This window comes from Vulpes lagopus, chromosome 5 (assembly GCF_018345385.1).
Source record: "Vulpes lagopus strain Blue_001 chromosome 5, ASM1834538v1, whole genome shotgun sequence".
NCBI classification, from domain to species: Eukaryota; Metazoa; Chordata; class Mammalia; order Carnivora; family Canidae; genus Vulpes; species Vulpes lagopus.
Genome location: NC_054828.1, coordinates 9,509,329 through 9,649,250, shown reverse-complemented (window position 1 = coordinate 9,649,250; position 139,922 = coordinate 9,509,329). Strand labels below are relative to the sequence as shown.

General features: G+C 54.5%; 3 protein-coding genes and 3 non-coding genes across 8 annotated transcripts; 1 reads left to right on the top strand and 5 right to left on the bottom strand.

The window, feature by feature from the left end:
- Positions 1-260: 260 nt before the first annotated feature.
- PDGFB (platelet derived growth factor subunit B) lies at positions 261-21,634 on the bottom strand. 2 transcript variants are annotated; one of them, XM_041756833.1, is made up of 7 exons: positions 20,559-21,634; positions 12,122-12,218; positions 9,938-10,027; positions 8,524-8,729; positions 7,054-7,198; positions 2,239-2,392; positions 261-1,867 (listed from the first exon to the last, which is right to left on the bottom strand). In XM_041756833.1, the coding sequence occupies exons 1-6, from the start codon at positions 20,619-20,621 to the stop codon at positions 2,265-2,267; spliced, it is 729 nt and encodes a 242-aa protein (XP_041612767.1). In that variant the 5' UTR covers positions 20,622-21,634; the 3' UTR covers positions 261-1,867; positions 2,239-2,264. The 2 variants fall into 2 exon arrangements, with proteins under 2 accessions (XP_041612767.1, XP_041612768.1); XM_041756834.1 differs by having other exon boundaries at positions 2,239-2,389.
- A 53,836-nt stretch (positions 21,635-75,470) lies between these two features.
- RPL3 (ribosomal protein L3) lies at positions 75,471-82,188 on the bottom strand. Its single transcript, XM_041757423.1, has 10 exons — positions 82,042-82,188; positions 80,935-81,127; positions 80,204-80,372; positions 79,526-79,661; positions 78,233-78,419; positions 77,488-77,648; positions 76,898-76,999; positions 76,372-76,467; positions 75,800-75,919; positions 75,471-75,571 (listed from the first exon to the last, which is right to left on the bottom strand). The coding sequence occupies exons 1-10, from the start codon at positions 82,108-82,110 to the stop codon at positions 75,527-75,529; spliced, it is 1,278 nt and encodes a 425-aa protein (XP_041613357.1). The 5' UTR covers positions 82,111-82,188; the 3' UTR covers positions 75,471-75,526.
- On the bottom strand, positions 76,555-76,648 carry LOC121492298. Its single transcript, XR_005988193.1, has one exon. It is a non-coding gene; the product is annotated as a small nucleolar RNA U83B (small nucleolar RNA).
- On the bottom strand, positions 79,662-79,716 carry LOC121492301. The gene has a single exon (XR_005988196.1). It is a non-coding gene; the product is annotated as a small nucleolar RNA U82P (small nucleolar RNA).
- LOC121492279 lies at positions 81,537-81,600 on the bottom strand. The gene has a single exon (XR_005988175.1). It is a non-coding gene; the product is annotated as a small nucleolar RNA SNORD43 (small nucleolar RNA).
- A 27,079-nt stretch (positions 82,189-109,267) lies between the features above and the next one.
- On the top strand, positions 109,268-136,512 carry SYNGR1 (synaptogyrin 1). 2 transcript variants are annotated; one of them, XM_041754837.1, is made up of 4 exons: positions 109,268-109,433; positions 126,836-127,073; positions 128,359-128,504; positions 132,779-136,512. In XM_041754837.1, exons 1-4 carry the CDS (start codon positions 109,335-109,337, stop codon positions 132,998-133,000), a joined length of 705 nt encoding a protein of 234 aa, XP_041610771.1. In that variant the 5' UTR covers positions 109,268-109,334; the 3' UTR covers positions 133,001-136,512. The 2 variants fall into 2 exon arrangements, with proteins under 2 accessions (XP_041610771.1, XP_041610772.1); XM_041754838.1 differs by lacking the exon at positions 132,779-136,512 and adding an exon at positions 130,195-130,496.
- Positions 136,513-139,922: the final 3,410 nt, after the last annotated feature.

Here is a 139,922-nt window from a genome sequence, read left to right as displayed (position 1 = left end):
CAGTGACAGGCACAGGGCTGAGACCTGTGGTCTGGTGTGAGGAGCTGCTGCAGGACCAAGATTTATAGGACAGGCTGTATGGCTCTTACCCACCCCCCGACAGGGGCCCACATGTGTATGCACACACGTGTGAGCATGTACATGAGCATGTGCCTGAACTTCCCAGAGCTAGGGGAACACATAATAGGCTGTGGGTAAATCCTGCCAATACAGGAAGCGTAACTGTCACGCACGAGGCCAACAGACAGAACTCCGGTGGATTCACTTGGTTTTGTTTTGTGGTTATCTTTTTTTTTTTTACAACTTTAAATACGGAATATAAATAAATTTACATTTAAAAAATAAAAGGAAAGCCCCCAAAAATATAATCACCGACTTTACAAACTGAAGGAAGCAGATTTTGGACGTGGGGTAGGGAGGAAAGTGCAGTAGAAGGTGGGGGGGGGGGGGGAGGTGGGAGCTCAGACCCCACCCCAGGGAGCCCTGGGGATCATTTCTCTTTTCTCCTCCACTCCCAGACCTTGAGCTGTTTTCCTGGAAGAAGCCACCAGAAGTGGAAATCAAAAGAATCTAATATGGGGCGGGGGGGGGGGGGGGAGTGTGTAGGGGAAAGCAGGAACTACCCCCTCCCTTGGAGACTTTCTCCTGGGTTTTTCACACCTGCCTGGAAGGGGAACTGCTTGAGCTGGGGACCCAGGAACACGGAGGCCAGATGGACAATAGTGTTGCCTCCCCACCCAACATGGGCTCGCTCCCATCCGACCACTCCAAGCCACTGGCTAGGTCAGGGCGCAGCTGGTCCACATGGAGCCTTGCTGTCAGTTAGGAAAAGGATCCCTTTCTCCAGACAGGTTTTCTCCATCTGCCAGAAAACTGTCCTAATAAATACACAAATTGGCCACGTTCTATGGTGTGAACGATGATCCCTGTAGGCAGGGCCCTTGTGCAGTGTGCAGCCTGCACAAACCTACATGGCAGTCTTGGCTGGGTTGGGATAGGATGGGCAGCCCCCGTGCTGCCCTGACCCCGGGTCTTCTGCCTAACAGAGCATGAGTGGGGTTATTCATGGCCTCAGAATGGAGTCCAAGAGTCCCTCGGTGGAGCAGACTGAGGGCCAGGACAAGAGGAAGATACAGGGTGGAGGTAGAGAGAAAAAACAGGAAGTGAAGGTCGGGGTTGGGGGGAGTGAAAGGAGGCAGTGAATGCCCAGGTCACCATCCATGGCGGCTCCAGAGCAAACTTCATCTCTAACCCACCTGCGGGGGCACCTGGCTGCCTGGTGCTGGGGCCACGCCCACCCAGAGGAGTCCACGTCTTCAGAGATTTCATAAATGAAAGGAAGCCACTGTGAGCGGACGGGACCGGGGAGAAGTTTCTGGGCCTGGGCGCTGTGGGAGGGCTTCTCTCCAGTCTGCACTCCCCTCCCCGTGGTCTCAGCCACCTGGCCCATCTGCAGGTGTCCCTTCGGAGCTGGCCTGGGGTCCCGGGTCCAGGCAGGCCCTCCATGCCTCGAGGGCCTCGTGGCCACCTGCAAGGCTTCGGGCCAGCCCACGGTACTCAGGTGGGACCTGGGCCAGGAGCTGGGGAGCAGCGAGCCTGTGGGTCTTTCTTGAGCATCTATCCCAGATCCTCGGGGTCAGCGGAGGAAGCCAGCAGTGGAGTTCGGGTCCTCCGTTTCCTTCTCGAGCTTCTGGGCAAGGTGCTGGCGGCCAGTGAGGGGACCCGCTGGTGAGCGGATGGACGCGCGGAAGAGGGGAAGCACCATTGGCCGTCCGAATCAGGCATCGAGACAGACGGACGAGGGGAACAATATTATCACTCCAAGGACCCCATGGGGGCGATACAGCAAATACCATATTAAATAACCCTGTTGGGCAAGCAGAGGGGACACAGGGGGTCAGACACAGCCCAGGGGCTCCATCCCATGCTCACACGCCTCCCTTGCCAGGGTCAGGGAGCCGATTTCCATCATCGCTCAGGGCTGGGGAAGTTGAGGGTTTGATTTCCCATTCTCTTAGGGCATGCTGGGACACAACTGGACTGGGGTCCCCAAAGCCCCTCACACCTGCCCACTCCATGGGAAAATTCAGTTGAAACTGGGTGGGAGGGGATCCAGGCTTAGAGCTCGGATTCTGTGTGTGGGGGATCACCTGTCCCCAGCCCCTTCACGGCCCAGGCCACAGGCCAGGGAGAAGAAACACCAGGGACCTGGGCCTCAGGTTCCCCCCCAGGCCTCACCTGCCCTCAATCTCCTCCAGATGCCCCTAGGCTCCGAGGGTCTCCTTCAGTGCCTTCTTGTCATGTGTGTGCTTGAACTTCCGGTGCTTCCCCTTGGGGGGCCGGCGGACTCGCACTGTCCGAATGGTCACCCGAGTTTGGGGTGTCTTGGCTGCTTGAGAAAAAGAAAGGTCTTGTCAGCAGGTGGGCAGCCTCCAGAAAGGGTCTATCACTCTCCACCAACACCTGCCAGAGACCTCTCCAGATCTCCTGGGCTGAAAGAAGGGGTGGGAGTCTGAGCCAGCCCTCCTGGGGTGCAAATCCCAGCTCCACTGCTTACCAGCTGCATGTGCCTTAGGGACCATTATTGAACCACTCTGTGCCTCAGTTTCCCCATTTGTGAAATGCAGGGGATAAGACTGCCTACCCTGTAGGACTGGTAAGATGAACAAATGGCAGTCTACCAGCGTACACACAGGGGAGTTGATTCACTCTGGCTCTAAGTTCCTTGGCCTTACACCACCGACCCTCCTGATTTCCATGCCCCTTGAGCCTGGTGTGGACTCGGATCTGTTAACCAATAAAAGGAGGCAGAGTGGTGCTGTGCCAGTTCCCGACAAAACCCTTAAGAAGGGTTGGCAGCTCTTAGAGCGCCTGGGTGGCTCATTCAGTTGAGCGGCCGACTCTTGATTTCAGCTTAGGTCATGATCTTGGGGTCCTGGGATCAAGCCCTGCATTAGGCTCTGCATTCATCAGGGAGTCTGCTTGAGATTCTCTCTCCCTCTCCCTCTGCCCCTCCCCTTGCTGATGTTCTCTCTCTCTCTCTCTCTCTCAAGTAAATAAATAAATCTTCAAAGGGCACCTGGATGGCTCAGTGGTTGAGCATCAGCCTTTGGCTCAGGGCATGATCCCGGGGTCCACATCGGGCTCCCCACAGGGAGCCTGCTTCTCCCTCTGCCTGTGTCTCTGCCTCTCTGTGTCTCTCATGAATAAATAAAATCTTTTTTAAAATCGATTGATCAATCAATCTTTAAAAAAGAAGGTGGCGGCTTGGCAGCTCCTCCCACTTTGCTTTGGGGAGCCCCGTGCAGGAGAAGTCTAACTACTCCTCCAGGGAAGCCACGTGGGGAGGAGACGATGTGGATGGCAGGAGAGAGACCAGGACCCAGCGGCCCCCACAGCCCACGGACAGTGACCCCAGGAGACACGGGCAGAACCACCAGGCGGATCCCAGTCCCCCCATGGATCAGGAAAGAGGATAAAATCGCGTTGTCTTATGCCAAAGATCAGACTGAGAAGTGATCAGCAGACGGGAGCTTCTCTTACTCACTTTCATATTTCCTCCCTGGCCCTCCTGTCGAGGTTTCCTCCCACCAGCCTCTCAGCCCCCAGCCGTCCTGCGATGGAGGAGCACTGGGCAGGGGCCGGACCCACGGAACCACACGCTCTCACCGTGGGGCGAGGCCCCCTGTCCCCGTGCCTGTCGTCGCCTGACCCTTGCCACTCCAAGGAGCAGTTCAGTGGGACGGGCCAGAGCTCAGGCTGTGGGCCAGACCCCCTGGGGTTCAAAGTTGGGCTCTCCCAGGTGTTAGTGGGGTGCTTTGGGGCAAGTCATATAAACTCTCTGTGCCTCCATTTCTGTATCATTAAAACTGAGCCAGCAACAGCCCTGGGCCTCAGGTTAGATGATAACACATGGAAATAGCCAGAAACCCTTGGCTAGCGCTTCCGGTGCACCTGGAATTGTTCTAAGTTCCTTTATTCTCATAGCAGGTACAAGTATCTACATTTAACATATAAGGAAACTGAGACAGAGAGACTGGACCTTGAACCTAGGAGTTGGCCTCTGGAGTCCATACTTCCAACCACTGGCCTGTACACCAGAGTGCTCGTGAGCCTCAGTCAAGGTTACCACTTAGGTCTCTTCCTCCTGAGCCCCCAGGTGGACATCCTGGCCATGAAAGCTCTCTCTGCCAAGCTCAAGGCCCAGCTCGCCCTGGGAGCCTGCCCCGGCCCCCCCAGCTCTTTGGGGCCAACGCTGACTTCCCACCTTACAGACATAAGCTCCCATGGGGCAGTTAGCTCATCTCTGCAAACGGGCAGTGTAAGGACGCAGGCAAGTCTCAGATCTCCCTCAAGGGAGGACACCTAGAAGGGCCACTAAAGGGCCCGCAGTTTGGGCTCCAGAGAAGGGGTCATCAGCAGGACCCCAGGCTGCACAAAGCCTGGGAAAGCTCAAGGTCCTCATGCAGCTCATGAGTGACAGAGCAGAGTCTCGAGCCCAGGAGGTCTGACACTGGCATCACAGAGGCCACACGAGCAAGCCTTATTAGCTGGGCTGTGGATAGCTGCCCACGGGACTGTCATGCAGGGCCAAATGGCTGAGCTGATGTGGCAAGCCTTTATGTAATCTACATGTTAATCAGTTGACCATGCCTTCCAAAATCTGCTTGGAAAATCACATGAAGCAAAGGCACATAAAAGAACCCTGTCTTAAACATAAAGAAGAATATCTGTCCTGACTAGAAATCTCTCTGTGTTAATTATTATTACTATTCCATGCTATTTGATTATTCCATGCTGTTTCATGTTAACTTTTTTTATACAATTTTTTAAAGATTTTATTTTATTTATTCATGAGAGACACACAGAGAGAGGCAGAGACACAGGCAGAGGGAGAAACAGGCTCCCTGTGGGGAGCCCGATGTGGGACTCGATCCCGGGACTCCGGGATCATGACCTGAGTCAAAGGCAGACGCTCAACCACTGAGCCTCCCAGGCACCCATCATGTTAACTTATTAATAATTTACAACAGGTCAGTTTGGAGCTCTTGAATTGTCGACCTTCCCAGGGCATCCATGCTTCAGCTCGGCTCTCAGAACAGGATGAAGAGGCTGAGACAAGCCTGCTTCTAGGATGTTCTGTCCTCTACCACCAGAAAGTTACTGAAAATCAATACACGATTTTTTTTAATGCTCCTCTAATCATACTAACTTAATAAGTCTTGATCCTTGGGGCACCTGGCTGGCTCATTTGGCAGAACATGAGACTCTCGATCTCAGGGTTGTGAGTTCGAGCCCCATGTTGGGTGTAGAGATCACTTAAAAATAAAATCTTAAAAAAAATTTTTTTTTAAATTCTTGATCCTTACTATAAACATTTGAGGGAGAAAAGGCAGCAGGATGGCCTAAAGAACACAGAACTAGACAGTACAAGACCTGGCTTCTGGGCTAGACTTTGCCACTGTGCCACCTTCATTAAGTCCCTTAAGCTCTCTCTGCTGTAGCAGCTCTTCAATGACACTGAACCACTGACTTGTGAGGTCATCTCTCTGGACCATTCTAGCTCTAACAATGTGAAATTCTTTAAAAAAAAAAAAAAAGAAAAGAAGAAAAAGAAAGAAAGAAAGAAAGAAAGAAAGAAAGAAAGAAAGAAGAAAGAAAGAAAGAAAGAAGAAAGAAAGAGGAAAAAAGAAAAGAAAAAAGAGAAGAGAAAAGAAAAGAAAAGAAAAGAAAAGAAAAGAAAAGAAAAGAAAAGAAAAGAAAAGAAAAGAAAAGAAAAGAAAAGAAAAGAAAAGAAAAGAAAAGAAAAGAAAAGAAAAGAAAAGAAAAGAAAAGGCAGCCCGGGTGGCTCAGTGGATCCTGGAGGCCCGGATCAAGTCCCACATCGGGTTCCCGCATGGAGCCTGCTTCTCCCTTTACCTGTGTCTCTGCCTCTCTCTCTCTCTGTGTCTCTCATGAATAGATAAATAAAATCTTTTTAAAAAAAAGAAAAGAAAATGACAAGGCAGGTAAGAGCCAGTGACTGCCGTCTGGGTGAGAGAAGGGCCAGGAGCAGGACTTCAGGATACCGAGACTCTATGTGTGTGGGACTGGCTGGGACTGGCTGTGTGACCTTGGGCAAGACCTCAGCCTCTCTGAGCCTCATGCACCTCCTCTGTAAAAAAGTGGACCTGGCAATTGCATCAGATCATTTTTGGGGTCCCTTTTGACTCAGGTCAAACCACGCCCCAGAAATTGTGACTTCGTGAACTCTAAAAGAGAAGAACGGAACTCTGGTTCCAATCAGCCAACTGATGCTTGAACTCTGTCTGTCTATCACTGCTGCAGGGTTGCCCAGGCTCTACCTACACATCTTCAAGGACAGGAAGCTCACTACCGCACAAGGCATATAATTCCCTCTTGGCCCCCTGGCTGATGAACAGCTTTTGGTATATGGAGTTAAAATCTCCCTCCAGTGGCTTTTCCCCCCTGGTCCTAACCCCCCTGAAGACCACAGGGAATTAGTTTGATTTCTCATTCCCAGGACGAGTTGTCAAATATCTGAAGATAATATCCATGGAGTCTCCTCTTGTCTCACCATTTCATGTACTTGTTCGACAAAGTAGGGGGCTATGGTAGCAGATTGGGGATGGGAGTTGCACTGGACAAGGTAGTCAGGGCAGACCTCTAGGAGGAGGTGACTTCTGAGCTGAGACCCAAATGAAGACAAGTAGCCTTCTGAAGAGTTGAGAGAAGTGAATTTCAGATAGAAAGCAGCTTATGCAAAGGCCCTGAGGCAGACACATATTTGGACACTTGAGGAGGTCGGGCTGGTTGGGGTGGCATAAATGAGGGGGAATGGCTGGCAGCAAGGCTGGAAGACCAATCAGGGGCTAAAGCCTTTATGTAAAGCCTCGCAGGCAGGGGAGGAATCTGGATTATTCTCAGTGAGACAGAAAGCTTCAGATGAACTTAACCAAGGGCAAGCCTGATCCAATTTCCCCCACAGCTGCCACAAGGGAAGGGAGCTGCCCAGCTAAGCAATTCAGAGACAGACCCTGGACCAGCGGTTACCTCGCAGGTCTTGGGAACTCCCCGGGGTTCGGGTCACGGGTCGAGCAGCCACCACTGTCTCACACTTGCACGCCAGGTGGTCCTCCAGGGTCACCGTGGCCTTCTTAAAGGTTGGCTTCTTCCGTACAATCTCGATTTTTCTCACCTGGAGGACAGAACCATCCAAGTGCCTCTGTAAGACCACACAAGCAGAGGCTGAGGGAGCCCGCCCGCCTGCTCTTCCCACCCCAGTGTCCCCTGCAGGGCTCTTTCCTCGAAAGCCGGGAGTGGACAGCGACATTGGCCTAAACAATGGCAGGACCTTGCCCTCTGCCCTTCTCGTAGCTTTTCCATCAAAACAAGCCCTCCCGACCTGGCCTCCAGTTTGGCCGCAGCCCCCTCGGAGCTCCCAGAGAGGGAGAAAGGCATTTCCGGGTTGTGCGTAGGGCCTGTGGTGTCCTCATTCCCGGAGCGCCAGCCAAGGTCAGGGACTATGGCAGAGGCGGGAGATGGTTGTCTAGAAGGAAGTGGGGGAGGCTTTATCCAGGAGGGAGGCGGGAAGGGGGAGGTCAGCTGTCAGGTGTCCATCCACAGAGCTGGAAGCGCAGGGGACAGGAGATACCATGATAGTGGGTGGTGCAGGAGAGAGTGACACTTGTGATCTTGGGCACCGGGCCCAGGCCTGGGATGGAGGTGGTGGGCACGGGGCAAAGCCACAGCTGACCTCAGGGAGGGGAGTGTGGCGAAACAGGTGGAGCTGTTGGCAAGAGTGGGGCTCACCAGCCGGGGCTGAGCCCTAGGTGAGCTCGCTGCCCAGCAGCTCTGCCCCGCCTGAGTCAGTCTGGAGGCGAGGCTGACCCAAGGGGCTTTTCCACATGAATCAGAAGGCAGCTGAGGCTTTTCTGGCCCAGCCTGGCCCAGCATGAGACCCAGAGCTCCCCAGGGCCGCCTCTATTCTAGAATGTGCCTTGAGTCAGAGTGCATACCCGATGCTTTCAGAAAGCAGGCAGGATTCAGCTTTCTGACCCTCGCTGGGGGCTTCCCCAGCATTTGCTGTGCCTGTTGCCTGGAGGGTCTCTGCACCCTCCTCGTTAAGGACACAGAAAGGCTTCTGAACAGGTTTGGAGGAAATACAAGCAGCCCAGAACATTCTGAGTGTCTGATAAATGCTTGCAGACAGCTCTCTTCAAGGAATATTTGGGGATTTTATCCCTGAGAAAGGAGACAGCACCCTTCACATAATGTCCTACACCCCACCCTGCCAGGCATTGGGGGAGGGGGGTTGCCTGCGGCTTCTGGGTACAGCAGCCTGGGTGTTCTGGAGGGCTCACAGGTGGCCTCGGCACACCTGCCCCAAGAGCCGCCTGCCACGGCCCTACCTGGACAGAGCCCCCCCAAGGCATGCCCCTACGGAGGCTGGAGCCCCTCACCCCCAGACCCCTTCACCCCAGCCCCGAGCCGGGGCCAGCAGGCCAGCGGCGCCCTGCGCACCTGAACAGGCCGCAGCTGCACCTGCGTGGGCCGGCACTGCACGTTGCGGTTGTTGCAGCAGCCGGAGCAGCGCTGCACCTCCACACACGGCGGCCACACCAGGAAGTTGGCGTTGGTGCGGTCTATGAGGCGCCGTGAGATCTCAAACACCTCGGTGCGCGTCTTGCACTCAGCGATCATGGCCGGCTCGGCGACCGTCGGGGACTCTGAAGGGAGAGGGGGACCATGGTCGGGAGGGTCCGCCCAGCGGGACACCTCGGGGACTGCTCTCCCCCAGAAATGCCCAGCGGGGTCCCACTTCCTTCAACCCCCACCACTCCCCTCACCCCGGGTGGGGGGCGATGACGCACCCTGGCTGTTATCAGCTGTGGGACTGGGACGGCTTGCTGAGGTGCCCTCAGCCTCAGTTTCCTCATGAGATCTACACCCCAGAACTGCTGCAAGGATAGAGTGAGGTCATTCAGGGAGTGCTGGCCTGGCATGAATGTCCGTGTTCTTCGGCCAGCCCTCAAGTTCTGTGATCTCACACATCTGTGCCCTTGCCTGGCTCCTGGCTCCCGCTCGCTTATTATTTTGTAACCACTCTCATGTTGCCCTTTTACACTGTAATCTATTCTTACATCCTTGCTTCTTTCAAAGTCTGTCTCCCCATCTGTGGCACGGGGATGACAGCGCCCATACTGCACTTGGAGGTGGAAGGAGTGATGTGAGCAGCAAACAGTAAGTGTCCGGTCCAGGCTGGGGCTCTGTGGTCCTTCCCGTACAGAAACACTGAGGCTTGACTTGCTGCCCAAATTCGGAGTGAGGACCTGAACTCAGACCACCAACTCCTATCTGAATGTTCCCCTAGCCACTGTCGACAGTGTTTGGGGGACTACAGGTGGGCAGAGAGGTAGAGGAGGGGCTTAGGGCAGTCATAGAAGCCCTCCCCTGGGAGGGCTTCTATGGGACCTAGGCAGGTGCCAAGCCTTGCCTGCTGTCCCAGGCTGCAGCCCTAAGCCACAGAAGAGACACACAGCCCACGAGGATGGCACTGGGTTCAAGTGAGAAGTGCTGCCGGGATCCCAGCCCTATCCCTTGCTCGCTGTGTGACTCTGGCCATGGCTTTACCCTCTCTGGGCCCCAGTTTCCAACTCTATAAAATGGGGTCAGTAATATCTATCTCTAGGGTTGAAGGAATGAACAAATGAGTTTAAAAACACTGTATTTAGGAAACTGTTGGGGGATGGGGCATGATGACTCAACTCCTCAATATAGTGTATTGAAGGACAGTTCTGCTGTTCTACATGGTTCAACTCAGTCCTCGGGGTGTGATGAATGGGGCAGCCCAGAGCCTTGGGCTGGCTGCACACCCCAATTCTTCTTGTCCGGCTCCCACTGTGGAGGGGTCAACCATTCTCATCTGCAGCCTCACCTAGGCTCCTTCTCCCTCGGGATAAACTCTCCAGCTCGTCTCCAGAATGGGATCGGGTCAAATTCAGGTCCAACTCGGCCCCGTCTTCGTCTGCAGGAGAAGGCACAGTCAGATGCATTCTGATAACCACTGGCTGATTTGACTGTGGAGTGGGGGCTCCAAGGGGGATATGGGGCAGGCAGGAAGGTGGCCTCTCACCCCTCACTGGTACTCTACTCCAAAGAACAGCCTCCCTTTCCAGCTCCCAGTAAACCTGAGGGTCCTAGCTCCATCCCCAGGGTGGCCATGGGGCTCAGGGGGTGGTGGGGCACTGACTGCATCCCTGGCAAGGGGGCTTCAGCCACTCTCGGGGCTCTTCAGCCACATTTTTGGACAGAACCCATGTCAAAGGAGTTAAAAATAACCCTTCCCTTTTGCTACTGTAAGCGAACCCTCCTCAGCCTCCAGGGCAGGGCAAGGACCCAGAGCTCGGAAGGCCAGTTTCCAGTGCCCCTCCGCCCAGCGTTCCCATAGGAAGTGCTGAATGGAGAAATTCCCAGAATCCCCGGGGGGACCAGCATGCCCTGGACACAGCCCTTCTGGAGCCCCGGACAATGGCCCAGCTGAGGCAGAGGGAGGAGGGAAGGAGAGCAGTGGGGGTGGGGAGCCAGTCTGCTGGGATGGGGGTGCCAGTACCTCAAGGCCTTGCAGGCCCAGGTCTTGCTCTAGCTCCCAGTGTCTCATTGGGTTTGCCTCTCCCCTCTAATCTCTGACCCGGTGTCTGCCCTAAACTGTCCGTTTCTCCCTCAGGTCATAGACTACAGCTCCCTTCCGCAGCCTGGGAGGTCCTCATCTTGGTGGCATTGGTGCCCCTTGGAGCCATCCATCCCTCTCTCTGGTGGTGGCCACCACTGCCATGGGAGGTGTCTCCCCTTCCCCCTGGCCCTGCCAACCACAAAGCTCCCCCTCCTCTGTGTGGGCTCCCAGGGGTCCTATTTGGAGGAGCTGGTCCTACAACTGGTGCATTTCCATCCAGCCTACTGCTCCCGCGTCAGCCTGTCTGTCCCTCTCGCTCCCTTCCTTTCTCCCTGCCATCTCTGGAATGTCCCTGGTGGAGAGGAGATGGGGGAAAAGATGTGCTTTGTGGAAAGGTTAAGTTGATTAGGAAAAAATAGCCACATGGTTGCCTCGAAACAGGCCTGCTATTGAGAACCTCTGTCCCCAATCTCGACCCCCAGCCGGGGTGTGTAGGGGCTGTCCGAGGGTGGGGGCCTAGGGCCTTGGAAAGAAACTGCAGAAAGGCTAAATTTGGAAGTTGCCCCATTGTGTTGGCCAGGGCTGGCCAGTCGGGCATGGGGTGGGGGGTGTGGGAGACGTCGGGTGGGGGGCCCAGCGAACAATAGGTGGGCCCAGCTAGGGCCCCCTCCTGCCTGCCTCGCCAGCCCCCGGCACAGGCGGGTTTGAAAGGGCCCGGGAATGCTTTTGAGAGGGAGCCAGGGGCCCAACGGGGAGAGGAAACAAAGACAGGAAACGCTGTCCCCCGTAGATAGGAGTCTGGGCAAGGATTACAAAGTGACAAAGAGACAAAACCCTAGAGGGAAGGGGAGCTGGGGGTGCAGGGGAGGTGCTGACCAGGGCTCTAGGGAACAGGCCAGAGGTTAGAATAGAATGGAATTTGCTCTGAAGACAGCGTTTATAAATACATTCCCGACCCAGCCCGCCAGCCCTGCCACGTGTGTGCCACCAAGCACGTGCCTATTCGCTGAGTGCACTCTTGGGCTAGGGCAGGGCTGCCCGCTGGTTTGGGCCAGGTGTCCCCAGGAGACCTTACAGACTGGGCCCTCGGCCAGAGAGGCAGGGAGATGGCTCCTTCGGCACCACCCCCCTGGCTGAGTCCACACCTGGATCCACATGTGGCATATGCCCTGGGCACCTTTTCCCTGCCCTCCTCCTCCTGGCACCCCACCCTGTGCACCAAGCCAGAGCCACATGTGGGTGCTTCTCCTGCCACGCCCCACATCCCAGGTACCAACCCGTCCACCTTCTGGGCCCTGCCCCGCATAGGTGTGGCCGAGCCCTCCTGGGACAGTCACAGACCTCTTAGTTTTCTGAAAGTCGAGGAAGGGAGGATGCCCCTCGCCCTGCCCCTCCCAGCTCCCCAGGACTCAGTGGAGGCCTAGAGCAATGATGGAGGGTTCCATTTACCTACGGAGGCTCCGTGCAGCAGGCGCTGGAGGTCATCAAAGGAGCGGATGGAGTGGTCGCTCAGCATCTCGTAGAGCTCCTCGGGAATGGGGTCCCCCTGCCAGGCAGACACCATGGGGCCAGGTGAGCTGGGGTTGAGGGCTTTCCAGCCATGGCCCTCTTCATCACCACACACATACCCTCCCATGGAAAACCCCCCACAGGGGGGCCTCTCAGCTGTGGGCAAATGCATAGTCATGATGGGGGCACAGGCAAGGACCAGATTCCAGGCCAGACAACCAAAAGCACAAAGTTCTGGGAGCCAGAACCTGCTGGAGCCTCTAAGACCCAGCTCAGATGCCCATCCCCCACCCCCAATCAAGAGCCCTGCTCTGAGAAGGATTGGGTTATGTACCTCTGTCTCCTACATCACACCACAGGTTCCAGGAGACTCCAACCACCTTTCTGCTTTTCCTCCCCACCCGACAGCCAATGATAGCCAGCATTTGTCACTGGAGACTTATTGTCCCCATTTTACAGATTAGAAAACAGAGTCCTCCAGCCAATGATCAGCAGAACCTACATTCAATGCCAAGGCTTTCTGATGTTAGAGCCTGTGCTCCCAGCTCCCTGGATACATGAGGTGTTTCCTAAATGCTGGAGGTGCTGCACAGTCTCAGGGGCTCCAGGTACTAATGAATCTATTTAGTCTCTTGCTCAAAAGAGAAGGGAATCCTCAGATACAGACATGAAACCTGAAAGCTTACCCATGCCCCATACCCAACCAAATCCTATTTTTAGAGCCCCTCTGGCCTGTTACCAAAAACACTTGAAACTTAATAAGTGCTTTAACAGGCCCCACTCGGAGCCCGGCTTCCTCCAGGGAAACCACAGGCCTCACAATGACATGAGAGCAGCCCAATAGGAAGGTCACGGCCATGTCCCTCATGGTCTAAGGAGACCTGAGGGGCTGATGCCAGAAGTCTTGAGAAGGAGCGCCCAATCTGGACACCCAGTGCCTCAGGGCAAAGGAAATGCATGGGATGCTGCTTCATGTCCAAACTCACACCAATGCAAACACACACACATGTGCACATACAGACACAGGATGGCACGGTCCTGTGGAAGGAGCCCTGGGTGGGGAGCCCTGGCAGACTTGACTTATTTAACTCTGTGCCTCAGTTTCTCCATATTTGGGAGCAGGAGCTCCTGCTCTAGTCAGTTCACAGAACACTCCAAGGACCGGAGTTCTGACTGGCTTTGCAGAGGCTGAGGTCCTGGCCTGACTAGGGGTGGGAGTGGGGGATGGGGTGGGGATATCTGCCTTGTGGCCAGCCCCGGGGGACTCACCCCAAAAGCTCTGTTAGGAGCTTGGTGATGGACCAGTTTCTCGCTCCCCAAACAGTTATCAGGGTGTCTAGGAACACCTCCTCCAGGGGTTTCACCGTGTCCATCCGGCTCCAGCCACCCAGGCCGGCCTTGAAGCCAGGGTAGAGTGCAGGTAAGATTGCTTTTGAAACCCATTCCTGGGATCCCTGGGTGGCTCAGTGGTGTAGTGCCTGCCTTCGGCCCATGGCACAATCCTGGAGTCCCGGGATCTTGTCCCACATTGGGCTCCCGGTATGGAGCCTGCTTCTCCCTCTGTCTGTCTCTGCCTCTCTCTCTCTCTCTCTCTCTCTCTCTCTCTATGTCTATCATGAATAAATAAATAAATAAAATCTTAAAAAAAAAAAAGATAAAACCAATTCCTTGGGACCCCTGGGTAGCTCAGCGGTTGAGCAACCGCCTTCAGCTCAGGGCATGATCCTGGAGTCCCAGGATCGAGTCCCACACCGGGCTCCCTGCATGGAACCTGCTTCTCCCTCACCTGTCTGCCTCTCTCTCTCTGTATCTCTCATGAATAGATAATAAAATAAAATAAAATAAAATAAAATAAAATAAAATAAAATAAAATAAAATAAATAAATAATAAATAAATAAATAAATAAATAAATAAATAAATAAATAAATAAATAAATCGAATTCCTTGAAACCCCTGAGCTGAGTTCTTTCATTTGAATGTGGAGCTTATAATCCTGTGTGGGTCTAGGGCTGCCGGGAGGCTCCAGGCCGGGAAGGCTGTGGCCCTAGCAGTAAGCCTGGCTGGCAGCCGAGGGCTTTCCTTCAGGGTCCAGGGCTACAAAGCTGGGGAGCCAGGGCTGCATGAGAAGGCCATCAGCTCAGCTACCTCTCACTCCCCTACCTCTACCGCGCTCCGCCTCCTCCTACTCTAAGAGAGAGAGAGACCTGCCTTTGGTATCTCCAAATGTGGACACAGGGCTCTACCCACAGACCGGAAGGCAGGCGGCTGGTCCCCAGTTAAGACCAAGGCAGGCTACTTCCTCTGAGGGTTTTGCCAAGCCCAGAACTGGCAGTCCAGGGAACTAAATTCTACCCTTGTACTGCTACTAACCACCCTGTGACCCCCGGCTGGTCACTGCCCCTCTCTGGTCCTGGCTCTCATCTGTGAATCAAGGGGTCAAAGACATGTGATTCAATTCTAATTCTGCCTGTGGTGGCAGAAGAAGCAGTAGAGGAAAGCCAAGGGTGAGGGCTCCCAGGCTGTCTGTATAGTAATGATTCAATTAACCCCCTACCAAAAAAAAAAAAAAAAATTAACCCCCCAGGAGAGGGTCCAAAGGCCCAGTACCAAATGGCATATAGCGCTCATGCCAAGACCTCTTTGCCCATTGGAGAGGTGGCTGCAGCTGCCAGCCGGGGCAGAGTGGACAGACCCCAAGCAGGACTAGTGGATGCCCCAGACCCAGCCTACCACCCAAGAGAGGCGATTTTTATGGAAACAGATCCAGATCCTCCCAGGCTGAATGGTGAAGAGCCCAGGACAGACTGGAGAGGTGGGGAAGAGCCCAAGTACACAGTAGGTGCTCAAGAAGCACTCATAAAATGCAGGAAGGACTATCCCCTTCTCACTGGGGTTCTCTCCTGTATGATTCTACCTCCTCCACCAGGAAGAGCCTGGATTACCCCACCACCACCACCACCTATGCAAATTGCCTCCTAAAGAGTCCACTTCATTCCAAGCAGAGAGGCCATCCCCTGCCCATGTTTCTAGTAACTTGGCCACTGGATGTCCAGAACTAAGAGCCCCCTGGATTTGATAATAATACCACAGCTAACTTTTAGTAAGTGCTGACTATGAGCCATGCACTGAGCTCAATGCTGTACTAACTACCAATCCTAAGCAGCTGGCTCTATTTACCCATATCTTCCAGATGAGGAAGCTAAAGACTTAGAGAAGTAACGGGGCTACAGGTCTCCTCGACAATAGCAGAGCCACACCCCACCCCCTTCCAGCCCACTGTGGAGCTTTCTGGAAACAGGTGTCTCAGAGCATTGGTTCTCAACCAGGGGCTGAGGAGGTCCTCAGGGGACACTGGCCATGGCTGAGGCAGTCACAACTAGAGGAGCGCTACTGGCATCTAGTAGGCTGTGGCCAGTGATCCTGCTAAACATCGTACCATGCACAGGACAACTCTCCACACTAAAGAATCATCTGGCCCAAGATGTCAATGGTGCAGAGGCTGAGAAGCTCGAACACAGAAAAGCAGGGAGGGGCTTCAGCTGCCAAGGAAACCTGGCCTCTCGGATTAAGGCTGTAACAACCTTAGCTTCTTTATCTTTTCAATGGGGCTGGGAACACCTGACTGGTGTTACTGGGAGGCATAATTGCACCTCGCAGAGCAGCCAGCAAATAACGGGTACTTAATGAGCTGTCACTGTGGCCAATTCAGTCCTTCGGGTGGCTCCTTTGAGGGCAGCAGCGAGCAGCACACATGCCCACGGCCAGCAGTGCAGGGCATTTCTGAGGAAGACAATTGGTGGGCGGAGAGCTGCCTGCCCTGGGAGAGTATGCGGCTTTGCATTATCCCCTGTGCTGGGCCCCAGGAAATGGCACCCTAGCCCCCACTGGCACTGCCCGGGGCCATGTGGGCTGGTGGGTCCCTTCCGGGGCTGGGGGTGGGTGAGGGATGGGGAAATTCAGCCTGCGGTCAGCTCCAAGATGCAGTGCCCTAGGGGAGACTCACATAGGCACCTGCTCCTCGGGGTCAGAGGCCCCTCCTGGTGTGGGAGGGTGAGCAGCCCAGAGCCCGGGTTTCGTGGGCACATCTAGAACCCTCCTTAGGTGCGCAGGGAAAAAAAAGCCATGGCATCCTCATGCAGCTGCCCCAGATCTCAGGCCTGGGGTTCCTGACAGGGCAAGGGCGTGGTGAGAAGGCAGCTGGGGCACAGCCAGCCGTGGGAGCCAAGGCAAACAGCCGCCTCCCCACCCCGCCCCACCCCCAGCGCCAGCTGCAGAAGGTAGGAAGGGCACGAGCTAGCGTGAGGCCAGGTGAATTACCTGCTCCCAGCCAGGCTGGCAGATCAAAGGGGCTTGGACCCCACCCTCCCCCAGGGCCCCAGCTGCACACACACATATGCTCCCCAGCCGGCCTGCCGTTCCGCTGAGGGAGATGACACAGGCTCAGCCCAAGCAACCAGGGGCGTTGTCTGTGGCTGGCGGAGGGAGAAGCCGACAAGGCCTTGGAGCGCCTGCCTGCCTGACAGTCTCAGGCCTGATTTAGATTCGATGCCAAAGCCAAGCCCTTTGAAGAAGACTTCTCTGGGCAGACCACAGAAGCCATTTAGAATCAGACTTTCCCACCTAGCATTTCCCTTCACGGTTGCTCCTGGGCCCTCCCGCCCCGCCTGAATGTTAGCCCAGCCCCACACTGGGTTGGCCACCTCTCTCTGGAGCAGAAAAACTGTTAAGGCTGGAAGAGGGGCCAGGGCAGCCCATCACAGTCACTGTCCCCCACTACCGCCACCCCGATCCTACCCCCCCACACCCCCGGCCGGCCCAACTCCCAGCACTGGGGTGGGGTGCAGCAGGAATCTGCATTTTCCAGAGAGGCTGGGGAATTCTGCTGTTAGAGAACTCTGAGCTAATCTGATCGTCACATGGCGGGGGGGGGGGGGGGGGGGGGCAGAAACAGAGACCCAGCTCAATATACACAGAATCTTTGCAGTCTGATTTTCCTTCTGTTTCTTCCTCTGTCCTGTCCAATCTTGGCAGCCCAAGTCCCAAGATGTGGGAAAGAAAGACAGGCTTGTCTCTCAAGATGGGGGGGAAGGGCTCAAATGAGAATGCCTGCCCAACGGCAGAGGAGCCTGGCTGCATTGCCCTGAGGGTGAGGACTACTCGAGGACACGTTTATAAAGCACTTAGCAAGCGCTAGACGGATGTCTGGTCCTTCCTTGCCACCACCCACACCACCCAACCCCCATATCCACTGTCCTTTCCCAAATATTTATAGATTATCCACCTTGGACCAGACAATGCTCCAAGAGGGAGACAGTGATGACCAAGACAAACTCTCTAGTGGAGTTTAGACTAGTGAGGGAAACCGGACAATAAATAAACCAGAAAATGGAAGAGCTGTCCTAGACGAGACATGGGGGCAGGGGGAGGTGGGAGAAGAGACTGAGAGGGACGCAGGAAGCCCAGGGCAAACACCTCTCTACCACTCTTGCTGAATCAATCTCCCCCCAACTCTTCTAGGTTTTGTACCAGAGCCTGTAAATTCTGTTGGGTCCTAAACTTGCAGACGCTTCTAGGGCTGGGGGAACCCAGCAAGTCGGCCCCCCACCACCTAAGGCCATTAACAAACCAGAAAGAAGCTGGATGGTAAAGGGCTGCCAGGCCCCTTCACTCCTTCCCTGCAGAAGGGTGCTGAGGCAGGAGGCATCACATGACAGTGGGAGTCACCCTCCCCGGAAGCCAGCTCAGCTGATGGAGATGGGACCTCCTAGGCCTCCACTGCCAGGCTCCCCATCAGAGCTCTCACCCCTCCCTCCCAGCTGCTGAGGCCTCTACCTGAGGCTGGTGCCAGAGACAAGGCCAGCTCCAAGGCCATGACCAGCAGCAAGCTCTCCTGGAGTCTTCCTTCCTCGACTGACCCCCATGTGGATGAGTTTCCCCTTTATGTCTCCTCCCCCACCCTCCCCAGAGCCGCATGAGACAGACGTAGGCTTAGCATGAAAAGTGCTTCTTTCAGAAAGTGCAAAGCACCACACAATTGTGGGTTCCCGAGGGCCCTGTGTTCCAGGACCCTGTGATTACAGTAAGGAGAGAGGCACCGGCTTCTGCGCCATAGCGTGCCCCCAAACACACATACCCATGTTGTTGTGGGGAAGGAGGAGGAGGTGCTGGAGGAAGGTGGAAATGGGGAGGACAAGCCCCGGAGAGCCTCACCCAGCTGTCACCCAGCCTCTCCAGAACACGCTGGGAGCAGCAAGGAGGAGGCTGAACAGCCAGGTGGGAGCCCCCTCAGCGGCGTGGGTCCTCCAGTCTTGGAGGCTCAAAGAAGGGCCGATTGGAGGGAGAAAGGCTCTGGACACGCAGCGCCCCCCAGGCGCATCAACACTATTTTCCGCCTCCTGGGGGTGGGGGCGGGGAAGCAATTTCAGAGGGTTGGTTACAGTTGGAGGGGAGGCACGCTGACCCGAGCAAGCAAAAAACAGTGGGTGCTGCGACGCGGGGATCTGATGGGAGGGTCCCTGTTTGCCCTCCCTCCTAGGGCCCAGCAAGGAACCGCGGCCACCACGCGGGTGACGAGGCTCCAGGACCCACGGTGCGCCCACCTGTTGCGCGGGGGTGGGCCCCCGGGGCTCGGTGTAGAGGGTCCGTGCGTGCCTGTGTGCGTGCGTGGGTGTGCGCGCACGTGTGTTCAGGCCGCGTGTTCCGGGACCAGGCGTACGTGTGTGTGCGGTGCGCGCGCGTGTGCCCCGCGTGTGCACGGGCGTGGCGGCGGCGGGCGCGCGACCCGGCCGCGGTAGTGCGTGCCCGTCGCTCTGCGCGCCCGCCCGCCCGCCGGAGCGCAGCATCGCCTCCGGCCAAGAGTGTGCATGCGTGGGGTGAGTGAGCGAGTCCGGGGGCCGGGCGGGGTGGGCTGCGGAGAGCAGCGGCGGGGGCGCCGCCGTTCCCAGGACGCCCTGGCACCGGGCCCGGCCCCCAGGCCCCGCGGCGAGGCGAGGCGCGGCGAGGCGAGGCGGCAGCTGGGGCCGGCCGGCGCCCCCCTCCCCAACAGCTGGCCGCGGCCGGGGGCTGCAGACCGGAGAGGAGGGGGCGTCGGGAGGGGCCTGCAGGCTGCCGGGCCGAGCCCTGCGGCCTCCCTCCCGGGTGCGGACCGCGGGGGGTTGGCCGCGGAAGGGCGGGGCCCCAGGGCGGGCGGCCGGCGGCCCTCGAGGAGCCCCGAGAACAAAAGGAGACGGCGACGGCTCCTCCGTGGTCAAAACAACCTGCGCTGGCGGCGGCCCAAGGTCTGGCCGCGGCCGCGGAGCCCTTCACCTTAACCCCTTCGCCGCCGCCGCCTTCCTGCGCCTCGTTAGACGCCAGGAGGGGCCGGCCCTCCTCGGGCGCCGGCGAGGTGCGGGCTCCGGCCGCGGCCGAGCGGAGGCGGGACGGGACCCAGGCTCGCCGCGCTCCCCGCTGCCCTCCCTCCCCTCCACCTCGCGCTTCCTCCCTGCCCCGCCCCCTTTCCCACCTGGATTCCGGGTGGACTTGCCAACTCACTGCTACGTGTGGCTGGGAGGGGTGGGGGGACCGATCCGACCTGAGAGCTCCCGCAGACGTTTCTACACCCCACCTGCCTTGCAGCTACGCTTTTACAGGCGCGCTCCGCACCCTGCAAGCGGGGGAGAGAGGCGCTCCCTCTCGCAGGGCGCGGGCGCAGGTATGGCGGGGCCTGGGGCACACACCGCCCCGAGGGCTGGATTCCTTAAAAGCCGCACTCCTCCCCCATTCCCGAGTGCCCCAAACCTCTCCCCACCTCGATCGCTCGCCCGCCCGCGCTCTCGGCACCCACCGCCCTCAAGACGCAAGCTGCTGCCCGACTGCGCTCTAGGGCCGGGCTTGCCCTGCGCTGGCCCGAGGGCGCCCGTCCCGACCCGGAGCCCCAGCCGGGGTGGGGAGGCAACCCCCCGCGGAAGGGTGGCGTGGCTGCCACCGGTGCGCGAGCGCGCACTCCCGCGCAAGCCGGGTCCTGGACAGAACCTAAGCTGGAACCAAAGTGGGCTCGGAGAATGCGCAGCCTTTTGCGCCCTCGACACCACCCCCACCCTCTCTCCCTCGGGGCTCCTGAGGGGTCGGGGACGGTGCCACACACCCCCTCCCCCGACGCCGAAAGGGCCAGAGATCCAGGATCGGCCCTGGGAAAGAAAGCGACCCCCGCCCCCTCCCCGCACAGCCCGGCACCTCCCGGACCTCGCGTCCCAGCCCTCGGAGGTCACCTAGCGCCCGGCGCTAGGCCCGTGGGCTGCAAGGGTCCAAAGTTCACTGCAGGGAGGGGAGGGGGTGGCTGGGGGGGTAGGGGGAGGTAATGAATGAAGCCGACCAGCCCTGGCCGCCGTCGCAACTCACCTCGGCGCTGACCAGACGCAGGTAGCAGCAGAGAGACAGGAAGAGCGCCCAGCAGCGATTCATACCGACTCCGGGCCCGGCCCCGCGGGGCCCCGGACGCGTGGACCGAGCGCGCCGCCCCCGCGGCCAGGGTGGGGGGCGGGGGCTGGGGAGGGAGGTGGGCTCGGCTCGGGTCTGCGGCGCTCAGGCGCTCAGGCCGCTGCAGCCGCCGCCGCGGCTCACCCGCATGGCCCCCGGGCGCCGCCGCCCCCGGCCCCGGCTCCGTCGTTGAGGGGCTGGGGAGGGCCTGGGCGCGGGACCAGGGTCCGAGGCCGCTACCTGGGCGGATCCCGAGCCCGAGCGAGCATCCACGGCCAGGGGTCTGCGTCGCGAACCAGCCGAGGCGTCTAGCCGTGTGGGGGCGCCCAGGGGACTCCAACCTCCAAGAGGAAAAAGAACACGGCAGTCGATGGTTCGTCTTCACTCGCCGACTAGAGGCGTTTTCCTCTGCCCGCCGGCTTAGCTTTTTTGCAACATTTTCTGGAAAGGCCCCCGAAGTCGGAAAGTGCAGAGCTGGGCACCTCAAGGCCAAAGTCTCCCCAAAAAAACTTTTTCCAAAGTTGGCTTTGCAGCGGCGGCCCGAGTCCCCGGGCGGGGAGAGGTGCAAACTCCCGCCCGGGCCGGGTGGGGGGGGCCGGAGCGTGTGCGCCTTGGCGCGGGGCCCGGGCGGCGGGCACGGCTGCTCCGCGCTCGCGGCGTGCCCGCTGCGCGCAGTGCCGGGCGCGGCAGACAGGTGGACGCGGCGCGAGTCCGTCGGTCCGTCAGTCCGCGCGCTCGGCGCTCCGGACGTCCTCTGCGGGCTGTGAGCTGCGGCTGCTCCGGCTTCTCTTTGCAACGAGGCTGGAGGGTGGGCCTTTTTTTTTTTTTCTTTCCCTTTTTTGCGCGTGTGTGTCTGTGTGTGTGCGCAAAATATCTCTATCTCGGGAATGAAAGATGGGCGCTGGCGGCCGAGGGGAGCCCTCAGGGAGGCAGCGGGGGAGGCTGCGGGTGTGCGGGGAGACAGGCGGGCTGCTCCCGGCGGCAGGAGGAGAAGTTGCCACCCTTTCAGCTGTTCCGGCCTTTATAAAGGAGAAGGGAGAGCGCTAGAGGTGGGTGGAGACTGCCTTTCCTCTTCTGGCCGGGAGTCAGCACCGGGAAGGGGGGGGGAGCTCCGGGAGGGCCTGAGGCGGGGGCGGGGCGCGCAGGGGTCTCTAAGAGCTCGGCAGCACCCCCAGTCCAGGATCTGGCCCTGGGGAGGGGAGAACTAGGGGCGACCTAGCGCTCCGCCCCTTAGCACAGTGACCGTGGCCTGATTTCTAGCCCACGTGGTTGGGGAGTTGTCTCCAGGGCCACCGCCAGGAGTCCAAGCCCGCAGCCCCAGGACAGCGCTTGCACCCCGACAGGGGCATGGTCTAGCTGTGAAGGACTCAGGCTGGGCAGCTTGGATCCCATCCTGCCCTGGTGCTGGGGAGCTGGGTCACCTTGGCCAAGTCACTTCCTTTCTGTGTTCTTCCATCCAGCCTCAAAGCAGGATAGGGTTCTTGGGAGGACCTAAAAGGGCGGGAAAGGGCAGACAGCACCCAGCCACAAGGTGACCACACAGACCCCTGCCGCCAGTACCATTCAGCAGAAAAGCCGGGTTTATGTCTCCGCCTCCTAGCTGGTTGCCTGGCACACAACAGGCACTGCCAGCATTGGCTGAATTTGAATTTGTTGAACTGCAAAGTCACACAAACCCCCTCAACCCTGCAGCATCCTTGCAGGGCCGCCATCACAATCCTACAGTCATCCTGATGTTTACTACCTACCTCAGCCCCCGGGTTTGAGGCCCGGCCCCCCCACACACACCCACGCCAGCATTCACACAGTTAACACCTTCCACCCCCAGCTCCGACAGCGGCTGCGGCCCCTGCCTTCCGCAGCCAGTCACACGGTCACAGTCACAGAGTCACACGCACGCCCGCCCAGCACAGCACCCACCACGGGACCCGCAGGCTCACTGCATCACCTGGCTTCTGGCTGTAGGACACCTTTATCTGGTCCCCTTGCACTGTCTGTGTCGTCTGCCCTTGGTACCCAGACATCCCTCTGGGGTGCCAGCTTGCTCCTCACGCCTCAGTCACTGAGACAGGGACAGCAGCTGTCTCTTCATAAGCCATCTTCTTGGACCTGAGCAAAGGTGGCGCAGAGGAGGGGGGACTTCCCAGGTGGGCCTCTTCACAAGGAGCCTCGAGTACCCACCTGTACCCATTACTGCCCAGGCAGCATGGCACAGTGACCACAAGGCAGGCTGCGGGCAGGTCACCTTGGTTCGGATCCTGGTGTGGCCTCTTGCTAGTCAGGTGTCTCTGGGAAGCCTAACCTCTCCAGACCTTGGTTTCCTCCCCTATAAACTAGAAATAAGTCTATAACTGGAAGAAGGGAAGGATTTCAAAGAGGCCTGGGAATGTCTTAATGGTGATGGGAATGTTGGTCAGTGTGGCTGGTGATGAGTTCCTGGGTATGTACATATATCAAAACTGACCCATGTATTTTATTGTACCTCAATACGGTTGTAGAATTGGTAACTACCTCAGAGAGTGGTCTAGAGGCTCAGATGAGATAATCCATCTGGAAGGACTGCACAGGATGCCTGGCACATGGAGCACGTCATCCCTTCAACACAGGGTTTGAGTGTTCCCCAGCAGCTACGTGTTATTCCGGGCCCGAGTGGACAGCACAAGGCTAATACAGGCTCCTGCCCTGGAGGAGCCCCGATCCAGAAGGACAGATGCGTAAACAGATAAATTAGGAGACAGGGTGACAAGGGAGATTGGGGGTGGGAGGGTGGGAAGGTAATCCCAGAACACAAGATTTGAAATCTAAAGACTTAGAGATAAAACCGCAGGACACCAGGTGATGTTGACCTTGACCTTCTGTGTCCTTATCTATAAAAGAGATGAGATGACGACTATTGAGGCAACCCTGTATGTGTAATCAGCAGTGTTCTTCTTACTCCGCAGGTAGCCTCTCGGTGCTCCTGTGAAGTATGTTACTGCTATCTTACAAATGGGGACATTGAAGCACAGAGAGGTTAAGCAACTTGTTCAAGGTCACACAGCCGGTAAGTGGTAGAGACTGGACTGGAACCCAAGCCTTCCAGCTGTGGAGCCTGCACGCTTAAATTAACACCATGCTATGCTGCCTCTTGGCAGGTGCTGACTGATTGACAATGATAATTATGACACATTTTACACTTGTGAGCATCAAACACAACATATGTAAAAGTGCTTTGCCAACTGAAAGTGCTGTACGGACATGAGTTCTGACTTACGCACAAAGTGTTGTGGGAGCACAAAGGAGGGAACACACAGCTCAGCCTCCGGGGAGGGAGGCAAAGGGGAGGGAGGCTACTAGGAGCAGCATCATTGAGCACCCACCCATCCTTACTGCAGGCCCGAGGTGGAAATGTAATATAGGAGACCCAGAGCTGGGGTTCTGGGACCTACCAGGCTCTTAAGTGGGATAGACACAAATCATTACAGTCCAGACGTCTTTGTGCACTGCTTGGAAATGGCAAGACGGGGACAGAAGAGGCAGCTGGAACCACAGGGCTCCCAGCCTGAATGCCATGCTAAAGAGACACTCCCCCCCCATACCCTCTCCTTGCAGACACTATGCCAATGTGGGGGGTCTTTCTATACCAGCAGTTCTCTAAAGAACACCTCCTTCTTTTCTTCCTAAGACTTAGCACCTCTTCCAGGAAGCCTCCTGGGCTTGGTACTTGCTCTGGGTTTCCACAGCAAGTGGAAACTTGTGTTTCCCTCGTGTTGTCATTGCCCGTTTATCAGTCTAGCACTAGACTGAGATCCAGGTGAACAAGGGCCTGATTCTAGCTCCCAGCAGTTACTCAATAAATGTCTGCTAGAGGAATGAATAAATGAGTAAGTATCTTGCCTATTTCTTCCTCTGAGTCCCGTGGCCTTTCGATGCAAAGATGCCAGGCCCTGCCTCAGGGGTGAAACGGGTTGGGGAGGGGGCTTGTAACGGGAGCCTCTGAACCCAGATGCACAGAGGCACCTCACAGACTTGGAAAGACCCCGGCCCATCTTTGACCCTGGGACCCTGAGGAACCAGGCTTTCCAGTAGGTCTGGGAGCTGGTCCTATGGGCTGGGGGCCACACCCCATGACTCTCACTCCCCACCCCCTTGATAAAGTCTGAGCACAGCAGAAAGCCAAGTGGCCACAACCCTCAGCTAATTGCTGAGGGGCCTGCCCAAGGCCAGGGCTTTTTGGACTGTGTGTCTAGAGCAGTCTAAGCTGTCCTCCATCAAAAAGATCTCATACCCTGGGAGTGGGGGCTCAGGGCCAAGGAAGGAGTTGGCTTCCATCCCGGGGACAGACTTGGGCCCTCCAGTGCAGAGTGGGTATCCCCGCTCTCCTGAGAGAGCCCTAGCAGCACCCGTGCCAGGCAAGCCTGCTTTCCCCAGCTTGATGGCCAGAGGAAGTCAGGCTCCAAATTGGGGACAGTCCAAGGCCAAGCGACAAATGGCCTGGGGCCCCAGCCCCAGGCTGTAGGATGGCAAAGTACATATCTGCCCCCATACCGGGTAGCTTCGGTCAGCTGGCCCAGAGCCCCTCACTGCCCTGCCCCCACCGCCCTGGCCTCGAGGCCTGGGCCTGCCTCACCCTCACCCAGGAAGGGAGGTATTACAGCGTTGGTGCTCCTTTGGTGGTTGAGGAACTGGAGGTTTGCGGGGTGATGGGGTGGGGTGGGGGGTGGGTCAGGGGACAAGGCTTCCCAGCAAAGACTGCCTGGGGTTCAAGGCCTGCTCTACCATTTACTAGCTCGTGACCTTGAGCATCACCTTTCTGAGCCTCGGTTTTCTCATCTATAAAATGTGGATAACAAGAGTGATCGCCCCAGGGAGTTAACACATCCTCAGCCTCGAAAGCTTGGCTTGGTTGCAGGGCTGAGCAATATAATCGCTCCAGCTGCAGGAGTTTGCGCACGCGCACACACCCACCTGTGCGCAAAGGAGACAGGCCTCGGGGAGGAGCATCCCCAGGCTGGGAAGGCTACAGGCACATCACCTGGAAGGGGGCTGTGGTCGCCACACAGAGCCCCCACCGCTCCTGTTGGAGACGCCCACACACTGGTGAGGCTGTGCCGCTGTGGCTGTGAATACCGGGGAGTCAGGAGAGACCCCAGGAAGGCAGACAGACAGACAGACCCCCAGGCCTGCAGCAGGCAGCCTGGGGGAGCCTACTGCGCGGCCTCTGCAGCCTTGGGCCTCGTGTCCTGCGTACAAAGGCAAGGGAAGCTCAGTGTTTGTTTTCCTGGGGCTGAGCAATGCATTTTTAGCTTTTCTAGTCTCCAGACAAGGAAGAGGATGTTTGGACGGGACAGCTCAGATCTACCTGTCCTGGAAGCTGGCTGGAAATGGAGCAGAGCCCCCGCCCCCACCCCCAAACGGGCTGGGAGGTGATCCCTCCCCAGAGCTGGTGCTGGTCAGCTTTCCCTAGAGAGGTTTCATCCTTACTGCACCCTTGGCTGCTCCCAGGCTGGGCCCCTGGTAACCGGGACACCTCCCCTACAGAGCCTTCGTCGGGGGCCAAGCACTCTGCCTGAGGAAAGGGTAGCAATCTCACCATTCCACCACCAAAGGAGCAAGGCCACTTCCTGCGGGGCTCTGGGGCTCTTCCCTTGTTCATACCTGGGGGCGGGGCATTGAGACTCTGAGAAGGATATTTGCCCAGCATCACCCAGCGAGGAAGCGGGTGTGTCAAGATTTGAATCCAGAGCCTTGATGCCAAAGCCCCCACTTTTGCCATCTCCCCGTTACATGATGACTCCCTGTGTGGCCTGGATCGGAGCTGCCCAGTGTTTCATGTCACTTTCCATGCAGAAAATTAAAGTGAGCTGCATGGAGGAGGCTGGGCAGGGCTGGAGGCAGTGGGCCCCCAAGACCTGCCCACCTCCTCAGGGCGGTAGGGGGGCGGGTCATCTGCAGCCCTGTAGGTGGGAGCTTGTGTACTAGATCTGGGTTAGCGGGCCCTTTCCAAATCAGGGAGTCCTTGCCGCTGTGCTCTGAAGATTCACCTGGGATAGGGCAGGAGGGAGAAAGGGGTGGGCAGGCAGCCCCTCCTGCTGGGGGTACAGCAGCACCAGGACCTCACCAGCTCTCCGGAGGAGGATATTCGTGACTGCAGAAAACATGATTTGTCTGTCAGAAGAGTGGGAAGCTAACCACAGTGATAAAGCCACAGATTTGTCCTCAATGTTCCTGAGAGCACATGAGCCCAGGCCTTCAGGTATATTCACCCAGTTAGGCCTCACAACCGGCCTATGAGAGAGGAGCTATGTCACCTCCATTTTACAGATGGGAAAAGCGAGGCCTGGAGCGGCTTTGGCACTGTCAAGGATGAGTGAGGGCAGAGCTGGAGTTTGAAACTGGGCAGCCTGGTGCCGGCATCACTCTCTGGATGAAACATAGCTGCCCAGTCCTCCTGGGCCCCGCCCTCCCTCAGCCACTGGTTTTGGCCTCACTAGACCCCTGCCTGGTGAGGGCCCTCTGGTGAGCACTGGGCTGGACCCCTGGTGAAGGAGGCTCCTCCTCTGCCATGAGTGGCACCCCACCCTGGCCGGCTGACCCTGGACAGGGGAGGCTGCTAGAAAGGAGACTCAGATGGCAGGTTATGGACGGTCATTACCCCTCCCTTTGCTCAGCTTGCCACCAGGGTCCCCATCTCCTCCCCCAGCCGTTAGGAAGTCCTCCTTTGGGAGAAAGCCTGACACAGCATCGGTGTTCAAGACCCTGACCCTGCAATACAAGCCAATGGGGTTCGGAGGGGACCTCTGAGCCCAAGATCACACAGTAAGTCAGGGACAGAAATGAGCGACAGTTTTGCCAACTGCAGGGACCCCCAGCCCTCTCCTGCTGGGGGCGGGGACTCTGGGAGTGTGGGGGCGGGGGCGAGGGAGGCAGGTGGGTATGAGGAAAGGTTCTGGGCGAGGCTGTGGGTTCACAAGGAGTAGTGGATGACTGATTTCTACCCCAGACCACACTTCTACTTGTGGTGATCCCCCTCACACTGTGCCTTTCACTCTCCTCTCCAACCACATCTCTCCCACTTCCTCACCCTTCCCGCCTGCGCTCTGGGGAGCTTTCCCTGGAGTGAGTTCCCAGAAGTAGCAAGTTGTCCCTTCTCAGGCTGCCTAGAGGCCACTTGAGGATGCTTCCATGTCCTGGATGTATCCTAGGTCCCGCTGCCGCCGCTCCACCCCCCCCCACCCCCACCCCGCCCCAGGCCCATGAGCTTCTCGAAGGCAGGGACTGTAAGCCTGTGCAGGTTTGGGTTGAGACCCTGCTGTGCCGGTTACTGGCTGTGTGTCCTTGAGCAGGACACTGACCTCTCTGAGCCGCCCGTTTCTTCAGCTGTGAACCGGGATCAGTATGTTTGCCTCATGTGGCTACTGTGAGGACCAGATGTGAGAAGGGGTGTTGGGGCGCCCGCCCGGGGCCCGGCACAGTGCAGATGCTCAGCACACGGCACATCCACTACCTTTTCATCGTCGTCTGATGCACACCATGGCTCCTCGGAGCGAGGGCCACCGATTGGCCGCTGCCGCACCCGGGGGCCTGGAGGAAGCACGCAGGGCCAGGCCCACCTCGGACCTGCCAGGTCAGACTCGGCATTTTAAGAAGACTCCCAGTGACTCACTTGCACAGCAGTTTGAGAAGCACCGGTCGAAAATCGTCGAGCAGCGCGATTGCGCATGGACGGAACATTTACACCAAGTCCCTTGAGCCACCCAGCAGGCCAGGGAGAGCAAAGTATATTATCCCCATTTTACAGACGAGAAAACTGAGGCCTGGGGAGGTGCAGTGACTTCCCTGATTCGCACGATCAGGGGGTCGCCAAGCCAGATTGAACCAGTGCCCTGGGCTGCAGAGCTACAGCTCCTGGAGGGGACATCCCGGGCCTGTCCAGTGTTGAGCCTGGAGGAGGAGAGTCCAGGACCCCAGTTCCTCGTCTGTAGGATGGGGTCCCGACACAATCTGATCGTGGGGAGGATGTGCAGACATGCCCTGCCCAGTACCCCAGACTTGCCCTCACAAAGAAGTGCGTGTTGCATTGCCAGCTCACCTCTCTGGAGCCCCCTACCCTTGGGCATGCAGGCTGAGGCAGGCAGGTGGAAGACAGAAAGACCAAGAACGGTACAAACACCTTCAGGCAGTGCTTACATAAGTCAATAAGCAAACAGGGCAGCCCAGTGGGAGTGACTAATCGTCTGAATGGTAACAGCCACCACAGTGGGCATAATGCTCCTTGGGCACAGGTGCGTCCCCTGGCCACCAGGGCACGACGTCCCTGCTGATGGCACAGCGTTGTCAGTGGTCTCAGATGGGAACATGGAGCCAGAGAAGCTAGATCCTCCTCCTCCTCCTCCTCCTCCTCCTCCTCCTCCGGGCTCTACGGCACCTCCTCCATTCCTCCTTGGATGCCAACAGTGCAGAAGAGCCCAGAGTTCAAAACCAACCTCCACCACACCCCAGCCCTGTAAGCCTGGGGGCGTCCTCACCCTCTGGGCCGCAGATGAGGATAATTCTAGAATGAGCACATTTGGTGATGGGGTTAATCTAGCAACTGATTGTATATGCTTAGCACATAGAAAGCTCTCAGGAAACGGGAGCCCTGGTTCCAGTGCCACTCACTTGGAATGGGGCTGTTCCCTCCATTTGCCCCCCAGGGAAGCAGCGTGGGAATGAGGGAATGACCGTAGCTTTATCACAGACGAGAAACGAAGGCCCCAGAGAAGAAGTGACTTGCCTAAGGTCATCCTGCTGGTCATTGTTGGAGCAGAGTCAGAGGTGAACTTGAGTTTAGGACTCCCAGGACAGTGCTCAAGGGGAGGGAAAAACAAATAAGTCAGGAAGGCAGACCTCCCAAGTCCCGCCCACCCAGGGTGAGATCTTTTCTCTTGTGGGATCTGGTGGGGCATGTGGGGGTGAGCGAGTGTGTCTGTATGATGTGTGATGTGTGTATGAGAGGGATGGGCTGGGGAGGAGGAGGGAAACGGGTCTGTGTGCACGTGGGCATCTGTGTGTGTCCTACACACAGGCCTGGGAGGGAGGGGACAAAAGTGTCCCTGGGCAGCCAGGGATGGCCACACTGGGGGCACCCAGGGCCGGCCAGCAGAGCAGTGGGCCTCATGCGCTGGCGCCCCGGGCTTCCCCTCCCTGAAGACCACCGCAGGGTAGAGGATGCATCTCAGCCTCCACCCGTCATCTCCCCATCCACCCCCCACCTCCCCCAGCTCCTTCCTGTTTTGATGGAAGGAAAAAATTTCAGCTTTTTCCTTCTTTATTTTTCCAGACGGGTGACTCGCTCGGGAAAGGAATTCCCCCCTCCCCAAACCATCATAATACCTATATATCGATGCCATAGATCCAGGCCCATCCTGTTGTGCTGGGATAGTCACGGTTATTTTTGGGTGCTTTACGGGGGTGGTACCCCAGGGGAGGTGATGTGGGGGGGTGCTCAGCTGCCTTCTCCCAGTCCACATCCCCCCCTCCCGGATTCCTCCCCACCCCCTCCCAGTCCTCCCTGCCTGAGTTCTGGGAGGAGGGAAGGAAGCCTGCTAGGCCAGGGTATAAATAACTCAGGTGGTTACTCAGCTCCTGAGAACATGATAACATGAGTCATGATGTGAAATCAAGAGGAGCAGAGAACAGCCTTGGGCCACCGCCCGGGGCAGGGCAGTGGGCCTCAAGGGAGAGGGGTCTGGAACCCCGGGCGCTGGCAGTGGGCAGGGCCCAGGAGGACAGGGGAAGCCGCTGCCCCATGTGAGGCGTGAGACACACCCCACCCTGGCTCACACACCAGGTTCTTACCTGGAGCTGTGGGCCAGGGGAGGGGGCCTGGGCTTCCTTGCCAAGGCCCTCCCTGAGCTGGGAAGAGGAAAGAGGGCAGGACCCCGAGTGAACATCGTGGGTCCTCTCCCTGCGCCTGTCACAGGTCAGCAGGAAGATCAGGTCCATTGGAACCTGTCCCCTCCCCCATTTCCCAGGCAGATAGCCCAAGGAGTTCCCAGAGCCTCAGCACCACTTGCAGGAAGGACTTGCAGCACTCAAGGTGGGGGGAAAGCTTCCTTCTCCCTCCTGGGGTGGCCTGGAATCCAGGACAGTCCCCACCCCCTTTTGGCTGCCTGGCCACAGCGTGGGCATGAGGTGTGGGTGCAGAAACAGGACACCACCAGGGAGCCCTGGCCTAGCCCGAGTGAGGAGCCCAGGCTGCGAGGCCGGGCTGCTGGCCCCATCCTGGGCTCTGGCACTCGGGGTCAGAAGCCAGCCCCAGCCCCTGCCCACTCACCCGGGGAAGTCCTCCGCTTCAGGCTCGCCTCCAGGCCTCCAGAGCAGGCAGGCTCGGACCCTGGGTTGCCATGGCAACGGGTTCTGGAGCCTGCGTGAGCAGAGCCACCCTCTTCTCTGTACCCCCCTGCAGCCGCCCGGCCTCGCGGGGAGAGGGCCTTTGCCGGGGTGAGGGCACACGGCACCTGTCCTGGTGAGAGGGCCATGGGCTCGGGCCCAGCTGAGGGCTGCCCACCCAGGCCGGGAATCGGGACATACATAGGGCATCCAGGGGGCCTTGGGCAGCTCGTTGCCTGGGTCTGAGCCTCAGGCCCCTGGCCTGGAAAATGGTAGACTAGGGAGGGGGGCTAATGGCTTCTCTTGGCTGTCCTGAGACCCAGCTGAGCAGTTGCCACCCAAGAGCCCCCTTCCTCATCTACGAGGCATCTCCTTCCCACTTTGGGTCTTACTGCCCAGGGCAGCATCCCCAGAGTCTGCACCCACCCCACCTGACTCTGTCCCTAGGACCCTGGGCCTGGCTCACCCCACCCGCCCCCCACCCGCCACCTCTGCTTGCCCAGACAGCTTGGCATGGCTCAGACCCAGCCATTCAATGGACAGCCTGCCCTCTGGCCCCTCACAAACAATGGGGACTCCAGGAATATTGTCCCGCCTGAGCTGAATCAAACGCTCTAAATTTAGCCCATCTGATGCGTCCTCTGCTTCCTGCCCCTGCTGCCCTGCTTTCAAGGCGATGAGGTCACCCCGGAACTGCCTGCCCCAGCAGCCAGACCCAGGGGGTTTCCAGGTCCAAGGCTGCTCCCCTGCCCTTGGGGAACGGGCTGCCAGGGGACCAGGGGCCACGGGTCTTCCCTCCCTGCCTTCCCTGCCTCTCGGGCCTCTGGGCCCAGGGAAGAGTCCCTGTGAACTTTAGCCCCGATCTGGATGGGGAAAAGCCAGGGAGGCAGGGGCAGGTGAGCTTCTGGGGGAGAAGCACATGTTGAAGATCCAAGGGCCTGGGGCACGAGGAAGACCCACGAGGGCTCTAGTGGTTCGCTGAGTGCTGGCTGCATGCCGGGCCCAGCGCCGGGTGAAGAGTGGACCTGCCCTCCCGGAGTGGACAGTACAGAGGAGGAAGGACAATCAGCAAGTGAGCAGTAAATGGCCAGGATCGTTTTCGAAGATTCAAACATGACACATGTTAAAAGGGAAATAAATCAGAGAGATACGATCACAAAACCGGGGTGGAGTGGATGGCCCTGATTCAGAGGAAGGGTCAGGGGAGGCCTCTCGGAGAGGTGACATTTGAGCTGGGCCTTGGATGACCAGAAAGGACTATTCGAAGAGCTGGGTGGGGCTGAGGCCTCCAGGCCAGAGGAGGGGCAAGGGCGGACTCCTAGGAGAGAAGAGACTTGCTGAGTTTGGGGACGGAGTTTGGGGCCCGTCTGGAGACCAGGATCCCCCCCACCCCAGGAGGGAGAGTGGAGGGCAGAGGTCAGGAGGCAGAAGAAGCCAGGTAGCATTCCCCGAGCAGGAGATGCCCTCCCCAGGGCGACGAGCAGGGGAGCCGCTGCCTCACTCAGGTGGAACGGGGTCTGTGGGCTGCCACGTGGAGAGGGATCAGGGAGCCCGGGGAGGGGACTGAAGCCACAGCACCTTGGGATAATAAACACTGTTTGCTGGAGGGCGCTTCAAGATCCTCCTGATTTGGCCCTCTCCTGAGCTCCGAGGCCCAGAGAGAGCATGCTGTCTGCCCAAGGTCACACAGCAAGCGAATAATCTGCCTGGAAAACCTTTTATAGGAGGTAGGAAGGGGAGCTTGGCCAGCTGAGAAGGAAGTGTCTTTTCAAGAACCCGGTGTCTGAGCCCCTGCCCTCGGCCCAGGCTCCTGCTGGGGTGTGGGTGAGCAGGCCAGAGGGGCGGGCGGTGGGGCTCTGTCTCTGGCCTGCTTCCTTTCACATCCTGTGGACAGGTGTTCCGACTCTGGCCCCTCCCACCCACAATCCTCCCCAACCGCAGCCCTCCCCCTGTGCTGCCAAGAATCCAAGGTTGGCAGGGAGTCGCGGGGGGCCTCTGGAATGTCGCTTTCCGGTGCCAGCACCGGTGTGCCAGCCTCGGCAGAGGCCTCGGGGGGCGGACAGGGATCATCGGATCTTGTCTGGAATGGGGAGGCTGGCGGTCCTGAGCCACTGGGAAAGGGCAGGGCCCTGCCTATCGCATCCCAGGCGGTGGGGCGGGGGTGGGGGGGCGGGGGGGTGCATCCTGCAGTGGAACCCACTCGGGCTGCTCCAGCGACTTACCGTCTCTCCAGGAGTGGGGGAGTGGGGGAGCTGGTTCCCTAGCAACCGTGCCCCCCTCCATCACACTCTTCCCTCAAGCTACCCACACCCTCAGCGCCTCTGGGTTTATACTTGAACCCTGTTGGGGTGGGGGGAGGTGGTGCTCTATGGTGGAGATTCCGATTAACCCTTCAGACACTGAGTGCAAGGAAAAACGCTTTGGGCTGAGGCTGCTCTGGGTTCAAATCCCACCTCGACAGTGACTGTCTTTCTGGGCCTCAGTTTCCTAACTGACAAAATGGAGATGATCCCCCTGTGCAAGGCTTGGTGTAAGAATTTCTTTTTGTTTTTTTAAGATTTTATTTATTCGTGAGGGACACAGAGAGAGAGTCTGAGGGAGAAGCAGGTTCCCTGCGGGAAGCCCAATGCGGGACTCGATCCCAGGACCCTGGGATCATGCCCTGAGCCAAGGGCAGATGCTCAACCTCTGGGCCACTCAGGCTCCCCTGGTGTAAGAATTAAATAGAGTGACACCAAATCAGGCCCCACCCCAGGCCCCTGGCACACTCCAGTGCTCCTCATCTGTTCATTGCCTCCCTCCTGAACCCCCTGGGAGAAATAGACTGCTTCTTGCCTCTGCTGGCCAGAGGGAGAGCCTGGAAATGGAGCCTGGGAGGAGGTGGAGCACTGGAGTGGCAAGGGACAGTGGGGCACCTGGTTGGGATCCTGACTTGGGAGTCACACAGACCTGGGTTTGAGCCCTGGCTCCTCCACTGGCCAGCTATGTGGCCTTGGACAAGTTTTAACCCTCTTTGAGCCTCGATTTTGTCATTTGCTTAATGGTAACAATAGCATCTTCTCCACCAGGGCTGTTGGGACACAGGTATTACTGTCGGTATTATCAGCCGGTGGGGGAAAGAGGGTGCTGTGGGGAGACTTATGTCTCCCCACTGGCCCCAGGTTGTTGGAAGCTTCTGGCAAGGGCGATGGGCAGCCTTGAGTGGCTGGAGTGAGGGCAGGGCAGCCAGTACCCAGGTACCATCTGCCCACATCTCATTGCAGGAGCTGAGGTGCTGGTGATTCTCTGGGGCCCCCCCACACTCCCAACTATGCTGGTGGTGGTGCTGGGCGAGGCCTCCTTTTCCAGCCAGATGCCCTTGAGGCCTGGGGCAGGGCCACCCCCTCCTCCCTTCTGCCAGCAGGGCCCAGGCCAAGATGCCTTTATTTTTAAACCTGCGAACAATGCCTGGCCGGGCACAGCCTCCTACAGAGGACAGAGAGAGGGAGGATGGGCTAGGAGCTGTGCTTCCTGGGCCGACACTCCTCATCCCCAGACAGGTACCCTGCTTAGATTTCCCTCATCCCTGGCCTTGACCCTGCTCTCCCTGGGGTCGTGGAGGGAGCACCCAGATTCTAGGGTCCCGTCATCTGGTTGGGACAAACCAGCCCCATCAAACAGGATTGGATGCGGCACATCTGCAGGGCCCGGTGCCAAGAGTGGCTTCAGAAGCCAGGACCTTCTGGTCCCTCGGGCTCCCTCTCTGCCTCCATAACTCCCCCAAACCCAGGCTGGATCTTCTGTCTCCTTAGGAAGGTTCCCCATCCTGCCCAGTGATGCACTCCTGCCTTCTCACGACTCCTCTTGCTTGCTCACGGCTCTCCAGCAAATTCCTGAGTCTGTGTGGCAGGAGGGTGGTGCCCCTGGCATTCCTGGAGGGCAGGGCGAGATCGGGAGCCCAGGAGGCAGGGACATGGGGTCTGGTCCTGCTTCTGCCATCAACCCCTGTGTGACCTTGAGTAAGACCCATCACTGTCCCGTCTCAGGATGGGAGAGGGCTTGGTAGACTCTCAGGTGCTGTGCACACATGGGGCACAGGGTCTCCCGATGAGCAGGACACACTGAGAATGGGTGTCCCTGACATATGGGGGGTCTCTATGGAGAGCCGCAAACACCAGACCCCAGAGCCAGATGGCCTGGCTTCAGATCTGGCTCTCCACTGTCAGGTGCAGATTTGAGGCAAGATAACTACCCTCCCCCCCAGGACCTCTGTTTCCCCATCGGTAAATTCTGGTCATGAGCGACGCCTGGGTGGCTTAGTGGTTGAGCATCTGCGATGGGCTCAGAGTGTGATCCTGGGGTCCTGGGATCGAGTCCCACACCGGGCTCCCCGCAGGGAGTCTGCTTCTCCCTCTGCCTGTGTCTCTGCCTCTCTCATGAATAAATAAATACAATATTAATTAATTAATATAAGTGCGGTCATGATCGTACCTGCCTCTTAGGGCTGTCGGGTAGAGACAGGATACATACATGAAGAGTGAGCACTGAGCACCAACCCCTACCATACGTGCGGCAGAGCCAAGGTGTAGCACGTGGGTGTGTGCACCAATGCGTGTGTGCCCCACGAGCTTGCTCCCAAAGAATGTGGAAGCCACAGAATGTGATTGAAAGAGAACAGTCAGGGCAGCCCAGGTGGCTCAGCGGTTTAGCGCCGCCTTCAGCCCAGGGTGTGATCCTGGAGACCCGGGATTGAGTCCCACGTCAGGCTCCCTGCATGGGGCCTGCTTCTCCCTCTGCCTGTGTCTCTGCCTCCCTCTCTCTGTGTGTGTCTCTCATGAATAAATAAATAAAATCTTAAAAAAAAAATTCTGAGCATCTTTAAAAAAAAAAAAAAGAAAGAGAACAGGCAGCAAAGTCGGGCTGTGGGCTCCCACCCGCAGGCAAGCCCAGTGTTCGCGTGTGCTCACCGATGTCCGAGGGGAATGTGTGTGCCCAAGCCTGTGTGTGCCAAGGACGTGTTCACGAGGACCTGAAAGAGCTTAAGTCCCCTTGTCTGGCCGTTGAGGTGGCAGCACAGGGACACGTGTCTCGTCCTGCTGTTCTCTCCTGGTGAGATGGGAAGCACAGCCCATCAGGGTCCCCCCTTCTCCCAGAGCCTGGTCCCCACCAGGGCTGCTGGGGACCAGGCTCCAAGGGAGACCTTTGGGAGGGGTTGGTGGAGAGGGGACAGGTGGCTGATGGCCTGCAAATGAGCTCAGGCCCTCCTGGCTCCCAGGCTGCTCTGATTCTCCCCTGGCATCACTGCTGACAACATATCCCATAGTTATGACCCATGTCCCCCCCCCAGCCCCCTGTGAAGACAGGGATTTTGTCTGCTTTGCCCACAGTTTTGTGGCCCAGTGCCTAAAACAGTGCCAGGCACACAGCAGGGGCTCAACAAGCACTTGAATAGATGAGGAACCGGGAAGGTTTTGTTGTTGTTGTTGTTGTTGTCATTGTCAACTTAGCAAGGTATAAAAGTCAGCGGGAGTCAGACCTCAAACATACAGCCATGTAACCACCCCCTCAAGCAGGACAAAGGACATGTTCTTTGCCCTAAAAGTTCCTTGGTGCCCCTTGCGCTTGCCTTGGTGATCACCGACCCAACTTCTGGTTCTAGAACACTGCCCTTCCTAGAATTCCACACCTGCATCTGGAATGGCTCTGCTGTCCCGTGGATCCTGGAGAAGGAGGCCCAAGGAGGATCAGGGGACCCGGCAGGGTGGAGGTGACCATGACAGGCCTGGCCTGAGAGAGGTCAAGGGAGGCCATCCTGATCCCTGGCTTTGAGAGGAATTCTCAGCCCCGAGGAGCATCTGGCTGTGGCGGACAAGGTGAGGTGTCCTGTGGGAGCTGCTGGGCCAGAGGCCAAGATGCCCCTCACAGCTTGGTTGGGAGAAGGATGCGCTCACAGTCACCAAGCGCATGGGTGCGCACACACGAGCACACCTGTACAGACACACACACGAAGACGGCAGCCCGGGCCCAGGCGGGTGGCAGGTGGTTGACAGACCGCCACCTTCTCTGTGGAAGAGAACCCCCAGGGCTGCAGAGAGCGTAGCAAATGTGGGCAGGGGCAGCTCAGTTCCCCTGGCCCGTCCCTGGGAGATGCGTAGCTCATGTGGAATCCCAACCTTGGGATGTAGCCGGTATCTGCTCCCCCTTACAGATGAGGAAACGGAGGCGTGAAGGGGCTGAGCCATTTGTTCTCGTCACCCAGTGACAGCACTCAGATTCTGCTTTTTCAGTCTGTGACAGGTTGCATTTTCCAGAGAGAACCACAGCGTCTCCCATCCCACACACTCTTACGGTGGCGCAACGCCGATGCTCCTCTTCTTTTGGATCTGGATAGACTTGCATTTGCAGAAGCGATGCTCTGTGGCTTCCAAGCTAGGTCAAAAAATGCAACGTAGCTTCTGCTTGGTTCTCTTGGGACCCTCACCGCGGGAGCTCTGGGCCGCCATGCTCTGGGGAAGCCCAGTGAGCCCACAGCCCAAATGGAGAGGCTGTACTGAAGGAGGGGAAAGGCACCCAGCCAGCACACACCGCCCCCGCCTTGCCCTTCAGGCTCCCAGCACTGGCTGCAACCGCATGCGAGACCCCAAGCCAGACCGCGAGCCCAGCCCAAATTCCTGAGCTGCAGAAACCACGAGAAATAATGAAATGATTTGGATTGTTTTAAGGTGCTATGTTTGGGGTTTGTTTGTTACGCAGCAGCAGTAGCTCATTGGAACACAACCCATGGAGAATCCTGTTGGGTGGAGTTTCAAAATAATCCAGGGTCCAACGGCTTCTCACACCTCCACAAGCCACCCTAATCTGGGCCGCTGTGATCTCTTGCCTGGATGCAGTGGCCTCCTGACTGGTCTCCCTCCTTCTGCCCTCAAGCCTATGGTCTCTTCCCTGCAGCGCAGCCAGAGTGAGCCTGGGGAGCAGAGACACTTCTGCTCAAAGCCTTCCAGGGGCTCCCATCTCCCCCACGGCCTGACAGTGACCCACAGGCCCTATGTGATCTGCACCCTGACTTCTCTGACCTCAGTTTCCCCCACTCGCCCCTCACTCACTGCCTCTGGCTGCTCCCCAAACTCAGCTGGCACTTACTTAGGGCAGTTACCATTTCTGATGCTGTTCCTTCTGCCTCAGATTTCTTTTCCCTGCACATTTGCCTAGCTCACTCTTGCACCCCTTAGCTTTCAGCTCAAATGTCACCAATTCGGTGAGGCCTCCTCCCCCACATACCCTGCCCCCCAAGCTCCCCGTTCTCTCCCTGCTTTAATTTTCTCCATTGCTTCTCCCACCTCCTGATGGTGACATATTGTATCTCCATGTTCTGCTACGTTCTTCCATCCTCATGTGAGCTTCCTGCCAACAGAGACTTTGTTTCCACCTCTCTGTCCTCAAGGCCTGGCACAGGGCCTGACATGTCCTAGAGCTTCAGATGCCTCTTGACTGAATGAGTGAGCAAATGAATGAATGAATGAATGATTCCAGAATCCTTCCAATCAACTAAAACGCCTGATGGGTGAGAGAAGGGGCATTGGGTCTCTCAAAATGGGCTGCCCTCCTGGGCACCTGGGTGGCTCAGTGGTTGAGTGTCTGCCTTCGGTTCAGGACGTGATCCTGGGTTCCTGGGATGGAGTCCCGCATCGGGCCCCTCGCAGGGAGCCTGCTTCTCCCTCTACCTGTGTCTCTGCCTCTCTCTGTGTCTCTCATGGATAAATAATAAAATCTTAAAAAAGGGGGGGGCTGCCCTCCTGCCCATTCAGGGTACCTCCCCATGCTCTAAACGGGGGAAACTGAGGCCCAGAGAAGGTAAAGCATTTGTTGGAAGCTAACCATTCACATATTCAACAGATGTAAAAGCTTTGTAGCATCCAAGCTTTGCAGAGTCTTTTAACTTGAAGGCCCAACACCCCTCACGTGCATAGCCATTCCCAGGCACATGTAAGATCCATATTTTATATTCCTAATCATGTATGTTTTCCTTAAAGGTCCCAAGATGAATTCAGCTTCAGGACTCACCAACCTAGGAATGGCCCCTGCCCACAGGATTTTCAGAATTAAATAAACTACTGCCATAGAGTAGTGCCTAGTACCTAGTGAGTGCTCAGTGCCATGTTGTTGAGGCCCCATTGTGCCCCGGGCGCTATCCCCAGGAGCTGGGGATTCAGTGATGAGCCAGATCAACCAAGCCCCTGTCCTCTTCAGCTTATGTCCTGAGATGGGTAATAGATGGTGAACAGGTAAACAAGCGGGCATGAAATGGCACATAGCGATAAGGGCAATAATGAACAATCGAGTGGTGTTGGGGGAGGGAAGATGGATGGGGAGGGGGCAGTGTAGTTTAGAAGTGTCAGGAGACTTCTCTGAGGAGGTACCATTTGAAGAGGCAAATGATTAAAAGAAGAGAGTCATATCGGACAGAGGGAATAGCAGGTACAAAGGGCCTGTGGCAGGAAGGAGCTGGATACATTCGAGAAACAAAGCCAGTGAGGAAGTGAGTGAGGAAGAGAACAGGGAGATGAGGTCAGAGAACCAGAGGTGAGGTCTGCTTCCCTCTCCCCCTTCCTGTCTCTGAGTAAGGAGCACTTGCAGAGCTGCCCCCCAGGCCACCACAGGGGTGCTGCTCTGCCATTGTTACTCCTGCCTTGTGACCTCAGCCCCACCCAGCCCGGCCCCAACCCCCACTTCCCCTTCCAGTTGTGACCCAAGAAGTCAGGAACCACATCCTTTCCTAAACTGGGTCCCCGCTCCCTGCACCCCTTCTAGGGGGTGGGGCTCAGACTCCCAGTGTTGGACTCTCAGTCTCTGGCTGACTTCTTTGGGCTCCCTATTTGCCTTCCCCCTCCACCACCCACCCACTGGCCCCAGTATTGTCAGACCCTTGCAGCCTCCTCTCCTCCTTCACCAACCTCCCAGAAGCCATGGGGTTACCCCCCCCCCCGCCCGCCCCCGCCCCGCCACGAATGCATCAGCCGTTCCCTAAGCTCAGAACACCCTTTCTTCCCTCCTCCCTCTGACCAAATCTCAGCTGTTACCTCCTCCTGGAAGTCCCTGCGTTATGAGCAGCAGATGGGTCTTGCTCATCTCTATCCCCCAGGGCCAGGCAGAGGCCTTTGCACCCAGAAGGATCTCAGTAGATGGGCGAATGAATGAAGAATTAGTTGGATCCAATCAGCCCATTGTCCACTGGCCTGTGTGGCAAACACCCTGCTGGGCCCAGAAGCTGGGGATGACACAGCCACTCGCATCCCTGTGCAAAGAGCTCTTTCCCCAAGTCCAGGAGTCTGAAGCAGGTCTGGGCTCTGCACTAATTTGCTGTGTGAACTTGGGAAGCCACTGACCTGTGCTGAGCTTCTCATTTGGCAAAACAGCAGCTGGAAGAGGCTAAATGATCTCAGAGCATCATGGTCACAAGTGTGGACTCGGGCCAGATGGCCTGGGCTCAAATCCCGGGCCTGCCACCTTGCCAACTGTGTGACCTTGGGCGAGATTTTTAACCTCTCTGAACCTCTGATCCCCCATCTGTAAGTGCTGCAGAGCGTTAGGGCCCCGTCTCACAGAACAGTTGTGAAGATTCATGTTTGCAATGACTCCGTGGAAAGCCCAGCCTGGGGGACATAACCGTATGGCTAATTAGATCATGATTAGGTCTGAGGTCTGCGATGTGCGTCTTATGGGGACATGACAGGTTCATGTGAACACATCTACTATGCATCAGAGCAGAAGGCCAGGAATGTCCAGGCCTGAGGTTTGGAGGGTCCTTGAGGCACCAGCACAGGGCGGCTGTCACCCCCAGGCTGGGAGAGTGGTGTGCACTCCTCCAGGCTGCGTGCACACGGGGGCTCTTTCCGGTGTACACACTACCTGCCCTGAAGCAGCTCGCCCTTCCCCCAATGCCAGACCCTCTCAGGAGTCAAATGCAACAGAGGAGGCCGAGGGAAACTGAGGACAATCCCATCACGGCCGACTGAGCTTCCGGAGACCAGCCGGTAAATGTCCTTCCACCCCCCACTGTCCTGGGAAATGATGACAAGGAATGAGGTCAGAGGTCACCCATGGGATGTTCTGGGGACCCCAGGCTCTCAGGGGCTGCCTCTCAGACTACAGGGTCCCTGCTTCTAGGGCCTGGGTTCAAGAGAGAGTTCAAGGAATTTTAGCGCTGAGTCCAGAGCCCATGACAGAGGAAGCTGAGGCCAGGAGTGCTGAGCTGAGTGACTCGCCCAAGGTCACACAACGGGGGGGGGGGGGGGGGGGGGGGATGAAGGGCTGGGACCAGATCTCAGGCCTCTAACCGCCTCCCCCGCCCAACCTCCGCAGTGCTTCTCCCCCGCTTGGTGATACATTTCTGGAAATCACCCCAGTTCTACTTTCCAAAGTGAGTCAGGAACATCTGTACCTCTGGGGGCTGCAAAGACTCCCTGGGGCTCCCTGGCAAGAATGCTGACAACTTTCTGAGGGGTCTGAAAGCAGAACTGGCCTTCCCAGGAATTGAGAAGAAAGGTATCATTTCTGTTCATTTAGTGAGAATTCCAGAAAGCCTTACAGGGCCCCGATGTCCTGTTCTTGCCCCACTCATGTGATATAGGGGACCAGGCCCTATTTGACAGGGATGTCATTGAGGTGCCAAGGGATGGAGAGATTTGTCCAGGGTCACACAGGCGGCCCTGGTTCTGACACTCAGGCTGCCAACTCCAAGATCAGAAGCTTCACTGACACCCAGGAGGCAAGTCTGACCTTCCTTGTCAGAGGCCTGGGCGGATCTTAGACAACATCGACTCCCGCCCCTGAGCTCTGAATTCTTTCTCATTTTTAATGCCCTTACTATAAAAGCAACAATACATGTTCACTTACGAAAATCTGAAAAATGCAGAAAAGTCAAAATAAGGAAGAAAAATCACCACCCACAGCCCCGCCACCCAGAGACAATCATTGTTAAGGTTTGATGTATTTCCTTCTATAGTTTTTTGTTTGAGGACTTTTTTTAAACATGGCTGAGATCATACAGTATATTAAAAGAAAAAAAAGAAAAACGGTAGTATCCTGCCCTTTTGACTTGCCATTATAGCGTGGGCACTGCTCTGGCTAGTTGGCCCTCTCTCTCTCACCTCGTTTCTGTTTCCACATTTTTATTGGCCGCCTAATATTTTGTCCAGTGGAAGTTCCATAGTTTATTTAGCCATTCCCTTATTGTTGGACATCTCTGTGATTTCCAGTTTTTCAACATTATCAATCATGTATTTTGGGAGATCTTTGCACAGGAAGCTTTTCTTTTTCCGTATTTAGGGATCTCTCCTTGGCTGGAATGGAATTACTGGGTCAGTGAGTCACACACGTTTCTGGCACACTTGGTCAAAGTGCTTGCCAAAGGACCCGAGCTGTGCCCCCTCTCCAGGTGAGCAAAGAGAGGCCCCAAGAGCTGGGCCCAGTCACTGAGCCCCCCACTGAGACCCACCATCCTTCCTCTCTAAGTCATCTACCCCTCTAATCATGCCCTCGTTCATTCCACAGATAACGGGCACCCACTGTGTGCCAGGGGGCAGGCGAAGTTACTGGAGATGGATCCCTCAATGAATAAAACAGACAAAACCCCCTCCCCTCAAGACCACTCCATCCCAAAGAGCGAGAGAAGGAGCAAGCAGGAGGACACTGTGTTCTCCTATGCCTCTGCCCTGGGCTATATGCAAATCCAGGCACTTATTTGCATATCCTGGATTTGCATACCCGAGCAGGTAAGAAGGCAGAGAGGGGTGACATCTGGCAGCCCCACCAGCCCTGTTTTCCTTGATTCCCCCACCCCCAGTCATTTTCTAGAATTTGGCCTTCCCTTAAAATTTGGGAGATTTCACAAGTCTGGATTTCTGGCATCTCCTGAACCCTCTGCAGACCTCGCCAGTTCCCAGATGGTCCCCAGGGCCACGGCTCAGCCTAGGGACCCCCACTACCCAGCTCCCACCTGGCCACCCCACTCCGTACTAAGCTCAGTGCCTTGGCCATGCTTCCCGCACACACTCAGTCCATGAACCTTTTGTGATGTGAGTCTGGCCGGAAGGAGTCAGCAATAAGACCAACGACCGTGGTGACACTGAGACGAGTAACAAGAAGTGACTTGGGCCAGGTGACAGTGCCAAGTGACAAAGGCAGATCTGAGCGGGGCAGCCAGGCTCCCGAGTCGGGGGCCTTAACCACACGTGCCTGACAGTCCAGTGAGGTAGACAGGTACAAAAAAGCGCCCCCGCGGGTGAACAGACAGCCCTGCCAGAGGAAACTCAGGCCCCCCACTGCACCCCCACTCCCACCCCACCCCACCCGAGGAAAGCACCCCCAGGCTCAAGCAGCCCTGAGAAAATACAGCTGGGAGCTGGAAGTGAAAAGTCAAGCTAGAGATTTTCCATTCTTTGTGGGTTTTTTGTTTTGGGATTTTGTTGTTTTTTTAGATGTATTTTTTTAAGATTTTGTTTATTCACGAGAGACAGAGAGAGAGAGAGAGAGAGAGAGAGAGGCAGAGACACCAGCAGAGGGAGAAGCAGGCTCCATACAGGTTGCCGACGTGGGACTCGATCCCGGGACTCCAGGATCATGCTCCGGGCTGAAGGCAGGTGCTAAAACACTGAGCCACCCAGGGATCCGATTGTTTTAGATTTTATTTATTTATTCATGAGAGACACACAGAGAGAGGCAGAGACACAGGCAGAGGGAGAAGCAGGCTCCATGTGGGGAGCCTAATGCGGGACTTGATCCCAGGACCCCAGGATCACACCTGAGCCGAAAGCAGGTGCTCAACCACTGAGCCACCCAGGCTCCCCTGTTTGGGGACTTTTTGTTGTTTTTGTAAAGTAGGCTCCACGCCCAGCGTGAAGCTCAGTGCAAGCCTTGAATTCACAACCCTGAGATCCAGACCCAAGCTGAGATCAAGAGTCAGACACTTAACCGACTGAGCCACCCAGGCGCCCCTCCGTTTCTTTGGACCTGGGCTTCCCCCTGCCCAGAATGCCCTCTCCCCCTTCCTTTACCTGCTTATGCTCACTCTCGCTCCACTGAGATGCCACCCCTTTCCGAGAAGCCCTCCCTAACCCGGGGGACAGTCTGCAGCCCTGGTCCAGGCAGGAAGATGGGGAGACTAGAGCACCAGCAACACCCATGTTCTCAACTCCCACAGGAAGACCATCACTCCCCAAGCCCGATCCCTGATCCAGTCCCACCCGTCTGCTGCTGGGGGTCGGGAAGATGGGAAGGGCAGAAAGAGGGAGTGAGCCCTGATACAGGACAGTGGGTGTGGCTGCTGGTCTTGGGGGGCCCAGCAGTCTGATGCCTGGGCAGGTATCCCAGCTGGATGCTCACAGGCTGGGTGACCTTAGCCTCTCTCTGCCTCGTCTTCCTTGCCTCCAGAACATACAGGAGCAGACCCAGCCTGGATGCCCCAATAAGCATCGCTGTGGATGAACAGGGGAGCACCTGCCCATGGGGTCGTAGGCTCGCAGAACCCCGGGAGCCCAGGGGAGCCCCTGCCCACTCTCTCACATTACAGCAAAGAAAACCACTGAGCCCAGAGAGAGAGGAGGCCAGGCCTTAAGCCAGAACCCCTTACCCCCGCCCCAGTTGCTGACACCAGCTGCCCTGGGTCCAGGGTCCACCTCTACCCCTCCCAGAAAATGTTTCTCATAAGGAAAACTCGGTGCACAGCCCTCACCCCAGCTTCTTGTCAAAGGACCGGCTTGTGTCTTCTGTCCTGGGCCCGGCCAGAGCCTGCTCCCTGGGCCTTCATCTTTCTGGGAAGGAACTTCCCCCCAAGACCGCCTCCCCTGGCCATCAAGGGAGGGGGTGGCTTCCTGGCCCGAACAATGGGGCTGGGATGTCCCTTGGCTTCTGGCATGCGGGGGTGCTGGGACATCTGAAGATGCCATTCCCATTTGGGAGCATGGAGAATGTGGACCTGAGGGCAGGAGAAGGGCCCAGGCCCCAGTAGCAGCTTTGGGGAACACTCTCCAGCATTTTCCTTGTCCCCACCTCATTGGGTCTCAGTTTCCATGCCTGTAAGATGGAGAATGATGAGAACATCTAGCTTATAGGGTATGAAGTTAACCAAATCCTCTGTGCAAAGGGCTTATCACGGACAGCCTGGGGTCAGAATTTGCACACAATGTGAAGCTGGGTGGTGAGGGCATTGGCTAAACACACATGCAGTTGCCACTTGCCCAGCTGAGAGTCCCACTTCCAGCTGTGTGGCCTTGGGGAAGTTACTTAACCTCTCTGTGTCTTAGTTTCTTCATCTAAAATGGGAGTAGGGGATCCCTGGGTGGCGCAGTGGTTTGGCGCCTGCCTTTGGCCCAGGGCGCAATCCTGGAGACCCGGGATCAAATCCCACGTCGGGCTCCTGGTGCAAGGAGCCTGCTTCTCCCTCTGCCTATGTCTCTGCCTCTCTCTCTCTGTGACTATCATAAATTAAATAAATAAATAAATAAATAAATAAATAAATAATAAAAAAAATGCTAAAATGGGAGTAATAGGACACCTGAGTGGCTCAGTGGTTGAGTGTCTGTCTGGTTCAGGTCGTGATCCCGGGGTCCTAGGATCGAGTCCCGCATAGGGCTCCCTGCATGGAGCCTGCTTCTCCCTCTGCCTGTGTCTCTGCTTCTCTCTGTGTGTCTCTCATGAATAAATAAATAAAATCTTTTAAAAAATAAATAATAAAATGAGAGCAGTAATAGTCCTTCAGCAGAGGGGTTTCTGAAAATTAACTGAGTTACTGCATGTAAAGTGCTTAAAGAAGGCCGTCAGAGACGCCTGCGTGGCTCAGCGGTTGAGTATCCGTCTGCCTTTGGCTCAGGGTGTGATCCCGGGGACTTAACACAATTTTTTTTACCTTCCACTTTGGAGATCCAGATGGTGGCAGAGTTGTGTCCCTTCTGGAGGCTCTAGGAGACAGTCTGTTCCCCTGCCTCTTTCAGATCCTAGAGACCCCTGCATTCCTTGGCTTGTGGCCCCTTCCTCCATCTTCAGAGCTGGCAACGTGGCAGGTTCCGACCTCCTTCTGATCTCTGTTTCTGTTGTCACCTCTCTCTGACTTTGGTCCTCTTCCCTCCCTCCTATTTTTTTCTACCCTTTTATTTAGAACTCATTTTAGGGGGGAAAAAAAAAGAACTCATTTTAGGCTTATAGAAGTCATAAAGATGACTCAGCTCCCATGCGCTCTCCACCCAGATTCTCCTACTATTAACATCCAACACGACTGGGCTGCGTTTACCAGATTGAAGACATTCACAGGGATACAACCTTGCAAACCACAGTCTTTATTCCGATGTCACCAGCTCTGTCACCGATGTCCTTTCCCTGTTCCAGAAGCCATCTAGGCTCCCCCCGTGGCATCTGGCCTTCAGGTCACCTCAGTCTTTCCCAACCTTGACAGTTGAGGATGCTACTTGGCTGTTTTGTAGAATGTCTCTGTTTTGTTTTTTGGAACAGCTTTATTGAGATACCATACAGATACCGCTGTACAATTCCTCATGTTTAAAGTGTGCAAGTCACCAATGTGGGGTTTAAGGCATTGTTAATCTTCTCAAATTGTAATAAACTATATCTAACATAACATTTGTCATTTTTTTCTTTTTTTTTTTTTTTAACATTTTGTTTATTCATGAGAGAGACAGAGACACAGGCAGAGGGAGAAGCAGGCTTCGTGCAGGGAGCCCGACGCGGGACTCGATCCCAGGTCTCTAGGATCACACCCTGGGCCGAAGGCGGCGCTAAACTGCTGAGCCACCTGGGCCGCCCTTAACTTTTTTTTTAAGATTTTATTTAGTGGGGCACTTGGGTAGCTCAGCGGTTGAGCTTCTGCCTTTGGCTCAGGTCGTGATCCCAGGGTCCCAGGATCAAGTCCCATATCAGGCTCCCCGTGGGAGGTCTGCTTCTCTCTCTGCCTGTATCTCTGCCTCTCTCTCTCTCTGTGTCTCTCATGAATGAGAGACAATAAATAAAATCTTTTTTAATTCATTCATGAGAGACACATAGAGAGAGGGAGAAGCAGGTTCCCTACGGGGAGCCTGATGCGGGATTGGATCCCAGGACCCCAGGATCACTCCCTGAGCCAAAGGCAGATGCTCAACTACTAAGACACCCAGGTGCTCCTCATTTTAACTACTTTTAAGTGGACAGTTCAGTGTGTTTCCCCCTTATAAAGACGCTGTGATGACACGGGGCCCACATGGATTATGCAGGCTAACAGCTTGTCTCGAGATCCTCCACTTACACCTACAAAGTCCCTCTTGCCCTGTAAGGTGACAGTCACGAGTTCCAGGGCGCAGGACATGACCATCCTGGGGGGGGGGGGTGCTATTCCGTGTGCCACCCTTCGGTGGAGCCATCAGGTGCCACATGCCAGCAGTCCCCTGTCTTCCCACTGGGCCTAGTGCGGCGGCCAGCCACTCCCCCCCCCCCCCCCCGCCCCTGTACTGTTGGGTCCTCAGCACCTAGAGGGGCTTGGGAAACCGAATTCCTACATTCATCACACTCACTGCAGCTGAGAATGCTAAAAGGCCACTTTTGTCAAAGGCAAAGAGTCACATTTGCATTGGGTCACCCTAAGTTAGCAGGGCTGGGCTGTGTAGCCTGCAGCAGGAAGCACGAAGGACCTTGCTTCCACCTCAACAGTCTGTGCAGAACGAGCCCCTCCCAGACCCATTTTGCAGACAAGAGCTGCAGGTGCCTCTGCCCCCGGGGCTCCTCACCATGACTCCGCAGCCTGGGAGGCATCAGGACCTACAGGTTGCTAAAATCCTGAAATACACCCAAATCAACATATCCAACCTCTGCCCAGACCTCCCAAGGCCCCCCACCTGCCCGAACCCTCCCTGAGAACCCCCAGACCTCCTAGTAACTAGTGCACCCCATGTTCCAGAAGGGGATCCTTGCCCCTCAGTCACCTGATTGGCCAGTGCCTGGGCTACACTCTCCCCACTGCTCCGGCACATAGTAGGTGCTCAGCGAGTATAGAGAAGAGAGAGACTTGAAAACCCTCCAGGCCCCCTGCTCCCCGCCCGGTGCTCAGTCCCCCAGCCTCACATCTTCCCCTTGCCCCAGCCATGGCCCCAGTGCTGCCTTGGTGCCTCCCCACTTTCCCGGGCCGGTGGGTGTGGGGGGGGGGAACAAGAGGGCTTTGAGGCGGCCCTATCTCCGGAGGGAAGTGGAGGAGATAACACAGCTTCTCACTTTCCCAGCCTGGCCCGGACCAGAGATAACCCAGGGGAGACGGGGTGCCAGAGCCCTACTAGCAGCGGGGCCACCCACCTGCCCCCCGGGTCTCCCACCATCCCACTATCACAAACTCCAGGCTGAAATCTGAGGAGCCGCTCGGAAGAGCCGCCTGAGACAGGCAGATGATAAGCCGGCCAGAGCTGCTGGGGAGGGAGGACGAGTCTCCAGTGGGAAAATGACCCAAAGGTGGCAGCCACCCTTCCCCAAGCTCATTCTACCCAGACCTCACCAGGGAGCCCACCCTAACCCAGCCCAAGCTCTCCAGAGCTCCCCTAAGACATGGCCCCTCCAAAAGCACCCAGTCCATCCCTCTTGCTGACTGATGAAGAACCAGAGAAGCGGGGGGCCTTGCCCAAGTCACACTGAGGGCTTGACCCCAGACCCCCCAGCTGCTGCAAGTTTCTCTTCAGCACACAGGAAGGCTGTCCCAAACAATGGTCAGATCCTGTGAGGTAGGGGGCAGGGAGGGGGTGCAAAGCATCAGGTCTGAGTTCTAGGGGGTGGGGTGGGGAAGAGAGGAAAGGGCTTCAGGGTGGGGAGGGGACCTAGAGCTGGGAGCAGGATATCAGGTTCTACCCCTAGCTCTGCAACTAATTCACTGGGGCCCCGTGACCTACTCCCTGCGCCTCTCCTAGACTCAGTTTCCCCATCTATAAACAGAGATGATGATGTTTTTGGCCATGAAAGTGCCGCACAGTGAATTAAATGACTGCACTTGTCCGAGTGCCTTGGACACTGCTTGGCCCCTGGCAAACACCCAAAGGAACAGCTGCGATTCTGCATTTCTTCTCTTTCCATCTGTCCAGCTCCACCAGAGCTCTGGGGCATGTCCCCCTCACAGCACGGGTCGCAGGCTTGCGGGGTCCATCCCATCCGTGCGTCCCCGCGACGATGACCATCCGGTGCTCAGCATCTAGAAGGCCCAGGGCCGAGGAGGGCCGGCACCCAGGGCTGGATGAACAGCTGATGAGTGAGCGAGCCAGTGGCTGAGTCAAGCTACTCAGTTTCTTCCTCCCCAGCCTGACCCTCCTCTTCTCCCTTTGCAGCTTCCTGCCTCACCCCCCGCCCCCAGGTGGAAGCAGCAGGTGGACAGTGGGGAGGACCCTCAGCCAAGGGACAAATGTGCTGCTTCCCACAGACCAGCAGCCCAGGCACTGACCAGCTGCTCTCCGCTCACCACCAGCCCGAGCGAGGCCTTCCCTGTGGACCCCAACCTCCCAGCATGGGACGCCCAAGACCCAGAACAGAGGCCCCTGCACACAGCCAGCCTGGCAGGCCAGGAACAAGGGGAGCCGCCTGGGGCTTGGAACCACCAAGCCCCTCGTCTGTCAGTGAATTCACCTGTAGCAGCGAATCTGGTTCCCACAGCAGAGTAAATGTTAGATAGGGAAACTGAGACCCGGAGCAGGAGGTGTCTTGTCCAAAGTCACAGAATGAGGAGCACATGGGTGGCTCAGTGATTGAGCATCTGCCTTCGGCTCAGTGCATGATCCTGGGGTCCCAGGATTGAGTTCCACATCAGGCACCCGCAGGGAGCCTGCTTCTCCCTCTGCCTGTGTCTCTGCCTCTCTCTCTCTCTCTCTCTGTGTGTGTGTGTGTGTGTGTGTGTCTCTCATGAATAAATAAATAAAATCTAAAAAAAAAAAAAAAGTCACAGAATGACACAGAGGCAGACAGAAATAGAATAGGCCCAGGGTTGGGAGATGGGGGGTCCTAATACCGCCTTATCCCCACCACAGCAATGGCCTTCCCTCTGATGACTTTGTAATACATGAGATCCCACTTCCCCAGACTCGGTGCCCAGCATTGTGGCCCAGAGCTCGTTGGCCCTGTCCCCACCACCTCTCATGAGCTCCTCTGAATCTCAATTTTCTCCTTAGTCAGTGGAGCTGACAATAGTACAAATCTTGTGATGTCGCTGTGAGGGTTAAATGCGACCCTGCCATTTGGATAGACATTTCTCCAAAAACTACATATGAAAGACGATTGCCATGGTTCATTGGTTAGAGAAGCCAAAATCAAATTCAGGGGGCGCCTGGGTGGCTCAGTCCATTGAGCATCTGCCTCTTGATCTCGGCTCGGGTCTTGGTCTCAGCATCGTGGGTTCGGGTCCCATGTTGGGCTCTGCACTGGGTGTGGCACTTACTTGAAAAATAAATAAATAAATAAGATCAAACCCACACCGAGGTGCCTGTTCCCACCGACTAGGATGGCTGTAATCAGGAGGACAGACTAGATACCAGTGTTGGTGAGGATGCAGAGAAATGGGAGTCCTCGTGCATGGCTGGTGGGAACGTAAAATGATTCAGCGGCTTTGGAACATGATTTGACAGTTCCTCAAAATGTTAAACACAGTTGCCATCTGAGCCAGCAGCTCTCTGCCTAGGCATACACCCAAGAGAAACGAAAACATATGTCCACACAAAGACTCGTGCAGGGATGTTCATAGAAGCATTCTAGCCAAAAAAGAGAGAACAGCCCAAGAGTCCACCAGGGATGAATGGATAAATCAGATGTGGTAAATCCAAGCAATGAAATATTATTTAGCCATTAAAAAAAAAAGGAATGAAGTGCTGATTCATGCTACAACATGATGCTCTGTGAAAGAAGCCAGTCACAAAAGACCTTCTACTGTGTGTGGGTTTCATTGATCTGAAAAGTCCTGAAGAGCCACATCCATAGAGTATGCAGGTGACAATGGGCAGCTGGGAAGGGGAACGGGGTGTAGTGCAGATTGGGTTTCTTTAAGGAACAATCTAAAATTAGATGATGGTGATGCTTGTACAACTCCATAAACATACTAAAAACCATTGAATCACACACTTTTTAAAAAAGATTTTATTTATTTATTCTCGAGAGACACACACAGAGAGGCAGAGGGAGAAGCAGGCTCCCCACAGGGAGCCCCATGTGGGTCTAGATCCCAGGACCCCAGGATCACGCCCTGAGCTTGAAGGCAGACACTGAACCACTGAGCCACCCAGGTGTGCCCTGAATCACACACTTTAAATGAGTGAGTTTTTAGGGATGCAAGTTAGATCTTAATAAAGCTGTTTTAACAAATGAGAGGCAGCGTCTGGTTGGCGCTCAGGGAGGGGTAATGGCTGGGGTTAGTATTCGTGTTATTTGCATTCGTATCCCATTCACCGCTCACAACAACCCTGCGGGGTGGGCATTTTGCAGATGCCGCACAGGGGCTGTTGGAGAAATGGGGTGTCCGACATAGGAAGTGATAGAGCCCCAACACCTCCCTGGCCTTCTGGACTAATGAGAGAGCAAGGCTGGGGGACCCTCAGGGCAGCCTTCCCAGGGGAGTTGGGCTGGGGCACCACACACTGCATTTTCACGTGCCAGGCTCTGTTGTAGACTGGGGGTTTGGGTCCTGCATGGTCCCGGGGTCCGACCTTCCCACCCTTCCTCACCCCAGGCCCCTGTTTTCCATTTGTCAAAAGGGCTCCATCAGTGGTTTTCAAACTATGTCTCAAGGCACCCTGGAGCCAAGAAGAGAAAGGATGCCACTGAGGTCCCCCATGGGAGCCCACCCACGTCCTGTCTCCCCTTTAGGCCCTGCCCAACCTACAGGATGTGGCTGCCAAACGTAGGTGGGGAAGAGGAAGGCGTGGGGGTGGCGTACAGGAATCTGCATCCTGGGGACCAGGAGATGGGAACTCCAGGTGCCTGTAGCTTCGCTTCCGGCTCCAGACTAGGGAAGAAGACTTAGCCGCTGCCTCTTGGGACACAGCTGCCTGGCTCAGAGCCCGGAGCCCTTCCCAGACATGGTGCCAGCACTTCCTCTTCCCTTCTGGTAGAGGAGACGCTCTGGAGCCTCCTGCTTAGGGCCTGGGTCCCCAGGCCTACACGAGCCATGGCTCCAGCCACCCAACCCCAGACACTTTGGAGGGTGAAGCTGGACCTGTTAAGGATCCCCCGACTTTGGAGAGTTCACAAAGCCCCCATTATGCTTGCACAACTCTAACAGCAGCAGCCAAAGGCACACGCACACAGACAAGGCTGACAGGATCAGGCAAGAGAGAATGCAAGTGGCCAATGGGGCGTGGTGGGGCATGTGGCCAAGCGGAGCACCCTTGCCTCATCCAAAGGGCTCCAGCCGCCTACTGCCAGGCTTGAATTTCCAAAAGCCAGGATTTTATTTTTTATTTATTTATTTATTTTTAAAGCCAGGATTTTAATGTGGAATCTCCAGATTTTGGGAAACATGGGGGAGCAAAACACATTCATGAACAGGGTCCAGCCAGTGGGTCACCAATCAGCAAATTATCTCAGTATCTGATACAACCTCCATCTCTGCACGCAAGAGAACGGAGGCCAAGAGAGGAGAAGCAAGTCGCCAGCACCCCACCCAGTGTGATTTGTGGCGGAGTCCACACTCAAAGCCGGGGCCCCCGTGGCAGACACGAGGAAGGACACTTTCAGTAAGCCCTTCTCTTGTATTCCTAAATAAATAAATAAATGACACGTCCATCCGCAGTCTCATGAAAGAGACGATGGGCCCCCACACAGCCGGCGGTGGAGAGGGACAAGGGGGCCCCGTGTCTGTTGATGTGGGCCGCGCTCCAAGGTGCGAGGAAGAACCTGCCACTTACGGTTGTGGGCTTAAGGTGGAAAACAAAAAGATAATATATATTTGAGTCTATCTGCATAGGCCGTCTCTAGGAGAAGCCTCCAGAAGCCGACTGAAGGGGTGGGAGGGGGACGTTTCCACTCCACACCCTTTGATGTATTTTGATTGTTGGACATGCGTGAGCCTGTTAGCAAGTATATAGGGTGTTTGCTTTCATTGTCCCCTCTTCCCCTCTTTGTGTCATTCTCTGAGCCTGGGACTGAGCAAGGATTTGCAGGTGTCCTGGGGTCTGGGAGCCAGAGAGGATGGGGGAGGGGAGGTGCCCCAGATGAGGCCTACTGTTTACCAGGCCTCTGTGTGCATGAGCCACTCGGTCCCCCCAACAACTCTGTGATGTGAGGCAGTTATAACCACATTTTACAGATGAAGAAACTGAGTCATGCAACCAGAATGTGGGGAAGCTGGCTCAGAGCTCAGGAGCCAGGCCAAGGAGTCCTTGCTCCTCTTCTCATGCCTCCCCTTTCTCAGCTGAGGATCCACAGCCTGGGGTCTGTCATAACCCTACCCATGCCCCAGGCCAGGGGCCCCTTCCTTCCTGAGCTAGTGGGGCAGCTCCCGGTCCCTTAGCCATACCCTCACACTCCGGTCCATCCAGCTGGCGCAGCTGGATTCCTTCCGGGAATGGCTCAGCCCCAGGTCCAGAGACCATCTGGGTTCCAGCCAGAAGCTGGTTTCCACCCCTGAACCTCCGGTCCAGCTGGGGGCTGCACAGCCCCCCATAGAGCCTGTGTCAGGGGATCCCCGGGTACATCCTGCCCCAGGTGGGATTTGCAGGATGCCTCAAGAATTCCAGGTGTCCCCTTACAAAACACACAGCATCACCAGGAGATTAGTGCTCCCTCCATCCCTCTGAGAAGAAGACCAGAGAGGTTAGGCCAATAGCCTAAAGTCACACAATAAATGAGGACTTGGGGCCAGTCACATCCCTTGGCCTCCCCCCCTTAGAGGAGGACGGAATGACACCTCCTTCCAGGCTGTGATGGACAAGGACTGAAGGACCACAGTGCCAACACGGAGGTGAAAAAGACACGCTTCCCAGTGGAGAGTGAGGGGCTCTGGGGAGGGAGCTAGAAGCTCAGCAGGTGCCTGGGACAGCTGGGGAGGGGGGGGTGGTCAGGGAGGACTTGGGGGTTGTGTATGGAAGCCGCTGGGGCAGGGCAGCTGAGCCAGGAGGCGCCCTCTGTGGATGCCAAGGGGTATGAGCAGACGGGGCAGGAAGCCCACCAGGGGCCCGAGAGGGGCTTTCTGGGTGGAAGCGGAGGCGGTGTTCCTCAAGATGGAGAGTGAGGTCAAGGCTTGGCAGGTGATTCCTTGGCCAGTTCCTGCCGCGCTGGGGAGGAGAGCCCACCCCCGGGCCTCCTCTGCCGCCAGCCAGTGGTCAGGTCTGGGCTGCCCGATGCCCCCTGTGCTGACTCATGTCCGCCGGCTGGCCCTGGCGGGGAGCAAGGGGGCGGACCCCATCCACGCTTGACCTTATCAGGCCTTGCTTGGGTCCAGCGGCCCGGACAGGGGCAGGGCCTCGGCACCTCCCCACCTCCTCCCTGCCCTGGCTGAGCAGGCCCTGCGTGAGCTCATGGGAGCCTGCGGTGGGGACAGGCAAGGAGGACAGTGGCCTGAGAAGGGTGGAGGGCGACAACCTGGCTCGGGTGCCCTGTGGGGCTGCCCGTCGGCCCCCTGCCCGCTGGGGCAGAGCTGGACATGGCTATTTTTAGTTCTCAAATGAGGAACGGTGGGACCTGGGTGTAGCAGCTGCTACGGGGAGGCTTCTCATGGCAGCAGCCTGGCTCTGGAAGCACGCTCACACACACACACACACACACACACACGCACGATGCAAACACATGAACGCATGTGAATGAACACAGTCACCCACAGCAGCAGAGACGGGCCGACGTGCACACGCACGCATTCACGTGCACACGTGCACACACACACACCACGCGGGCCTGCCAAAACACACAGAGGCCTGCACCCAAGACCCATCCAAGCATACACCCCAGCTGCACTCAACTACACAAGCACCCCAGGGCCCCCACCTGTGCATACAGACCTTGCCCTTACTTTGGACACTTCACCCACTTGCTGGCCCTTCTAGTGAGGCCCTTGAGGAGCTTCCAGCCAGTAGCTATAAACAGGCCGTGGCCACACAGTGGGCCTCATGCTGTGGTGAGCATGGAACAGAGGGCTATAGCTGCACAGACGAGGCGGTGGCCCAACCTGGGGCGATCAGGGAAGGCTTCCTGGAGGGGGAGGTCCCTGCAGGAACAAGCAGTGAAGAACCTACCTGTTTTAATAAAGCCTGGAGTAGTTTTCTAGTGCCTACGAAAATAACCACAGCAGCCAATAGTCATAACAGCTCCCGTTCGCTCGCCCTATGCTCATGTCATGCCGGGCCCCTCCCTGCATCGTCCCATCTCACCCTCTCAGGGCCCTGTGGGGCAAGTACCAGTACGATCACTATCTGCAGAGAGAGCACATGGCTGCCGGGTGTGACTCCCAAGCCTATTCTGAGACACTGGCAGTGACTCTCTTGGCCATGGGGGCTTCCTTATGACCTAGTGGCTGAGTTCCAAGAGCAAGTGTCCCAAGAGGTGGGCCATGGAAGCTGCCATTTCTCACGGCCTGGGTCTAGGCTCTGACATAGCATTATTTCCTCCATATTGTGCAAGAATCCACAAGACTCAGATGCAAGGGAAGGAGGCATGGACCCCTACCTCTCAATAAAAGGAGGGTGAATAACCAGGGGGAGCCGGGACGGTGTGTTCTAAAACTGCCAGAGTGAGGATGGAGGGGGCCCAAGGCAGGCAGCCAGCCAGTCTAGACCAGAGCCCCCTGCCCTGCCCCAACCCCAGACCTCCAGCTGAGGCTAGCAGGTCAGCTTGAGACCAAGTGGCCCCACCTCCTCCACCCCCATCAGGCCCTTTCCATGTACGTGCTTTGAGTGGCACACAGAGGGGCCATTGTGTGTGGCTCCCGAAGCCCAACTGGCCTGGTACCTCAGCTAGAAAGGAGCAGCCTATGTGGGGCAGAGGAGCTGGGTGCCCAGGCTGGGGAGATACTTCACTCCATGCCAGTCTCCCCAGCTCCCCCCACCCAGGGTCCCAAGGCCCCAGTCCTATCTCCTCTGCCTTCTCCTGAGCACCCCAGAGGGACAGAGACCCACAGAGGGTTTGCAAGAGGTTACTCAAGGCTCCCCCTGAGTGAGACTCCAGCACAGATGTCCTTTCCAGGGCCCTTCACCCAATGCCTTTGAGTCTCCTGGCTCTGGGGTTGAAAGTCTCCAACACTATAAAATCCAGAAGTCCATTTCCACGCTTCTCTCTTTCTCAAGAGTCTACAGTTTCTCATACATATTGACTCCATCTGATGAAACCAATCAAATTGCAAACCAGCTCACGCTTTGACCCAGGAACTCCCCTTCTAAGGAAATTTCTATGCATCACCAACCACCAAGCAGGTGCCAAAGGACTGGAGCAAAGACGCTCGTCGTGGCATTGCGTCTGATGGCGAGGAGCAGGAAACAACCTTCATGCCCATCAGCCAGGGCTCCTTGAAGGAGGGACCACAGGTCACACAGGGACTAGTAGAAGGGATGAAGGCAGCTGTAGAGGGAGAACCTGGACCTTCTCCCAGACACACGTGGGTGGGTGGGTAGACGGGCGAGAGCCTTTGACAGAACATCCCGAGGGCTGTGCACAGATGTGAGCTTTTTAAGAGCACAGTCTCTGTACGATGTAGTCACGTGCAGAGAGCAAAAAGAAGCCCCTGGAGGGACAGAGGGCAGACTGTGAGGGGCGGGGGACCCGGGTGTGTACCCTGTGGCTGCTGTAACAAATCACCACAGACTTGGTGGCCAAAGACGACACATAAGGACTGATTCTCTTAGTCCCGGAGGCCGGGAGTCTGAAATGAAGGTGTCATGAGGGCCACGCTCCCTCCAAAGGCTCCAGGGGAGGATCCCTCCTGCCTCTTCCAGCTTCTGGTGGCTCCGGTCTATGGGGCTGGTGGCTGGTCCCCCCAGTCTCTGCCTGTGTCCCAGATGGGTCCTTCACTCCCGGGGCTTCATTTTCAAATATTCTTCTCCTGTCTCGTGCTGGGTTTAGGACCTACTCAATCCTGTTATGATCTTATTTTGAAATCCTTATTCTAATTACATCTGCAGAAGAACTTTATTCCAAATAAGGTCACGTTTAGAGGTTCTGGGTGGACATGAATTCTGCGGGGACTCGATTGAACCCTGACAGGGCAGGAAGGCCCGTATGCCTTCCTACAATGAGAGCATGCTTATGCATTTATGGATTACTTGTGTTATTTCCTTTTAACTTCCCAAACTTCTAAAACCCCAGAAGACCATGTGTCTTCAAAGACCCCTCCTCACCTCCTAGGGTCCAGGTCTCAGGCTCTCTAGGAGGCCAGGTCCTCAGAAATGAGGTAAAAATGGTCACCATGGGCAGGGCTGACATTCACAGCCCAGCACGTCCTGGGAGGGTGAGCTCATCCTGGGGACAGGGGAGAGGAAAGGAGAGTGGTGGGTGGGGGACTCTTCGTGGCATCAATGACCCATTCACCCACTAGGGATCCCCCCAATATCCTGGGCATTCACTGATCCCAGCCCCTCGTCCTCCAGATGAGAAAAGAAAGAATTTGGCCCAGGTCACTGCCTGAATTAGGAGTCCCGTGTCCCCTCCTTACTGCTTCTCAGCAAGAACCCTGCCCCCAAATCTCCTCCATGCCACCAGCTGCAGTGCCCAGCGTTCCCACTACAGAATCATTCTGCTGGGTTCACCCTGGGAGGCAAGCAGGACAGTCAGGCAAATGAGGGAAACTGAGGCTCAGGCTGGTGACAGAGTAGAAGGGTCAAAACCCACCCCGGGCCCATCCTGTCCAGTCAGCAGACATTTGCTGGGCTTAGACGGTCCTTGGTGCTGGACACCAGGGAAGCTTGCCATGGGCCCTGAGGAGCCCAGCAGAGCCCGTGTAACTGAGGCCGGGAGGAAGCCCCAGAGCCCTCCTTACCCCGCCTGGCCTCTCGGGCTCTGTCTCCCTTCCTCTGGTGGCCCTTGCCCTGCCTCTTGCCCTGTCACCTGCCATCCCCAGGCTGCACTATGGCCAGGGCCCAGGACAGAGCAGGGCTTGCCGACAGCAGTGACATAGCTGCCCTGTCTGCGTCTGTCTCGGTATGGCGGGCCTCACCTGTGGGTCTCTCTGCCCACACTGGTGGCTGGGGAACCGGGGGCTGGGGAGAGGGCACCCTGGTCTCAGACCCACTCTACCGAGCCCCCATGGGTCTTAGTAATTAATTAATCATCAGGCTGTTTAAAGATTAACAACAGTAGAATGGTGGGGGGAAAGTCTTAACCCGTGATGGGGGCACAGAGGAGGAGCTCACCCCCTCCCTGGCGACCCCTGGACCTTGTGACACACACGGGTGGGGATGAGAAGGGATCTGGCTCTGCACCGCCCCTGCCCCTCCCTGCCTCGCTTGGTCTCTAAGGAGTTAGGGCTGAACTCAGAGCGGGGGCTGGGGATATAAGGTGAGGCAAGAAAGTTCCTCCCAAAACAAAAGTCCCAAAAAAAAAAAAAAAGTCCCAAAAAAAAAAAAAAAGTCCCAGGCTTGGGTCAGATCCCCGTCCACAGGCATTCACCTGGGCGGCATGACCTCAAGTGAGTGACACCCCGCACTGAGCCCCCGTCTCCTTATCTGCTAATGGAGGGTATTACCTGACAGGGTGGCCTGAGGATTCTCTAAGATAGTGTCTGCCAAGTGGACGCCACGAGCCTGGCGTTTAGGAGGTGCTTGGCGTCTTCCTCCAGGGACCTGACACCCTAAGTCCGTGCGCTGTGTCTGCCCACCCCCGCCGCCGCCGCCACCGCCCCAAGTGTCAGAGTCACTCCCTTCTGCAAGTAACAGTCAAGTTCAAGTTTGATTCCAAACCCCAGGGAAGGGAAAGTGGCCCTTTCTCCAGGGCCAGGTGGGAAGGTGAGTCAGCTTCCTTACCTGGGCTGATTCACACCTGTGTTGGGGGCGGAGCGGGGAAGAACCAGACAGGGACACTTTCGTCCCTTCTTTGTGGGGCAGCCACATCCACAGGCCCAAGCCGGAACGGGGAGGGGGGTACTCAGATGCACCCCGCCCCAGGGGTGATTGTTGTCCCTGAGGCCCCGAGAGGGGCAGAGAGGCCCCACACAGCGCCCCGGAGGCAGGCAACACACCGCCCACCTCCCCCGCCTCCCCCTGCACCGTTAGGTAACAGCCCTGCCCTGCCCACCAGCCCAGCCGCCGACTCTCCTCCCTCAGGAGGTGCCCAAGGGGTCAGCGAGCGTGACTCAGGAGTGGGAAAGGCCCATGAAGTCATCCAGCAGCCACCTCCGGAGCTCAGGAGCTGTCTGGACCCCGGGCTCACCGGCCGGTCGGGGAGTTCCCCAGGGAGGGGCCATCTGCTCCCCTGGCTGAGGGACAGAGCTGGCCCCGGGACAGATGGACACCGTCAGGAGCCCGCAGCACTCGACTACAACTGCCCCAGGCGTCCCCTGGCCCACGCAGCCGCCCTTCCCTGCAGCCCTGCACTGGGGGGGGGGGGGGGGGGGGAGCGCCTCTGAGAGGCCGCTGGCCCGGAGCCCGGGGCCTGGCCAGACTGACTTAGAGAACAGGACCGATGGCTTCCATCGCCTGCTGGGCGCGCCACCTGAGCATCCCAAGCTTTTAATACCGTGACCGTCAGAAAAGCTGAAGATCAAGTGTTACGGAGACCCAAGGGCCCAGATAGCAGAGTAACAGACCCGGGTTCTGGCCGCAAGCTGTGGAGCCGATCCCAGCACCTCCTGGGCCTCAGTTTGCTCCTCTGTAAAGTGGGGATCATGAAAGCCACCGAGCCGCTGGTCCAGTGGCTGGGAGGATAACACGAGCCCATGGGGCAGCGTCCTGGCAGAAAGCAGACGGGAGGGGCTTTAGAACAAGCGATCTTGGACAAGGAGCCACTCTGAGCTGGACAGATGAGCTGTGCAGAGGTGCAGGGGAGGAGCCGGGAGCGTCCCCAGAGCTGAGGGGCAAGGAGGGGCTGAGGGCAGAGCCAGGGAGAGGGGCGGCAGGGAGGAAGGCCACACACACAGGAGCTCTGGGTTGGGGGGGAAGGCTGGCTGGATGGAGGAGAGCAAGGGAGAGACACCCCTCAGGTCCCGCACCCCCATCTGCTAGCGCCTCCCGTTGGCTGAACCTGCTAGAAGCTGCTGAGAGGGAAGCCCGCTGCCCTGAAAACCCCCTGAACAAGGCAACCAAGAGGCAGGATGAGAAGTGTAGCAAAGGGACCAGGGGGCAGCAAACAGAATGTGATCCGAAAGATACTGAAAACATCTTCATTCAGCAAAGGTTTACTGAGCAGAGCCTTGACCAGGCTTTGTTCTGGGCCCAGGGACAGTGGGTTGACCCAGACAGACCAAGTGCCCGATCCATGGACAGAGTGGCCCCAGCAAGAGGGAGGTGATGGGGCCTTGTGAGATATTTTAACCCAAAGAAGTCCCTACAGGACCATCAGAGACCATTTATACAGACAGGGAAACTGAGGTCAGGAAGGAGGCAGGGCCTCGCCCTAGGCCACCCAGCGAGCCAGAGGCACGGGGCAGCTCAGGGCGCCCGCCCCCATCATTCCTCCAAGGCCCGGGAGGTTGCTCAGGCTTGCAGGGAGCAGGGACCCAGGAATTCCCGGTGTGCCCGTGCCTCCCGAGGCCCTTCCAGGCTCCACCGAACCACGTGCGGCAGGGTGGGCGCGAGGCCACCGTCGGCGAGCAGGCCACGAGGGGAGTGATGTGCTCACATTCCCAGACAGGCCAGCGCATTCCTGCTGGGGTGCCACCGTGCCACCCACGCCGCCCCACCCCGCTCCCCCGCACACAGTGCCCATTGTCTGCCCCAGACACTTTGAGCTGCCGCTGCCCTGGCCTCCAACACCACCCCACACCCCCCTGTTGCCACGTGGGGCTCCACAAGCTGAAGCACCCCTGCGCCTGCCCCCAGCCCCAAAGTGCAGCGGTGCCAGCTATCTCAGAACCAAGCAGTGATCAATCAGAGAGGGAGGGTGCCTGCCCCAAGTCACCCAGACCAAAATCCAAATCCCTGGACACCACCTCCATCCCCCCCTATTCATTTCTCTTCCCTAAGAACTCGTCTTCCAAAGCCCTGGCCCCAGGGAGCCGCTGGATGCTCCTCCCAGCGGCCGGCCCGGGCTGGACCCCTGCGCCCTGTGGCGCACGTCACCCTGCCGGGCTGTGAATATCCCCATTTTACAGTCCAGGGGGCCAACTCAGGAAGGAGGGAGCTTGCCAAGGCCACCCAGCAAGGAGCAAGGGAGATGAGATCTAGCCCAGGTCGTGAGTCCCAGCCCACGCCCTCCACCTCCTGCGGGGAGCAGCTCGGATCAGAGCAGGCCCGGTGGGCGGTGCAAGGAGAACATCCAGGGGGAAACCGTGTCCAAACCACCCTCGCAGCCGGGTGTGTTCACTGTGCGCAAAGGCTGGGCCGTCTGGCAACGTCCGTTCACTCGTCCGTCGCCCCTAAAATGACAACAGCCCATCTCTGTTTCGTGCCTTCTGTTTCTCCTGAGCCCTCATGGTGGGTCCACGGTCCTCCATGACCTCATGGTGACCACGGTCCATATCTGTACACCTGTCCTCAGTTCCCTCCTGGGGACCCGTGCACGGCCGTCCCTCCCTGGGACACCTTCTCTCGCTGGCTGCAGGGCTCGCCTCTCTGGCCGCGTCCTTTTGCTTCCTTCCTACCTCCTCCTGCTCTCTGCTTTACAACAGGCTATTCTCCTGTTCCTCGGCGGCCCCCCACCCCTGCCCCTGCCCTGTGGACTGGAAGGTGTGGACCAGTGGGGATTTCGGTCTCCTGCTGTACAAGGTAGATGAGGGAAGAGAAGAATCGAGACTGATGATTAGATTTTTTTAACTCAATGTACCTGTAAAACAGGCTCCCGGATCGAGAGCCAGACCATTTCTGGCTTCCCTTCTTCTTCTTCTGGTCAGTACCCAGCCACCCACCTGACCACCAAGGGGGACCACCCTCCGGCTCTGATCCTTCTTGACCTGCGCGTACACACAGCCAGGACCCATTCGTCTGTGGGCTGTGACTTTCGTGGCCGACGGAGGATTTGCCAGTGTTGTTGTGTACAGCCAGGAGGACCTGTGGGCTTTTGGCTGAAGAAACTAGGTGAGCAGTGGTGCCATCTACTGAACTGGGGGTGGCCAGGGAGGAGCAGTTTCGGGGTGGGGGATCAGGTGTTCCATTTGGGGCCGTGGAAGAGGCAGCAGGACTGGGGTGGTGACCAAAGGCAACATCAGCTTCTTGGTGCCTTTAAAGCTTGGTGCTGTTAAAGGGAGTGTTGGAATTATCTGACCTACTGAGGGAGTTCTCTTCCTGCCGTAGGCTCAGGGCCACCTGCTCGGGGTCAGGCCCCCCCAACCTGCTCTCCACCGGAGGACCCTGCTCGGACCCTGACCTGTATTTCAGGACAGGAGTTGAGGCCCAGCAAGAGAGAGTGACTTGCCCAAGGTCACAACTGGTTAGGGTTGAGCCACAACTTGCTCTGCCGAGAAAAACCTCTGCCCTGGCCTCTGGGTGTGCCACTGTGGCTCAGAGGGACCCGACTCATGTCCAGATGAGGGCCTGGCCCCCGGTTGAGGGTCCAGGTTCAGAGTAGCACAGTAAGCCACGAAGGCTCCCCATGGGATACAGGCCTGGCGATGGGCCAGAGGAGCCTGGAGCGGGGTAACCCCCACCTGAGGTCACTGTCTCCCCCGCAGTGACATCACTGTTCTGGGCCGCACAGCCGGAGGACCACGCAAGCTGAGGCGGGCCAGGTAGGCAGCTGGAAGTACGTCACCAACCCCCGGGCAGCCCCCATCAGCCGCCAAAGCCCCCTGGAGGATGACTGGCCTCCGTGTGCCTTGGAAACCAGAAGGCGCCCATCACCTCTGGTCCGAGTGCCTCATCTCACAGAGAGGGACACTAAGCAGAGCCTCTCCCAAGGTTAGCAAGAGAACAGCAAAGCCTGGGAGGAGCCCAGCACAGGGCACTGTCCGCAGCCAAGGGCCATGGTCCCCAGCACCCCGCTGCATGAGGGTCCGGGGAGAAGCGTGAGCAGTGGAGGAGGGCTGTGCTCGAGAGAGAGATGACATCCAGGGCCCCCCAAAGGCCAGGTGGCGCCTGCCCCCAGGAACTCACAGGAACACAGCTCAGATGGTGTCTGTGTTTATCGCCTGTCCTCGCACAGAATGTAAGCAGCCTCTCCCCACTCGCAGCTGTGTCCCCAGCACCTAGCGCAATGCCTGGCATGTAGTAAGTGCTCATCAAAACTTTGAATCAACAAACGAATCTATAGAAGGGCAGAGAAGGATGCTAACACTGTCATCACCGGTGCACACGATGGGACCACAGACAAGATTGGAGGATGTGGTCAGAACTCACCCACATCCTGCCCTCTTGCCCCACCTGCCTGTCCTACCTTGGGTGTCCATAGACCAGGGCTACTTCCCAACCCCACTCCCCCACTCAGTCCTGACTTCCAGTATGTTCCCTGCCCCTTCCCACAGCTCCTCCTTCCCCGGGGGCTTGTTGGGAGCAAGCGGGAGGAATTCCTGGCCTCTAGTCAGGGGAGATGCCCCGGCAGGCGGGAGGCAGTGCACACACGCCAGGGACTGCTCCAAATTCCAGCTCCCACGGGCCGGCTGGGAACATGCCAGAGCGAGGCCAGGGAGGGGCAGGGAGCCCCTTCGCAGGAGCCAGGAGGGCACAGGGGGGCCTGGGGGGAGGGCTGGTGCATGGGTGGGGGCTGCTGAAGAAGCAGACCGTCAGAGTGGACGTGGTCAGGGCCCCAAGGGCAGAGAGCTCACCACCTCCAGTGCCCAGATGGGAAGACTGGGGCCCCCTGGTGTCAAACTCTGAGCTCCTGACTCTTGGCAGGTCAAAGATCTGGGACGGTGGGTGTTACAAGGGCATGAGGTGGGGGCTCCATCTGTGGCCAGACACCATACACCCACAGAAGAAGAGGGGCGTCTGAGAGGCTGGTTCGCATGAGACCCTGTAGAAAGAGCCCTGTACCGGCAGTGGGAGAGGGGGTGTCTTGGGCTGCCCCTGCCCTCGCTGGGGCCAGGTGAGCCCCTCCCTCCCCAGCTGTGTCTGGGACCTCCCCTCATTAATAAGGGGCTGTCCTGGGTGGGCTTGGCACCCTCAGCCCCTGTGAGTTCAGGGGACAACAGGTGGGGGACCCAGGGAGGGAAGGTAGCAGAGCCTGTGGAAGGCTCTTGGCCTGACCTCTTCTGGGTCCCCCTCCTGTCCCGTCCCCTGCTGGTCCTGGGTCAAGGACCTGAGCCATGAGCCCAGGCAGTGGCCCCTGCCAGGCTGTTAGTGCCGGGGCTGCTGCCAAGGCCCACAGCAGTGCACCAGGCCGGCCACTGCGCCCCCCACCACCCTCCAGCTCCCACAGCACTCTCAACCCACAGAGCGGTGTTGGGACTGTGGACAGCTGGATCCAGACTTCCGGAACCAGAGGCTTTGAGCTAGAAAATTCTAGCACCCCAGGTTCTTACAACCAGAAAATTCCACGACCATCGAATATTGGAACATTTTCCACTCCGGGCCCAAGGTTCTTATAACCAAATAATTTCAGAAATGCAGCATCTTGCAACCAAAGATCATAACCATGGAAATGGATTTAGGGAATAATGGGAGCGGGCTCTGAGTAGCAGCAAATTCCCAAACAAAAATCCCATTGTCCCAGAGGACACCAGCTTGCAGTCTTCCCATCGGCCAGACAGCCAGACAGCCAGACCGAAAGACATCCTGGAGCAGAAGGAGCCAGCCCTGGGTGGGGGGTCATTCCACAAGCCCCTGCCTTGGGGCTGTGTCTCTGGGCCTGAATAGCAAAGGCAGAAAGAGAGAGGGGAAGAGAGAGGGCGCTTCTGAGCAAACAAAAGGAGCTGAGGGCCTGTCCTCTGGGCCCTGGGCAGGTACCTTTGCCAAGAGAGGAGAAAAGAAAGAAAGCCGTTGATGCCACAGGTTTGGGTGGCGGGTATGTGGTCACGGGGGGTGGTGGCAGGATCTACCCCCTCCCTGGGTGCAGGAGCTCAGAATTTTCTCCTGGCAGGAAGGGCCCACCCTCCTAAGAATGGAAAACAATCCTTGGCATCTGGCCCCTGAGGCGTGCAAGGTCCTTGACAATCAAGCATTATTATCCTCTCTGCCTCACCCAGTGCAGAGGGGAAACCGAGGCAGGTGGGGTCTCTGTCTAAACCAAGAACCTGAATCGGCTCCTGGCAGATTCCAGCGGTCCTCGTGTCTAGTGCAGGAATGTCAGTGCAGCGACAGCCACCGGGGCGGAGCCTGGGTCAGCCCTGGCAGGGCAGGCGGGAGCGGAGACCAGGACCAGAGAGCGCAGTGGTTTGCCCAAAGCCACCCAGTGCGCCGCAGCAGAGCCTCTTTTTGCCTCTACAGACTCATCTCCAGGGCCCCCTCTTCTAGGAAGGCTTACGCCCCCCTGAGCCCCTGTGCCCCTTAAGACTTTACCACTCCATGCCAAGCTCTGTGCTCTAACTACTGTGTTTTTATGGGTTATGTTGTCTAAGTAATTTGTAGAGAAATGTCTCATCTTTCCAGCCTATGCTGGGGTGCTTTCCCCGTACTGACCTGGAACCAGAAGGCTTGGGTCGAAGCTTCCACGCCCCTGCTCAAACACCTACAATGGCTCCCCACTGCCCCAGGTAGATGCAGGCAGGCACTTCTGGGACGGGGTCCTGTGGCTGCACTTCAGTTCCTTGGTGCCCCTGGCCATAGGTCCCACCAGGATCCTGCAGCTGCCACCAGGCTGGCTCTCTCCCTCACTCCCTGCTCCCTGTAGCCCCTTGCCCTCCTCCCTCCTTCTGGGGCCAGAGCATCCTCATCCCCCAGGCCTCAGCTGAGGCCACCTGCTGGGGGCAGCTACCTCCTCCAGCCTCCTTGGATTTCCCTCTGCTACTCTTGCCCCTTGGCAGATGGTGGCTGCCACCTGGGTGCCTGGTACCTGAGGTTGGGCTGGGTCTCACCCAGGCTGGATCTGAGACCAGTAGCAATTGTGCCTCTTTACTGAGGTCCCACTGCTGGCTTCAGCCCCTCATGTGCTTTTGCTCATCAAATCCTGCAACAACAATAGGAGGTGGGTTGTTGTCCCATCATCCCCATTTTTCAGATTCCAAGGCTCAGGCAGTGTGGCTACATTGCTTCCTCAAGGTGACACCGTTAATCAGGGGCAGAGCTGAGGCCTGGACCCTGAAAGTCTGGTTCCAGAGCCCACATGCTCCTCCATCAGGTCACAGCGCCCAGGGAGGGGGACGACAGAGCATTGAGCCTCACAGTGCCAGGGAGCTGTGGGGCGTCTGGGACCAGGGACTGCTGAGCCAGGACCTCTCCGCTCAACCTCTGAGGCCCCAAGAGGGTGGGGCCCTTGTTCCTGGACCCCCACGGACACCTGCACACAGAGAGACACACCACCTCTCATCCTCTCTCTCACACCCACACACAAGCATGCAGACATGCACACACAGCTCACCTATGCACACACACACACACACATGCATGCATGTGTGTAGACATGCACAGAGAGCACATGTGCACACATCTGCAGGCACAGATTTGGACACATAGCTCATGCATGCAGACACGTGCTCATGGAACACACATGCGCACACGTATGCACACACAGCACACATATGCACCAGTGCACACATCCATGCGGACACCCATATGCAGTGCACACATGGAGACGCATGCACAGATGCACATGTGCATGTGGACATGCACACAGCTCACGCATGCAGACACCCGCAGAGAACACAATTGAACACACATGCGCTGACTCGCACACAGATGCACACATGTGTACAGATGCATGCACACGCACACACACGTATCCCGGGCCCCTGGAACCAGCTGCAGGAAGCCCTCAGCTGCTCAAGCCTTTTTCACTTCAGCTTTTCCTAAATTTGCTTTGAGGAAGTTGCGGCCGCCTCCGGGTTCTCCTCTCTCTCTCACGCGCTCCAGACCACATCCCTTCCCTCCCCAGCTTCTCTGGAACCTGGAGCACAACGACCAAAATAAGGGAACAGGGAAGACAGTCAACGTGTTGAGTAAGGCCATTCTACCTAAGGGTGGCAAGCGATAGGGCTGGAAAAGAGAAGAGGTGGGCCAGGGAACATCAGGAGAGTGGGTTGCGGTTTTCACCCGGGGTGGTCAGGAGAGGCCAGGCTGGGAAAGCAGCATTTCTGCAAACTTCTAGAGGAGAAGCATTCCAGGACACGGGGAGAGCTGGTGCAAAGGTCCTGAGGCAGCCATGCATCTGCCACAAGAGAGGAACAGAGAGGAGGCCATGCCACACGGATGAGTACAGGGAGGGAGGGAGGTGAGGTCAGGGACCGGGCACTGCGGTGACTGGGGCTGGTACTCTGCATTCGATGGTACTCTGCTAGCTGGGTTTGAGGCAGAGAAAGGAGGCACATTTTTTTTATTACTGTGGTAAAATCCACATAACATAAAATTTACCATCTTGAGGATGTTTAAGTGTACACTTTAGTGGAATTAAATTCATTCACAACGTGGAGCCAGCACCTCCAGCACCCCACAACTCTGTTCCTCTTCTGAAGGAAGAGACTGCACGGAGGGAGCACAGTTCGACTCAGGCTTTAACAGGAGCACTGTGGCTGCCGAGGGGAGAATAGACATGAGCCTCCAGCATGGAGCCTGGAAGCCAGACGGAGGGCAAGAGAAAGTAGGGCACCGACCAGAGGCAGGACCCCCGGGTTCCACCACGGTCATGCCTCCCTGACCATCTGGGGAACCCCGACAAAATCACCTCATTCTCCAATTCAGTACCTTCAGCCATCTGGCTCTTGGGCAGGTATTTACTGTATTGAACACCTACTATGTGCTCAGCACCTGCTGGGTGTGCAGCGTATAAGAATCGCAGGACAGACACAGACATGGCCCCTGACTTGAGGAGGTTGCCATCTGCCTGGGAAGTTGGACGCGGAGCCTAAATCAGCAAGAATAGATAACGTGATGGCTGATGGCCACCATGAGTGGTGAAAGAGAAGCTGAGACAGCAGGAAGAGCCGACATTAGGTCACTCTGATAGGGGGCGGGTGTCTCGGAAGGCTTCCAGGAGGAGGTGACATTGGAACCCAGCCTAGAAGGGCAAGCCGCCACTGCCCACAGCCGAAAAGAGAGGAAAGCATTCCCGGCAGGGGACAGCCTATGCAGAAGCCACCTGCTTCTATGAAAGCCTTCCTCCCCGTTCCCTCTTCCAGGTAAAGGGGTCCGGGGTGCCCGTGGGTCAAGTCCAAGTTCCTCTTCTGTGAAATGGGGGTCCTTTTAGTGCCCGTCTCCCCTAGATAGGAAGAGTAAATGAGCCAATGCTTGGCAAGTGCCAGATGCGGCGTCCGGCACACAGCGTGTGGACAGACCATGGGGGTCGACTTCCCTGCCCTCACCCACCCCACGGTGGTCTGGAGAACTGGGCCCCCCCTGGCTCTATGGAAGTTCTCAGGAAAGACCTTCCAAAACCCACCTCCAAATCTCTCCCCAGCTTGCTTCCTGCTGTGCCTGAAATTTCTCTATTAGAAATTCATTCCTTTGAATTGTGCTTCCCCACTCTTCCAGAACCACCCATCCCATTCAGGTTAGCCGTGGGCAAGGTATTGCTCACCCTTCCCAGCTCATGCCAAGCCTCCCTCTTTTAGAAACTCTTCCCCGATTGCCGCAGCCCATGGAGTCTCTCTCCTCGCTCTGTGCTGGCCTTTGGCCTTCAGAGTCCCAGCCTCAGAGCTGAAAGGGCCCCAAGAAATCGTCCAACCCAGCCCTCCCTGACACCCCATGCTTCGGATGAGGAGTGGAAGCCCATGCCAAGTCCTTGGAGGAGGAGCAGGGACGGGAGCCAGGCCATCCGCATAGCCAGCCTGGTCACTGTCCAGGACGCCGCGCACCAGTGCAGATCAGATTTACCATTTGCTTTTTTTAAACGGATTCTAAAATATCTCACACGGTCCCAAAAGAAATGCGAAAGCGCCTCCCGCATCACAGGACTCCTCCGGGGTGGCTCTTTTGCTGGGCGACCCATGTACACCTGGAGCTCCTTCACCTGCCTGCCGAATGGAACTCCCAGGGCCAGGGAGGCCACGATTCCCTCGAACACCTCTCGGGCCGCTGGACCTCTGGGTCACTTCCAGGTTTGTGCTATTGATCAGGACTTTAAAGATAAAAGCAAAGCTGTGAACTCCAGGCTCTGAAACCTCACGTGAAGCACGCTCACTCTGAGGGCCAAACCAAACAGCTGTGGGCCGAGTCGGCCCCTGGGCAGGGCTCAGCGGGCCTTGGGTCCCAGACCAGGCACGGAGCCGCGTGCTGGCTGTGTGAGCCCGGTGGGCCAGCTGCCCTCTCTGAGCCCTGGTTTTACCATCTGTGAAATGGGAGTAATATTGCCTATTCGCTGGGGTGTCCACACATTCAATATTTGCTGATGGGGAGTGGGGGCCAGACGTTGAGCTAGGACTCTACGCCAGGAGCCAAGCGGGCCACATCGTCCACCTGATCCTGTGGAACCTCCACTGTGGCCCTCAGAGGGCTGTCACCACCCTAGGAAGAAAGAGCCAGGATCTGGCCCCAGCCAGCTCTTTCCCAGGTCCCACACGGGGCCATCCCAGCTCAGCCAAGAGGCCTGGGTCTCACGACTCTGGAGGTCCTGCGTGGCCGAGACATAGCGGCCTGCGACAAGCTGGAAGGCAGACGGGGACCAAAGAGCGAGGAGTCCTGAATGCCACACCAAGGTGCCCGCCGCGTGGTGCTTGATGAACGATTTGGACATATGAATAAGTGAATGTGCCGTGTGGAGCCGTCGAAGGCTCTTGAGCAGGGGAGGGCCTGCCTTTGACTGAACATAAACGTTCAGGGCTTTAGCCAGTGCTGGTCCCAGGGAGCAAAGTGCTCGGCGCAGTGCCCGATCCCTGGGCTTGTCCCTCCAGAACCTCTGTCCACCCTCCACCCCTGCTCTGGGGTCAGACGGCCTCAATCCAGCTTCTTTGCTGGCTTCTGGGGTTCCGCCGGCAGGAGACCCACATGTTGAGGACGGTGGTGTGCTGGTGAATGTTTGTGTTGTCATGCCAGCGTGGTCACGGCCCCGGCCGTGATGGGAACGGTGCGGTTGTGTCAGTGTGGAGGTGTGTCTATGGTTCAAGTGGGGTAACGACAGCACTCATGCCTTCTTGAAGGGTATTGTGTGAGTGGCACGAGGCACATCCCTGCCTGGCCCGGCGCCCGTGCTCGGAGAGTCTTCCCATAGTGACCATTGCCTGAATCCCCATGTTGTGCCCCCAGCCTGGTGACCAGGCTCTGAAGAGTGCCCTGGCATGGGGCGGGGGCCTGCTGGGAGCCATCGGGGACGAGATGGTGGCCTGTGAGGATGGGGAAGTGGCGAGCCGGCTATCTTTAGCTCCTTCTCTCATAGCCCTTTCCTCTGCCTGTTGCTGGGGCCAGGCGGCAGCCAGCATGGAGGGCCACTTCTCCATAGTCATGTGAAGCCTGGTGGCCTGGAGGCCGGCTGTGGGGCCAGGGCCCCCACCTGTCTGCCGCAGCCCTGCGGACGGCATCCCCCACAGCACCCATCTGTCAAGGACCATGCTGGGAGCCTGTGAAGGTCGGGGGGCAAAGGGACTGGGTGCTGCCAGCGCTGCTGGAAAACGCTGCCCCTCCCCTGGCCCACCTGCAGCCTCCAGGCACCTACTCCTGGAGGGCAGCGCACTGCAGGGCTTGGCGCTCAGTTTCTGGCACCTGGATTTTTTTTTTTTTTAAGATTTATTTGTTCATGAGAGACACAGAGAGTGAGAGGCAGAGACACAAGCAGAGGGAGAAGCAGGCCCCATGCAGGGAGCCCGACGTGGGACTCCATCCCGGGTCTCCAGGATCACGCCCTGAGCTGAAGGCGGCACTAAACCGCTGAGCCACCCGGGCTGCCCTGGCATCTGGATTTGAATCCCTGCTTCAGCATCTGGAGAGTCCCGTGCAAGGGGCCACTACCCAACTTGTACATTTTCATTGTGAAGACAGGGGTGACAACAGGAACACCGGCTCCCGGGGCTGTGATGAGCCCTCAGGGAGACAGCATACAAGACACCTGGCAGGGGCGCCTGGGTGGCTCAGCAGTTGAGCGTCTGCCTTAGGCTCAGGGCGTGATTCCGGGGTCCTGGGATCGAGTCCCGCATGGGCTTCCCACAGGGAGCCTGCTTCTCCCTCTGCCTGTGTCTCTGCCTCTCGCTCTGTGTCTCATGAATAAATAAACAAAATCCTAAAAAAAAAAAAAAAAAGATGCCTGGCCTAACATAGTCCAGCTCTGTGCCCTCGCAGGATTCTCTGCATCTCTCTCTGGACCCCCAGTTTCCCATCTGTAAAATGGAAATCATGGTTGTGAGGATTGAAGTAACCTGAGGGGGTGTCTACCACCAACAAGCCTCGGCACAGAGAAGGTGCTCAACAAATGGGCACTCCATGCCTTCTCTGAAGCCAAAATGCTTGACAGGCTCCTAGTGGCCTAGGGGCAGGGCAAAGAGATGCCAGGCCTCAAGTCCCCCCACCCCCTCCACCACCCACCCCCAGTTATCCACTGTGTGCCCATGGACAGACTGCACATCCTCTCTGAGTCTCAGTTTCTCCTCTGCAAATTGGGGTAAGAAGAGGGGCCGCCGCAAGGGGATCCTGGAGCCTGGGACGGCGCATCAAGTACTCAGGACAGTGCCTGGAGAAGGAACGTACTCACAGCTCCTCCACCTGCCTGCCGGCCAGTGCCCTCTACAGGTGGCTTTACCAGGCCGAGGGCAGCGGGTTCGGGCCTGGGCAGCGTGGCGGGCAGACCCCGGGGACTGGCGGACGAGACATGTTCTTAGTTCCGATGTGTCAATTAGGCCCTGGAAGGTTCCAGAGAGGATGCCGCCTCCCCGACTTCCAAGCCCAGGGCTGTTATTTCCTGCCCCTCTGGAGTCTGAGGCCGGCCCCAGCCCGGGCTTCTGAGCCTGCTGCTGAAAGAGCAGGGAAAGCTCCCTGGGCTCCTGGGAACAGGCCAGGAGCCTGGCCCCGGGGAGAGGGGACGTGACGCTGGAGGGGTTGGCAGGCCCTGAGCACCAGCCTCTGCGGTGCGACACCGCATGGAGGGCGGCGGGGAGCTTCAGACAAGTAGCTGCGTGCTGAGAGCCGATGGGAGGAGGGCGAGGCCCTGGGAGTGCAGGGCTGGGCTCCCTGGGCTGGGGTCGGGGCTTGGGGACAAGAGGCCGCAGGGCCTGGCAGTGCGGGAGCCAGGGAGGGGGGCAGAGTCCACTGGGGGCGGGCGTGGGAGGTGCAGCCAGCTACCCCCCCCCCACTCCAAGGCCATCCCCAGGTGAGCTCAGCCAAGCCACTGGCTCTGTCATGCCTTTTAAGGCAATGGTGGCTCCCGCCACCTCCTTGTTCCCACTTGCTCAGAAATTCCCAGCAGGTATTTTTTCTTTTTCTTTTCTTTTTTTTTTTTCATGAGGATTGGAATGAGACTCCTTGTTCTGTCACCGCAGGATTCCAGGGAGGCCTGTCTGAGGGTTCTGGTGACAGGAAGCACACAGCGACAGGCAGTCAGAGAAGCACCCTCAGTGACATGTGCAGGCACAGATCACAGGAGGCAGAGATGGCTGCCCCACCCACCAGGGGCCCACAGCAATGCCTGGGGACCCCGAGACGCAGGGAACGTTTACTGAGCACCTACCATATCCCACGCCCCAGGCTTGGGCTGGATCCTTTATGCTCTCAGAGCAGCCTCCCCCATGCCCATCACTGTAGCCCATTGGCCTGTTTTAGTTCCTCACAGCCTCCATCACTTATTTTATTATTTTATTTTATTTTAATTTTATTTTATTATTTTATTTTTTATTTTATTTTATTTATTTTATTTTATTATTTTATTTGACAGAGAGAGAGCTAGCACCGAGCAGGGAGGAGGATCAGAAAGGGACAAGCAGACTCCCCACTGAGCAGGGAGCCTGACACGGGACTCGATCCCAGGATCCCGGGATCATTACCTGAGCCAGAGGCAGATTGAGCCACCCAGGCGCCCTGCACCCTCACTTCTGAAACTGTCTTATTTACTGGTGTTTGCTGTCTGCACACCCACCTCAATCAGCTTCTGGAGAGAAGGCTGTTGTGTCCCCCCTGCTCCCTCAGGGCCTGGAGGAGGGCTGTGTCCATAGCAGGTGCTCAGGATTTCAGTGAGTGCCTCTGACCCCACACATGGGTGGTTGGCCTTTCCCACTGGCCCCCAGGAAGCCCTATTATTTGTCCTAACAACCCCAGCTGTTCTGTGCAACCACTGGAGCGGTCTTGCTCACTTGGTCCCACTGTCATCACTGAGGAGGAGAGTCCCCAGCCGATGAGGCTGAGGCCTGGAACTGCTGTGGGATGTGTTCAAGGTCACTCACCAGCCAGGGGCAGGCAGAGATCAAGAGGATGGGAATGGGAGGGGATGGCCAACAGCCAAGGGCTCAGCACCTATCAGATAAGCCTGCCCCTGAAAAGGGCTTTCTGTGTGTCACATGTGTGGGGACACAGAGGGTGTGGTGACCCCCATCACCTGGAGGTGTATCTGTGATGCTGGATGCCTGTGTACATGTCCTCAGCCGCGGAGCACACAGAGTACTCTTTCCAGGCCTTACGGGCGAGCCTTTGCTCGCTGGACCCCACATCCCGTCATTCTGGCCATGCCCACAACTGAGCAGAGCCCTGGACAGGGAGCCAGGCCCAGACAGGCCGTCTCAGGCCAGCAAAACCCTTCCTAACGGGGCTGGGGGCAGCTGGGCTCCAGGGTTGGTCTAAGGGTAGTGGGGAGGCCCCCAGCTGAGAGGCCGAGGCTTGAGGGCGCGGCTCCTGCCCAGCACAGCGTCCTCTCCAGAATCTGAAAAGAATTCCCCAGAGACAGAGCCCAGGTCCCATGGCAGGCCCAGCTGAAAGGGGCCTGGTGGCCTTGGACCAGGTCCTGACCTTCTGTGGGCGTGACCCCCCAAGGCCATGGGGAACCCTGGAGAGGAGACCCCGGTAGGAAGAGGGAGAGGTGTCCCTGCCCTCAGAAGCTGAGGATGAAGCCCTGGGGGCATCCAGCAGGATGCGGCCCACTCACCCCCTGGCGGCCCAGGCCTGAAGTGCAGCTCCAGCCTCCCGGGAGCCAGGACCCGGAGAACCCCACGCCGGAAGGTGCTGGGCAGCCAACAGGGTCTTTGAGGCCCGCTCCCCCAGGGCTCAGATGGGGCTCCAGAAGTGCTTGGCAGACGCCACAGGAGGGCCCCAGGCTTGGAACTCATCTGTGCACCCCAAACCTCACTGTCAAGACTCTTGTAGAACTTCAGCCACCTGTTCTGGCCTCCCACCTGGGAATTTGGGGACCTCACCCCACTCATGTGGACACCATGCTAACTGGGAACCAGACAGAGGGGCATGGGCCACCTCAAACTCACTTGGCATAGCACCACACATGGCACCAGGCCGTCCCCAGCTAGCACTACCAGTTCCCAGAGGTCACTAGAACCCAGGTGGACAGCAGGGAGCACCCAGAGCTGCCGCAGCTGGGCTCCAGGGGCCTCAAGAAATCAGAGGCAAAAATCTACTTGGCCCAAGGCTGTGCAGCAGCTCTGGGAGAGAAGGAGCCTATCAGGGAGCCCAGGAGAGCACTGGCACACCCCGAACGCCAGGGTCAAGGCCTAGTCACTCAATCAGTGGGGTCAGTCAGAAACCAGAGGCCTGGAAGCTCAGAGCTTAAGAGTGGCCGAGCTGCTCAGCAGCGTTATAGGTGTCCAACCTGGTCAACAGCAGAGGGTGGAGGCTAAACCACACAACTCCAGAATAAAGGGGCCCAATGGCTTCACCACCTGAGCTCAGTGTGTGTTCATAGGAGTGATGAAGCAGCACCTTCCTCAGTGTAAATACTGTGTTCCACAGATCCAGGTGCTTCTGCATGGCACCCACCCCCTAATGTGTTGATGGTGGCTACGTGTTAGAAAAGAACATCAACAGGCCACAACTGGAACCCAATCCTATATGGATTAGTGACATTATTCTTACACTCAATACTGCCAAGGTAGGCCCTGCCATGCCCATCAGCAACTCCAAAGACAAGAGGGAACATCAAATCCTCACAGCCTCCTTCCCACTGTGCTACCACCCAAGCTGTGCAAACACAACTGATGACCTCTACAGCTGAGAGCCAGCTGCCTCACCTGGGTGACACAGCACAGCTGCCAAGCCTGTTGCCTCACCTGGGTGACACAGCTGCCAAACCTGCTGCCCTGGGGTGTACTGACAACCACGGGGGAGACCCCAGCTCAGTTTTTAGCTCCCAGTACACCCAATCTGCTCCAGGCACAGAACCAGACAAGTGCTATGGGAAAAAGGAAACCCTTAGCTAAGCCCAGAGGCCAAGGGCAATATCTCTACACACTCCTGTGGTCACAGTGAAAGCAAACAGAACTGGGAAGCAAATCAGAGGCAGAAGTCACTGGAAAATAATTTTTATTGAGATCCCACCAGCTGCACAATCTGGTCCTGACATTAAGCTCCTTCTTCCTTTGCAATTCGATCTTTCTTAAGTGGTCCCTGCAGAGAAAGCACAGTGGGCAAGGTCAGAGGGAGAGAGCACCTGGGCACAAATACCCCACCCCCAATTGGCTCCCCGGTGCAGACACAAGCTCAGGACCCCCCAGGAGCCAGCCCAGCTGTGCCTTCCACACTAGCAACCAGATGGGCAGGTGGCAAGCTGATGGGGCCCATCGCCCAGGAGTCATCCCAACCCCACGCCAAGGGTGGCAAGAGAGAGGTGCTTACCATGAAAGCTTTCTTCTCCTCCACAGTCTGGAATCGGCCATGGCCAAACTTGGAGGTGGTGTCAATGAATTTCAGGTCAATCTTCTCTAGGGCACGCCGTTTGGTCTGCACCAGCAAGGACTATGGGCCAAAAAAGCAAAGCTTAATTACGAAGTGCCAGGCCTTCCTTCCCTACACATCTTGGCCTGCAGGCCCCTCAACAGAGCTCAGAGAGGACCAACGGTCGGTCTCCATCGGGCCCTCCAAAGTCTAGAGCAACCCCCTTCCGCAACACCTCTAGGCCAGCTGCTTTGCCCAAGATGAGCCCTGCCTGACGACTGAGCAGGAAACACAAAAAAGCAGAGGCAGACAGCTATGCCAAGCCAGACTGGGAACTTCCTCCTCCCAGGACTTCAAAGCTGCTTTCCGAGGAATGGCAAATCCCCTTTTCCTTTGAACTCCCCTCCCGAGTGTGGTGCTATGCTCCATGTCTGGGAATGTTCCATGTCTGGGAACAGTCACTGCTCCCTCTTCAGGAGGGCTGAGCACCGCCTGCCTACACCCCATCCACCAGGAAGGGGCCCCAGCCTCACCTTGCGCAGAGTCAGCACTCGCTTCTTGGTGCCCACCACACAGCCTTTCAGCATCACAAAGTCATTGGTCACTTCACCGTAGTGGACAAAGCCACCCTGGAGAAACCAAGGCGTCAGGTCAGGTCATGCACGGGGGTAGATGTCAGTCTTGACACTACACATGCCGCCCCTGACGACCATGGGGCTGTTCTCAGAAGGAAGGCAGCAAGGAATGTTTCCGCAGTCTGACTCGGGCGCTGCGCCCAGCGCTCATTCCAGAGCCTCATCACCGAACAGCTGGGTCAGAGACCTCCCTCAACCAGTTGACCCAAGTCTTGCTGTTTACAAGGGACAAACAGCTGGAAGCAATCTGCGCACAGGACCAGGGACCAGTTAACACAGCCTCCATGCACTACCCAGGACCTGAGAGCACCAGGGTCGCACCTCACAGGTGAGACCCAGAGCAGATTAGTCCCTAGGAATGAGGGGGAATTCCCCCACAAGAGCCAGGGCTTTGGGGGCTCAGAAGACCATGCAGGCTACTCACCAGGGGGTTGATGCTCTTGTCAGACAGATCATAATCAGTGGAAGCGTTGTTCTTGATCAGCTTGCCATCCTTGATGAGATAGCCCTGGCCAATCTTGTATATCTAAATGAAAGGAACGTTTTCACACTGGAAGGGGGAGTACTCAGGTGTCCCTAGGCAGGCTAGCTGCAGGAAGGACAACCAATGCAGACAAGTGGCATCAAACCCAGCAGCAGACTAATCTGCCAAGGACTCTGGGAAAATAGCTACCAGTCCTAATGATGGGGTACCCCAGGCTTGGAGCAGAGAGCAAACCAGCTGGGCTGAGACACTACCATCTGATGGAAACAAGGCCCAGGGGCCTCCCCAAACCCTCTGAGGCAAAGGCTCTCAACCCAGGGCACTCCGGGGGTCAGCTACACCAGAGGTCAATAAACTGCACTTTACAGATCACACCCAGGAACCAAAAACCATGCCCATCAGAAAAGATGAGCAGCCCAAGTGCATATGCGTTCCAGAAGCACCCCTACCAACTGAGGAGTGCTACTCCCAACACCGGCCTAGTCTTTCCCTTCTCAGCGTCAAGGGGAACTCCCTCCTTGGCACCTCACCTTCTTGTTGATCTCAGTGCGGTGATGGTAGCCTTTCTGCCCAGCCCGAGCCACAGAGAAGGCCACTCGGGCAGGATGCCAGGCTCCAATACAGGCAACCTTGCGCAGGCCCCGGTGGGTTTTGCGGGGTAGCTTCTTGGTGTGCCAGCGGCTGGTGACCCCTGAAAGAAACACAAGCTTGTTTCAGGCTGTCTGGCTGGCACTTGTGCCATTGGCCTCTTTCCTGTCAAACACCCCATGTGAGTTCATGCATTTGTGGTGCTTGTATATGAACATTCAACACCTACTAACTAGATCAGTTTGAGGGACAGGTGGGTTTAACATACGTTACCCTCAAATACCCATGTCCTCCCCCTCTCACATTTCCTCATTTACGTCTGCCTAGACATAAACCTGTTCTCAAACCTGTAACAAAAGGTCTTGGGAGAATTAGCCCAGAACTAGAATGGGAACACGTGCACTTCACAGCATCCAAGTTCCTCACTGGCAGAAGCCAGTGAGGGGGATCCAATTTCCAGGTCCCCTCTGCCTTCTGCAGTGGGCTGCATGTGGCAAAAGCGTTCTTAAGTATGGCCAGAATCATCTCCCAGCCCTCCGTATTTCCCTCCCACCTGGCCACAAGGCTGTTCTCAGAAGGCAGGCAAGGAGACAAATCCCTGCACAATCTTATTCCAGAGCCTCATCACCAAAGCTCCAAACATGAAAGCCCTGAGTTTTATGGCAACCTGGGCCATCGCAAACTCACCTTTGTAGCCTTTGCCCTTGGTGACTCCGATGACGTCAATCATCTCATCTTGCCCAAACACCTGGTTCACAGGCACCTGCTGCTCCAGCCTCTCACGGGCCCAGTCGAGCTTCTCGGCCACTGTGCCTCCATTCACCTGGATCTCCATGAGGTGGGCCTTCTTCTGGCGCAGAGGAAGCAGGCGCATCTAGGAGGGAACCAATACAGCTCAGATCCCTGAGCTTCGAGATCTTCCATGGGAAGGAAGTCAGGGTCGGCAGAAGAGTTTGGCAACCTTGAACCTCATGTTTCCCCATTGGCAAAAATGAAGCTGCCTTCCCGTTATACTCGTTAACTCCCCATTGGGTACAAGTCCCCTTTCCAACTCATACACTGTGGGAAAGTGGAGTAACACCTCGGTCAGAATAGAAACTGCAAAGATTAAGGGAGAAATATTCAAGTCTAAAGCTTTTCATTAAAGGTGGCCCAGTGCTGTTCTATAGAATTTTCTTCAGAAATGGTCATATTACAAATCTGAGCTGATCCAGTCACTGCTAACCCCAGGGAAACTGAACCCTTGGGAAAAAGATGTAAACCTAGAATGACAGCTCAGATCAACTGTAGAGGAAGAAATAGTCATTCTAACCCCGTCAGGCAAAGACTTACTCAGTTCATAGCAAGTAAGATTTTCAGAGGAAATGACAAGAGTCCTCCTCCGGACTCCTCTCAGCTATGCATTTTACAGTTAAGGAGTTCTGCGTTCCTTCAGCCACTTTTCCTAAAATGGGGCTCGGCTTCAATAAAGACTAGAGACACACTGCCCTCTGCTGGCATCAGAAAAACCAACCCACAAGCCTGGAGGCACCACAGGCTTCCTTCTCAGACCAACTATCTTAACCTGGCCCCAGAAATCAGGGGCAGGGCAGGTGCTGCAGTGGAACTTTGAGCAACCCCCCAGGCTGCTTACTGGCCCACGCATTCAGACTTTAATTTTTTTTTTAATTTTATTTATTTATGATAGGCACACAGTGAGAGAGAGAGAAGCAGAGACATAGGCAGAGGGAGAAGCAGGCTCCATGCACCGGGAGCCCGACATGGGATTCGATCCGGGGTCTCCAGGATCGCGCCCCGGGCCAAAGGCAGGCGCCAAACCGCTGCGCCACCCAGGGATCCCGCATTCAGACTTTAAATCCCGAGACCACACAAGGTCAGTGTGAGAAAAGGGATCAATTCACAGCAGGTAACAAGGTGGCATCTGATACCCCAAGCTGTGGGGCAGTCACCTTCCTTTTGTGCACCTTGTGGAGTGCTCACCTGGGTGTGGGCGATGACACGGATCACCTGGCAATACTTCTTCATGCTGTTAAAGTCCTTCTCCAGCTGCTTCTTGCCATCGTCATCCTGCCACTTCTTGCAGTATTTGGTGAAGGCCTTCTTCTTAGACTTATGCCTTCAGGAGCAGAGCAGAGTTGGGGACAGGGCCGGGTGCAGGCCTTCATCACCCCTCCAAAGGGGCGAGCGGAAGGCACACTGGCACCACATGGGGATGGGGCTCATTGCCGGCTTCTAAGGAACCTTTTCCACCGGCAAGCGGAGCCTGGATGGAGCTCATCGGGCAGAGCCGAGCGGAGCTGAGCAGAGGTCCACAAAATTAATGCAAGTCACAAGCATTCAAATACACACTAATTCTTGCTCCAGCTTAGCCATTAACCCAACCAACACTCCTGGACAGAAGGACTGGGGAGTGTTACACTGCACCCCTCAGTTTCTAAACACCTCCCAGCAACTAGAAACACTGAATACCAAGAGTCCTCACCCAACACCTAACGCTAAGCTGAACGTGAAGGTCTAGAGGTTCTGCTCAAGGTCTGCCCTCACGATTTGTTCTGGCAACTAAACCAGACACCAGAGCAGCTCTTCCCCACCAGAGTGAAGCCCAGCACAGGGTACTCGCTCTCCTCATCCAGAGTGTACGGCCTCCTTGTCCCTTACCAGTTCTTATAGAAGCGCCTTTTGCATTCGTCACTGATGTGCTCAGCAAAGATGGTCTTAAAGGTACGGAGGCCTCGAGGGGTTTCCACATAGCCCACGATGCCCACAACCACCATCGGTGGGGTCTCCACAATGGTCACAGCCTCCACCACTTCTTTCTTGTTCACCTCTGCCAGAGAGAGTGGTCAGACTTGAGTGGGACGGCTAAATCCCCAACAAGGAATAAGCGTTTTGCAGAAGTGTGAAATCCCCATCTGGGTCAAGAGTGCAACCAGCTTCAGCTAGCAGGGGACTTTTCAGAAAATGGGGTCCTTACAGGCCGTCTAGACTCCCAGGCTTGTCCTTACTCCATACATTAGAATTCTAACTCAACAAAACTCTTTCGATGGCTCGTTTTAGTTCTCATCTATCACAAACCTCTGGGGCACCTGCGTCGCTCAGTTGGTTAAGCACCTGCCTTTACCTCAGGTCATGATCCCAGGGTCCGGGGATTGGGCTCCCTGGTCAGTGGGGAGTCTGCTTTATCTCTCCCCCTGCTCACTCTGAGCACTCTTTCAAAAAGTTAAACACTGATTTCAGTACATCCCCCCACCTAAAGCAACAACGCCAGCCACCTGCAGTCTTTAGTGTTAATCAAACCCCATGGGGATTCCCAATCCGTCAAGTCTGCCCTCTCCAGACTACCGTCCAGGCCACCCCCAACCAGCGTGAAGGATCCCGCTTGTACTCACTGGATCCTGGCCGGTCCACCTCCCGCACTATGTGAGTCATGCCGGCCTTGTAGCCCAGGAAGGCTGTGAGGTGGACAGGCTTGGAAGAGTCATCCTTGGGGAAGCTCTTCACCTTCCCACGGTGGCGGCTGCTGCGTTTCCGAGGCAAGAAGCCCAGGGACCCGTGCCTGGGAGCAGAGAACTTCCTGTGGGACTGGGAGAAAAGATAACATGAGCACTCCCAACCCCACTTATGTAGCTCACTGATGCCCGGCTTGCCTCAGTGGCGAAGGATTCTCCACAATGCCGAGCCCGCGCCAGAGGCCCTGCGCCCCAGCTAACAAGTGTGCCTACGGGCTAGACTGGGTTCACCTTGTACAAGGCCGTGTGGCCTAAACTGAACCTTTACCTCAAAACCTCATTTTGTAACTTTAAAATGGAACCTCCCCTTCTCCAAATGGGTCAAAAGCACACCAGGTGAGGTCATTAAATCACAGGTGCCTCTGCCGTCAAGCCAGCCCAGATCCTGACAAGGGGGCTGCGGGACCAAGAGGAGGGCAGCAGAGGGCACCACAGGCTCCCCGCCGGCCCCAGACACGAAGGCCACCACAACTCGACAGAGCCAAATCAGAACGTGACAATCAGCACAGAGGGTCTGTCCGCCCGTCAGAAAGTTCATCATCTGTGGCTCCTAGGACTCGAGGCCTCACGGGTGGTACCAGCCTCCCACGCAGGTCAGCGCGGGGCCGCGGCAACCCCAGCCCGGGCTCCCCTCCCACGTGCCGGCACAAGCCCAGCGCCCCGACTCAAGGTCCTCCCGGCCCACGTACCTACGAACTCCAGCTTACACTAGCACCAAGTCAGGGAGCTCGAGCCCCAGGTAGTATCCGGGACTCGAGGCCTCCATACCGGAGCCCGCCCCGCGGGCTTTCCCCAGCCGCCTGGCGGGCCACAAACCAACCACAAGCCTCACGCGTTTTCAGAAAATAGGCCTCACTGCGGATCGCGCTAAGCGCCCCGTGCTCCTGGAGCAGGCCCCGGGCCCCCGCCGAGGTGAGATGGCGGCGCTGCGCCGCGGATTGAGCCCCACCGCCGCGCCAACGAGGAGGAAACCGCCATGATACGTACCATCCTGCCGCCAAGTGCAGCCGGTAGAGGTCGGGCCACGAACGACCAGTCATTTATATAGCCCGGCATGGGCCCGCCCCTTCCGGCGTACGAGCGCGCGCCCGCGTGGGACGCTGGGTCGGGGGACGGGTGCAGGCCGCCATTTCCACGCTCGCTCGTCCTCGCCTAGCGTTTGTTTCAGAGCGGGACGCCGTCCGCGGGGGGCGGGGATTAGAAACTACGGCAAGCGGCTGGGTTCAAACTTCGCGAAGCGTCGCGGAAACGCTGGCAGAGCTTTGGAGCGCGAGGACTGTAGGGGTTTGGGTAGCTGCCAAATTTGGTCGAAGACGCCGTTACGCTGAAGCTACGCGGCTGCGTCTTTTTTTCTGTGAGATGCAGTCACCTCTAGGATTGGATAACCAACCCGGCTGCGGGTTTCAGTGCCAAAGCGCCCGCACACGCCTCTCGCGTTTCCGTCCCACGCAGATCTGCGGTGTTGCCGTTTGGCGGGCACGCTGAGCTGGGACGAGTTGCCCCGCTGCCACCTGCTCAAAGTTGGAAAGAAAAGAGCGAAAGCCCGGTTTCCTGGCTCCCAGCCCAAAGCTGCTTCCCCGACACCCAACCTGCCTTCAGTGCGTTCTGATTTCGGACGTGCGCCCCCGGAGCCCCGTCTCGGCCGCTGCTCCCGGTGTCCAGCTGCTGTGGTCCTGCTTCTGGGGTCGCTGTGGCGCCTGAACGACCTCAGGACCTGCGGTGACGGGTCCAGCTGCCCAGCCCGGAGCCTGGCCCTGCAGCCCCAGGGACCCTCGCAGATGTCGCTTGCGCACCCGCCCCCACGCTCTCCCACCCCCGTGGCCCAGGAGGCTCCTAAGCGTTCTCCCTGCCTCCAGGCTTGCCTTTCCAAATCTTTTTCAGAATCGAATGTCATCTTGTTACTTCGCATGGCTCCCTGTCGTTTCCTTGGGATGAGGCATTAACTCCTGAGGCTGCCACCCTGGGCTCTGTCCTTTTTTTTTTTTTTTTTTTTAAGATTTAATTATTTATTCATGAGAGAGAGCGAGAGAGGCAGAGACACAGGCAGAGGGAGAAGCAGGCTCCGTGCGGGGAGCCCGACGTGGGACTCGATCCGGGGTCTCCAGGATCACCTGGGCTCTGTCCTAACTGGCTACCCCTCCACCCTTTTTCATGTAGGAGAGCACGCGTGCACACACTCTTTCCCATCTATCACCTTGCACCTCCATCCCCCCCTTTTATTTGATTCTTGGGCCTGGCCATTGCTCACATCGTTCTTTTAAAAAAAAAATTCATTTAATCTTCACACCATCCCTTGAGGGGCAGCGCTGACAGGTCTTCAGTCCCTTATTGGAACTTTTTGGGGCCAGATGTGTTTCCAAACTCAGCATTTTTTCATGTTTTAAATAAATCACACAATATGGTGCACACTTATGTAATCCTCCCCAAACTCTTTAATGAAATACATTAATTCTGTTTTAAAAAAGAGAGAATATTCTCATGGAATGGTAAATATAAATGTCTTCACATCAGTTCAAGGCTGACTTTGCTGCCTAAAGAATTCAGATCAGTTTGGTTTTTGCTATCCAATGACTTAAGAAGTTTTTAACTTCAGAATTGCAAACAAGGGATTATGACCCATATTGTCTGTCCCCTCTCACAGAGAAAACTAAGTTTTAGGCCAAGAGGAAATAATCTGACAAAAGTCACACAATCAGTGAAGGACAGAGGAACAAGACAGCCACCATCACACGCCAAATTAGACTATTTAAAACCATAAGGAGAGTTTTTAAAAGGTTTGACAACATTGCTGAAGGTGCTAGACAGACTATTCTCCCTAAAAGAAACTCCCTCTTTACCATCAAGAGAAAAGAGAGGGCTGCCTGGGTGGCTTAGTGGGTTAAGCATCAGGTTATGATCTTAGGGTCCTGCAATCGAGCCCCACGTCAGGCTCCATGTTCAGCAGGAGCCTGGTTGAGATCCTCTCTTCCTCTCCCTCTGCCCCTCCCCAGCTTGTGTACACACGTGCTCTCTCTAAAATAAGATCTTTTAAAAAATGAAAAAAATAAAATAGAACTTCTAGTAAGGAGCAAAACAGGGTCCTGCAGGTTCTCTGCAGCCAGGTAAAACCCTAGGTGTGGAAGGTTAGGAGGACCTGAGGAGGAGCTGAATGGGGAATGACATGAGGACGTTTCAGCATTCATCTCTCTTACTAGACTGAAAGCTTCCTGTAGGCAGAGACCATGTCCTTTCCTACATGCTCAACACCCAGTACAGGGCCTAGCACAGAGGTCTGGGTCACATTTGTCATGAGGGCATGAACACAGGGGACCCAAACTGGAACATCACAGTTTTACTTTCAAAGGCTGCCTCCCTTTGTCCCTTTGAAGCAGTAATGCCCCCTCTTTGACATGAGCTCACATCTTGATCTTTTGTGCTGTCATTGATTGTTGCAAAACCACCTGGCCCAGATAACAGAGTATTTGGGCCAGAGGATCAGTTAATGTGAGCTTGTGGCATGAGTGCAGCCCAATGCCCCTGGGGCAGGAGCCTGGGCACAGAGCCTCTGGGTCATGAAGGCACCCCATCCCTGCTCCTCCACTACCAGCTACCAGGATGATGCCCCACAGAATGGGAGCCAACAGGCCAGGGGTGCACAGCAGCTCTTGCTCCTACTCCTGTGTGGCCCAGGCCTGGTGAAATTCTCTGCCCCTCTGTTGGGGTTACAGGCAACCATAGCAAATATGGCCTCCCATTGCCTCTCAGTCTACATGCTGGGCCTCTGTATCCTGTGGTGCAGCAGTCTGCAGGTAGGCAAGGGGCTCACCCTCATCCTGGCCAGGAAGCTGTGCATAGAGATGCTGCTGCCCATCCAACGGGTCTTGTGGCAGCCACTGACCATCGCATGGGGCTGGGGTCTTCAGCAGCTCGCCACCCTGATGCATGGAGCCCACTACTGCATCCTGCAGCTTCTGAGGCACATGAAGTGGGAGGCAAACCTATTCTTGCTCTCCATGGCCCAGTGGGCCTACTGCAGCCCATCCAGCTTCCACCACGAGAACAGCAAGACAGTGGAGCTGCTGCTGCGAGCCATACTGCAGCAGGTGGCAGTGTCCCTCCTGCTCTGCTGCCTGGATAAGCTGTGGATGGCCATGTGACAGGTAGCCCAGGCCATGCGGGGCAATGGCCTAAAACCCCTGGAGTGGGCCAAGCTGTGCTGGGCAGACTCCAAAGACCTAGATGCAGTCACCACCACCCTTCCAGCCACTGCTGTCCCTTTTAGCCAGTGCCTCCCTGGACCTGACTCAGCCACCCTGAGCAGGCTCACACCAGCCTCTATCAGCCTGTGCCTCGTAGTTAGGAATAAGGATGCCAGGAAGCAAGAAGGAGGCTGTGGCTTTGGGGCCACCAAGGTGGCCATTAGTGCCAGGTTCCAGAGCAGCAGGACAAGCAAGATGGCCTTCAGGTGTTCATCCAAGCAGGCCCTCACCCAGCAAGTCAAGGCCATCTGTGTTCTCATCATTCTTCTCTATATCTATGCCGTGTCTCTCTTCGTGCAGATCTTAAAATAAATGATCAAGTGGGAGCCAGCCTCTGGTATGTCCCCAGCTTTGCTTTGTCAGTGAGAGATCGAATGGTATCAGATCTGTCCACCTAGACCTTTGCTGGGCTGGGGGCAAGGGTGGGTGGTAAGCCACATGCATACTAGGGACTAGGCTGGGGGACCCGGTCTCAGCTCTGTCACCACTGTGTGTCCCTGGGGAGGTTACTTTAATCTTTCTTAGCCTCAGTTTCCTTTTTTGTAATTTGTAGATAATAGGACTTCAGGGAGAGGGGAAATATATAATCGTGCCATTTGTAAATGGTAGAGTGCTCTTCCTTCTGTAATTACCCTAAGAGAGTATATAAGACCTCCTTGGAGAGCCCATTCATATTCTATTAAAGGGTATAAAAAGAAGACCTGAATAAATGGAGGGACATAGTCAATTCATGGATTGACTGACCTTAATGTCTAAGAAATGTCAATTGTCTCCAAGTTAATCTATAAAGTCATTAGGATTCCAGCTACTATCCCAAGGGATTGTGGCAGGACATACTCAGAAACTGATTCTAAGATATATGTAGAAAATCAAGGTCCTTGAAAAATTAAGGTATTTTTGAAAAAAATGGAGTCAAGGTGGGGACTTACTCTACCAAATATTAAGACATATTACAAAAGCCCAGCAGTAAAAACAATGTGGTAGTGGCAAGAGAAACATGCAGATGAATAAATAGAATGCAGAACCCTGGACATAGGCTGGCTACAGATAGAAACAATACAGGAAAAAAGTGGCATCCCAAACCAGGGTGAGAGCATGGACTTATTAGCAGATGGGGTTGGAGAAATGGATTCACGACATGAGAAAATAAATACATATGGGTGCTGTAGTGGATTGAAGGTGTTCCCTAAAGATATGTCCACCTAGAACCTGTCAAAGTGGCCTTATCTGGGGGAAAAGACCTTTGCAAAGGATTCTTTGAACCAAGGATCTTGAGATTAGATCATCCTGAATTAGGATGAGCTCTAAAACCAGTGACAAATGCCTTTTTTTTTTTTTTTAAGATTTTATTTATTTATTTGAGAGAGAGAAAACGAGCTGGGTGAGGGACAGAGGGAGAAGCAGACTCCCCGCTGAGCAGGGAGCCCAATGTGGGGCTTGATCCTGGGACTCGATCCTGGGATTCCATCCCAGGACTCTGGGATCATGACTCGAGCTGAAGGCAGACACTTAACCGACTAAGCGACTCAGGCGCCCCCAATGACAAATGTCTTTCTAAGAGACACTTAGGGGAAGAGAAACACAGAGAAGGCCATGTGAAGAGGGACACAGATTAGCCAAGGATTGCTAGCAGCCACCAGAAGAAGATATTCCTTGGAGAGAAGCATGAACAGCTTTTCCCTCAGAGCCTCCGTAAGGAACCAACCCTGCCAACACCCTGATTTCATACTTCTGAACTGTGAGAGAGAAAAATCTCTGTTGTTTGAGGCCACCAAGCTTTTGGTAATTTGCTACAGCAGCCACAAGAAACGAATACAGATCTTACTTAATGTCTCAGCTCTATCCCTAAGGTCCAAAAACATTTGAAGTGCTATACCAATGCAGATTGGTGTTATTTATATTATTACAATGATCTGTATGTGCCCCATGCATTTATTATTCTTTGGGAAATAATCTTAGCTGCCCTTTATTGAGGGCAGACAATCTTTTATTTCATTCAATCGTCTAATCAACGCTTTGAGGAAAGCACTCTTTTATCAACTCCATTTTATAGCTGAAGAAACTCTCGAAAGAATTGAGTAACTTCCTGAGGTCACACCACAGAATTCACGCCTTCAACCACCAGCCCTCACGTCCCTGCTCAGAATGAGCTCTTTCCAGGATTTCTCTGGCACCTCCTTCACTGGCCCCACTAGCACGGAGGTGTCAGAAAGACAGGCCCTGCTGAATTCCCTGTTGTGTCCCCAGGCCAGAGCATATATAGATCCTATGAATGACATCAGATGTCAGTGTCCCCTTTTAGACTTTTGCCTGTGCTATCCCCATTTGTTTGCCGTTCATAGGGTCTTTTTGCCTCCTCAACCCACAAGCCAAGGCAACAGTCCCCTCCTGCCTGGATTGCTGAAGCAGCCTCCAAAAAAACCTCCATTCTTTTGTCCCTGTCCTGCCCTTGAGATCCATTCTCCACCTGGCGGCAGGGTAAGATCTCAAACCATGAATTAGACCCAAGTTATTCCACTGACTAAGACCTCCCTCCAATGGCTTCCTATAGTATGAGGCTCTGAGGGAACTGCAAGCAGGGTCCCAGCATATCCCTGGGTCCCCCAGGGGACCCTCCATGAAGACCCCTCTTCTTCCACGTGGAGCTATCCTTGTGGCAGAGCCTTTGCACCTGCTTCTCTCCCTGCCTAGACCACAAGCTGACTTCTACTTGTTCTTGTTAAAGCATAAATGTTGAGAGATGATAAAAATCACAACTCTTGTATAGATAACAAATGAACATATGTCAAAGATTTTATTTAGCTCATTAATTAATGGGGGAACCAGACAGTTGCCACAGCTGGTTCAAAAGAAAAGATACAGAGCCACACGTTTATATGGAGTAAAGAAACGTCAAAATGAATTTACAAATAGATATAAAACTGGCTTTTTCCTTTGTGGTGGAATGTGTCCTTCCACTAGACAGGGTTTATTTGCATATGTATAGATTAGGATTATTTGTGTAGCTACACTTTATCTATAATCCAGCAAGCTGTAAAACAATTTAAGGGCAAAGAAGAACCTTTTAAACTACATCAAACCAGATAATCCCCAAGGCTCCAGCATGTCAGCAAAAGGACAACCAGAGGGCTCTTTTCCTTCTTCCAAAATCTTTAAATTTTTCTTCCTTATACTTCCTTATTCTTCCGTCCCAAAACCTTATATATTACCTCTTGGAGAAGCCTTCCTCAATCACATAATAGTGCAAACTGGTCTCCCTCCCCTCCTCAGACCTTATCCCCCACTGGGATTTTATGTATGTATGTACATATATATGTATGTATGTATGTATGTATGTCAACATTATGTCCAAGGTGAGAACTCATAGCCCAGAAACCAAAAGTTGCATACTCTACTGGCTGAGCCAGCCAGGTGCCCCCTCTTCCCCACTATGGATTTGATTTTTAAAGATTTTATTTATTTATTCCTGAGAGACACAGAGAGAAGCAGAGACACAGAGGGAGAAGCAGACTCCTCACAGGGAGCCCAATGTGTGACTCCAGAACTCGATCCTGGGACTCCAGAATCACACCCTGTGCCACCCAGGCGTTCCCCCCATTGTGGATTTTAAATTGTCAATGTCAATTGCTTTAAAGAAGGGGCAACTCCATTTTGCATGGCACTAAGCACATAGGCAGGTTTCATAAATATTTGTGGATGAATATGAGGGTAAACCTGTTTATTTGGGGGATATGTAAAAGTTGTCAGTGGAGCCTCAGGGTTAGACCTCCTGGGTCTCTCTAACCAAAATGTGTTTCTCTTTCCTGAGGGAATATGAAGATGAAAAGCCCCTCCTCCCAGAACCAAAGGTGCAATTCGGTGTCTTGGACTTCATGTCCCTGGGAACCTTCTCCTCTTGCTGTCCCTGCAAACACCCTGCCCAGAACCCTCAGCATTTTCCTAGTTTGACCAGCTGACATAATAGCCACCTGAGCCTTTGTTTCCTTAGGTGTAAAGTAACAATCACATCTGAATCAAGGGGCCACTCATTCATTCACTCAGTGAATGTGTAGGATTGCCTGTCACACACAAGACTGTTACGTCAACACAAATCAAACAAACCTTTTAAAATCTCTAAAAGTAAGAATTTTATTTGAGCCCAAGTTAAGACAGCTGCCAAGGAAACAGGCTTCTCACAGGGAAGAGAATATTTCAGAGAATGAACAGTTTTTACAGGGTTACATACATCTTGTAAAAGCTCAAAAGATTATAGGTTAGCATACAGGCAGGAATCACGAATTTTATCAGAAAGGAATGCAGGGAGTAGGGGAACATTGATGGATATCTCAAGGGGAAGATGGTTTTCCTTCAGGCTATTCATTCACAATGCAGATGTATAATGCATATGTGGCGGACCATAAATCAGGCTTCTGGTCTGAACAAAGTTTATATACAGTCATGTTGGCTTAGAAGGAAAGTTAAAATAACTTGTCTCGTATTTCAGGCCTTCAGACAGTTTTTCTCTCATCAGTTATAGTCTTGACATATAATTCATTATGTAATTACATATGCTAATGAACTATAATATTATCTCAGTCGATTTTCAAACAAATCACCAGGCAGCTTATCAGAATGTGGGTCCAGATTCATGAAGACTGGATCTGCTGCTGGTCCACAGAGTACCCGTTAAACAGCAAGGCCCTAAACACATTTTTTTTTTTCCTAAACCATCTTATTAACCACCCATTTTATAGCCCAGATGACTGAGGCTCTGAGAGACTGAGGGTCCCAAAGCTGGCAGACTTTGAGAGGGGTTTCAGGGACAGAGTAAAGCAGAGGTTCTTCAGCATTGGCTGGGCATTCGAATCACCCTGGGGACGGTTTCAGAAATCCTGACTCCCAGGCTAAATCTCAGAACTGTTAAAAAAAAAAAAAAAACACCATAGTTCCAAAATGGTGTCCTTAGGCCAAGCCATCAAACTGGAGCTTAATAGCTAACCTCATGCAGTTTCAACCTCCCCCAGAAATGCAGTCTTCACTAGTCAGGGATTTTCTGATCAGCATCAAGGAAGTGACCTTGCCTGGAACAATCCTTCCATTTATTTTGCTAGTAACTTCCTTGCCTTCCCACCTTCCTATAAAACCCTTCCACTTTGTACAGCTCCTTGGAGTTCCCTTCTGCTTGCTGCCCATTTCATGAATTGTTTAATAAAACCAATTAGATCCTCAAATTTACTCAGTTGAATTTTTGTTTTTTAAAACAATAAATTGCAATTTCTGGGAGTGAAACCCAGACATCAAACATTTTGAAAAGTTCTCCAGATGACTCTAATGTAGCCAAAATTGAGAGCTACAGAACTAAAGAATTCTATATGAGAGTCGAGTTGGTAGGTTTCAATGCTCCCTCACCCAACCAATCTCTTCTAGGTTTGCAGTGTGTGCCAGGTTCTGCCCTAGGGGTTGGGAATTTGGAGATGAGTCCATTTGGTGTTCATTCAAGGTACCTGGAAAGGTGAGAGAGGGCTGGAGATGGAAGAGAAGGTGAGGCATGTCTTCTAGAAGGAGGCAGCTCTCCTCTGAAGTGAGAAGCTTTCTCTGGCCTGCCCTACAGGCTCCTGGGCTGGGGCACTTCTGTTGGGATAGGTCTCTTGGACCTAGGGTGACCCCCGTGTGTTTCTTGAGCACAGAATCTCCCGAAAAATAATAAATGCACATTAGTCATGACTCACTTTATCTGACATTAAAACATTCCAGAGTCATTCATTCACTACATATTTGTTGTGTATCTGTTGCTTGCTGGGCACTGTTCTAGGCATGTGGGATACATCAGTGAATAAAACAATGTTCCCTGCCCTCTGGAAGCTTACATTCCAGCCTTAGTGAGAAAAACAGCATGGAAAAGAGGCTGGCACAGACAAATAAACCAAAGAAACTAAAGAACACAGAAGCAGATTTCCATACACACCAGGACCTGATCCGTGATTGAAGAGCCACAAGGCCATGGGGCAGTTGGGTTGATGAGTGATGTGTATAGTGTGGGGAGAACCAACTTACTCTAGGGGGGAAAATTGCATCTCCTACACACACCAGATATGAAGGCAGATTCTAGGTAATTTAAGACTATAAAGATAATGTAAAAATATAGGAGAAAAATCTCTGACCTACCGATGCTGAAAATCTTAAAATAAGGCCGCAGAAACACAAAACAAGGTCATGTCAAAATTAAGGACCGCTTTTCAGTCGAGGATAGTATCACTAATTAACCCTCAGAGGGTACTCGCTAGGTGCCTGGCGCTGTTCTCTGTGTTTGCAAGGGAGAACAGAGCTACAGAAAAAGGTACACTTGAAAGTGGTAAGAATGATTCAAGCTCAAGCAGTCAGTGACCAAAGTCCAAGCTCTTAGCCAAGGGGCCACAGTTTCTGCCGTCTGTAAAGGGCCAGAAAGTACATATTTTGGCTCTGTGGACCATACAGTGATAGGGATCCAAAGTCCACTTCAATGGCATTGGGGCTGTTTTAAGCTAAAAACACCTAAGCAGACATCAGCCACAAAAAAGAAAAAAACTTGCCGGGCAGCCCAGATGGTTCAGCGGCTTAGCGCCACCTTCAGCCCAGGGTGTGATCCTGGAGACCCGGGATCAAGTCCCGCGTCAGGCTTCCTGCATGGGGCCTGCTTCTCTCTCTGCCTGTGTCTCTGCCTCTCTCTGTGTGTGTCTCTTGTGAATAAATAAATAAATAAATAAGCAAACAAACAAATAAATCTTAGAAAAAAAAGAAAGAAAGAAAAAACTTGGCTAAACCACTTTGCTGCCTTACAAAGGACTTCCTGAAAGATACAGCCACCATAAATCCCCAGTCTGGGTGACTCACAGCCAAAAAGGAGATAACCATTGTAATCTGAATAATTACTCAAACCAACTTTATCTGAAACTGTCACACCTTCTATTTGCTCTTCCCTAGGAGCCCTTTCTTCCTGCTCCTTATCCCCTTAACAGGTGGATATGGAAATACTTATCTTTTTTCCCTTTAATTTGGTGGTTCTTGAAGCAAATTAGAACAGTGGGAATGGAGCAGGAATTAGCTCATGTCCATCATCCTTGGGATGGGTAATAAGATGTGGGCATGTGTTCGATGGGCACCATTGGGCATGAACAAGCAAGATGTTCCTATCAACGTAAGTTTTAACACTGTAGTGTTGAGTTGAGAAAAGGAAGACACAGCAATGTTTATAGCCCAATGCCATTCATGCTATTTACAAACACAAATAGGGCACCTGGCTGGCTCAGTCAATAGAGCTTGTGACTCTTTATGTTGGGGTCATGAGTTTCAGCTCTATGTTGGGTAGAAAGGTTACTTAAATGTATTTTTTTTTTTTGAGAGAGAGAGAGAAAGAGAAAGAGAGTCTATGAACAAAGGAAGTGGGGCAGAGGGAGAGGGAGAAAATCTGAAGCAGACCGCTGCACTGAGCATGGAGCCTGGTGCTGGGTTTGATCTCACGATTCTGAGATCAGGACCTGAGCTGAAATCAAGAGTCAGACACTCAACTGACTGAGCCACTCAGGCAACCCCAGAGATTACTTAAATAAATAAATAAATCTTAAGAAGTAAATGTATTAAAAAATAACGCCAACACAAAGGCATACATAATTTACCAGGGTGTGTGTACATTCAGACAGACCTATGTATGCTATATTAGAGCAATGGGCAGTGGAATCAGGTGGGGAGCATGGCAGGAACACCAATGGGGCTTGCGGGGTCCCACCTGTTATCATACTGGGCCTCCATGTTCTTTCTGAGCTGTCTCTGGGAGGCTGATGAACACCAAGTGTGTGAACCTCTGCTTTCAAAACTGTCGTGAGGAGGGGCCTGGGAATGAGGGGCAAGGGAGAGGGAAGACAGAAAAGGAGACAAGAGAGGGCGTTTGACCCAGTCTGAAGATCATTAACGGGTTTCAAGCTGACGAGGCCGATAAACTCAGCCATTTGCACTTGTGCACAAAAACAATAATATTACCATGATAGGGGCACCTGGGTGGCTCAGTTGCTTAAATGCCTTCGACTCAGGTCATGATCCCAGGGTCCTGGGACTGAGCCCTGCATCAGACTCCCTGCTCAGTGGGGAGTCTGCTTCTTCCTCTGCCTTTCTCCTACTTATGCTCTCTCTCTCTCTCTCTCTGTCAAAAAAATAAGTAAAATATTTAAAAATAAATAAATAAAATTTAAATATATATAACCATAATAATTGTAGGGGAAAAGATCATTTTTCCTTCTATCTACACTTTTAAGTTCTCAGCTGGATCTCTGTAAGAAATGACAAATTAACCAGAGAAAAACAAACAGAAGTCTGTTAACACTGTATATCTCATATACACATGGGAGAAATCCAGGGATGAGTGGCTCAAAGGGGTGGCTAAAACTTGGGCTTATTTGGCATCTTCAGCAAAGAACAACACATTTGTAGAGAATGACAGGGCAAAGGAAACCGTTTGAGACTTCCAAGGGTGGCAAACTGTGGGAAAGTAAATATATGGAGGAAACTAACAAAATGCAGTTTGTTTTCAGATTCCTCTGCTGCTGCCACTGGGCTCATAAGAGTCTAGAGTGGTCTCCAGCAAAGGAAAATTTAAACCCTAGAAAAGGAGAAGGGAAAGAGAGCTTTTCCTGCATTTGCTATTTTAATTGCCTTTGGCTCGAAATAATTCTTATGTCAAAGAAGCATATTTTGGGGTGTCATATTCTGGTTTCCTTCAATGATATTTCTGTACAGTGAAATAGTTTGCAGTCTGTTAACCAGAATTAGGTAGGTTTATATATAGCAAGATGAAAAAACTTTCAAGACACGTCGTCAAGTAAAAAAAGCAAGTCATGGAACAACACAAATGCTTTAATCCTATTTATTTAAAAATTAGATACATGTCCGCACATGCAAAATGAGTAAATTCATAGACAGCCAACCAGAAGGTGGCTTAAACTGTGGATACTTTTGAGGAGTGTGGTGGGCCTAAGGGCTGGGTGTGCAGGAGGCTTTCCCAGATGGTTCAGTATAGCCTGCTGTGTTCTTCACAAGAATGTACTCATTGTTAATTACTTGGGCAATTTTTAAAAATAAAAAAGTGAACTTCTGAGAAGAAACAAAACAGGAATCATCTGGACTTTTTCAAAATATAGATACCACCCTGGGGCCTGCTGAATCAGAGGCTGGGGGAAGGGGAAGCACAGCCATTCCAGAAATGAACCCCAGATAATTCTGATGGGCACACCCCCTTAAGCACCAGTCAGCTGGGCTGAGTTCAGGCAAATCACTTAAACTTGAAATCCAAGTAATTGTAAAAATCTTTTCTGTGTGCCAAAAAGCTTCTCTGGGTCATTACAAAGCTCATGTTGGAAGGCTCTGAGCAAATCCCTTTCCATCTCTAGGTCTGAGTCTCTTCTTTTGGAAAATGAGGAGGTTGGACCAGAATCTCTTTAATGGATGGTCTCAGGTCCCCTCCACTTACCTTTTAGGATTCCAGGTGGGCTGTGTTTCTAATCCTACCAACCAAGATCTACTACTGTGCTGTTAAAAACAAAACACCAGATAACTGTCCTGCTACAGAATATAGAATAAAAGTAGAAAATCACCCCTTTGTCATCCCTAATTGAGCCAGGAAGGGATCTCCAAGAGATGTTAAAAGCATTGGGTGAAACAAAGAGAACAGTATAGTCATGCAAAGTAACACATACAGATTACTAACTAGTCCCAAAGAGAAAAGGTACTTCAACAATGGGGAGACTAAGCAAGCAGCAACACTCAGAGAGGGACACCCTGGCATGGTGTCCCTCCCGATGGGGCACACTCTGAAGTACACGACATCATCGTGAACTACTAAGGTCCCAATGTTCTGTGTAAGTACAATCATGAAAAAACAGATCAATCAGGTCTCTCTGGCCTCTACTTTCACCCTGTCCCTCCTCCAACTGTCCCTTTCAGCCCCTCTTGATTTATTGCAACTCCCACAGCTGGGGTTTCCAGGGTACACACAACTACAACATAAAGCAGGAGGGTGCAGGGAGATTTCGTTTTCCACTGTATGTCAGGGCTCTCCAGAGAAACAGAACCAGCAGACCCAGTGTGTGTGTGTGTGTGTGTGTGTGTGTGTGTGTGTGTGTGATATGATTTAAGAATTTAGTTCATGTAATTGTGGGGGTTGGCAAGTCTGAAATCCATAGGGCACGCCAGTAAGTCTGAAACTCAGGCAAGAGTTGATGTTGCAGGGATGCCTGGGTGGCTCAGTGGCTGAGCCACCTTTGGCTTAGGTCGTGACCCTGGAGTCCTGGGGTTGAATCCCCCATCGGGCTCCCAGTGGGGAGCCTGCTTCTCCTTCTGCCTATGTCTTTGCCTCTTTCTCTGAATTTCTCATGAATAAATAAATAAAATCTTTTTAAAAGGAAAAAAAAAAGAGTTGATGTTGGAGTCTTGGGTCCAAAATCTGCAAGGCACACTGACAGACTGGAAACTCAGAAAGGAGTTGATGTCATTGTAGTCTGGAATCCAAATTCTCTCCGTTCTGGGAAGACTCCATTTTCTGTCTTAAAGCCTTCAACTGGTCAGGTGAGGCCCACCCACATTCCTGCAAGTCATCTCCTTTATTTAGTAAATAGATTGTGCACATCGAACACTTCTACAAAGTGCTTTCACAGCAATATCTAAACCAGTGTTTGATGGAACAGCTGGGCACCATACCCATCAATAAACTGTACCAAGGCATTTACTCACTCTGACCATCCATCTAATTCATTTTTTAGCTATATCCCCACTTCTGTTTTCTCCACCTTTATTTCAACATTTATATTTTTCATTTCTAATACTTCTGCTTGATTCACTTTCCTTATTTCTCTTTCCTCTTTGATACTGTGAATATCGTCCCTTATCTCCATGTCATGCTTATTTCAAATTCTTGGTTTGTTTGTCCTAATATACCTTCATCAAATGGCATACGTCAGGCAGTTTATTGACTTTATTTTCAGGGAGATGTGGGCTCCTTTCACCTCTGCACAAGGATCTCAATTATTCAGTCTGGTGTGTGTATTGAGAGAGGAAAAAGGCCAGTTCCTGGTGTGTGTTAGTCCCAAGAAATTTGACTAGAGGGGAGGATGAAAGCTCTAGGGTCCACCAGACAGCTGCAAGTGCTCCCTCTGGCTGACACTGTCTCCAGCTAATCATGGTTTCACCTTGAACCAGCTTTAGCAGTCTCCTAGTTGGCATCCTGAGTCCTGCTACTTTGGAGGGGCAGGTGCGTGAATGAATCCTGAGTGCCACTGTCTTTGATTTCCAACCAGCACATGGAATTAATTTGCATGAATGGTGTGAGGTAGGAACCCAACCTCATTTCTTTCCCCATATGGATAGCCAATGTTCCTGGCACTGCTCACTTACTAAATGGCCCATCCTTCCGTTTGCAATGTCACTTCTATATATCACATTTCCAAATGTTCCCTTTCTAATTCTGGGCTCTGCATTCTGTTCCATTGTTCTTTTTGTCTATCATCTGATTTACTACAGCTTTATAATGAACCTTTACATCTGCTACGTCTATCTGGTAGAACTTGCTCTTCTTCCTCAAAATTGGGATTGGCAATTCTTGGCCCTTTCCTTTTCCATTATAATTTTAGAATCAGCTTCTAAGCGAAATCAGTCAGTCAGAGAAAGACAGATACCATATGATTTCACTCATATGTGGAACTTAAGAAATCAAACAAAAGAACATGGGAGGATAAAAGAGAGGAAAACCAAGAAATGGACTCCTAACTATAGAGAACAAACTGATAGTTACAGGAGGAGAGGTGGGTGAGGGATGGGGGTTATGGGTGATGGGGATTAAGGAGGCACTTGCCCAGATGAGCACTGGGTGTTGTATGGAAGTGTTGAATCACTGAAGACACCTGAAACTACTATTATGCTGTATGTTAACTAACTGGAATTTATTTATTTATTTTTTCTAACTGGAATTTAAATTAAAGCTTTAAATAATAATAATAGGGAATCCCTGGGTGGCTCAGTGGTGTAGCATCTACCTTCGGCCCAGGGTGTGATCCTGGAGTCCCGGGATCAAGTCCCACGTCAGGTTCCCTGCATGGAGCCTGCTTCTCCCTCTGCCTGTGTCTCTGCCTCTCTCTCTCTCTCTCTCTCTCTGTGTCTTTCATGAATAATTAAATAAAATCTTAAAAAGAAATAAATACATATTTGTTTAAAAAAAGAATTTTAAAAAATTAAAATAAAATAAAATAAGAATTTAGAAACAGATTATCAAATTCCATTGAAAATCTTAATTTAGATTGGAATGCACTGACTCTACAGATCAGTTTGGGAAGAATTGAGATCTTTACACACAGTTATCTCAGATTATCTCTCCCATTTCTTTAGGTCTTCCTTGTCTGTTTAAGATTTTATTTATTTATTTGAGAGAGAGTGAGAGCCAGAGCAATCACAGAGGAAGGGGTAGAGGGAGAAGCAGAATCACTGCTGAGCAGAGAGCCTGATGTGGGGCTCAATCCCAGGATGCTGAGACTGTGACTGAGCCGAAGGCAGATGCTTAATCCGCTGAGCCACCCAGGTGCCCTTCTTTGTTGCCTTGAATTTTAGAGTTTTCTTTTCTTTATTTTTTTTAAAAAAAATTTTATTTCTTTATTTTTGAGAGAAAGAGAGAAGCAGATTCCCCACCAAGCAGGGAGCTGGATGTGGGGCTCGACCCAGCACTCTGGGATCACCACCTGAGCTGAAAGCAGACTCTTAACCAACAGAGTCACCCAGGCACCCTAGAGTTTTCTTTCTAAAGATTTGCCCATCCTCTCCTTTTAAAGATTTATTTATTTATTTATTTATTTATTTATTTATTTATTTAAGTAATATCTACACCCAACCTGGGGCTAAAACTCACGACCCCAAGGTCAAAAGTGGCATGCACTTCCAACGAGTCAGCCAAGCACCCCTCCCTCCTTTTAAATTATTCCTAGTTGCTTTTTAAAAAATGTATTACAGACGGCACCCTTTTTATATTTACATTATCTAAGTACTGGCTGTGGGAATATAAAAGTACAGTGCTGGAATCCCTGGGTGGCTCAGTGGTGTAGCATCTACCTTCGGCCCAGGGTGTGATCCTGGAGTCCCGGGATCAAGTCCCACGTCAGGTTCCCTGCATGGAGCCTGCTTCTCCCTCTGCCTGTGTCTCTGCCTCTCTCTCTCTCTCTCTCTCTCTCTCTGTGTCTTTCATGAATAATTAAATAAAATCTTAAAAAGAAATAAATACATATTTGTTTAAAAAAAGAATTTTAAAAAATTAAAATAAAATAAAATAAGAATTTAGAAACAGATTATCAAATTCCATTGAAAATCTTAATTTAGATTGGAATGCACTGACTCTACAGATCAGTTTGGGAAGAATTGAGATCTTTACACACAGTTATCTCAGATTATCTCTCCCATTTCTTTAGGTCTTCCTTGTCTGTTTAAGATTTTATTTATTTATTTGAGAGAGAGTGAGAGCCAGAGCAATCACAGAGGAAGGGGCAGAGGGAGAAGCAGAATCACTGCTGAGCAGAGAGCCTGATGTGGGGCTCAATCCCAGGATGCTGAGACTGTGACTGAGCCGAAGGCAGATGCTTAATCCGCTGAGCCACCCAGGTGCCCTTCTTTGTTGCCTTGAATTTTAGAGTTTTCTTTATTTTTTTTAAAAAAAATTTTATTTCTTTATTTTTGAGAGAAAGAGAGAAGCAGATTCCCCACCAAGCAGGGAGCTGGATGTGGGGCTCGACCCAGCACTCTGGGATCACCACCTGAGCTGAAAGCAGACTCTTAACCAACAGAGTCACCCAGGCACCCTAGAGTTTTCTTTCTAAAGATTTGCCCATCCTCTCCTTTTAAAGATTTATTTATTTATTTATTTATTTATTTATTTATTTATTTAAGTAATATCTACACCCAACCTGGGGCTAAAACTCACGACCCCAAGGTCAAAAGTGGCATGCACTTCCAACGAGTCAGCCAAGCACCCCTCCCTCCTTTTAAATTATTCCTAGTTGCTTTTTAAAAAATGTATTACAGACGGCACCCTTTTTATATTTACATTATCTAAGTACTGGCTGTGGGAATATAAAAGTACAGTTGCTGGAATCCCTGGGTGGCGCAGCGGTTTGGCGCCTGCCTTTGGCCCAGGATGTGATCCTGGAGACCCGGGATTGAATCCCACGTTGGGCTCCCGGTGCATGGAGCCTGCTTCTCCCTCTGCCTGTGTCTCTGCCTCTCTCTCTCTCTCTCTGTGACTATCATAAATAAATTTAAAAAAATTAAGAGTCTGTTTAAAAAAAAAAACCTCTAAAGAGTACATAAATTATCAGAATTGATAAGTTTTGTAAGTTCGCTGATCAGAATATCAATATGCCAAAAGCAATTGTATTTTTTTTTTTCTTATTTATGATAGTCACACAGAGAGAGAGAGAGAGGCAGAGACACAGGCAGAGGGAGAAGCAGGCTCCATGCACCGGGAGCCCGACGTGGGATTCGATTCCGGGTCTCCAGGATCGCATCCTGGGCCAAAGGCAGGCGCCAAACCGCTGTGCCACCCAGGGATCCCTCTTTAGAGTTTCCTATGTAGAGCAATTATATCATATGAAAATAATAAATATTTGTTTTTTCCTTTCCAATCTTCATACGTTATATAACTTTTTTTCTTGTCTTACTATGCTGGCTGGGACCTCCAGAGCCATATTGAATGTAATGATTCCTGGCATTCTTGTTTATTCTCCAGTTTTTAAAAGGAATGCTTTTTTTTCTACATTTTTTTTTAAGTAGGCATTGTGCCCAACATGGGGCTTGAACTCATGACCCTGAGATCAAGAGTCGCATGCTCTATAGACTGAGCCAGCCACGCGCCTCTAAAATGAATGCTTTTAATGTTTCATCCATGAAATTTACCCATCCTGTAGGATTTTTGTAGATAATTTTTATTAAGTTAAGGACATTCTATTTTTAGGTTGGTAAGAGATTTTATATTGAATGGGTGTTGGTTTTATTGGCTGGTTTCACTGTATCTGTGAAGACGACCTTGTGGTTTTAATCTGCTAATATGAAAAACTCACATTCCTCGATTTTCTAATAATAAACCGAGTCTGCATTCCTAGGATAAACCCATCTTGTTTGTGTATTATCTTATGAATTGCAAGATTAAGTTTGCTAGCAGTTTTTCAATGTTGTTTGCAATGATATTCATGAGTGAAATTGGCCAAAACTTTTCCTTTCTTGTAATATCTTTGATTTTGATGTTTAATCCATCTTAGTAAGTTATATTTTTCTATAACTATGAGAGGAATTGCCCATGTGTGTTTATTTTCAAATTTACTGGTATAAAGTTGTTTACAATATTCTTTTGCTATCTTTTTATTATAATTATTTAAAATATCTGCTTCATCTGTAGATATGAGCTTCAATCCCTAATATTGTTATTCCAGTCTTCAATTTTATTGACCAGTGTTGCAAAAAATATGTTAGGTTTTTGGTCTTTTTAGAGAACCAATTTTTGGCTTCATGGATTATTTTTATCATAATGGTTTCTATTCATTAATTTCTGGGGTTTTTAAAAAATAATTTCTTTGGTTCCAAGGTGCAGGGCTCATCCTGTTGATCTTTATCTGATTTCCTAAGTTGGTTGCCTAGTTCATTAATTGTCAGACTTCTAAATTAAGCATTTAAAATTTTAAAACATTTCCTCTTGCACACTACTTTATCTGCAGCCCCCCAAATTGTCACTTTAGTTACTTTGCAGTCTTAAGTATTTCCTAATTTTCATTATAAATTTTTTCCTTGCTCCATGGGTTATTTAGTAGTATGTTTTAAAATTTTAATATATAATGTTTTAAGTAGTTTTTGTTGTTAATTATTTCTTGGGTTTTTTTAAGTTTTTTTTTAAGAGACAGAGAGAGCACATGTACAGGGGCAGAGGGAGGAGAGAGGATCCTAAGCAGGCTCCATGCCTAGCACAGAGCACCACATGGGGCTCAATCTCATGCTCCTGAGATTGTGACCTGAGCCAAAATCAAGAGTCAGATGCTTGACCAACTGAGCCACTAGCCACTCCTATTACTAATTATTTCTAACTCAATTGTATCGTCAGGAAAAATGATCTATATGTTACTGATTCTTAGAAATTGGACAAGATGAGGCACCTGGTCACTCAGTGGTTGAGCTTCTGCCTTCAGCTCAGGGTGTGATCCTGGAGACCCAGGATTGAGTCCTGCATCAGGCTCCCTGCATGGAGCCTGCTTCTCTCTCTGCTTGTGTCTCTGCCTTTCTCTCTGTGTCTCTCATGAATAAATAAATAAAATCTTAAAAAAAAGAAAAAAATTGGATGAAAAGTGTTTGAAGGTCACTTTGGTATAAAATAATTTAAACTACATCCAACGTGGGGCTCAAACTCACAACCCCGAGATCAAGAGTAACATGCTCTACTGACTGAGCCAGCCAGGTACCCTCCTTAGCCACCTTGTGGTTAATATTTGCCTGCTATATATTTTCCCTTCCTTTTGGCTTTGAAATTTTTATTTGGTTCCTTATTATATCTGTCTGATTGTTTTTTGATAATCCCCTATCTCTTTCTCATACATTTGATACTTTCTTTAGTTTTTTTAAGATTTTATTTATTCATAAGAGACACACAGAGAGAGGCAGAGACATAGGCAGAGAGAGAAGCAGCCTGACATGGAATTCAATCCTAGAACCCTGGGACCGCAACCTGAGCCAAGGACAGACGCTCAACCACTGAGCCACCCAGGTGCCACAGCCATTTTTTCTTAATATTTTATTTTTAAGTAAACTACATCCAACGTGGGGCTCAAACTCACAACCCCGAGATCAAGAGTAACATGCTCTACTGACTGAGCCAGCCAGGTACCCTCCTTAGCCACCTTGTGGTTAATATTTGCCTGCTATATATTTTCCCTTCCTTTTGGCTTTGAAATTTTTATTTGGTTCCTTATTATATCTGTCTGATTGTTTTTGATAATCCCCTATCTCTTTCTCATACATTTGATACTTTCTTTAGTTTTTTTTTTTTTAAGGATTTTATTTCTTTCTCTGAGAAAGAGAGCACGAGTGGGGAAAGAGGCAGAGGGAGAGGGAGAAGCAGGCTCACCACTGAATAGGGAGTCCAATTCAGGACCCTGGGATAATGATCCCAGCCAAAGGCAGATGCCTAACTGACTGAGCCGCCCAGGTGCCCCTCTTTTTTAGTTTTTAAATACATGAAATATTCCCATTTTATATCATGATCATTCAATGTTCCAAAGCTGAACCCTTAGCTGGTCTGATTCTGCTGTCTATTATTTCAGTTGACTTTATCTTGCTTTTTTAAAAAAATATTTTATTTGTTTATTCATGAGAGACACAGAGAGAGGAGGAGAGACATAGGCAGAGGGAGAAGCAGGCTCCCCATGGAGAGCCCAATGTGGCACTCGATCCCAGGACCTCAGGATAACGAACTGAGCCAAAGGCAGATGTTCAACCATGGAGCCACCCAAGCATCCTATCTTGCTATCTTATGTATTCATGTGCTTTGTGAGTCTTGCTTCTGAGTTCTTATTTAGTGGTATTTTACCTGCAGGAGTTCTCTGAGGCTTGGATTGAGAAGATGTGCATCTTCCTGGTGCCTGATGGTGCCACCGACCCAGCACCATTAGAAACTAAATGTTCAATTTGGGATTCTTCAGACAATGAGGAAAGAGTGAATTTGGGCAGGAGGACCAACTGGGTAATATCAGGGTCCTACTGGCAATCCCTCTCTGTCCTGTACCTGTGGGAAGCCCCCAACAGCCAGCCTACAACCCTCTGCCCTGTGGTTCACCCTTCCAGAGAGAGGACATCCCTCTGAGCATCAGAGCTTCATGTGGGATCCAAATCAATCTTCCACTCTCCTGGTCTCCTGTGCCCCCCTCAAGCCTGTTAAAACTTCAGGGTGCCAGAGCTGTGTTAGGGAAGCTCTGACTTCAGACCTGCTCATCACTCTGGGTTCAACCTTCCTTCTTTTTTGTGTTTTTAATGATCTATTCCTGTTGTTTATTGTTTGTTCATTTGTTTTTTTTCTTTCATTTTAAGTTTTTGACTGTCCAGACTTCCATATTGCTAGTCTTGCTCTTTTTAAAATTTTTCATTATTTATTTTTTTAATTTTTTATTATTTAAATAAAGATTCTTTCTTTGAGGATTCCAAGCACTCGTTTTATTTATTTATTTTTTAGGATTTTATTTATTCGAAAGTGACCAAGAGAGAGTACAAGCAAGGGGAGGAGTAGAGGGAGAGGGAGGAGCAGACTCCCCGAAGAACTGCAAGCCAGATAAGGGGCTCCATCCCAGGACCCTGGAATCATGATGATGTGAGCTGAAGGCAGATGCTTAACCAACTGAGCCACCCAGGTGCCCCCCAAACACTCATTTTAAAGATAAAGTCTTTCATCTTTCCATAAATCTTTCTCATCTTCAGTGACTTCATTTTCTGCCGGGGAGTGGTGAATTTGTTGCCTGCAGGATTTCAGCCAGGCTTCTGGATTTTTGGTTTGCAGCCTCATTTGGAGTGGGAGGGTTTTGTTTTTTTTATCCTGCCTTTTTTCTTTTCCTTTCTTACCCTCTGGGACCCAGAGAGTTGCTGTTGCCTCTACCAGGCTTCCGGATACACAATCCAGAAGCAGATCTCATGATATTTTAGGGCTCCTTCTATGGACATATTGGGGAGACACTGAAACCACAGTTGAGGCACCAGTGGGGAGCTTCCTTTGGCATATACGGGGGCAAACTAAATCTTCATCCTCCCTCTCTGGACTGTCCACTTTCTCTAAGTCAGAGTCCCATGCCAGGATCCTCCCAGTTAGAGATTTTGATTCCTTTCCTGGTGGCAGAGGGCACCCTGGTTGCTGGCTTCACGCAGGAGCCTGGCTCAGGTTCTGTCTCTTGCAGAGCATTTTAGATTCTATTCCCCTACAATAGCCAAAACTTCGGTAGCTACTTGGATCTAGAGTCCACGTGCCCTTGGCTTTGGCCCTGTCCCCATTTTGTATTTTTACTGCATGGGGTTGTTTATCTTTGAGCCTGGGGATTGGCCTATTTAATTTTACCTTCTTATGCTTTGTTAACCATTGCTCTATGTATGGTGCAGCAGTTTTTCTTGGCTTTTTATGGTCGTTATCTACTGCTGTACAGCAAATCAGCCCAAAACTTGGCAACCCCAAACAACAGCCATGTTATTATTATGTCGTGAAACTTTGCTTCAGGAATTTGGGCAGGGCTCAGCTGAGTGATTCTTTTTTCCCATGTGGCACTAAATGAGGTCATGTGGTGGTATTCAGTTGGTACCTGAGTCAGTCTAGAGGGTTTGGGACAGTGGGGGCAATGACTAGAAGGACGGGCTCAGCTGGGACTCTCACCCTGTGTAGATAGATACATGAGATCTTGGTGGTCTCAACATATCAGACTTCTTAATGTGACAGCTCAGGGCTGTGTTCCAGGAGATGGGGAAAGTGATCTTTTTTTAAGGCCTGGCCCACAAAAATGCCAGAATATCATTCTATTGATGAACCATCACAGGCCTGCCCATATTCAAGAGGAGGAGACATAGGCACCTACTACCTATGAGAGGAGGGTCAAAGAATTTGTGGCCCTAGTTCATCTGCCACCCTAATTTATTTTTGCTCCTCGGCAGTGAGATCCTTTAGGTGAGAGACCATGTGCTATTGGATCCCAAGGAGTTTTAGAGACCTGACACAGAGTGGTGTCACATGTGTGTTGAACGAACAGCTAGATGAATTCAGGACACAGGCTCAGAGCTAACTAGACCTGTGGGCACCTCCTTCATCCCTTCCTTGAGAAAAGAATGAGATTGCTGTGTACCTTCTTTAGACAGTTGAAACATACTGCTAAGCCTCCAGAAAGATCACAGTAGCAAATTTTTAAGATTATAATTCTGCTGGGATTCATACACTCAGATCCGATGAATGCATTGGATCTCTCTGCCCAGGCAACTCCATGCGGTCACAGGAAACAGACCTAACACGACCCCTACCAAAGCAGCCTCAAGGGGGCAGGAGAGAAGGAGGCAAGTCCCGGCTCAGCCTGGACTGAGGACTCGAATTACTGTGCAGCTCTAGGGTTGCAAAATCTTGACCTGCAAAGAACAGTCTGGCTTCCTCCTGTGGGCCTTCCATTAACAGGGAACACATAAACACAAATGGTAGGAGAGGAGGGTGTGTCTATAACCTGCTAGGTGGTTTTTGATGTGTTTTGTTTTGTTTTTGTTTGTTTGTTTTGCAATGCTAGGTGTTAAGTGCAGCTTCATGGGGGACCCTGGACACCTACCCATCATTTATAACTTTGTGCTTCTAAGAAAATGCCTACACAACCTGCTGTACATACCTCCCTAGAAAACCAATGGGGCCGGGAAGGCCAACAATGTTTACTAAACTCCTTCTTTGTATCAGGCACAATTCTAAGCACATTTTGTGCATTCTCTCATTTAATCCTGACAATAATCCTCAGGTTTGTTTTTTTTTTTTTTAAGATCTTATTTAGTTATTTGAGAGAGAGAGAGAGGGAGGGAAGAAGAGCATGAACAGAGGGGAAAAACAGAGGGAGAGGGATAAGCAGACTCCCTGCTGAGCAGGGAGCTTAACTGGCTGAGCCACCCAGGTGCCCCCTCAGGTTTACCTATAATAAAGTACTATTCGGGATGCCTGGGTGGCTCAGTGGTTGAGCCGTCTGCCTTTAGCTCAGAGAGTGATCCCGGGGTCCAGGGATCAAGTCCTGTGTTAGGCTCCCTGCAAGGAGCCTGCTTCTCCCTCTGCCTCTCATGAATAAATAAGTAAAATCTTAAAAAAGAAAAAGTACTATGCTTATTTCCATTTTTCATATGAGGAAACAGGCCCAGAGGGCTAAAGCCATTTGCCCCAACGTGACTCAATGACTATCAGAGGGAACCAGGACTTCCACCCAAGAATATCTCGTCTGCAGCTCAGGTTCCTAAATACCACCCTTTCTGAGATTTAAATCCATTGGTGTCATCAGATCTTAAAGCTGGAAGGGTTAGAAACGGTCTCTAAATTTTTCACTCCTTATGCTCCCATGCCTAGCACAAAGCCTTAGGTAAGGTGGGCTTCAAATAAAGATTTCTTGAGAGGTGCCTGGGTGGCTCAGCCCGTTGAGCATCTGCCTTTGGCTCTGGTCATGATCCCAGAGTCCCAGATGGAGCCCTACAAGGGGCTCCCTGCTCAGCAGAGAGTCTGCTTCTCCCTCTCCCCTGGCCCCTCCCTTGACCACATGTGCTCTTTCTCCATAAATAAAATCTTTTTAAAAAATTAAAAAATAAAAGATTTACTGAATAAGTGAATGAATATTACTTAGTCATTCCACCCATCACACCCAGATTTATTCCGCATTTAAAAAATGTGTGTAAATCATATACAGTGAAAGTCACCCTTTTTTATGGATAAACATATATTGTCAATCGTATGTATAACCATCATCACAAACAAGATATAAAATGATTCCATCATCCTCCAATTTTCCCATGCTCCTAACTAGTAAATCCTCAAACATGCCCTCCAGCCACACTTCTAGTCCCTAGCAACCATTGATCTGTTTTCTGTTCCTATAGTTTTGCTTTTGCAAAAAGGGCACATAAAAGGAACCATACGGTCTGTAGCCTTTTGAGCTTGGCCTCTTTTACTTAATATAACACATGTCATTGAGCATATCAATTGTTCATTCCTTTTTATTCCTGGGTAGGATCCCATTGCATGCAGTGTTCCGCAATTTGTTTATACATTCTCCAGTTGAGGGACATTTGAGTTGTTTCCAAATTTTAGCTATTACAGATAAAGCTGCTATAAGCATTCTTATGCAGAGTTTTTCTGTGTGAACATAACTTTAAATTTCTCTAGGATAAATACCTAGGAGGGGGGGTTACAGGGTCACATGGTAAATGTATAAACTACCTATAGAAGAAGCTGATAACCTAAGTGGCTATACCATTTCGTATTTTCACCAGCAAGGTACAAGAGTTCCAGTTGTTCCAAATCCTCTTTAGCACTTGATAGTGTCAAATTAAAATTTGTAACCATTTTAATAGGTATGTGGAAGTCCCTTATCCTGATTTCAATTTACATTTCCCTAATTCATGATGATGGGCATCTTTTCATGTGCTTAGTTGCCCTTTGTATATCTTTTTTGGTGAAATGTATCTGTTCAAGTCTTTCACCCATTTTCTAAAAAGCAGATTTTTCTTATTGTTGACTTTGTAGAGTTCTTTATATATTTGGGAGCAAAATCTTTTTTTTTTTTAAGATTTATTTATTTATTTTAGGGAGGGAGAGAGCACAAGCACAAGGAAGGGCAGAGGGAGAGGAAAACTTTAGCCAACTCCTCCCAGAGCTGGAAGCCCAATGCTGAACTTGATCTCAGGACCCTGAGGAGGTCATGACCTGAGCCCAAAACAAGAGTTGGATGCTTAACCGACTGTGCCACACAAGGGCCTTTGGGATTTAAATTATTTATCAGATGTATGCTTTGTAAAAATTTTCTTCCAGATTGTGGTTTGCCTTCATTCATTTCTGTAACAGTGACTTTTGAAGAGCAGTTCTTAATTTTTTAAAAAATATTTTATTTACTTATTCATGAGAGACAGAGAGAGAGAGGCGCAGACACACAGGCAGAGGTAGGAGCAGTCCCCATCCAGGGAGCAAGATGCGGGACTCGATCCTGGGACTCCAGGATCACACCCCCTGGGCTGAAGGCAGGAGCTAAACCACTGAGCCACCCAGGGATCCCCCAAGCAGTTCTTAATTTTGATGAAGCTCAATTGATTAATTGTTTTCTCTTATGGATCATGCTCCACATTATACCTAAGAACTCTGCCCAACCCCAAATCACACAAATTTCTCTCATGTTTTCTTCTAGAAGTTTTATACAATCATAGCAGCTACGTTATGAGGTTGCTGTATCAAATGGGAGCACAGGGCCTGGCCCAGAACTGACCCTCAGTAAACAGAGCCTAAGATGGACGTTTGCCTAGATGATACTTGGAAGAAGTGCCTCACACCCACCACACACTTCCTCTGCACAGACCTGTGTCCTTTCATCAGAGAATGACAAGACAGCAGCAAAACACATCCTTCTCCAACCTGATCCTGGAACCAAGGAAGGTCCCTGGACCACCGAGAGAGGCGGTTAGGACTACAGGTCATGGGAAGAGCCAGACCCAGAGGGTGTGACCAGCCCTCCTCTAGCCGGTCTGCTTCCATGACCCCTGGAGGCCTAGCCCAAATTGTGATGTGGTCCTGGGGACGAGGGTCTACTTCTTGAGAACCTGCTGTGTGCCAGACCGTTGGCTCCAACAGGGAACGAGACAGAACCCACCGAAGAGCAGAAGAAAACAATGAACAAATAAATACATAATTAGTGAATTAAGGAAAAGGATTGAGGGGGGGGGTCCATACGTCCAATAAAAAATCTGCTGCCCTTCCTCAGCCTCCGCCTCTGTGCCAGGTGTCTCGGGCCCTCCAGGCTGGGGATGGGGGTGCGCAGACACAGGTGCCCATGTGATCTCAGCCTAAAAGCCAGGTGGAAAGGTCCTGGGGAGGTGGGGGCTGCGCTTTGGGGGGTTATTCATTCTCGGGTCATTCATTCATTCGAGAAATCTGCATGCTGCTTGGGGAGACAAACGAGGCCCCTGCTGCTACGCTGGGGGGCACACAGCCGTAGGCACCGAGGGGCTGGGACGCCGCTATTTGGGGCGCGCCCCTCCCCACCCCGCCCCCGGCTTCGCGGAGGTCGCGGCGCTAGCGACGAGCGCGCCCCCCGCCCGGCCCGCAGCACGCGCGCCCCCGCGAACCAGCGCGCGCCCCCCGCCCGCGGCCCCGCGCCCCCCGCGCACGACGCCCCCTGGCGGGGGCCCTGGGCGACGCCGGCCGCGCGAGGCGGGGAGGGGGCGGGGGCGCCGCGCACGCGCAGGGCCGGCGGCGCGCCGAGCGGGGGGCACCGCGCGGGTGCAGCCACGATGGAAGGGGGTGCGTACGGAGCGGGCAAAGCCGGGGGCGCCTTCGACCCCCACACCCTGGTCCGCCAGCCGCACACCATCCTGCGCGTCGTGTCTTGGGTAAGGACGGTGGGTGGCCCGGCCGCGCGGGCGGTGGCGTGTGGCGCGCCCGGGCGGACCCCAGGCCAAGGTGCGGCAGCCGGCGGGGAGCCTTGCGGACGGGGTGCGGGCGGCCGCCGCGCCCTCCTGCCGGGGCCCGGGCGGGGGCCGGGGGCGGGGGCGGGGGCGGGCTCGGCGCCCGGGTTCGCGAGCGGCCCCCCATCGCGGTGACCTCCAGGCCGCGGCTCTGCAGCTCGCGGCTCGGGTTGCGCGCTGCCGCCGGGCGCATCGGCGGCCGTGGGGACTGAGCCCGGGGTCCAGGTGGCCCTTGGGGGGGGCGGATCGGGGCGTGGATCCTCACCGGGGCACGCCGCGCCCGCCGTGGACGCGCGAGGAGGAGACGGCCGGAAACCCGGTTTGGTGGCTTAGCCCGGAAGGTACGGAGCGATGCGGCGGGAGCCGGACACCTGGCTTCCACCCGGGAGCTCCGTGACCTTGGGCCGGGAACCACCCGAGAAACGTTCCTGGGGGAAGAAGAGTTACGTCCCGAGGTGGGGAGAGGCAGCTCCTCTCTCATGCCTCAGTTTCCCGATTTGTTGAGAGGTGGGAGGAGCTACCTTGGGCTCTGATATTTTCCCCCAAGCCATGACCGCGCCCCCCACCCAAGTATACCTGGATGCTTGTGGGGGGAAGATAGGGGAGAGGTTCTCTACCCACAGGGAAGAGCAGAGAGGCCTGGTGGGGGTCAGAATTCCCCCAGCAGTAGGGGGTCCCTGCTCAGAATTGGGGTTGTGGGGAAGGAAGCTGGGAGAGGACTGCCAGCAGAGAGGGAGGGGTTCAGATGGTCCGGACAGCACCCCAGGGGAAGAAGGCCTGCTGCGGGAGGGGGTGCCTGGGGCTCCCTCGGGTTTCCTAGCCATTACCCAGACACCCTCACTAGAGGGTCTCGGCTCTGCAGGCCTGGGGCCTGTTCCTGTGGGCCCACGCCAGAAGGGTTTGGACTGGGGACACTGGGCAGGGTCACTGTCAGCAACCCCAAAGGGCTACATCTGAGGCCAGCTGTAGCCTCAGGGTGCTCAAGGTCCCTCATTTCCTGGGTTTTTAGGGTAATATTAGGGTCTGATGGGTGGGACAGCTTGGGTGTTTATCTCTGGCCTCCCAGAGAAGCTAACTGTCCTTTGAAAACGTTAAAACCTCTTCCTGGTGCTACAAGAAGCATGGCCTCGTGTAAACCCCTTTCTTCTCACCTACCCATCAGATGGGGAGCTCATTAAGGGGGGAAGCCCCAGTGGCACCACAGGGCCTGGCAGCGGGCCTGCTACCCCAGGCACATCCATAAGGTTTTGTGGCACTGAATTCATTCACCTGTGCCAGTCTCCAGCTCCCCAGAGACCCCTACTGGCCCTTGGTAGAGCTGGAACTCTGGGGGGCACCTGTCTGGTTAGGTGGGCCAGCTGTGTGCTCTGCTTCCCTTTGCCAGCCCCTGGGCCACTGGCCCAGGAGGATGAAGCCACTGGCTTTGTGAGGAGGTGTGGGCAGTTTGCCTGCTTGGGTCGCTTCTGCCTGTGATGGCTTCATTTAGTAAAGCTTCATCAAGTCCACTGGGCCCCTAGGGAAGGCGGCATGACTCAGATCCAGCCGTTAGTGCTCAGGGATCCTATAGTCCCCACTGGGAAGGGAGCCAGGTTCACCCCCCGCGCCCCCGCCTCCCTCAGGCATGAGAGCCAGCCTAGGGGTCTCCCCAGGCCATGAGAACCAGCCTAGGGGTCTCCCTGCTGCAGGAATCAGAGAGGCATCGTGGAGGTGATAATCAAATTGGGCCTTGAAGCATGAGCAGGGTTTCTGCATGTGCATGTCAGGGTGTGGGGAGACATCCCAAGCAGAAGGAAGGAAAGTAACTGCTGGAGTACCCACCATGGGCAGGGGTGCACACACGGTTACCTAGCTAGGTCCCCCACTGCATCCCTTGAGGAAGCAGGCTCAGAGGGTCCTGAGGTTACAAGCATGGAGGCAACAGACAGAGGGTTCGAACCCAAATCTTGGAGTCTCCAAAAAGCACATCGATTGCTCCCAATCCTGAAATCCAGGATTGGAAAGGATAAAGGTCATCCGGGCCAACCACCATCTAACGCCCAAATCCCCCCACAGCCTTCTAGCTCTGCTGACTTTACCTTTGTGTGAGGAAAGCTTGATGAAGCTTTACTAAATCTGCTGATACAGGCTGATTGACACCTTCAAAACATAGTTGTTGTTGTTTTTTTTCTGGTCACAAAAGTAATGCGTGATGACTTTTGGAAAATATAAATATCACTTCTGATGGTCGCACAACAACATAAACATACCATACTTATACCACCGTACAGCTAAAAATGACTAAAATGGTACATTTTATGTCATATGATTTTTAACACAATAAAAACAGTCAGGAAAAAGAAACCATGTGTGATCCCACCACTTAGGGAGGCGCAGTGCTTCCTTCGAGTCTTTTTCGAAAATATGTAGTGAGCTAACATGTTTTAACACGCTGATGAGCATGTGGAAGATGCACTTGGTGACCCATCGTTTGCTCTGGTGCTCCCTGGGCACCCCACCTTGGGGTCAGGGAGGCATCAGGCTTCACCTTCAAGCTAACAAAGCCTGAGCTCCAGGGCTGGGGTGACCAGTTCATCCCGGTTTGCTGGAACTGTCTCAGCTTTAGCACCCAAAGTCCTGTGTCCTAAGAGCCCTTTGGTCTCACACAAACCTGGATGACTGGTCACTCTGTCCAGAACAACTCCTGTGTTTCTTTCTCCTGGAGTGGCTTGTGATTTCATGGGATTTGTGAAAGACAGATCTCATTTCTGAAAGAGGGACCCCCATCCTGTAAAGCTTCAGGGCCTCTCCAAACCTGGATCTTCCCTGGAACCTGAGCCAACCGGGGCAGAAGCAGGTCCCCCGGCACCTCCTCTTGGCTTCCTCTGCCCCTCTCTGCCCCTTCCCTGCCCACTGACCCCCAGACCTGGTAGGGTGGTTATTCACAGCAGGAATTGAGTGCTTTGGTTGGTTACGTGGGGAGGGAGCTGGCGAGCCCCCTCTGGCTCAACTGACTGGGACCTTTCCTGCCTGGAGCCAGGAGAGAATGGCCAAGTTGGGGCAGTGTCTGGGGTGAGCTCCGGAGCTGCTGCCTCTGACCCGGGTGATGCTGGCTGGGGGCCAGGAGCAGGCTGCCTCTGGGCTTCCCCATGCCCCAGCTGTGACCACCCCTTGCCTTGGTCCCCCCGGCGCAGTGAGGAGGCTGAGCCTGGTCAGAGGTATGCCAGGACTGCAGCCCATCGGTGGGCACCTTTGTTCTGGAGCCACGAGGGGGCATGGAGCTCCGGCAGGGATCTAACTGGTTTCATGTAAAGGACCACCCTGTCTGTGGACTTTGCACTCTTCTAGAGGGTCTTCAGTCTGACCTGTGGCAAAGGAATATTGGCGCTGGTAGAGCGGGTTGTTGCTGTTATAATGTTCAACTTGAGCAAAACAGAATGCTAAAATGTTTGAGTTTTTGGCGTTTTCAGGGGTGATTTCTGAAGGGCCTTGGCTGTAGCACCCCAGGATTCTGTGAGTAGGGTGGGTAAGGTAACAGAATGAGGCACAGGCTGGAGGTCTGTGGGGTCCACTTTCAGTGTACTCCCCGTGGTTTACTGTCTAGGTCGCTGTGGCCCCAAGGTGGGGGTTGGTGGGTCTCATTTTTATCAGCACCCTCAACCATCCCAGGGAATGCTGAGCGTAAAACCTGAGCTTGCTTTGGGAACAAAGCAGCTTCGAGATGAGACCCTTCGTCCCCTCTCCCATCCAGATCACTGTACCATAGCCATCCTGTATCAAAATTCCGGAGCTGTGGGCTGGGTGAAAGGGGTCCAGAGTGGAGAGAGAGCCTCTGGCCAGCGCCGGCATTCAGTCATTCATTCTGCAAATGTCAAGTCCGTGCCTGGTATCAGCTTGCATGTCCCATCAGAGACGCTCTTGGTCCGGTGACACACACTCTTTGGGAGGCTTGAGACACTACAAGAAGAAAATCCAGTAGAAATAGCTGCCTCTGCCAGGGGGGCATGGAGGGCTTCCAGGGGGAGGTGACTTCTGAGTTGGTTCTGATAAACAAGTGGGGAGGGGCATTCCAGGTGGAGAGAACAGCATGTGCAAATATCTGGAGACGTGAGGTCTGGTTGGGCTTTAGAAATGATGGTGAGCTCTTGGGGGTCCTTGGTGCATGAGTGAGAGTGACGTCACACTCTGTGAGTGTGCTCAAGAGTGTAAGGCAGGGAGCGGCTCACAAAAGGCCTTGGATGGCAGATGCACACACTGGACTTCATCTGTGGGCAGCCACAGTGACTGTCAGGTGGAGGTGTGGCTTGAGAGGGTTCGGGGGTTCGGGGTAGGTAGGCAGGAATGCGCGGCCTCATATAGCCTGTCCTCTCCCAGCATCTGGCATGGCCCGTCACTAACGTGGAGCCACGTCTGTGGAGGTAGATCACATGCTCCTTTGGCGTTTATCACTAACAGGCTTGGAATCTTCTTTATCTTTTCATCTGCCTGTGGCTGACCTTCGGCTGGTCTGTCTCTCTCAGGTCTAGGACAGAGTCAGTGGCAAGGAGGTCTTCAGGAGGCCCTGGCTGGTGGCTGAGGTCTTCAGGAGGAGTTGATTGATGGGATCCTGCCTTGGATCTTAGGCACTTCTTCATGCACAGTGCAGGAGTGTGGCAGCCTGGGGGAGCCTGGGGTTTGGTGTGGGGAGCAGGATCACCTGAGCAGGGCCTTGGATAATCCTGGCCTCTCCTCCTCTCATCTCTGACCTGTGATTAAAATGCTTAGATTTGGGGCTGACTGGAAGCTTTGCAAAGATGGAAGTTGAAAGGGCCTGCTGCACATCTGCTCCTCCCAGGCCTGTGTCATCCTGGTCGGGCAGATTTTGTTACCTCACTTTATTTTTTTATTTTTTTTTTTAAGATTTTTATCTGAGAGACAGAGAGAAAGACAGAGGGAGAAGCAGGCTTCATGCAGGGAGCCCGACGTGGGACTCGATCCCAGGTCTCCAGGATCAGGCCCTGGGCCGAAGGCAGCGCTAAACTACTGAGCCACCCAGGCTGCCCTGTTACCTCACTGTAGGTGAGAAGCTGAGGCCCAGAGAGGTTAACTGGAGTAGCTGGGATCACAGCCTGCAGCTTCCCACTTCTGGAAGTCCCCAGCCACACAGGGGCAGTGCCCCGTGACCTGCTCCTACGGGGACCACTGTGCCTGTCCACCTGTTCACGGGGAAGCCAGGAGGCAAGCCCCAGCCTGGGGAGAAAGAACAAAGGCTGGGGGTGGAGGGGCAGAGAGGAGGAAGAACCAGGAGGGAAGGAAGGGCAGATGGCAGAGCTGGCAAGGGAGCCACACTTGGCATCCAGACCAGGAGAGCCAGCTGTCTGGTAGGAGGAGAGGCAGGACAGGCCATTGGGAAGTGCCCACAGGCTGGACGCCTGAAGCCACATTCCGCAACCCCTCTGACCTGGATGGGTGGTATGACCTTAGCAAGGTGCCATGGGGTCCGGGCCTCACCTGTCAGATGGGAAAAAGATAGTCAGATTGGGCTGGTGCTTACCAGCCTTTATCCTCAAAGAAATCCCACTCTCACTCCTAGTGGACTCCAGGTTGAGGACTTTTGTACTGGTCAGTCTTTGGAGAAGTGATATAATGAACCACACCCCCACAGTGCTTTCGGGGCCCCTGCATCAGGGGGGGCCTGGGCCCCAGGTCCATATATGGGAGCAGAGCGTCGGTTGGATCCTGGCACGGCGGCTCATACTCCTGTGTTTCTGAAGGACACTTCCCCTCCAGGATGGAATCATGCTCAGCCCTCCTAGCCAAGGGGTGAAGGGGACTGGGGGGAAAGGGTGGCTGTTTGGCTCCCACCGCCCTTGGCTGCCAGGCCCGAACTATTTAGAACACAGTCATCCAGAAACCCCAACAAGCCGGGGCTCTCAGCTCACGGTCCAGGGGGCAAGAAGATGTGGCCTGTGTCCCCAAGTCTTTAGCCCCACGCTGAACACCCCTAATTGTAAATTGCTGTCACCCACTCCCCACGATCCTGCTCCCCTGCCAGCTTTCTTAAGGGGGCTCTTCTTTCTCTCATGCCTTCCCTCTGCTGAACCTGGAGGTGGGACAGGGTCCTCTTGGCTCCCAAGGCTGCTTCCAGACCATTCAGCTCTGACTCTCGTGCCCGCACTAGATCCCCTCATCTTGGGCCAGCCCCAGGTCACTCCCCAATTCCTTGAAGGCGCCTACACCTCAACATCACGCTCTCTACCACTGCCACTGCCTTCATTCCTGGTGATGGTAGCGCCCACTCTGTGATCCTGCTCCCACCCTGGCCTCGCCTCTTCCCGCAGTCCTCTCCTCCTGGCCTGAGCCCCTCTCGCCAGGTGTAGCCAGGTGTAGCCAGGTGCACAGGAGGCCCCAGGTGCAGGAGGCCCAGCCCACCTATCCAGCAGCTACATGCGCTCAAGTGGCCACCTCACCGGCTCTCTCTCATTCTCGATCCCAGCAGCCCTGGGCCTGGGACCCTTGGGCTGTGCCCTCGCCCCATCCTCCCTGTCCCCCTCCAGCTGGGCTTCCCCGCAGTCTCACCCACCCGCACCCCGCTCCAGCCTCCTGCGTGGGGCACTCACCCTCCCCTGGGCTCTCTCCCATTTGTGACCCTGCAGGCCTCACTGCGGCCACCAGCGCCCTCCCTCCCCCTCCTCCAGCCACTCTGGCTCTTGCCCTTGGGCTTCTGGATGCCCAACGCTCTCCTCACCCCCGGGGGCCTTTAGAAGACCTGTCTGGTCACAGTCTCCAAGGATTCTCCCTCAGTTTCTCACCTGCACCCCGCTCAGGCTTTCTCTCCACCATCTGTGACCTCCTCCTTGCCAAATCCACTGTCGCTTGTCATTACCAGCTCTCTGAGCCCGACCTGGCCGGCAGTGAGGGGTTTATCTGTCCTCCCCTTGGACCCAGCAGCCACAGGACACAGACATGCTGTCGTATTCCGTTTAAGGCACACGCTGGGGTGTGCTGGGGGCCTGCCCTTTGCCAAGGCCTCGTCTCATGGTAGAGAGAAATGTGGTGGTGAAACCAGTAAAAAAAAAAAAAAAAATACAGAAAGGAGCACACGGCCAGAGTGAGGGGACACCCACTCAGGTCAGACCTGGGAGGTGACAGACAGTTGAGATAAGAAGAATGGGGCCAGACAGGTGGAGAAGGGGGAGGAGGAGTTCCAGGCAGAAGGAGCATTGTGGGAAAGGCCGAGAGGTGCGCCAGAGCAGAGAAGAGGTGGCCACCCCCCTGGGGTAAGCTCTGGGGGGGCAGAGTCTGCGTCCATTACGTCACTGTGTCCCTAGTGCTAGGTGGTGCGCCGCGTCCTGTCAGGGCTCCATATGTGGGGAAACGAGGTGGGAAACTGCACCGCTCTGCCTTCCTCTTTCCACCCACCGTCCCTATTTACGGTTTCCCACCCAGCCTTCAAGGCCCAACTCAGATATCACCTCCTCCTTGAAGCCTTTCAGGATTCCACTCCCACCCCTCACCTCCCCCCTCCCCCCAGGCTTGCTGTCTCCTCCCTGCTTCCTTTGTGCCCCTTGTGAGCTGCCGAAAAGACTCTCAAAGCAGAAGGCATTTCCCTCTTTGTGTCTTTTCTTTTTCTCGAGAAACTGAGGTAGAGCCTGGGAGCAGATTATCAGCCAGAAGACATTCTGCCAAGGGAAAGAAATGCTGTCAGGCAGAGACCGCATAGAGCCTTGGTTTCCCCATCTGCAAAATGGGGAGAGCAATGCTTGCCTCATGGGGCCGTTGGGGCATAAGCGGGGTCCTGCCCAGGAAGGGCCCAGACGGCGCGTGGTCAGTGTTCACGGTGCTTCTCCACGGGTGGCACTGCCCCCCCCCCCACCTCAGAAAGTTCAGAGGTGACAGGGCCTGGGTGAGGAAGGATGTGGCCGTGGCAGGTTGTGGGAGGGGCCACGCGGGTACTCCTGCCACCGAGCAGCAGCCCAGGCCCAGGCCCCCTGCACTTCCACAGCCACAGGACGGTGGAGCCAGGGCCAGTGGGGACAGAGGGGAGCCCTCGGATCAGCGGCGAGTCAGTACCTCGGGGCCAACAGTCCGCTTGCTCAGGCCCCTGCCCAGCAGAGCCCCCTCCCCACCCCCTCGGCCGGCCGAGCCCTGAAGGATGGCTTGCAGGGAGATTACGGCCTAATCCTCTGCAGGTCACATCCGAGGCTTCAGAACAGGGTGCCGGGGAGGGGAGGAGAGGAGGGACCCCGGGAGTGCCCCCGCCTGACCCCACCTCAGCCCTGCGGCTCCACAGGAGGCTCTTCAGGAAACAGAGTGGCTGCCCAGTGCCTGTCATGTGCCCCTGCGTTGGCTCCAGCCATTTTCCTCACATGACCCTACGCAACGCAGGGCCCCAGTCCCCTGAAGGGGGGGCCCTTGGCAGCCTGACTCATCCCTCAAAAGCACAGCTACTTCTTTCCTCGCAGCCTTTCCCTGGGGCCCAGGAGGCAGGATCGAGGACTTTGGTAGGGACACTAGCGGGGAGGCACGTTCAGCTCCAGGTGAGGGAGAGGACCCAGCAGCGCCCCCTTCTTAGAGAGTGAGCTCCGCATGGTCAGAGGTGTGCAAGCCGAAGCCCAAACTGCGGATGTTGAGGAGGGAATACTCCTTTCTCCTGATTCCCATGCTGTCTGTGCCTCTGCCCACCTCAGGTTTGCTCTTTGCTCCCCTTGAGCCTTTCCTGACCCTCCCTCTAGGTCCAAGGATGGAGAGGTTCACCCAAAAATGAACCAGTAAAGTAGGGACACCTGTGTGTAATGGTGTTCTCAAGAAAACAAGGCGGAGTATTGGAGAATATTGTGGGTCTGGAAGTCAGGTCTGGGGGGCTTCTCTGAGTAGTTGTCTTGCCCTGAGATTTGGATGTTGAGAAAGAACCAGCAGAGCCAACCTGGGAGATCTAGGGACCTCTGAGTATTCCAGGCAGGGGGAACAGCCAAGTGCAAAGGCCCTGAGGCAGGAATGAGCTTGGGAGAGAGCTAAAGGAGAGTGTTGAAAAAGGAGTCTGAGGAAGGCAGGAGCCCTGGGGTTGCAGTGAGGCGGGGGAATTCACCGTGGGGGGGGGGGGGTGGGACGGACCAGGGGAGTGACATCTTTAAAGGGATCTCTCCAGCTGCTGTAAAGGGGACGGTGCAGGGGTGGCAGTGGACATAAAGAGACTGGGTAGCTGTTGTCATCACGACAACAGGCGGTAGTGGCCTGAGCCAGTGTGGGGAACATGGGGTAATTTGAGTTATTTGGGGGCAGGATGAAGCCAGAGGCCCAGCGCCATATTGGATGGCATTTAGAGGATGAGCCCAGTTTGGACTTCGAGCTCCTGAGTGGGAGCCAGTGTGTGGATGGATGAGGGGCGCTGAAGGTCACTGGGGCTGGAGATGTGAGACCAGCAGCCCACATAGGGGGACCTCAGAGCCCTCCAGGGGGCTGGACTTTACCTCAGCCTTGGGAGGGACTGGTAGGAGTTAGGATGGCTGAGCACCCGCGGGCTGCCACGGGAGGAGGCAAGGAGGCCCGAGAGGAGGCTGTCCTGGGTCAGGCAGTGTTGCAGCCTGGAGGTGGGCAACAGCTGAGACCATGGAGCACAGGGCTACTGAGCAGGTCAGCTGGCTGCCTGCAGGGTGCGGCAGGGCTTGGGGGCTCCTCCAGCTGCCCAGTGGGAACATGTCCCGGTAGGGGTGAGATGGACAGTGCAAGGAACTGGCAAGACCCAAGGGCTCCCCTCTCTACAGTTTAGCTGGGGGGAAACCCAGCATGTGCCTAATGATGTTTAGAGCCAGCCTCTGGGGAGCACCCAGCAAACAGCAGCGACCTCTGGCCCTCATGCCGGCTGGCACAGCTCCCCGTGGAGCCGGGTCAGCCTGATGCCCAGCGGGGGCACAGACGCAGCCTGCCAGCTCTGGGAGTGCATGTGGAGTCCGGTGGGCCCAGCCTTCCCTGCGTGGTGGTGCAGTGGCACCGTAGGTGTCTGTCCTGGGACTTAGCTTGTCCTGGAGTTTGGGATATAGAATCTACTCCTGGGGAGGCAGCTGAAGGTAGGGATTCTGGAATAGGTCTGGAGGGGGGTAGGCCTGGGCTAGAGCTTGGCACCCTGCTTACCTGCTATGTGCCAGCCTATATGGGCCGGCTGGAGTCCAGGGCTGTCTGAGCCTCAGCTTCCTTCTCTGTGAAATGGGCTAAGTGAGCCTGACTTGTGGGGATGCTTTTAGATTTATTTTTTCCTTAGAGGTTTTTTTTTTTTAATTTTTTTTTTGTTCTTGAGAGACACAGAGAGAGGCAGAGACATAGGCAGAAGGAGAAGCAGGCTCCCCACTGGGAGCCCGATGCAGGACTCGATTCCAGGACCCTGAGATCACACCCTGAGCCACAGGCGGATGCTCAACCACTGAACCACCCAGGTGCCCCTCCTTAAAGATTTTAAAGATACTTTATTTTTATTGGAGGGGGAAAGGGGCAGAGGAAGAACAAGAGAGAATCTTAAATAGCCTCCACTCCCAGCATGGAGCCTGACACACGGCTTGATCCCAAGACTGTGAGATCATGACCTGAGCAGAAGTCAAGAGTCAGCCACTTAACCGACTGAGCCGCCCAGGCGCCCTTCCTTAGAGGTTTTGGTGAGGATTAGGTGACATGATTTTTGTCAGGCACTCCCAGTCGATGCAGAGCCCCTGCAGAGGCTGTGGGTTAGCTCAGGGTCCCCTGGAGGAGACAGACCCAGAAGTGAGTCCCAAGCAGGAGTGTGTGCAGGATCGGGGTGGAGGAGAGTTTTGAAGGGTGAGAAGGAGTTCCATCCTATTTGAAAGATGAAAAATGTAGGGAAGGGTGTCCTGCGAGGTAGGAACAGCAGGTGCAGAATTATCAAACGGCCTGCGGCTGTGCGAGTCCTGGCCACCTGGGATGGCCAAGCCAGGCCGGGGAGGGGGAGAGGTGAGGCCAGGGTGGGGTCTGGCACTTCTGGGGTCTCTGTTTTTGTCTGTCTGAATCCAGTACCCCCAAGATTCTGAGATCCTGAGGCACCCCTGATTTGTTTTTTTGAGTTTGACATAGCTCTGTTCCAACGGCCATCTGGAATCCATTTTTAAAAAGACCCAGGACTGGATTATAAAGGCAGCAAAAAAACAGCTTTGGCCCGTTTACATTTGTGCCTTAAAAAAAAAAAATCTTTTTTTCTAGCATTTTCTTTAGTTCCAGGAAAAGGGGTTGTTTTTCCTGGGCCTTCCCAAGACCAGCGGCCTCTCCGGGACCACCCCCCGCCCCCAGGCCACCCTGTCCTGTGTCTAGGGCGCTGGTTCTGCCGCCACTGACCTGTGTCCCATCCCTCTGGCAGATCCCCTAGGCCCGGAGTTGGGCCACAGCCGCATAATCTCCTTCTGCGGCGGCTCCAAGTAAGTGCTCCCTGCTGCAGATGCAGCCTTAGCGAGTCCCCCTGGAGGCTGCCTGACTGGGAGCACTGGGAGCCCTGGAAGCACTGGCTCGGGGCTCAGAGAGACTTGGGTCTGAGTCTGCAGCCACCCTGACCACCTGCGGCCCTGGGCAGGCCCCCAGACATTGAGCCTCATGGAGTTAGGGGTTTGCATTTTGGTCACCCCACAGATCCTGAGGGAGCCCCCTGCCCTCCCACTGTGGATGGGGCTCCAGGGAACAGAAACCGGAGGCCCATCCCTGCTCCGGGCGCTCCTTCCCACATGGGTGGAGGGACAGCAGCTAAATGGCCAAGTTAAACTGGGCCTTCAGGAGCCTGGAGGGAGTCAGGGGACCACAGGGACCAGTTGTGTGTCCTTGGCAATGCTTCTCCTTGTGTAGACTCTCAGGCCGGGGCCAGGTGAGGCCCCCTTGCCCTGGCCCAGCCCTGCCCCAGCCCTGCAGCCTGCAGGGAATGTGGCAGGTGTTCCTCTGTCCCGGCCCCCGGCCCCGCTTTGCCCTTCCTCATCCTCCACGGCAGACCCATCAGTAGATGCTGGTGGCTTTACCTTCCACACAAATTCAGTATCCACCCTGTCCCACGGCCATGGCCACCACTGCCCATGCCAGCTCATCCCCTCCTCGCTCCCCTGGGCGCTGCTTAGCCCCCAGGGGGTCTCCCGGCTTTCACCCTGGCCCTACACACTTTTCTCCATCGCACCCAAACCTAAGTCCTATCAAGTCACCCACCTGCTCTTAGGCCCAAAGTGGCTCCTGAACTCACCCTGCCCCTGGAGGCCTTGGGGGTCAGGCCCTGCGGACCTGGGTGACAGCTGCCTCCACCTCCACAGAACATAACCTGTGCAGGTAGAAACCAGGTTCAGAGAGGGAATGGTGCCAGGGGTGGGGGGATGCAAGGGAGGCCTGGGCGTGGGGTGGGGGAGCACTGACTGGTGGGCAGTTGGAGGGAGGTGAGGCCCAGGAGAGGCGGGGGGGCCGTACACCCAGGGCCTTGACCGCCAGCCCTGGAAGCTCGGACTGTGTCTGTGGCCCACTGTGGTCCACCTGGCCTTGCCCACCCCTCCACCTCCCCCCCCCCACATACTCTCCCTCCTTCCCCGGTCATGCACCTCTCCAACCCCACTCCTTGGTCACCGGCTCCGGCCGGGCTCTTCCTCCCACCTTCGGCCTTGGCCTTTTCTGTTCTGCCCAAAACACGCTTCCCCTCATCTTGGCAAGGCTGGCTGCTTCTCATCTGTGCTCAAAAACTGCTGCTTTGCCTCCCTTCCCTGACCACTGCCTCCTCCCTCCCTGCATCACCACTGCTGGTGCTTTATTATCTGTTCCGCTTGTTCAGTGTCAGGCTGGCGTTTGGGGACGCTGACTCCCTGATGCATGCAGGCCCACACCATGTGTGACCTCATCCATTCCTCACAGCACGCCAGTGGTTTAGGTGCTCTGGTTGCCGTGCCTTATGGATGAGGGGACTGAGAAGGCGAGTCACTTGCCCAAGGTGACTGACCCGCAAGGAGTGCCTGACCACAGAGTGCCCTGTGTGCCCGAACCATGGGATGGGGAGGAGAACCAGAGCTGGCACGGATCGTCCTCTCTCTGTGCTGACCTTGGCACACACCTGCCCCTCTGATTCCTTGGAGGATGTTGCGATCTTGTTCCTCACCCTCCTGGGGACACACTGTCTCCAGCACGAGCCTCCTGGCCTCTCCAGGGACTCCCTGCTTCTCTCTCTCCCAAGAGGGCCCTGTCTTAATGGTTCCTCCTCTGTTGTCCCCAAAGCCCTGACTTCCGCCCTTCTGCTTCCTCCCCTCCCACCTCCTCTGGCCTGCAGGGGGGTCCATGCTTGTTCCCACCCTGATGGAGCAAGTCTGTCAGAAAGTGCTGCTCAGAGGGTCTCCCTGGTGCTCTTCCTTCTTTCCTGAGGCCTCCTGAGAAAGGAGTTAACCCTTGCGCTGCTCAGGGTACTTGCTTGTGTCCAGTGGCCCTGCAGGGAAGGTTAATTTTTGCAGAGGACCAATCTGAGGCTCAGAGAGGTTGTCACTTGCATGAGGCCTCACAGCATAAGCAGCAGGCCTAGGATTTGACTCCAGCAACCCTGTGTGACTCCTCCAGTGTCTGGAATGCCCTCTGATCAAGACGCTTTTCCATTCTGCTGGATTGGGGATGTCCGGTGACACCTGGAGCTGGTTCTCAGATTTCTGACCTAGCAGGTTCCTGGTAGGAACCTTGGACTTCTGTTGGTGCACAGGTCCAAGGGGCTGCGTGAGTGGCAGTCTGGGAGTTGTGCTGTGCACAGGTCGGGCAACTGGGCATCAGAGCCTGCCTTCCTCTCCTGGTGTCCAGCATCTGCCTTGCTCGTCCAGATTGTCAGGAGCCCAGGAATCCCGTAGACAATTGCTGTGAAGTCAGGGCCCCTCAGGTGGCTGGAAAGACTACCCTCCCTTCAGGGCCCACGTCCTAAGGCTGAGCGTCAGCAGGTCAGGTGGGAAAGAGCACAGGCCCAAGAGCGGGGCCGCTGGGGTTCAAGTTCAGCCTGTACAGCTGACAACAGTGCCACCTACTGTTTCCGAGAATCAGTTTTCCTACAGCCAGCAACTCCCAGCTGCACGACTTGCCCTCCGCACTTGCTGGGGTGACTGTGAGGACACAGAGTCTGTGACGGGGCCACGCTGAGAGCGAGCATGCCTGCATGGGGCTGGACTGTGGCTGTGCGTACACACTCAGGTCTGGATTGGCAGAAGTGTGGCTCGGGCCACCGTGGCCCACCTGCATGCTCGTGATTGAACTAGGACACAGCCCCACAATCTTAACCTTTTTTTTTTTAATCGCAGAAAAATTCACGCATTTGAGAGTGCACAGCTCAGTGGCATTTGTGTTGTGCAACTATCCCCTGGTCTAGTTTCAGAACTTTTCATCACCCAATAAAGGACACCCCATGCTCATTAAGTAATCACTCTCCATTCTCCCCTCCTGCAGCCCTGGAAACCTCTGGTCTGCTTTTTGTCTCTGTTTTGCTGATTAAGGTCACAGTACTTAAAAGAAGTCATGTCACATCCACCTTGTGTGTTTGACTCCTTTCGCCTCTTTTTTTTCACCTGTTTTAAGGTTCATCCAGTTGTAGCATGCATGTGTTTTGTTTGTTTTTTAATGACTGAAAACTATTCTATTATGTGGATATACCACAACTTGTTTCTCCATTCATCCATCAATGGGCATTTGGGTTAGAATTCTTCTTTGGAGGGTTACATTGAAAGCTGAGAGACCCACTGGGGGCTAAGCGGAACCCAGGGGAACAAGGAGGGGCTGGGTTGGCGTGGGCAGTGGTGGCCATGAGACAGCATGGGTGCTGAATTTGTGTTAGATTTCTTCTTAACATACAGTGTCATGAACCAGTGGTCTCCAAACTTTTGGTCATGCTCTACTTTAGGAAAAAACATTTCAATCAACCCTTGTGTTAAATGTAGACGTTTTTGTTTCATATACGTCACTACTATACCAGCAGCTCCAGTATGTTACAAAACCCACATGAAATACAGACATCTGGAAAAAAAAAAAAGAAAGACATCTTGGGAGGATGAGATTCAAAAAATAATAATGCTTCTCATTTTTTTCCCACACCTGCCACAGAGTTACTGCCTATCGTGAACATTAGCTGAGGATGAAAATGGGCCTGAAATGGTAGTTTCTTACTTTAGCAAAATTGGAAAATACAAAGAAGTAAAAACAGACAATAAAAATCCCCAGGACACACCCGAGGCTCCACTTGTTGAGTCTGGGCCTCGTCACCCTCAGTTTCAGGGGAGGCGAAAGGTAGGAGGAGAAAGCATGAACTTTTTTTTTTTAAGATTTTATTTATTTAGGGGCACCTGGGTGGCTCATCTGGTTAAATATCTGCCTTTGGGTCAGGTCGTGATCCTGGGTTCCTGGGATTTGGCCCCATGTCAGGCTCCCCCTTCAGTGGGGAGTCTGCTTCGCCCTCTGCCCCTCCACCCTGCTTGTGCACTCTCTCTCTCTCCCTCTCTCTTATGATCAGCGCACACAGCAGGGGGAGGTGTAGAGGGAAAGAGACAAGTAGACTCCCCACTGAGAAGGGAGCCCAACATGGGGCTCAATCCCAGGACCTTGAGATCATGAACTGAGCCAAAGTCAGAGGCTTAACCGACTGAGCTACCTAGGCACCCCAAAACCTGAAATTTAGGATCTGTGCCCTGGACTCCAAAAACTTACCAGTTTTTATGACTCTGGTAACATTAATCAATACTTGCACCTTAACTGTCTTATCTGCCAAATGTCGATGATACTGATGGATTAGGTAACTGTTGCTGTATATTGAAACATCCCAAAATGAAGTGGCTTAAAACAACAAACACTTGCCATTTCCTAGTTTCTGATGTCAGCACCTGCTCAGTCACTGCCACAGGGTCCCTCATGAGTTACAGGGTGTTGTCAGCCAGAGCTGTGGTCTTATCTGAAGGCTGAGCGTGGATCCGTTTTCAACTTCACTTATGTGGTGCTGGCAGGACTCAATCCCTTATGGGCTGAGGGGCTCCATTCCCTGCTGACTATTGGCTGGAGGCCTCCCTCAGTTCCATGCCACGTTCCATGCCTCTCCATAGGGCGGCTCAAAACATGGCCACTTCCTCCATTAGAGTGAGCAACCAGGGAGTGGCAAGATAGGGTAAGCAAAGTGGAAGCCAAAGTATTTGTAATCTCCTCACAGAGATGTTATCCATCACTTGTTTGCAATATTCTGTTGGTTAGGAGTGAATCACAAGGCCCAGCTCACACTCAAGGGGAAGGAGGTTGCACAAGGGTGTGAGTACCGGGTGGTGAAGTCTGGGAGCCGGAGCCATCTTGGCTGGCTGCCTACCCAGCTGCAATAGACCTGTCAGAGAGGGTTGTTGAGTTAACTGAGGTCCCACCTGCACCGCAGTGGGGATAGTGCACGTCGCTTTGTAATTGGCAGGATTGTGACTGGTGTTACTTTTTTAAAAACTTAGTGTATTTATTTGAGATAGAAGGAGAATGAGTGGTGGGAGGGGCAGAGGGAGAAAACTCCATGCATACTCTCTGCTGAGCACAGAGCTGGCCACAGGGCTTAATCCCAGGACCCAGAGATCATGACCCAAGCCAAAATCAAGAGTCCGAGGCTTAACCAACTGAGACACCCAGGCGCCCTTACTTTTTTTTTTTTAAAGATTTATTTATTTATTTATCTATTTATTTATTTATTTATAGAATGCACGTGCATGAGAGTGTGCGTGTGTGCACATGAGATTACATGAGCAAGGGAAGGGGCAGAGGAAGAAAATCTGAAGCAGACTCTCGGCTGAGCCCCCGGGAGCCCAGTGTGAGGCTCAATCTCCCAATGTGTGAGCCCAATGTGAGGCTCAATCTCATGACCAGAAGTGAAATCAAGAGTCAGATGCCCAACCAACCGAGCCACCAGGCATCCCTAGTGATACTTGTTCATTTATCACACCTTCCATTTGCAGGGCTTGGGCAACAGGCTGGGGCTGGGCAGGTCCATCTCCCAGAAGGGCATGACACCACTCAGGAGGCCAGGTCCAGGCCCGGAGGAATCTTGGTGTCAGGGTGCAGGAAGACCTCTCAGGACCTGGGTAGGGGAGCAGTAGGGCCGGACCTGTGGTCAGAGGGTCCTTAGTGCCCGAGGCTGAGGAAGGAGGTGATCGTCCCCTCCTGTGCTGTGCCACCCTAAACGAGTCGCCTGCCTTCTCTGAGCCTCCCCGCTGAAATGCCTGCTTAACTGCAGCCCTGGGGCCATGTGGGGTGAAGAGGGCTCACTGGGGCAAGGGTCAGGGCAGGCAGCAGGCTGCCCAACCGTATACCCTTCTCCAAGCCCAGCGCTGGCTCGAGTCCCGCCTGGACCTCACGCCCGGCCTGGCCTGTCCCCACCCTGACAGGTGTTCTCCATCGTGGTGTTCGGCTCCATCGTGAACGAGGGCTACCTCAACAGCAACTCGGGAGGCGAGACATTCTGCATCTACAACCGCAACCCCAGCGCCTGCAGCTACGGTGTGACCGTGGGCGTGCTCGCCTTCCTCACCTGCCTGCTCTACCTGGCCCTGGACGTGTACTTCCCGCAGATCAGCAGCGTCAAGGACCGTAAGAAGGCCGTCCTGTCTGACATTGGGGTCTCAGGTGAGTCCCCCGCCCCAGTGGGCGCCCCCTGGCTCCACAGAGCCTGCCGCGGGCCGTCCTCCCACCTGCCTTCTCCCGCTTTCCAGATGAGGAGGTGCAGGTGGGTGAGGGGACCGGCGGGGGTCACATGGCTGGCAGCAGGAAGTGGGGGGAGCGGGGGTGGTCCCGAGTCCCTGGAACAGCCCTCGGCTCCCCAGCAGGGAGGGGACATGGCTTCCTGCCCTTCAGAGGCCTCTTGGCCACCTCGGGGGAACCATGTGACAAGTGACGCAGGGCTGCTGGCCTTGCGCTGTCCAGGCCCAGGGAGGGTGGGGACCTAACATGACCTGCTGCCCCTGTCCTCCGGAAACAGCCTTTGGCAGAGATGACCCGATCTCTGTCCTTGCGAGTTCTGAGAGTCTGATTACTGGGTGCTTTGTTTGAGGGGCAGGGAGGTCTCGGGTCTCACGTCTCTGGCTGGGACCCCACACACACCCCCAGTACCGGGCCTGAGACTCTCAGGATGAGCCTGGCTGACTGTAAGCAGTGAGGCCAGTCCCTGAGACTGGAAAGCTAGAATGACACAAATGGTTCTCAAAGTGTATTCCACGGAGCCGCTGGGTTCCCCAGTGGTGCCCATGTGGGAGATGTTGGGCCCTAGACACTCCAGCCCTTTGGCACACACGTTATCTGAGCAGCTTTGGGGAGACTCTGGGTGCCCACAGAAGATCTCATTGCCACGAACCTCCCCCTGCTAAACTCCCCAGGCCTTGGCTCTAGAGGTCCCTCCCTAACCTCGGGCTTTGGGCTTTGGGAGGCTGCAGGCATAGAAGGCAGTGCTCAGACACCCGCCCCCTCCGCAGACTCCTTCTGCCCACTTCTCTGGGAGGCTGCAGTGGGTGGGTGGGCCGGGGCCTCAGATCTGTGCTCCTCCCAGACTGCTGCAGGGTGGTCTGCGGTCCCCAGGCAGGGATTCAGCTGGGAAATCTGTGTTTGGCTGAGATGACAGAAATGCCCGCCCAAGCTGACTGACTTTTTTTCTGTCTCTCCTGCCTTCCCTCCCCTCCCCGCCTCTGGCTCTCCCCGGGGCTGCTCCTGGCCTTGCTGTCTGCACTGCTGGGCGTCTCTCCCACTCTGTGTCTGACCCACCTTCCCTCTGCTCCCTTCTCTGCCCCATCCCTGCCCTTGCCTCTCCCTTTGGGGTTTGGGGAGCATGGGAGACGTGCTCCCGAACCTCTCCCTGTTCCTCCCCACTCACCGTTTCTCACACCTGGCCCCTTCTGCCTGGCCCCGGTGGACACCCCAGCCTTCTGGGCCTTCCTCTGGTTTGTGGGCTTCTGCTTCCTGGCCAACCAGTGGCAGGTGTCCAAGCCCAAGGACAACCCGATGAATGAAGGGACAGATGCGGCCCGAGCCGCCATCACCTTCTCCTTCTTCTCCATCTTCACATGGGTGAGTACACGGCCCACCCCACCATACACCCACACTCGCCCACCCCAGCCAGGGTCCCGAGCTGGTGGCCTGGTAGCTGAGCTGGGGACTCCATTCTGCTTCCTGGAGCCCACACGGCCCCCTGATTCTCTCGACACTCACATGAGCTGCTTCCTGAGGAAGGAGGCTGTTGCCAGTGCCAGCAAGGACAGTCATCTAGGGCCAGTAGACCCTCACTTTGGCACAGAGCACCCCTCCAGTGATCACGAACGTCCCTCCCAACCACTTTGGCCGTTGGATCATGGGCGTTTACTATAACCTGATACAGACACAAGCAGGGACCCAGACGGGAAGGTATGGCTTTGCAGTTCCGAGGCTGGGAAGAAGCCCAGGCCTAGGCGTCAGGAAACCTGGGCCACATCGTGGGGTGGCTTCCATCTTCCCATCTGTAAAATCAGGAGATTGAATTTGGGGAGGGAGAATGTCACAAACTCAGATGCCCATGGGGCAGGTGGGCAGCACATGAGGAATGATGAGTGGGCCAGGTGGCAGGTACCTACCCCAACAAAGGGCACCCTCGGCCCCTGTTCCAAAGCAGAAATGGGGATCCACACAGGCCAGGTCTTCTGTTTTCCAGAGAAGCCAGAAGTCTGAATTTCTGTGTGAAATCTGATCTTTATGTATCAGTAATTTATTCAAGTTAAAAAAAAAAATACTGTGTGGGTCAAAGAATGTCTCTGGGCCCAACTGGCCAGATGGCACCTCTTCCCCTCTGCAGGCTCCGGACCAGGCTGGGCCCCTTCCCCACTGGTTCCAGGCCGCCTTGATGTATTCTCTTCTCATCTCCCTCCTGCAGATATGTGGGGTCACCTTGGCCTCAGGCCCCCATCCCAAGGCTTCTCCCCCCACTGCGCAGCCCCTTCCTTGCAGGCCTTCCGGCAGTCCTGGGTGCCACCTATGGCGAGGAGCGCCTGGGGCCCATCCTGCAAAGCGAGCTACAGCCAGCCCTCCTGGTCCCCCTGCCCTCCAGGGCTTGCCCTGCAGTGACTTCATGCTCTTTTTTGTTTGTTTGTTAAAGATTTTATTTATTTATTCATGAGAGAGAGACAGAGAGAGGCAGAGACACAGGCAGAGGGAGAAGCAGGCTCCATGCAGGGAGCTCGATGTGGGACTCGATCCCAGGTCTCCAGGATCACACCCCGGGCTGAAGACGGTGCTAAACCACTGAACCACCCGGGCTGCCCAACTTCCTGCTCTTTCTGAGGGCCCCTGAAAATCCATTTTCTCTTGGGCCCCCCTACCCCATGCAATATTAGGAGCTAGAATCTGGAGAGTACCTGTGGTTCAGGCCCCAGCTCACCAGCTGTGGTCACACCAGCACCCCTCCTCCCCACCCCCCCACCCCCCCATCCCCCCGTGTCCTCAAGGCTGGGCTGGGGGAATCCAGTGACCCCAGGCCATCTCAGACCAGGGAAGGCGCCCTTGTGTGGGGACCACCCAGCCCACCCAGCCCTGCAGGGACGGGTTTGGAGCTATGAGCCCTGAGGTGGGGGTGGGTTCACACAGGAGGAGTGGGTGATTGGACATCACGACTTCCAGGGGCAGGTCCCAAAGCCCACCTGACAGGAGCCCACTGGCCACCGAAGCCGCTGGCACATCTGCCTCTCCCCAGCCCTTCCCCACTGGCCTCACCCCTGCTCTCTCCTGGCAGAGCCTGACCGCAGCCCTGGCCGTACGGAGATTCAAGGACCTTACCTTCCAGGAGGAGTACAGCACACTGTTTCCCGCCTCGGCACAGCCATAGGCCTGCCCGGCTTCCAGAGGCAGGGCCGCCCTGTATCATGCCCAGTGGCAGGGTGTGGGGGCGGCCTGCTGCCTGGAGCGGCCAGGATCAGGGCGTGCAGCGCAGGGGAAGGCTGGCCTGCGAAGCCAGTTCTGAGTCGCCACTTACTCATCTGTTGCCTCCTTTATGTTTCACCTGTCCATTCATTCAGTAAACATTTATTGAGCTGTTTTGTGCCTAGTGATGAATCAGACGGGGTCCTTGGCCCTAGGAGCCCACAGGCCAGAGAGGGGAAGACAAACAAAATTTCCCCCCAAACAGACTGCCGGGGGCTATTGGAGGGTTGGAGGTGGCTCATCTCTGGGCTGCCAGGGTGCTGACTGCAGACACAGTGTAAGTCCCTTGCTGCAGCGTGAAGGTTGACCTTACAGTCCCCATGGAGGCTGGCTGCTAAGGGAGGCCTGGCCGAGGACGTCAGAGGCTTCCTCACCTGGCTCTGCTCTCATATGCTGTGTGACCCTAGGCAAACCCCACATCCCTGAGCACAGTCCACTACCTGATGGACCAACCTCTCAGGGCTATTGCGTGGATGAAACAAAGGCTGGCACAGGGCTTGGCACAGAGATGCTCAATAAATGTAGTTCTTTCATGCATTCATTTATTCCCAGGAGTCAGACACATTCCCATAATCCCTACTCTGGGGGCAATTCTCATGCGGTGAGTCTTTGTTCTTCCAAAAGACTCTGGCCTCCCAATTCTACACAGCCTCCAGCTGCCTGGGCGGGAAGCTCCTATCCCTCCACTCTCTGCAGGAATTGAGGCGGTATGAGAGCAACAGGCCCCCAGGGTGACCTACAAAGAGAGTGAGCTTCCTAACACTAGAGGCATACAAGTGCAGACGGCTTGTTACATGGGGGAGTATGTCCTGCTCTGAAGAAGCGAGGCCAGGCGCACCACCAGGTCCCTGGGCTCTGAGCAGAACTCCCAGCCTCCCCTTTGCACCCCTGTCCAACAGGGTCCCCTGCCCCCCAGCCCCTACCAGGCTCTTGTGGCCTCTTGCACTGACTAGCCAAGGGAAGCCTGATTTCCTCAGCTGGACCCCTTTATGCCTGGTCTGCCTTTCTCGGGCTCCTACACTGCTTTACACGGCCACCATTCAGGAAGGGCTGCCTGAGCTCAGAGCTTTTACCAACAACACAAATCAAAAGCCAGTGCCTAGTCACTGGGCTTCTGGAACTTTCTAGAATTAAAATGCCAAGCCCACTTCTCCTGCCTCTCACCAGATGGCCTTTTTGGATTCCTCGTTGGTTTATTGCCTTCTCAGGGGTCTGATGAAAGGGTAGGAGATGAGGAGGGCTGTGGCCTGGAAAGAGGCAGGACCTCTGTGTTCAGGTCTGGGTTCTGGCACTAAGTCTGCCATGAGGCCTCCCTTAACTGAGCCTCAGTCCTCCGGTCCCAAGAGTGGGTATGTGGAGCATTAGCATCTTTCCATCTCGGATTACCCACTGAAAAGATCTTTGGAGAAGGCTTTCAATGTAAACCTAAAAACTATGCTTTAAAATTTATTCCCTAGCTTGGTGTGGTCATCATCATCCTTAATAACAATGTAGTAGCTGTTCCTCAAAAAGAATTTCTCACCTACGTACATACGCTGTAGACCAGTCTTTCCCCTACAGGTCAGATAAGGTTGGCAAATGCTGCTTGCCATAGTTTTCCCTTGGGGATCCCAGCATACATCAGTCAAGGCTCTGACAAGTCCTATGGTCTTAAAACTTATTTTACTCCCAAACTTGTTTGACCAAATGTTTTAGTTAGAATTAAGTTCAGCAGCAAATGAAATTTTAAGTAGCAGCGGTGTAAATGAAGCCCAGGTGTGAGAAGACAGCCCACGACTGGCCAAGTGGCTCCAGAAGTCTTTACAGTGACCCGGGCTTCTTCTGTCCCTACAGTTCAGCTCATGGACCTCGTGGTCCCTGGTGGCAGCTAGAGCTCTAGCTGCCACATCTGCATTCCAGGCGTCAGGCCAAAGGGTAGGGCGAGGGACTGGGGGCGATTTGCTGGCCAGAACTTAGTTACGTGGTTACACCCAACTGCAAGAGAGGCCGGCTTTGAGGAGATACCAACTGTTCTCTGTCCCACCAAGAAATTTTTTTCCCCGTGCCACATAACAGCCCTGAGAACACAGTTTGAGGAGGATGTGGTGGCCTTGGGCTACACTCCACAGCGAAGAACTTTTGGTGACGCGTAGTGACCGCTGGGGTTGGGGGACACGGGGCAGGTGACTTCTGAAGGTCCTTCTGGCTGGATGGACAGGGTGGCTCCAGGTGTGTGGAGGGCTGGCTGCAGGACAGACTGGCCCTGGGTCCCGCTGGGTTTCATCTTCGGTGCTTCGAGGATATTTAACCGCTATTGCCTGTGTCCTGTGAACTAACTGCCACTAACCCGCTCTTCTTGTCTCTCCTCTAACCATCCCCTCCCGTCTGTCCTTGTCTCCGCCGGCCCCCGTCCCCAGGCGGGCCAGGCTGTGCTGGCTTTCCAGCGGTACCAGATTGGCGCCGACTCGGCCCTCTTCTCCCAGGACTACATGGACCCCAGCCAGGACTCCAGCATGCCTTACGCCCCCTACGTGGAGCCCAGCGCCGGGCCAGACCCTGCTGGCATGGGCGGTACCTACCAGCAGCCGGCCAACGCCTTTGACACCGAGCCCCAGGGCTACCAGTCACAGGGCTACTGAGCTGCAGTGACCACCTACCCCTCGCCTGTCCCTGCCCCGGTCCCAGCCGCCCCCCGCCAGCCCCCCCTTTCCCCCTGCCCACACCCAGACCCTGCTCCCTCCCAGGCTGCCCTGCCCAATTCTTCAGCAGCCTCTGGGTTGTTCCACTGGGGTCAAGGGCAGCTCAGGACAGGGTGGGGCAGTAAGGTGTTGGGGGTGCATCTACATGTGTGTGCAAGTCTGTCCAGCAGGGGCTGGGGGTGTTTGCATTCATCGATTGTGTCATGGAGCATTCATCGAGTGCCTACTGTGTGTCAGGTATGTGCTTGACACCAGTGGTGAGAGACAGATGGTCCCAGGATGGGGAAGGCAAGGTACAGAGGAGCCCCACTGGTACCAGAGGTGGGAAAGATAGACCGGGTGTGAAAGATAGACCGGGACGATGCTGGGAAGGTCTGGCTCCAGGGTAGGTGTGAACAGGTACAGGACACTGGGGCTGTCGCCCAGCCCTACTACAAGTGCTGGGGCTGTCTCCATTTTATAGTTGAGGACACCAAGGCCCAGAGAGGTCAAGGCCCCTTGCCCAGGGTCACTCAGGCAGCCAGTAATAGAGTTGGGGCCAAGACTGCAGAGCACCTGCTGGCCCCTGTCCTCCCTGCCCTCCCCATCCTGAGCCCAGGGCTCCACTGTCAGTGCTTCTGTCACTCTGGGAGGGCTTGGGAACCTCAGCCCATGAGATACCCTGATTCTGCTGCAAGCCAGGGGCCTGTTCTGCTCTGCTGCTCCCCATGGTGGGACAGCCCTGCCTCCAGGCCCCCTCCCCACATCCCCCCAGCCTCTCCCTCAACCCCTCCAGGGTGGAAGGCCAAAGGGGCTTGCCTCACTCGCTCGTCCCCCCATGTCTTGCTCCGGGCTGTGCGTGCCCCACCGGGAGCTCAGCACCCTCTTTCTGGCCTCCCAAAGGACTGACCATCGTCCTTGCCCAGGGCTGGGTGGACGGGGAGGCCCAGAACAGGGAGCGACACAGTGGCAGAGCTGGGCTCACTGCCTGGGTTTCTTGGCTCCAGCCACCCAGCAGGTGGCCCAATTCCCTGCCCTGCTCTTGTGACCTCCTAGGAAACAGAACTGATCCGGGACACTGTGTCATCTTCCCCCCAGTCAGGGGTAGCCAGGGGGCTCAGGGCCTGGAACAGCCAAGGACGCAGAGGGGCTTTGGAGCCAGCAAGGCCAGCCTTCAAGCCGCTGCCGTGAGACAGACTGCTCCCAGGATGAATGCTGAGAGCCCCTGGCTCGTGGTAGGCTGCAGTGGAGACGATAGCAGGTGTCTCCAAAGGCACAAGGACAGTTGGGGGCAGGGAGGGACTCTTGCTCAGGTGGGCTCTTTCCTGAGCCTCAAGGGATGGGGAGACCTTAGAGAGAGAAGTGTGGGGAGACACGGGGCCCCGCGTCCACTGTCCAGCCCCAGGGGGTCACGGCTTGGCACCGTGCTGGATGTTCCCACCACCAGCGCCCCGTGCCCCGCCCCCGAGAACCCTCCGAGGCAAGGGATACTCACTTGCCTGTTGACTCAGCAGCTATCCTGTGCCAGGGACTCTGGAGACGTGCTCGCTGGCCATCCGGAGATGAGCCCCATGCCAGCCACTGTACCCAGGGTCCACCAGAGGGCAGAGGATGAGGCGCCCCGGGAGGGGCCAGGAGGATGGGTAGCAGTCAGCACAGCAGTGAGGGAAGGAGAAAGAATTTCCTAGGTAGAGAAGTAGCATCCCTCCCCTTAACAGAAGGGGAAACTGAGGCTCAGGAAGTGAGTGTTAAGGAGCTAGCAGTGGAGCATGGATCTGAATTTATGCCTGTTCCAGGCTTCCCAAGGGGCAGCAGCAGCAGGAGAGAACCCCAGACAACTGAGCAACAGCTGGTTGTTGACTTCAGTTTTCCACATCTGGGGAAGGGGCTCTGTGGTGTCTGGTGCCCCCCCCTCCCCCTGGTGGCCCAGGTGGAGATGGGATGGAACCTGTACCAGACCAGGTTTTGGAAGCAGGGAAGGGTGTGGGCGGTTGTGGGTGTGCTGCTGGCAAAATGAGTTCTGTACCCACGCAGGACACTGAGAGCGGTCCTTCCCCTCACCCACTCCCTACCAGACACCTCCCCTGCTGATGGACACCAGGAGACCCCAGGGTGCTGCCAGTCGGTTCTCCCTGGGAATGGACCAGCTGCCCGTGATACTGAGCTGGGGGGCAGGGTACCACTTACGCTTCCCCCAACCCCTGGGTGTTTCTTATAGACTCTCCCTGCCACCCCAGACTGGGAGACTTTATAGGACCCCTGCCAGGAGTGAGGGGCACGGAATCTTCTCACTTTGCGTTACTCACTCGACCTGGGGTACAGCCCAGACATGAACCCACCATCAGGCAGGGTGTTGGCAGGGGCCAGCCAGTGATGGAGTGAGAAACTGAGAGTGTGAGATGTGGGAGGGTGGGATTCGGCTGAGACCCAGGGCTCCTGACGCCCCTTCCGGGACGCCGGTAGGGATGTCCTGCTTCCACTGGCTGAGGACAGCCCCCCAGGGGCCCCAGACTTAGAGCCTGTGCTCCCGGGCCAATGGTGTCCTCTTTTCTCTACCTGCCTCCCTCTGCCTCTCCCTTGCTCCCAAGGCTTTTTTTGGAGAATCCCCCCCTCCCCCATGGCCTGACCTTGCTGAATTTGGGCTCCCTCCTTCCACCAAGCACAAGCGAGGGCCCAGGAAAACTGGGTTCCACACAAGTTCAGAGTGGCAAGGACCCTTAGAGATGGTAGAGTCGGCCGGGAAGACAGTCGCTTGTCCACAGTCGTGCACCAAGTTAGAGGTTGGAGATCTAGGTCTCCTGCCTCTGAGTTAACACTCATCCTACACAGTCACAGGCTGTCTGCCTGGATGTGACCTCTGGTACCTGGCAGTGTGACAATCGATGACTAATTCCCCGGGGACTGGCATCCGCTCCCCTACTCCAACCTTCCCTGGTGGTTTTTGATCTTCAAAGACTTGGGGGTCCCAGGCTTCCCCATGTAACCAAGAGCCCCCACTTGTTAGCCCTGGAGGGCCCCCCAACCTTGGCCCAACACCCCTTTGATTCTCTAAGGAGCAGGAAGGGGAAGCACCCCTCCCAAGAGTTTGTGGGAGGAGGGGCTAATCCGGCCATCTCCCAGAGCTGAACCCTTGGTGTGACTCTCCCCATCCCCTGGTGCCCACAGCCCTTGTCTGGGTGTCCCCGCCCTCCCGCAGCGTAACTGCCTGTGTATAGTATAAATACATATATTTTCTATATATAAGATGTATAATATAAGGCTCCATAATTATATCTATGTGTGTGTGCGTGCGTGCAGTGAATGGTGGTCCCCATCTTGGGCCCCTACTCTGGACTCCCTCACCACCTGGTTAAGTCTCAAGAGTGAATCCAGTGGCCCCGTGGCACCCTCCTTTATGACATCTGTCCATTTGTGGTGAACCAAGTGAAGGTGGTGACTTCTGGTGACATAGTAATAAAGTAAAGACAAACCCACCAGCTGATTGCGGTGTGTTGCAATGTTTTTGTTCATGCGTGTGGCTTGGGGTGGCCCATTCCCTCTCTCCCCTGATCTGTCACATGCTTTATTTGTTCATTATTGTTCAATACAAGTAAAATCACTACAGTTGAAGCCACTGAGACCCCCCCCCACCTTTAAGTGTGTGCACACAGGCATACAGATGTACACACATACCCTGTCACCATTCACTATCCCAGTCCTTCTCTCAATCCCCAGAGGCACCCAAGCCACCATCCAGATGTATGCATATGTTTGCAGGACACTTTTTTTTTTAAGATTTTTTTTTTTTTTTTTTTTTTTTTTAATTCATGAGAGGCAGAGATACAGGCAGAGAGAGAAGCAGATCCCTCGCAAGGAGCCCGAAGCAGGCCTTCATCCCAGGACCGGGATCACGTAGAGCGGAAGGTAGATGCTCAACAGCGAGCCACCCAGGCGTCCCTGCATGACACTATTTACAGTTAGTGGCCCTAAACTGGCACAATGTTTATCCAGACACTGCACTGAGCCCTAGGAGTCAGCACTGAGTAAGGTAGACAGCCCTTGTCCTCACAGACATGGTTTTCCAGCAGCCGCGTGGACATTAAACCAACATGCAAACAAAAACATCAGTTGCGACAAGTGCTGAGAACGTCAGAAGGTGCCATTTTGACCTGGGCTCAGATACAGACCCTCCGAGCAGGTGGCCCTTCACCTGAGCTCTCTCCAATGAACAGGTGTTCAGTGGCACGGGGGTGGGGTGCGGAGCCATCCAAAGAGAGGAGCTGAAATGCGGGGGTGTCTGGCCCGGGAAGACCTTGTGGAAGGCGGGAGGCAGGAGAGGAGGGTGGACAGGCCACGGGGACTTAGGGCTCTGCCACGCAGGGCCTCGAGGCTGCCGTAGGAGGTGTGGTTCCGACCCAGCGATGTGGAACCCACTGGAGGGCACATGACCTCCTGGTGTGTGTTTGAAAAAGACCACTCCTGGGGTCAGATGGCAACCAAGAAGCTGCTGCCCGTTGTTCAGACAGGAAGGTCCCATGGGCACAGGGAGAATGGAGGGAATCTAGATGTGTTTAAGGCAAGAGCAGATGGGTAAGCGACGGCTTGACTAAGGAGGGCGGAGCGGGGTGTGAGGTCCACTCCCCAGCAGAAGCGCGGGAGCCCGCGTGGCGTGGGTCGCGGAGGAGCTCAGGGGCCCCGGCCTCCGTATCGGCTTGTCAGTCACAGCGAGGCCACGCCCCCTCGCCCTGTCCAGCCGCAAGTCCCGCCTTAGTCCCCGCCGCGGGGCCTCCGACTGGACAGGGGTGAGCATCCGATCCACGAGGCGCCCCTTCATTGGCTGATGCGTCACAGGCCCCGGGTGCCGAGGTGGCGCTTAAAGGCACCACCCACCTCCGTGACTAAGCCAATCAGATTGCTTCCCTCCACGATGGAGCGAAAGGATTGGTCCATCGGAAGTGGGAGGAGCCTGGAGGAGACCCCGGAAGAGCCGAGATTCCGGGAGAAAGTGCAGAGCTGGAGTTGCAGTCCTCTTGGCTTCCGCCTCCCTCCTCGTGCTTTAAAGAGGGCCCGGGGGCTGCAACTGCTTGCAGTGATGAGCTCGGCTGCCGCTGGGAGGCTGCCTCACCCGTAACAGCCCTTCCCCGACGTTCCCCTTCCCCGCCAGTCTCCAAGAAGATCAGTGCAATTGCGAGCCAACCAGACAGCTGAGCACATGTGCAATCACTGTTAACAAGACTTATCACCTCATCACTATTATTAACAGTCACGCTGCCCTACATTTGCATTTTCTGTTTGTGTCATCATCATTCACCTATTTCCTCCACTTTGAAGTTACCAAAGTACTTGTCACATACCTTACCTGCCAAAGGACTTAAAAAACTAAAATCTGAATCCAAAGGACTCGGATCTGCCGTGGGGAGTGGTGGTTAGGAAGTGGGGACTACTCAGTAGAATGAGCCTTAGCTGGAGAAGATGACTCCCAGAGTGGGATGAGGACATCACAGTGGAGGGTGTGCGCCCTCAAAAATGACCAGCCCTCCATGCTGTGATGTGGGTTTGATTGATTTATTTTTAAGATTTTAAAAAATTTATTCATGAGAGACAGAGGGAGGCAGAGACATAGGCAGAGGGAAAAGTAGGCTCCCCGCAAGGAGCCTGATGCAGGACTCAATTCCAGGACCCCAGGATCATGCCCTGAGCCGAAGGTGTATGCTCAACCACCATAGGCTCAACCACCGAGCCACCCAGGCACCCTGTGATGTGGGTTTTTTTTTTTTTTTTTTTTTTTTTTTTTTTTTTTAATGATAGTTACACAGAGAAAGAGAGAGAGAGAGGCAGAGACATAGGCAGAGGGAGAAGCAGGCTCCATGCACCGGGAGCCCGACGTGGGATTCGATCCCAGGTCTCCAGGATCGCACCCTGGGCCAAAGGCAGGCGCTAAACCGCTGCGCCACCCAGGGATCCCTCTTTAGAGTTTCCTATGTAGAGCAATTATATCATATGAAAATAATAAATATTTGTTTTTTCCTTTCCAATCAAATCCTCTCAAAGAAATACTAGTTTTCAGAATCAGAGCCCCTACATAATTTTTGGGTCCTCTTATTCAAAAAGCAGAAAAAAGGGGCCCCTGAGTGGCTCAGTCAGGGAAACATCCAACTCTATCTCAGCTCAGGTCTTAATCTCAGGATCCTCAGTTCAACCCCTGAGTTAAACTCCACACTGGATGTGAAGCCTACTCACAGACAGCAATAAAGAAAAAAGAAAAAGTGATGTCAGAGTACTAAAATAATTTTTTTCCTTTCAAAATATTTGATTCCTTTTCAAATGAAATAGGGGTTACAGGAGTAACATCATAAACTTAAAGTTGCAAAGAAATATATTTTGTTATAATTAGTACATTTAGAGCTGATGATTCTTATGGAACAATTTGTCAAAAGATTTAAGTCTTTGAAAAATCTATTTCACATATGCCTGAATTAATTTTATAGTAAGTTTATACAGTGACATTTTAATATTTCCTCTCACATTTTCTGTATCTTGTGAGGTTGTTTTTTTCTTTTAAGATTTTATTTATTGGGGCAGCCCGGGTGGCTCAGCGGTTTAGCGCCGCCTTCTGCCCAGGGCCTGATCCTGGTGATCTGGGATCAAGTCCCACGTCGGGCTCCCTGCATGGAGCCTGCTTCTCCCTCTGCCTGTGTCTCTGCCTCTCTCTCTCTCTTTCTCTTATGAATAAACAAATAAAATATTAAAAAGGAAAAAAATTTTATTTATTTATTTGAGAGCAAGAGAGAGGGCACAGCAGGGTGAGGGACCAAAGGAGAAGCAGACTCCCAGCTGAGCAGGGACCCTATGTGGGACTCCATCCCAGGATGCTGGGATCATGACCTGAGCCACGAGGCACCCT

Coding starts and splice junctions, on each gene's coding strand:
- RPL3 (XM_041757423.1), bottom strand. CDS start 82,110: ATGCCGGGCTATATAAATGACTGGTCGTTCGTGGCCCGACCTCTACCG. Junction 79,662..80,203: donor AGGCGCTTCTATAAGAACTG/GTAAGGGACAAG, acceptor CTGCTCCTGAAG/GCATAAGTCTAAGAAGAAGG. Junction 77,649..78,232: donor CAAGGGCAAAGGCTACAAAG/GTGAGTTTGCGA, acceptor TGTTTCTTTCAG/GGGTCACCAGCCGCTGGCAC.
- SYNGR1 (XM_041754837.1), top strand. CDS start 109,335: ATGGAAGGGGGTGCGTACGGAGCGGGCAAAGCCGGGGGCGCCTTCGAC. Junction 127,074..128,358: donor GTCTGACATTGGGGTCTCAG/GTGAGTCCCCCG, acceptor TGGACACCCCAG/CCTTCTGGGCCTTCCTCTGG. Junction 128,505..132,778: donor TCTTCTCCATCTTCACATGG/GTGAGTACACGG, acceptor CCCCGTCCCCAG/GCGGGCCAGGCTGTGCTGGC.
- PDGFB (XM_041756833.1), bottom strand. CDS start 20,621: ATGAATCGCTGCTGGGCGCTCTTCCTGTCTCTCTGCTGCTACCTGCGT. Junction 10,028..12,121: donor GCTGCACGGAGCCTCCGTAG/GTAAATGGAACC, acceptor CTTCTCCTGCAG/ACGAAGACGGGGCCGAGTTG. Junction 8,730..9,937: donor CCGAGGGAGAAGGAGCCTAG/GTGAGGCTGCAG, acceptor CTCTCCCTTCAG/AGTCCCCGACGGTCGCCGAG.